At 33.6% G+C, this 144,179-nt stretch overlaps 7 protein-coding genes and 5 non-coding genes across 15 annotated transcripts; 10 read left to right on the plus strand and 2 right to left on the minus strand.

Annotated features, from left to right (window-relative positions):
* The first annotated feature begins 1,579 nt into the window (after nt 1–1,579).
* On the plus strand, nt 1,580–1,795 carry LOC142641839 (small nucleolar RNA U3). Its single transcript, XR_012845515.1, has one exon. It is a non-coding gene; the product is annotated as a small nucleolar RNA U3 (small nucleolar RNA).
* Nucleotides 1,796–19,725: 17,930 nt separating this feature from the next.
* Nucleotides 19,726–19,941, plus strand: LOC142641835 (small nucleolar RNA U3). Its single transcript, XR_012845512.1, has one exon. It is a non-coding gene; the product is annotated as a small nucleolar RNA U3 (small nucleolar RNA).
* Nucleotides 19,942–26,575: 6,634 nt separating this feature from the next.
* On the plus strand, nt 26,576–27,937 carry LOC142640283 (uncharacterized). Its single transcript, XM_075814351.1, has one exon. The coding sequence runs from the start codon at nt 26,576–26,578 to the stop codon at nt 27,935–27,937; it is 1,362 nt and encodes a 453-aa protein (XP_075670466.1).
* Nucleotides 27,938–31,349: 3,412 nt separating this feature from the next.
* Nucleotides 31,350–31,565, plus strand: LOC142641840 (small nucleolar RNA U3). Its single transcript, XR_012845516.1, has one exon. It is a non-coding gene; the product is annotated as a small nucleolar RNA U3 (small nucleolar RNA).
* A 5,980-nt stretch (nt 31,566–37,545) lies between these two features.
* Nucleotides 37,546–37,761, plus strand: LOC142641837 (small nucleolar RNA U3). Its single transcript, XR_012845513.1, has one exon. It is a non-coding gene; the product is annotated as a small nucleolar RNA U3 (small nucleolar RNA).
* Nucleotides 37,762–44,302: 6,541 nt separating this feature from the next.
* Nucleotides 44,303–44,518, plus strand: LOC142641842 (small nucleolar RNA U3). Its single transcript, XR_012845518.1, has one exon. It is a non-coding gene; the product is annotated as a small nucleolar RNA U3 (small nucleolar RNA).
* A 4,201-nt stretch (nt 44,519–48,719) lies between these two features.
* Nucleotides 48,720–49,988, plus strand: LOC142638844 (LOB domain-containing protein 1-like). Its single transcript, XM_075812903.1, has 2 exons — nt 48,720–48,988; nt 49,377–49,988. Exons 1-2 carry the CDS (start codon nt 48,809–48,811, stop codon nt 49,728–49,730), a joined length of 534 nt encoding a protein of 177 aa, XP_075669018.1. The 5' UTR covers nt 48,720–48,808; the 3' UTR covers nt 49,731–49,988.
* An 8,744-nt stretch (nt 49,989–58,732) lies between these two features.
* LOC142640737 (uncharacterized) lies at nt 58,733–103,065 on the plus strand. Of its 2 annotated transcripts, none has more exons than XM_075814964.1 (4): nt 58,733–58,742; nt 99,690–99,789; nt 101,877–101,959; nt 102,754–103,065. In XM_075814964.1, the coding sequence occupies exons 2-4, from the start codon at nt 99,708–99,710 to the stop codon at nt 102,781–102,783; spliced, it is 195 nt and encodes a 64-aa protein (XP_075671079.1). In that variant the 5' UTR covers nt 58,733–58,742; nt 99,690–99,707; the 3' UTR covers nt 102,784–103,065. The 2 variants fall into 2 exon arrangements, with proteins under 2 accessions (XP_075671079.1, XP_075671080.1); XM_075814965.1 differs by having other exon boundaries at nt 58,735–58,746.
* LOC142639222 (uncharacterized) lies at nt 71,192–90,051 on the plus strand. 2 transcript variants are annotated; one of them, XM_075813355.1, is made up of 16 exons: nt 71,192–71,705; nt 72,934–75,669; nt 77,100–77,550; nt 78,467–78,695; nt 79,693–79,857; nt 80,058–80,330; nt 80,453–80,698; nt 82,385–82,774; nt 82,870–84,222; nt 84,416–84,472; nt 85,977–86,405; nt 87,038–87,261; nt 87,728–87,861; nt 88,550–88,798; nt 88,877–89,055; nt 89,195–90,051. In XM_075813355.1, the coding sequence occupies exons 1-16, from the start codon at nt 71,327–71,329 to the stop codon at nt 89,279–89,281; spliced, it is 7,581 nt and encodes a 2,526-aa protein (XP_075669470.1). In that variant the 5' UTR covers nt 71,192–71,326; the 3' UTR covers nt 89,282–90,051. The 2 variants fall into 2 exon arrangements, with proteins under 2 accessions (XP_075669470.1, XP_075669471.1); XM_075813356.1 differs by having other exon boundaries at nt 72,954–75,669.
* On the plus strand, nt 92,089–96,177 carry LOC142640735 (uncharacterized). 2 transcript variants are annotated; one of them, XM_075814963.1, is made up of 3 exons: nt 92,089–92,494; nt 94,292–95,270; nt 95,435–96,177. In XM_075814963.1, exons 2-3 carry the CDS (start codon nt 94,318–94,320, stop codon nt 95,916–95,918), a joined length of 1,437 nt encoding a protein of 478 aa, XP_075671078.1. In that variant the 5' UTR covers nt 92,089–92,494; nt 94,292–94,317; the 3' UTR covers nt 95,919–96,177. The 2 variants fall into 2 exon arrangements, with proteins under 2 accessions (XP_075671078.1, XP_075671077.1); XM_075814962.1 differs by having other exon boundaries at nt 92,225–92,494; nt 95,432–96,177.
* A 519-nt stretch (nt 103,066–103,584) lies between the features above and the next one.
* On the minus strand, nt 103,585–105,493 carry LOC142641514 (uncharacterized protein At4g00950). The gene is made up of 2 exons (XM_075815948.1): nt 104,688–105,493; nt 103,585–104,047 (listed from the first exon to the last, which is right to left on the minus strand). The coding sequence occupies exons 1-2, from the start codon at nt 105,294–105,296 to the stop codon at nt 103,973–103,975; spliced, it is 684 nt and encodes a 227-aa protein (XP_075672063.1). The 5' UTR covers nt 105,297–105,493; the 3' UTR covers nt 103,585–103,972.
* A 16,092-nt stretch (nt 105,494–121,585) lies between these two features.
* On the minus strand, nt 121,586–126,614 carry LOC142640456 (auxin response factor 18). The gene is made up of 15 exons (XM_075814563.1): nt 126,228–126,614; nt 125,962–126,124; nt 125,428–125,543; nt 125,194–125,289; nt 125,031–125,087; nt 124,466–124,618; nt 124,281–124,365; nt 123,990–124,080; nt 123,723–123,887; nt 123,514–123,627; nt 123,355–123,427; nt 123,115–123,262; nt 122,422–123,029; nt 122,141–122,328; nt 121,586–122,051 (listed from the first exon to the last, which is right to left on the minus strand). The coding sequence occupies exons 2-15, from the start codon at nt 126,014–126,016 to the stop codon at nt 121,904–121,906; spliced, it is 2,097 nt and encodes a 698-aa protein (XP_075670678.1). The 5' UTR covers nt 126,017–126,124; nt 126,228–126,614; the 3' UTR covers nt 121,586–121,903.
* Nucleotides 126,615–144,179: the final 17,565 nt, after the last annotated feature.

Raw genomic sequence — 144,179 nt, forward strand, 5'->3', positions numbered from 1 at the left:
TTTTTTAATGAGTCAGTGACTTGTTAATCGTAACATAACGGGTTGAAAAAGATAGATCTAAACATGTTTGATGCCAAACTTTATCAAATATTTAATAGATATAAAAGCACATTTTATAATAAAAAATATAATTACAAAAAATAAAATTGTCTCTTAGACCAATTATTTTCTTAAAGAGCATCATTGAACTAATTCAAATTTTTAAGAGGACCAACTCTTATTTTTGTAGACTAAATTCTGAAAACATTAAAATTGCTATATATATATATATGTATACACACACATATATTTAGGAAAATTTCAAAATTTTGGAGACCATTCCCCCCCCCCCCCCCACTGATTAACATCCACATATTTTATAATAAAAAAAAAGAGTTAATAAAATAGAAGTCAAGGGCACCAACCAAAATGGAATATCAGCTATGTTTGGATAGCTTATTTTACTATTCAACTCATTTTTGCTACTATTCATAAGCTCCATTGTACTTTTAAGTACTATTCATGAGTTCCACTATACTATTTCAGCTAACTTTTAATTTATCTACAGTACTTTTAGCAAAAAAATTTCAGTTTCAACAAAATAAGCAGTTTCCAAACAGACCTGTCATATCGTTGGACACTCAAGGCCGACCCTAGGTCTAGGCCATTTAGGCCATGGCCTAAGGCACCCTAACATAAAAAGGCCCCAAAACTAAAATGGAAGCAGGAAGTTTTTTTTTTTTTCCTTATAATTAAAAAAAGAGTGAGTAACTTGCACATTTTTTTATCACATAGGTCTTATAAATTAATGTGTTTGATCACAATAAATAATTCAATATTAATTTATTCTTTTCTTGAAATGTTACTTCAGTTTGTAAGTTTTTTATAATAATTTTTATAGTAACTTTAGCATCTTTTTTGCACATAAAAAAAAAAAAAGAATTAACAGAAATACGACATAATCACCAATTCACCATTAAATGAATGAAAAATGCTAAAACTAATACAAATTTTATGACAAAACTTACAAACTGATGTGACATGAATATGATTGGTGAGATTCAAACAATATAATAAATTAATGTTTTGAATAACTTCTTCTTATTGATGACACGATAGCTTGTAAAACCTACATAATAAATATTACTAGCTCACTTTCAATAAATTAGTTTTATTAATTAGTAAGAATTAATAATAGATTTGAAATAAAAAAAATTATAATACAAAAAATAAAATAAATATTATTTTAAGTGATATTTTGATGTAAAATGACCCTGTTAAAATTTTTGCATTTAAGCCTCAAACTATCTTGGGCTAGCCCCACGGATGCTAGTACTCTCACGGGCTCATAGTCGCTTGGCCATAGCGGTAGGTTGAATATCTGTATTCTATACTTTGTTACATATTTTGTTCACAATTGATGTCCATTCCATTAAGAGGAAGAGTGTTGCGAATACATTTTTCCTAATTGGTCCGGGAGAAATGGGGGTATTTTTGTCCACGAACAAGTAGTTTGATTCAAACCAAACAACATTGTCCCATATCGATAAGATAGTAACCAAAACTTTGGTTTATTAGAACTAAACTAAGTTAAGAGTATACGACCTTACTTGAACAGGATCTGTTCTATAGGATCGTACCTCTGTATCCTTGCTCACTAAGGAGACAGGACCCCAAACCTGGTGGATGAACCATGGCCGTGCGATCAGAGCGTGATTAACGGCCTTGATGTCTCTGTTAGAGGCACCAAACTGTAGAGGATCGTTCTCAATTGGCTTTGGCTGGTTGGGATGGTCGCACGGCTGTCTGACAGGCTTCAAAAATCTTTTTGCTGCTCTCTGCAAAAATCACAATCATCCCTAAACTCTGTGAGTTATTATTCTTTTTTTCTTTTTACCAAATTGATGCAAAAATGCATGTACACAACGTGTTTGAAAAAAGCTCTCATTTATGAGGCAAAGGGAGATTATGAGTCTGCACTTAAGCACCCTGTCCTTGCTAGCATGGCAATGATTGCCAATGAGCAAAGATAATGAGGTTGCAGCTATTGATGTCAGCATTGGTGATTGTGTCTCTGCCAATTTGATTAGGCTATATTTTCGTTCCTTGAGGATATACGCAAAAACTCGTGCTTGGTGCCTCGTTTGAGGATATTTCCAGTAGGTCGACTGAAATCTCAGCCATCTATGAAACCATAAATGAGCTGGAGGAGGCACTGAAGCTCTTGGAGAAGGCCGTGAAGTTATTGGAGGATATGACCGGCAGCATTGCATGATTGAAGATAGGGAAACTTTAGACCACTTGTTTCTTAAATGCCCATTCTCTAGAGCTGTTTGGTTAGGCAGTGAAATAACTATTCGCATTGACACTCTTCCCTGCCACACCGTAACTGATTGGATAAGTAACCGGATCCAAGGAAGCCTAAAGGAACATCGAATCAAGAACTGCATTCCAACTTTATTTGTCACCCTTTGGTGTATATGGAATCACAGAAATGGCATCGTCTTCGAAGGGAAATTACCCAATATAAATGAGGTTGTGCTAACCTCAACTGCTTTAACTCACAAGTACAATGCTGCTTTTATTGAAAATTTTACAGGTCAAGAACAAACAACAAAGGGTCTAAGACTCACCAAGAAGATTGGCAATTATTGTGTCAAGTTGAAATTTTCAGAAAGTTGATTAGAGGAAGAAGAGGTGCTGCCTTAATAGGTAAATTAAAGGAAGGAAGCCAGCTCGTCAGAAAAGCCTTTCTCACAGCATCCCAAGATCCTAAGAAAACAAAGTTTGCTGCGATCTGTGAGGCGCTTCTCTTCACAGCTCATTTGGGTCTTCAAAGAGTGGCGATCGTAACTGATAGTAGGGAAATCCAACTCTTTTGGAGGTCTAAGACTCACTGGCCTTGGTGGATTGAAACTTTATTAGAAGATATATATAATATTATTAAGCAATACTCTAAGCCAGTTGTTTTTTTTTTGGAGAACTTCAGACTTTATTTTAGTTGAAAGTAGGAAACTTGCTAATATGATAGCAAGACATACTCTAAATTTTGTAATGTAATGTTATCTCTTTGCCTGGTAAAAAAAAAAAAAAAAAACTAGCATGTAAATGAGGATCACATGGCACTAAAATTTAAAAAAAAAAAAAAAAATTTAGACACATGTCAGAAAATTATACTACAATTGGAAACTATTTTTGATTCAATTTGAATTTTAAAATTGTACTTCAACTTTATATATATACACACTTTTAACAAATTAACAAAATCCTAATTCAAACACGCTAAAAATGCACTTTCTAGAGAAGTGCAAGAGTTTGGAGAAACAAATCTATTGTTTGAAACAATTATATCTATCACACTCTAGAGTTTGAAAATATCTAAACAAAATAATCAGAAACATCCTATGAAAGCTAAAAGGAGTGGCTCTGCAATTATAATTTAGCAAACCGATATGGGGCATATTAGAATTGAATTATGCTAACCTTGCCATCAGGATTGAATTATGGCCCTGCAAGCAGATAGTTAGAATAAGACAAAATGATTTGATTGGAACAAAGTGGGGACTATTTACTTCTCTTATCTCCTAAATGCTTTAGATAGAAAGATACAAACATTATGTTCATTGAAATATACTAGTGGCACATGCAACCGTTTGTTGTGTCCCCAAGAGCATGCACATGGAAGCCATGGAGTCCAGGTATAAAGACCATAAATATTTCCAGTTGTTGTAGCTAGGCCTGAAAGTTTTTGAAATGAAGATTATCACTTTAAATAAGAAAATAGCAATTTATATTTCCTTAATAAAATAACGGCAATTTCAAGTTACCATCTCCTTCTTGGGTGAAGTAGATAATGCCAGACACCTTCAATGCTGCAACTAATCCTAAATTCATTCAAAGACACAACATCGAGTGAATCAAATTTTGCTATAGAGTAATTAAATAAGAAAATGGAAGAAAAAAAAATCCAACTCAGATTCTACATTTAAATTTTGATTTTTTTTTTCATCAAATTGAAGTCTAAACATTGATTGCGTGCATTGACAATCATGGCTAATTTGGTGGAAGGCTTTGTACTTTGTGGTTCCACCATGAGAGGACGATTTAGAATCCAAGAATGACATTGTTGCAGCAACATATATGGCTTCAAACACATAAAAACACACAGGATCAACAAATAGAATCCCAAACAATGGACCCAAACTTTGCCCCCATAATATAAATATAAAATTTTGAGGGACATTAGACTTTTCTTCTTTTTTTTTTTTTCTTTTTTTTTCTTTTTTTGTCGAGAATTGGAAATTTCTTTTATTGAAAAATGAAACTGAAAACCAATTACATCAAATCCTTTTGAACAACATCTACAATAGACAAGGGGGTTGCCTCCAACCAAACATTTTAAGAACTGTATATTAAGGCCTTTCACTCCAATATATGAACTACTTGGTTTGCTTCATGCTTGACAGTGCAGCCAACTTAGCATCTTCATTGACATGGCCCAGTAAGGATGAATTCTCTGTAGGATTTTGAAGAGCTGTAACTACCTGCAGAGAATCACTCTCAATAATAGCTTTTGTGAAACTTGTTTCTACAGTAAAGAGAATACTCCTTCTCAGTGAGAAGTTCTCACCACCAAAGTTTCAATTGTTTCTGCATTTTAACCAGAGCTTTGTCAAAAGGCCAGCCTGACGGTGGTGCAATTCAGACTCTCTCTCTCTCTCTCATGGACCTTCTCTTTCCCTTTATCTCTCGATCTTTTTTTTTTTTAACTGAATAATAAATTCGGTGCATTTCATCCCTATAAAAATAGTCACGTGTTGACATCCAAATGGTTGGATGCATTGTACCCAAGCCAAGTTCTTATTGTAGTCTCTTAGTTTTCACATTTAGCAGCAAAATTAAGAAAACTTAAGTGATACAATAACTCACTTAGCACAAAAATTAAAAAAATTTATGTGAGACATGTGGCACAAAATTGAGAATTCAATTAAGAATCTAATTGGACTTTCTTTGAGTTTTGCCTATATATATATATATATAGGTAAGACTTAGAGAAAGTTCAATTAGAATTTGAAATTAGAGTCCAATTTTGCACCATGTGTCTAAATTTATGTAATGATTGTAAGTGCACAATTGCACCTGGACCCAAAGACAACTACGGGCTTAGGCCCAATGAGCCTTAAACAATGAAATTTGTAGAGTGTGAGCTTGAAACTTAGGTTAAAAGTACTGAGAACTTGATAACAGGCTAAAAGTTACAAACACTTGTAAATAATAAACGATAATTGCAAATAGGTCTCCTCGGACATAAGCTGAGGACTACTTCTGTATTATTTCTCTTTCTTTCTTAAAAGTTACAATTCTTAATTTCTTTTTTTAGTTCCAGACCGCCCCTTAAATACTTCTTTTCATGATGCTTTATCCACGTGTTACTCCAACCCCCTCCCTCCTAGATATTTCTTTTCTTAGTGCCTTTGAATAGTGACCAGAAGTTTCAGTTCTACTGTTCAGGGGTCACTTTCCCATTAATGCGGCCAGAGAGGTAGGTGCAGAGTCTTTAATGTGGAGGTGGCAGCCTTTGCTTTTGGTATTTTTCTAACATCGGTGTACCTCGAAGGTTCAGGGTTTCCCCCCTTTAACCAACAGTCTTTCCAGAATATTGCCTTGACCTTCATAGTGAAGTTTCGAGTTCTCTTGGGTCTATCCGAGGAGAAACTTACCCTCGGATGTGTCCTCGGACCCTCGGTGTATGGACCGATTCGCATGTACTAATAGATTCTTAGCTTAAGAGCAGGTCGGCCCTTCTTGCTACAGCCCAAAGGCCCATATGCCCATTTGGGTCCTTTTACTCCCCACAGTGATCATACCATAATTATCCACTTAAGTTTTTTAATTTTTGTACCAAGTGAGTTAATGAGTGCAAAGATCACCACCTGTTCTATCTTATTAAAAGTTAAAAAAAAATGATCATAATTAGTATTAAATTTAGGTAAGAATTTTAATATGTGACTAATTATATTTACGATTTTTTAAAAATAATTTGACTAATTATTTATATTTTTATGATAAAAATTGTGTTTAATTTTAAATGTATCTATACGTATGAATGTGTTACATACTATTTTTTTTTAATAATTTGACTAATTATTTATACTTAGATAATAAAAATTATGTTTAATTTTAAATACATCCATGCGTTTTGCATGGGTTACATGCTAGTTAATATATATATATATATATATATATATATATATATATATATATATATATATATATATATATATATATATTAGTACAGATGTTTCCTACTTTGTACTTAGCTTTCTCTTGTCTTTATTGGCTTGGTTTTGGATTTTCATATCTATGCACATTTTCAGGCTTTCTCTGTGGTTGACACTAGATATGTCTCCATAGGTCAGGTCATCATAATTTATGACACCTGAGCTATTACTGAGGGTTTCTCTAATCTTATGAGCAAAAAGGCTAGGTAAGCCATTGATAAGTTTCTCCTTCCAAAATGGAGGGTTACAATCACTTCTGTGCATGACTCTGGTGGTAAAGACATCTTCGTACCACCTGTAGTCACTAAGGGTAGGACACCTAAGGTTACTTAACTAGTCATGTATCCAAGTTGTGACGTTGCTAGGGGTCCCTATGAAGTGCCTTGTAATGGTATAGATTAAGGTGTTTACTCCATCTGGGACACCTCGACCTATGGTTTCATCAAAGATTGGACGTCTGTCCTCATCCTTCTAGACTGCACTTTTGATATCTTCCTTTGATTCTTTTATTAGGTAATGGTTCCACCATGACAGAAGCTTTCCTGTGAAACCTAAGACTAGAAGTTCAACTACTTTGGTGTGGGAGCGGTTTTCATTGAGGTAGTTATTGGCTACCATGGTCATATGCTAAATTTTATTTATGATTTCTTGTTCTGATAATCCATCTATATTCCATTCATGGAGTTTATCAGAAGATACTAAGAACTGGTTACTAACATTTTTTTCCTCAAACTGGAGGTTAGGGGGTGTTGGTTTGGGATACCAATTTTTGGTAAGACTGGTTAGGGTTACCCTACGATGGTGAAGTTTGTTCACCTGTAAATCTTGAAACCTGTTTTCTAATTTTTCTATCTTCAGGTTTTGCTGGAATTGTCTCTAGGGTGTTTAATCTGGGATATCTGCTAGTCGAAGAAGTAATTGGTTCTTTCTTGACTAGTTCTTCTTACTTCTGATTGACTATTTCTAATGCTATTTTGTCCTTAAACCTGAGTCTGGTATGTCGGGTTATTAGCAGCTTGACTAAAGGTTTTTCTAAAGACAGGATAGGCCTAACAAGGTTTCCTGATTGGGGAATGCCTTTAGCTTCTATCTTTTCCTATATTCTGTCTAGTTGTTTCCTTATGACATCCAAACACTGATTGGCGTAATTGTTTTGCTCTAGGACCTTTTTTTACTGGTTTATCTTCACTAGAAGGTTTCTTAAAAGGAGTAGCAACTACTTCAAAACCTTGGTGTTTGATGGTTATATTTTCTAGGGGAGGGTGACTAGATTGGACTACTTCTTTATTTTCTTTGGTCCAATTAGTCTTGGTAATAACACAAGCTTTTCATGCCACTCAAAATGGTTCTCAAAATATTCAAAGAAATGGACATTTGTTGATATCTCTTTCATGAACTCTTGCCATTTGGTGTACACTTCTATCTTCTATTCCTTGGTATGATTTGCCTTATAGGCATCTCTTTTGGTTCTGTTTGTTTCGGAGTCAAAATCATCACCTAAAGACTTATGATCTAGGGTGAAGTCTTTTTTCATGACATTGAGCTAGTGACCTACTTAGGGTTCAGTCTGCTCAAAATCTGACTGAGTTGGAGAGGATTGACTGTGATTTTCATCCTCCTCAGCAACTGACTCTTGTTTGGTTGAGTAGCATGGTGTACTAACTTGGGATCTAGTCTTGACTTCTTGGAGTTCTAGTTCCAAGTCTTTCCTAAGGGGTGGGGGTCTGGATGAGCTACATTGGGATGCAGGTCTATCTCTAAGGAGAATAAGGGTTCTGTAAACTGAAAATAACCTAATACTGAAATTAATTTAATATAATTATTATGACTATATAGACGCATTTGAAAAGATTCTATTTTATCAAAATAAGAACTTTGATCATTCATGGTTCCTAATTTTCAACAAAAATTTCAATAGCCAACTACCGACATGGTTCTTTAAGTGGAGGGAAATGTTTGGATCAATCCCTCAGATATTTCCAGAACCTCTCCAAGATGCTCTCAGGTATTTCAACTCAAGGCTCCAAGTTAACCATCACAATTCCCAGTTTCCATGAATCTTGTATATGACCATCATGTATAAAATCCATTGGATCAGCATGTGGTCCTATACAATTAGCAACAATCTGCTAAACAGGGAATTCTCATTAAAATAGTGGGATAGCCTCAAAATTGATCCAGTAATCAATTAGATAAATAAGAATTTTCCTCCTCCAGTCCACAGAGTCATTACCTAGAAGACAAGGTCTCAGTCTAGCCTAAAAACCATCTCAGTCGCCGGAAAATCTAGCAGTGAATTAAAAGATCTTGCCAATTAGTTGCTCCTCCAGGCTTCACAGTTAGAAGAAGAAGAAAAGGCTTCTCCTGCCTCTTCTGAAGCATCTACTAGTCTCCAACCATTTGACCCCTTCTAGGATTCTCAAGACCCCTACAAGGGCCATAATTTGGACAGTTCCTAGACTATCCTAGTAGCACTAGTCACTACTCAGAATAGCTCCAAATAACTCCAGATTCAGTTACTATTCAGAACAAGTACCAGCAGACAAGTTACTATTCATAAATAGTACCAACCGACGCAAGAAGACAAAAACAATACCAACCAACACAAAAAGACAAAACATGAATAGTAGCGCTATATATATATGACACCAACCTCCCTTGGCATCTTATTTTCATTTTCCAAGTAATAAAAAAATATGTATACAATACTTAAACATAAAAATAATAACAATTACAAAAATTGATGGATTGTAATTCGCCAAAATACAATTGTGGCAAGGTAAGGGCTGATAATTTTTTTATTTTTAAATAAAATAACATTATGATGGATTATAATTTGCAACCATTAAGTATTCAGCAATTTCAATGTTCCCCCTAACTATAACAACGTGTGGAAGGTACTGAAGTTACTTTAGTGTTGGTTTGAACTTTGATCACAAATCCACTAATGTGATTTAAAATACTAATAGAGTGGGCAAAATACTTATTACGAAAAGTTAGAGTTAAATGGAGGATATTCTCACTTTTTAATTTGAAGGGGGATATAATAACTACCCTATACTTAAGGAGGGGAAAGTGCAGTTCACCTTACAAAATTTAGTTATAGGTCCTAAGACAACAACTATTGAATGCATAAACTAATATAATTAAATTACTAATTATACATAACACCACTAAGGCATGGGAGAATGCATAAGTGGTTAAATTTGGACTCTACACGTGGAGCAGCTGTGAGGAAAGGGAGAGTAGGTGTTGGCTAAGAGATTTTGTCTTGGTCAATGCTAAAGGCGTTACTGCCTTGGGAAGGAAGCGAGATTTACACCTGACACGGTATTCAAGCATTCACCAAAAAGGGACATAATGACTTTTCAAGGTTGGAGGCTATGAGGACACCCCTTATTGGTTGATTGCACAATGAGTCACCTTGGAGATACGTGTACCAATAACAGTATTCTTGATATCCCTCTTGATGACCAAGACTTATCTCCTAAGCAGTGGCAAAGCTACCTACCTACGAGTCCCAATGCCACGTTGGCATAGTTTTTATCCCTTAGTCAGCAGATAATATCATAGCTGTGAAAAGATCCAAAAGAGGATATGATGACTTGACACTTGTCCTTTATACTTAGCCATATTCCTCAGAGTGTAAGAGGAACATGCAGCTGTGTTATTAAGGCAAGAACCCAAGTAGATATTTTGAGATGAAAGTGGAGAGTCAGTAGGAAAGAAAGACAGTCTCATTGTAAACTAATCTCTTTTTCATACATAATACAAGCTGAGCCTAGCAAGAATGTTATGTTCTTGCTCAAATCGTGGTTTTTTATCCATTCTCTAGGGTTTTCCATTTACATCCTATGTTGTTTTGATAATCGGTTTCTTCTTCTTATTTAAATGTGCGTCTTTTTCATGTCCTACTATCACTTTTTTTATTTCTTGTTTGAGTGTCATGTCAAAACTTACATCTTTTCGTGCTTTCTCATGTAGATGTATTGTTAGATAATTTATTTCACTCCCATAAATAAGCTCAAATCTATCTTGCACGTACACTAATCATAGATTTTTGTCAAATTAATAATAACTTATTATATTTATATGTAATATCAATTATATAAAAATATATGATAAAGAAGGAGAAGACTAGTAACAAACTTAGGAGTATGGCTAGGAGCAAATGTGAAACCAAAAAAAAAAAATAGTAACTGATATAAGTTTTTGCTTTTGAAGTGGATGACTTCTTAACCATATACATAGACATAATCACTCTCTTGGAATTGGGGATAAAAAGAAAAACTAAGAAAAAAATAGAAGGGAGAAAGCGAGATAGAAAGAATGAGGAAAAAAATTACAGATATAAATACAGATTTGAGGGTTGTAACAATGATGTAATTTTTTTGTTAATGAAGAAGAAAAGTGTAAGTAAAAAACAACTTCATTTTGTTGTCAATTGCAACATAAGCCAGAATCTTATAAAGAATATTCATCTTTTTTTTAATGAATGAGCAAAATTTTTGGAACTGACACAATACTTTCAAAAAAATTCCACAACAAAATCTAGGTAACCAATTGTTAAAGGTAGACAAAAAAAATATTATTAGTTGTGGGTCCAGATAAAAAGTTGTTATAACTTCCCTCATATTATTGTAAAAATATTGTGAAATTAAAATTAAGATGATCATATTCAAACTTCATGCTTATTTCAATTGGATTCAAACAAAATTTAGGATTAGGGTGTTCAAATTTTTATTTTAGGGGGTCAAAATGACTTTTTTTTTTAAAAAAATTTTATATATAAAATTTTTGTTTAGGCCAAGTCAGGGGGTTCATTTGAACCCCTTGGCCTTAATGTAGCGCCACCCATGTCATCTAGTGTTATCCTCAAGTTCTACAATTAAATTCAATCATATGGTTGTATCGACTAATGTAGTACAAAAAAAATGTTATCTTTCTTAAGGACAACCACAGAGTTGAATTTAATTGAGAAACCTATAATGCAACACCTAAGAAACCTAAATTTTGCCCCAATCTAATACTATTTGTCAATGACTAATGAAGGGTATGAAACTATAATCATCAATGAATCCTAAAGGGTTCGTTTAATAGTAGACCTGGTATAATTGGATCCCGATCTACTAGCCCGACCCAAGGCCGAATTTTTTTTACTCAAACTAAAAACGGGTTGACCCGTACCAAACCCTTTTTTTACCTTTCCAATCAAGTTAGGCCAACTTGTCTAACCTGCGACCCAACCCCTTTTTTAAAACATTTTTTTTTTTTTAAATCAAACTAAATAACGTTAGCAAATCATTCCAAATGCTAAATCATGTAAATGTAACATGAAGTTAATCATTCCATATGTAATGACTACATTGAATCAAATAGTAGCCACCATAAAGTTTTCTTTCTACTTTGACCACAGGGCAACAAGATTTAGGGTGAGTTTGGTTGGGCTGTTTGAAAAAGTGCATAATGAAAAAGTGGAGTTTTCAAAAAGTGCATAATGAAAAAGTGTTTTTTCAAAAAGCTGAGTGTTTGGTAAAGGCAGTTAAAAAATGCTTTTTGAAAAAACTGAGTGTTTAGCTAGCACTTATAAAAGTTGCAGTTTGAGGGATAAATTACCAAAAAGGACAATGTATATATAAGGGAGTTTATTTCATATTTAAATCAACTACTTCATATACTTAAATCAATTTTTCTCTTTCTGAAAAAATTATTTTTTTCTCATCAATATTAGCTAATAATAACCTACCACTTAAGATTTATTGTGAAATTATTGTGATAATTGATACTGATTTTAATTTGAACGTACTATTACAAAAAAAATTTCTCTTTTTGAAATTTTTTTTTCTCATCAATATTAGCTAATAATAACATACTACTTAAGATTTATTCTGAAAGTATTGTGATAATTGATACTGATTTTAATTTGAACGTACTATTACAATTATTTTTTCTCTTTCTAAAAAAATTATTTTTTTTCTCACCAATATTAGCTAATAATAGCCTACTACTTAAGATTTATTGTGAAAATATTGTGATAAAAATTGACACTGATTTTAATTTGAATGTACTATTAAAATTATTTTTTTCTCTTTCTAAAAAAATTATTTTTTTCTTACCAATATTAGCTAATAATAAGCTACCACTTAAAACTTATTATGAAAGTATTGTGAAAATATTGTGATAAAAATTGATATTGATTTTAATTTGAACGTACTATTAAAATTATTTTTTTCTCTTTCTAAAAAAATTATTTTTTTCTCACTAACATTAGTTAATAATAACCTACCTCTAAAAATTTATTGTGAAAGTATTGTGAAAATATTGTGATAAAAATTGATATTAATTTTAATTTGAACGTACTATTAAAATTTTTTTTTCTCTTTCTAAAAAAATAATTTTTTTCTTACCAAAATTAGCTAATAATAACTTACCCGTTAAAATTTATTGTGAAAATATTGTAATAACATTTCCTTCTTCTTTTTTTCCCCTCTTTTTTGATCCTCCGCACACGGTATTTCTTTCTTTTTCTTTTTTTCCTTTTTTTTTCCCCTCTTTTTTTCTCCTCCACACACGTACCCTTACCCTTTCTTTATTTTCCTTCTTTCCTCCTTTTTTTTTCCTCCCTGCCATTCATCCCAACTCCAGAACGTCCAGAGCTCTCCTTCTTCCTTTTTTTTTTTTTTTCCTTCTTTCCTACTTTTTTTCCCCTTGCCATTCCTCCAAACTCCAGAACGTTCCAGAGCTCTCCTTCTTCCTCTTCCTTTTTTTTTTTTTTTTTTTTTTTTTTCCCCCTTTTCTCTTAGCACTTTGTCTGTAACACCCATGCACTTCTCCATTTGAAAGATTTTGCTATATTCTTTTTTTTTTTTTTTTTTTTTGCATTTTGAGGAATCCTAATTTGCAAGGGATTGATTTTTTATTTTCCTTAGCTGATTTGGGAATTTGTTATAGATTTTTTTGTGTTTGGATTTGAAAATTTGTTATTGAGAGGGCAGAGCAGAGAGATGAGAGGAATGAGGAATGGTGTGAAAGGGTAATTTTGTAATTACCTGTGAGTCCAACGGATAGATTCAAACGCGCACTAGCTTTTTCCAAAATGGAGCTCTGAGCTCCTTTCAGGATATGCGTGTTTCTTCACAAATATAAAACGCAACTTTTTCCAAAAAGTTGTGTTTTGTGCTGAACCAAACGCACATAAAGGGCTAGCTTTTTGAAAAAGTGGCTTTTTGGGCTCAAAACGTTGAAACAAACAGGCACTTAAAGAAATTGAGCTTACAATATAAACTCAATATTGTAAACTTAGACTGAATAACATTTTTACATCCTTTGATGTGATAAAATACTCAAAGAATTGGTTTGAAACTCAAATTTTTGCAATAAAACTCATAAAAAAATTTGCATTGTCAGTCTCATCTGTTGCAAGTGAACCAACATCTTTTTTATTGTTTCCAATTTGAACAAATTATATATCTTAGAGGATGAGAATCAAAGGAATGAGTATGTCGCTCGAGAATGCCACCAAAGTTATGGGCACCTAATTTTCTATTTTTAATTTTGTGGTTTTTTTAATGTAAGAAATCTTAAAAAAAAAAATCAAACTATTCTATTTTTGCCTTTTTGGGTACTAAACGAAAAATTACCTAACTTTTATGATGATAATATTATTAGTGAACATTGAATTGTGTAAGCTTAAGAATTTATGTACTATTTAACTTTTTATTTTTGACATTTAGCGTTTTTCTTGTTCATTTATTATTATTTATTTTTGCATGTGAAAAAAATATGAGTCAACCCATAACCCAATCAACTCAACTTGCTTACAACTCGTTTAGGATGACCCATTTTGATCTAAACTTGGTTAACCCGACCCAATTGTGAGGTCTATCTAATAATTTTCAAGCATTAAGTGACCCATAAGATCATGAATTTAAGTCTTTTATGCAATAATCTAGGATTAACTTAAGTGATTTTTCCTTTAAGTTATTATATACCTGATGTGTATAAGACAAAAAAACTATACAAAAAAAGTATTTCAACTGGTAAAATCTCTGATGGTTGAATAAGATTTGGAGTTCAATTCCTGCCTACACCAAAAACTGATTGATATCTTGATTTGATAATAAAAAGCACAATCACCAAAAGAGGATGCCATGGGTTGAAATTTATCCCCAAAAAAAAAAAAAACTACATTTAACTAGATTCGATTAGATGCTCTATGAACACCCAGGGCAAAGCCATGATTTTTCGCTTAGGGGAGGGCTAAGTTGCGGCACTAATCTTTTTATCAAGACAACCCCCACACACATATATATATACGCACAAACATGTATATATACACACACACACAAACAACAAAAAAATGAGCTTAGTGTTTTCAAGCAAAATTATGTTTGATGACAATCTTTTATAAAATAAATTCATTTTTACCATTTTGATAGTGAAATTCTTAAGAAGTTTCATTTTCAATACAAATTATCAAATTTTATATTAAGGTAAGTAAAAAATCTTTCAATGGAACTAATGAAAATTTCAAAAACATGAATGATCTAAAACTTAGAGGAATAAGTTATGCTCCAAATATATTTGAAGCTATCTTGCTCTATGTCATTATGTGGCAACTAAAGAAACATTTCACATGTAGTTTTAGTGACAAGATTTTTTTAATGAGTTCATGACTTGTTAATCGCAACATAACGGGTTGAAAAAGATATATCTAAACATGTTTAGTGTCAAACTTTATCAAATATTTGACAAATATAAACGCACATTTTATAATAAAAATAAAATTACAAAAATAAAATTATGTCTCTTAGGCTAATTATTTTTTTTAAGAGTATCATTGAACTAATTCAAATATTTGAGGGGACTAACTTTTATTTTTTGTGGACTAAATTTTGAAAACATTAAAATAACTATATATATTTATATATATAAAAAGAAATTTTCAAAATTTTGGGGGCCATTTTTCCCCACCCTCCGCCCACACACACACACACACACACACACACACACACACACACACACACATATATATATATATATATATATATATATATATATATATATATATATATATATTTTTTTTTTTTTTTTTTAAGTTAATAAAATAGAAGTTAAGGGCATCAACCAAAATGGTATGTCATATCCAAATATCCAATTACTCACGACCTCATAGTCGCTCAGCCATAGCGGTAGGTTGTATGTCTGTGTTCTATGTTACATATTTTGTTCACAATTGATGTCCATTCCATGAAGAGGAAGAGTGTTGCAAGGTTGACGATCAACATATAATTTAGTCATTCTATTTAAAAAATAGTACACGTAACGGGCTCTCGGTAGTCTCTTGAAGACCCATATTTGATCCCAAATTTTATTTATTTATTGTTATTGTTGCAGTAATGGGATCAGACGATTTTTTTTAAATATTTTTTTGGGGGATGGAAAGGAAAGATTTTATTAACTAACAAGGAAATACGATCAGACGCTTCAGACCACGGGCCTCAGATACATCTGTCCTAATTGGTCCGGAGAAATGGGGGTATTTTTGTCCACGAACAAGTAGTTTGATTCAAACCAAACAACATTGTCCCGTATCGACAAGATAGTAACCAGAACTTTGGTTTATTAGGAGTAAGCTAAGTTGAGAGGGCACGACCTTACTTGAACAGTACCTGTTCAATAGGATCGTACCGAATAAAAAAAAAAAAAAAAAAGGAAAAAAAAAAAAAGCATAAAAAAAAAAGCAGCTGCGTGAATACGCAGTCGCAATCCAAACAAAGTTGGTTTCCTTGCTCATAAAGCTAGTTCATATTATAGTAGTCCTGGTAAAATTGGACTACAAGATTTAGAGAAAGTATTAAGTAGCTTAGACTACAAGATTTAGAGAAAGTATTAAGTAGCTTAGACCGAAACAACATTCTTACGTCCTTTGACGTGATAAAAGGCTCAAAAGCATTGGTTTGAACCTCAAATTTTTGCAACAAAACTCATAAGATTCTTGCATTGTCAGTCTTATTTGTTGCAAGTAAATCAAGATCTTTTTCACTGTTTCGAAATTGAACAAAGTCTATATCTTGAAGGATGAGAGTCAAAGGAATCTGCGTGTAGCCCGAGAATGCCACCAAGTTATGGGCACTAATTGTTCTATTTTTTTTTATAAAAAAATTATATCTTTTTAATTTTATGGATTTATTTTTAATGTAAGAAATCTTTTAAAAACCAAAACTATGTTGTTTTTTCCTTTTTGGGCACTTAATGATAAATCACCTAACTTTTATGATAATAATATCATTAGAGAATATTGAATTGTATGTTTAAGATCTATGTATTATTTTACTTATATTTTTAACGATTTTTTTATTTACTTTTGACATTTTGCATTTTTCTTGTTCATTATTATTATTATTATTATTATTATTATTATTATTATTATTATTATTGATTTTTGCATGTGAAAAAATAAAAGGCAATCCATAACCCAATCAACTCAATTTGCTCGCAACTCATTTAGGATGACCTGTTTTGGCCTCAACTAGATTAACCCAACCCAATTGCAAGGTGTATCTAATAATTTTCAAGCATTAAGGGTCTATTTGGTTGGGAGGATGGAAAAGCTAGAGGATAAAAAATTGAGAGAGGGTGGAAAAGCAAGGAGATAGAAGAGATTTTAATTTCCCTTATTTGTGTTTGGTTGGAGAGTAGAAAAGTGTAGGGATAGAAAATAGAGTTTGTATAAATTTACTCTTATACTCCTATTACATAACTTTTTTTTATATAAATATTTTATAAAGGTAAAATAAAAAGAAAAAATGGTTCAACTCTAAATGATTCAAAGTAAGGACCATAACTGCATACAGAGCAAAAAATGAAAAAGAAAAAAGAGGAGTTTAAAGCTCCGTTTGGATTACGTTTTGGCGTTCGCGTTTCTACGTTTTGCCTTTTTTTTTTTTTGACCAATGCCTCTTGCATTGTTCATGGGACATGAACAGTGCATTAAGGCAAAACTACAGTGTTAAACAGTGTTTTCAGCAGTGAACAGTAATCCATAAATTATTTTTTATTGTTTTCAGCAATAAGTTTTTAGCAAAATAAACGGTATTCAAACACACACTAAATGTGAGTAGCAAAAAATCCATAAAATGAATAAAAAAAAGAAAAAAAAATTCAAGGTGAGACCAAAGAACCCAAGAAAAAAAAAAAAAGGTTCAAAATTGTCAACCAAAGAACCCATAAATGAAAAAGGGAAAAAATAGTTTTTACGTAGCAAAGAAAAAGAAAGTGGTAGATAAGTCATTTTCATCCAACCACTTCTCCTCCCATTTTCTCTCCAATTTGGGGGCTAAAAAATGGTAGGTTTGGGAAAAAAACAGCTGAGCCCCATCATTTTATTTCCTCAAAAAATAACTTCAACCAAACATCTTTTCTACCCAAACTCTCTCCTATTTTCTCTTCTCTATATATTGTTGTCCCTATTTTCACTCTAACCAAATGTATCCTAAGTGATTCATAAGATCGTGAGTCTAGTCATTTATGCTAGGCATATAGGACAAAAAACTATACATAGTTGGAGAATAATTAGATTCTCTATAAACACTTACATATTAAAAAAAAAAAAAAGTTAATAAAAATGAAGTTAAGGTCACCAACCAAAATGGTATGTCATAGGAATATCAAGAAAATGGTATGTCATAATTGCTTAGCCATAGCGGGAGGTAGTTTGGGCATCTTCGACAATTTCTCCATTTTTTTGTACTGTTTGGACAGTGAACAGTGACATTTAACTTTTACTTACCTACTTGTTCAAATACAACTTCCAATAGATTCTCTATCATTTCTCTATCTCAATTAAATATTATTTTTTCTTTCATTATTTATTCATTTTTTAACAACTATATTTTTCAATGAGAAGTATTATGTCCACAACATTTTTCGCAATATTTTCACAACAAAATTTATGTGAAAAGTTGTTACTAGTTCTAATTTGAACCCACTACTGAAATTATTTTTTACTCATCAATATTAACTAATAACAATCTGTTCCTTAAAATTTATTATGAAAATATTGTGGTAGCATTTCTCAATTAGAATTTTTTTATTCTTTATATTATTTTTCCTTTCTTTTATTTCATTTTCATCCATACGCTTCATTTCTTTTTTTTTTCTTTTTTCCTTTACTTGTTTTTCTCCTCCACACACGTGTCCAGTGTCCTATCTCTATCCCCCCTTCTTTTATTTTCTTTTTCTCCCTCATTCGAGAACATTCCAGCGAATCTAGCTCTCATTCTCTCTTTCTTTCTCCAACTCTCTCTTTTTCTTTATTCTTTTTTACTTAATTCTGGAACATTCACTAGCTCTCTTTGCGGTAAGAAAAGAAAGAAAAGAGGTATAGAGAAAAAGAACAAGAGAGATGGCTTACTGTGCCGTCGCTCATCTTCATCCCAAACGCAGTCCAAATGGGTCAAATGGCTTCTGTCTTCTGTCTTCTATCTTTCTTTTTTTTTTTTTGCTTTTATTGTTATGATTTGATTAATTTTAAAATTGTGTTTTTGAGTTTGTGTTCTGATAATCTGATTATGCTTGAGTTTAGAGATGTTTGAGAGAAAGATTGTTATGTTTGTAGCTGTGAGAGGAGAGAGAAATAATTGTTTTTTTTATTGAGATGTATGAATTTTTTAAGTAGAAAAATTCATTTGGAGTTGCTACAGTGCTCTCTAGATCAAGAGAACGGCTATAGCAACTTCAAAAAATATTTGGAAAAGTTTTGCATATATAGAGTCGGTTGGAGCTAGTTTTTTGGGCTTACTCTCCAAAATATAGATTTAACTAATCAATTGGAGATGTTCTTATAACTCTAGATAGTCTCTTGAGGACCCATATTTGATCCCCTTTTTTCTTATTATTGTTATTGTTGTAGTAATAGGACCAGAAGATTTTTGTTTTTATTTTTAAGATTTTACTAATGTGTGCCTAAGGGTATACAATAGTATACCATTTTTGAAAAAAATTTTATCAGAAATTAAAAAAGTTTTGACAATTTTTTCATTTTTAATTCCTAATAAAATTTTTCTAAAAATAAATGGTTTAATGTATGCCTTAAGGGCCCTTATTTTTATTGGGATGAAAAGGAAAGATTTTATTAACTAACAAGGAAATACGATCAGACGCTTCAGACCACGGGCCTCAGATACCAATTTTTATATCTTGTACCCGGCATATATGCCGGGTGTGAGACACAGGGGCGGGCCCCACAGTGTGTGGGGCCCGCCCCTGTGTGAGACACCCGGCATATATGCCGGGTGCAGGATATACCACCTCCTCAGATACATCTGTCCTAATTGGTCCGGAGAAATGGGGGTATTTTTGCCCACGAACAAGTAGTTTGATTCAAACCAAACAGCATTGTCCCGTATCGACAAGATAGTAACCAGAACTTTGGTTTATTAGGAGTAAACTAAGTTGAGAGGGCACGACCTTACTTGAACAGGATCTGTTCTATAGGATCGTACCTCTGTATCCTTGCTCACTAAGGAGACAGGACCCCAAACCTGGTGGATGAACCATGGCCGTGCGATCAGAGCGTGATTAACGGCTTTGATGCCTCAGTTTGAGGCACCAGACTGTAGAGGATCGTTCTCAACTTGCTTCGGCTGGTTGGGATGGTCGCACGGCTGTCTGACAGGCTTCAAAAATCTTTTTGCTCTCTTCAAAAATCACAATCATCCCTGAACAGTGTGAGTTTTTATTCCTTTTTTTGATTGAATCGGTTGGTCTAACTTTTAAGTTGCAATGTGTTTGAAAAAAATGCCTAAGTGATGACTGATCATATTCTATATGTTTGTGCCTGCCAATTGACTTTGGTAATGGTAGGTACTTGGCTGAGGAGGCAGTGAAGCTCTTGGAGAACGCCGTGAAGTTATTGGAGGATATGACCGCCAGCATTGCATGATTGAAGGTATAGAAGCGTAGATGGGTGTGATGTTCTACATGATTGGGATGCACAGCAAGACTCGAACTCTTTTGAGAGTGATATAGCTGAGCTTCATTCCAATGGGGAGAAGAATCGGCTTCTTTGGAATGGTTTTGAACCAGTTGGGATTGGCTTGCATGCAGTTAAATTTGTGCATGTATTGTGGCATTGCAGAACAGCCCCCTGACCTATAGAGGTTTTGTGGATTAGATAATAAGAGAACTCCGAAGCTATGGCATCCCAACTCCCCCCCCCAAAAAAAAAAAGATACTTGGGAGAATTGTGGATAACAAATATCTTAATCTTTAACCTTGTTACAGAATTTTGGTTTTTAATGGGTGGCAGATGTTATCGAGAGACTGTAGTGCATTCTCAAGGTGCGAGAAGAAAAGTTTGTAACAGCAAAAATGCATTGCTTTATTAATAAGCTTGATCAGATTATTTGCTTTATTAATTTGATGCCAAACTGCATGTACACAACGTGTTTACTGTTTTGATGTTATTCTAGGAGGAAAAGAAATATTGATTATCATGCTCTGTTGTGACTTTTAATGGGGTGAGATGTGGTTGTTTGCCTTCTTTTAAAATGTCAGTTTTTGGGTTCTTGTCATTTGAATGTGTGTAACCATAGTTAAAAGTTTTCTTTATGGGGCTGTGATTCATTGGGGTTTGAGTTCACATCTTCCTTTGTGTAGTAGTGGCGTTTTGTGTTCACACCTCCCTTCGTTTAGTAGCATAACTGCATTGCCTGTAAATGTCAGGTACCTAGCTGAGGCCCATATTCAAGCAATGCAATTTGATGAGGTAGAGAGCTTCTGTAAGTAGAATCTTGAAATCCATAGGGAACATAGTGCACTAGCATCCCTTGAAGAGGCAACTGATTGATAATTGACGTCTTATGGCTCTCATTCTTGAGGCAAAGGGAGATTATGAATCTAGCATAGCAATTGATGTCAGCATTGCTGATAGCCCTCTCTGCCAATTTGTGTCCCAACAAAATTTACTAAACAAGCACAAAAATTGTAAAATTCATTTTCAAACCTAGAAATCTATAAAAATGTATTTTGAGTTGAGTTACCAAACTTAGGGTTAGTTTGGATAGAACTTATTGCTGAAAACTGAAAATACTAGCAAAATAATTTTAAAATGTGTGAATAGTACCGCAGAACTCATTTTTAATGAAAAAGTTGCTGAAAAGTGAAATTTGTGGGTCCGTAAACAGTGCACGGATGCATTGTTCACGGAAGACTTGGTCAACAACTGCGACTGGGAAAAAAAAAGGCTGAAAATGCAACGCAAAACGTAAATGCCGAATCCAAACCCATCCTTAATCTTAGACTACAATGAACCGTATGAAAACATTTAATTATGAAATATATATGATTTTAATTAGTAGCTCATAACCTTATTAAATATGTTAGCATTCTTTCAATGTGGATGGAGAATGTTTCAAGTTCCAACACACATCAATAATGTACTCATTGTCAATTATGACTAATTTTTGTTTAATGAAATATGTTAGTATTTCTGCACAAAAAAATAAATAGTATTCAACGATTTCAATCCCCCCCCCCCCCCTAAAACCATAGCGACTTGTGGAAGGTAAAGTTACTTTAGTGTGAGTTTGAATACAAATCAGCTAATGCGATTGAAAATACTAACCATAATAACGAGTGGAAGGTACTAAAGTTACATTTGTGTGGATTTGAACACAAATCCACTAATTTGATTGAAAATACAAACGGGGTGGGCAGAGTACTTATTACAAAAAGTTAAAGTTAAAGTTAAATGGAGGATATTCTCACTTTTTAAATTGAAAGGGAAAATAACAATTACCCTATACTTAAGGAGGGAAAAAAGCAATTTGCCTCACAAAATTTAGTTATTGGTCCTCAAGTGTTATTTCTTAAGTTTTCTAATTAAATTTGATCATATGGTTGTATTGATTAATGTGGCACAAAAAAATGTTATCTTTTTTCAAGGACAGCCACATAGTTGAATTTAATTGAGAAACCTATAAAACAACACCTAAGAAACCTAAATTTTACCCTTATCTAATACTATTTGTCAATTACAAGGGAAGGAGAAATTATAAGGTCCTCATGGTAAACAAGTGATGTGGTCCACCATTCCAGTAAAAGACTCACACTTGTTTAAAATTGCTGAGTTAGTATTTAGTTTTTATTTAAAACTCTACAATTTTAAACAAGTGTGAGTCATTTACTAGAATAGTGGACCACATCACTTGTCCACCATGAGGACCTTATAATTTCTCCAAGGGAAGGTTATGAAACTAAAATCATCAATCAACCCTATAGGGTTCATATGATAGTGGTCCTGGTAAAATTGGACCCAAATCTATTAACACAACCTAATTCTAATAATTTTTTACCCGGAGTAAAAACGGGTTAACTTGTACCAAACCTTTTTTTCCTTTTAGGTTGAGTTGGGCCAACCCGTCTAATTTGCAATCCAACACCTTTTTTTAAAAAACAATTTTAAAGAAAAAAAATCAGACTAAACAAATTTAGCAAATCATTCCAATTGCTAAACCATGTAAATGTAACATGACGTCAATCATTCCATTGGTAAGGACCATGTTGAATCAAATAGTAGCCACCATAAAGTTTTCTTTTTAGTTTGACCACAGGGCAACAAGATTTAGAGAAACTGAGCTTACAATATAAATTTTGAGAGCATTAAGTAGCTTAGACCAAAACAACATTTTTATGTTCTTTGATGTGATAAAAGGCTCAAAGAATTGGTTTGAACCTCAAATTTTTGCAATAAAACTCATAAGATTCTTGCATTGACAATCTTATCTGTTGCAAGTAAATCAACATCTTTTTCACTGTTTCAAAATTGAACAAAGTCTATATCTTGAAGGATGAGAGTCAAAGGAATCTGTGTGTAGCCCGAGAATGCCACCAAAGTAATGGGCACTAATTGTTCTATTTTAAAAAAAAAATTATATCATTTTAATTTGATGGATTTATTTTTAATGTAAGAAATCTTTTAAAAACCAAAACTATGTTGTTTTTGCCTTTTTGGGCACTTAATGATAAATCACCTAACTTTTATGATAATAATATCAATAGAGAATATTGAATTGTATGTTTAAGATCTATGTATTATTTAACTTTTATTTTTAACTATTTTTTTTTTCTTTTGACATTTAGCATTTTTCTTGTTCATTTATTATTATTGATTTTTGCATGTGAAAAAATACAAGGCAACCCATAACCCAATCAACTCAATTTGCTCGCAATTCATTTAGGATGACCTGTTTTGACCTCAACTAGATTAACCCAACCCAACTGCATGGTGTATTTGATAATTTTCAAGCATTAAGGGTCTGTTTGGTTTGGAGGATGGAAAAGTGAGAGAAAAGAAAATTGAAAAAGGATGGAAAAGCAAGGAGATAGAAGAGATTTTAATTTCCCTTATTTGTGTTTGGTTGGAGGGTAGAAAAGTGGAGGAAAAGAAAATAGAGTTTGTATAAATTTACTCTTATACTCCCATTACAAAACTTTATATATATATATATATATATATATATATATATATATATATATATATATATATATATAAATATATATATATGTGGGGAGTAAAAAGATCTTGATGAGAATATGGGCCGTTGGGTCTTGCTAAGGAGGGCCGACCTGCTCTTGGGTTTAGGGTTTGTTGGTGCTACGGGTCGGCCCATACGCCGAGGATCTGAAGATCCAGCCGAGGATGTTTTTCCCCTCAGACTGACACAGGAGGACCCGAGACTTCATGGTAAAGGTTAGGGAAGGACACGGTCAAAACCAATGGTTAAAGGGGGTGAACCCTTGAATGTCCTAGAAGCACCGATGTTGGAAGAATGTCAAAGATAAAGGCTGCTACCTCCACATTAAAGACCCTGCACCTACCACCCTGGCCGCATTAATGGGGAAGTGACACTTGAACAGTGGAAGGGAAACTTATGATTACTATTCAAAGGCACTAAAAAAAATGGAAATATCTAGGCTAAGGGAGGAGTTGGGGCAACACGTGTACAAAGTATTAAAAAGAGGAGTATTTAAGGAGGAACCTGGGACTGAAAGAAGGACAGACTTTTTGTAACCTAAGAAAGAAACAGACAAAGAGAAAGATATATTATAAGAACAGCTCTCGGCTTATATCCGAGGAGGCCGTTTTACAATATTCCTTGTTGTTTACAAGTATTTGCAATCTTTGGTTTGTCATTTACTCCCCCCACACTTCTAACCTGGGTTTCAAGCCCACACTCTACAAATTCATATTGTTTAAGGCTCATTGGGTCTGGGCCCATAACTGTTCTTGGGGCCAGGTGCACTTGTGCACTTACAATATATATATATTATAAAGGTAAACTAAAAAGAAAAAATGGTTCAACTCTAAGGGGGTGTTTGGATTTCTAGTTTCCATAACTCATAACTCAAAAATGGTGGGACCCATGACTCAAAAGCTTGTTTGGATTTTCATAACTCTGTTTTCAGTTTTTGTTTCTATCACTCAATTTTCTAATTTTTGAATTATGAGTTATGAAAACTGAAAAGACATTTTAAGTGTTTTTAGTTTCCAAAACTCTGTTTTCAATGGCATTTTTGTAATTAAACACACATATATGGGACCCACTATCAGTGACTTGTCAAATCTAGCAAACCCATCTCGCCACTGGCCAGCAACTACCACTACAACCACAATAGCCACCACCACGCCACCTGCCAGCAACCACCATTGCCAAACCCACCACCAACAACAACCACAAGAAACAACCACCACAAGAACCACCAAAAGGAAAAAAAAAAAAAAAACACATAAAAATCACCACCAACCACCAAGAAAAAAAAAACCACCAAAAATCACCACCAACAACCACAATCACAGAAACAGCCACTACAAGAACCACCAAGAGAAAAAAAAAAACAAAACAAAACAAAGAAACCCACCACGCCGACTTGCCAACAACCACGCCACCACACCCAACGAAAAACCCAAGCCGCCGATTAGCAAATCCAAGCCACCGATTACGCTGCCAGACCCACGCCCATGCCTCCACCTGACCCATGCTGGCCCATACCCACACCTCTACCCGACCCAGTCCAGCCCATGCTCACGCCAGAGAAAAAAAAAAAAAAAAAAAAACCCACCATGAGAAATGTTTGGAATTTGAGAATGAGAAAACAAAAAATGGAAGTGAAAGAGATGAAGTATGAGAAAAGGACCATGGAAGGCGCGATCTGCTTGTGAGTTTGTGAGCTTTGACGGAGGAGATCGCGCCACTAGGCTTTAACGGAGGAGATCAAGCCGCCGGGCTTTGACGGAGGAGATCGCGCCTCTGGACCCACATCGGAGAGATGGGTGAAGCGGCCTTGGGAACGGTGGAGACCGGCGTCCTTGCTTCTTGTAGTTTTATGGGTTTGGTTTATGTTTTGGGAGAGGCAGTGTGTTGAAGGGGTTCTAGAGAAGTGAAGGAAATGGTGTGGGGGGCGGGGGGGGGGGGCGGGGGGGGGGGGGGGGGGGGGCGGGGGTGCCCCCACGAAATTTCAATTTTTTTTTACTAGTAAATACCATATTTGCCCCCCCCTACCAAAAAAAAAAAAAAAAAAAAAAAAAAAGCTAGAAAGGAAAAGTAACGTGACTTAATTGAGTTCCTCTTTTTTTTTTTTTTTTTTTTGGCCAGTGATAAAACCTTTCCTACTTTCCTATTAGTTGTATACTTCTACCCCTAGAAGTAGTACAATTCTAATGATCTCTATAACAACTTTGCTACACCTACCCGGATTAGAAGTCAGTAGAACTCTGAAAAAAAAAAAAGTATATATGATGCAAACAAGGCACGCCTCCCATCACAACGACAAAATTTCTTTTCAATCCAATTTCTTTCTTTGGATCTCGGGAGTTCTTTGCGGTTTTAAAAGCATTCAAGTTGGGTTTTTAAGTTACATTCAAATATTTATAGGTATGCATACTCTTAATACTTTTGCTTTGATTTATTTATTTTTTTTTTAAAGAATCAAATTATATGTTTAAGCATTTTATATTTAGATGGATCTCTTAATTTGACTATTCTTAACCATAAATTTATAATTCAAATTATATGTTTAAACTATTTGTATTTATAATGATCTCCTCATTTGATTATTCTTAATCATAGATTGTAATTTTTTTTCTTTATTTTAATGATATGACATATATATTTGTAGTTAATTGATATTATGGAGAATCTTGATCATAATAATGAGTCGGATCAAATCCTAAACGAACTCGTATCGAAGTGGATGTTGCAAATCTTCCCACGGATCTGGTTTAAGAATAAAAATTTGTAACTATCATCCTAATGAAAGAGATCAAATTAGAAGGCATTATCTACAAAATAAACCTTGTCAACTTGATTGATCATGATTTTCCACAAAGTCAATTTGGCAAAACAAAGCGTCGATTTAATCCGGTGTGGTTCAAAGACTATCCTAGTTGGTTGGAATATAGCATTACGAAAGATGCTGCATATTGTCTATTTTGTTATCTATTTCGACACGATGTGGTGATCAAGGAGGGGAGACTCATTTGTTGCGAAGGATTCGAAATTGGAAAAAGAAGGAGAAATTACGAGAATCACGTTGGGGACCACAACGGTGCACGTAATATAGCTCAAAGAAAATGTGAAGCTTTGTTAAACCGGAGACAAAGTATTCAAACGGTTATAAACGAGCAATCGGATGTCGAGAAAAGGGAATATCGAACTCGTTTGAATGCATCGGTGGATTGTATTTGTTTTCTACTACGGCAAGGATTAGCATTTCGTGGCCATGATGAATCTAAAGACTCCAATAATCAAGGAAATTTTCTTGAATTATTACGGTTTCTTGCAAATCACAATGAAGAAATTGATAAGGCGGTCCTCGAAAATGCTCACGAAAATCATCAAATGACCTACTACGATATCCAAAAAGAAATAGCAAATGTTGCAGCCGTTGAGACAATAAATGCTATTATTAAAGATATTGGAGACTCATTATTTGCTATTATAGTTGATGAATCACGTGATATGTCTACTAAAGAACAAATGGCGATTGCTTTGCGCTATGTGGACAAACTGGGACATGTGAATGAGCGCTTTTTAGGCATTACACATGTTAATAATACATCAACAGTGACACTAAAGAGTGCAATTGAGGAGGTATTTAATAAACATAGCTTAAGCATTAGTAGATTGCGGGGACAAGGCTACGACGGGGCAAGCAACATGCGAGGTGAGTTAAATGGACTAAAAAATCTTATTTTGAAAGATAATCCTTCTTCCTATTATGTCCATTGCTTTGCACATCAGCTTCAACTAACATTAGTTGCAGTAGCAAAAAATCACATCCAGATTGCAACTTTTTTTAACTTGGTTGCAAAGGTATTCAATATTGTTGGAGCATCATGCAAACGTCATGATATTATTCGTGAAAAACGTAATGCTGAAGTTATAGAAGCACTAAAAAATAATGAAATTTCAACTGGTCGTGGCTTGAATCAAGAAATGAGTCTCAAAAGACCTGCAGATACACGTTGGAGTTCTCATTATGGTGCACTTGTTAATATTATTCACATGTTTTCTTCTGTAATTGATGTGATTGAAACTATTATAGAAGATGGTTTAGATTCGATCGGAGAAGCGAGAAGCAAATATCTTAATTGGTTTACTCCAAACATTTGAATTCGTGTTTGATTTACATTTGATGAAAGGTGTGCTTGGCATAAGTAATGAGTTGTCACAGGCATTACAACAAAAAGATCAAGATATTGTGAATGCTATGAAGTTGGTTGACATTTCAAAGCAACGTTTACAGGTCATGAGAGATGATGGGTGGAACTCTTTGCTAGAGGAGGTTTTACGCATTTTGTGCAAAAAATAATATTGATGTTCACGATATGGATGATTTTTATCAACCTCGGCCACGACAAAAAGCTCAAAACATGAAAAATTCACATCATTATCAAGTGGAGCTTTTTTATCTTTGTTATAGATATGCAACTTCGGGGAACTCGATAGTCGTTTTGAAAATTCGAATTATTACTTTGTGTTGCATGTTTGAACCCGGATAACTTATTTTCGCATTCAACAAGGAGAAATTAATTCGGCTTGCTCGGTTTTATCCAAGTGATTTTTCAACGGTTCAAGTTTCTTTCTTGGATAACCAACTTGAGACATACATCCATGACATGCGGTCCTACGAAGAGTTTTCGACTTAAAGGAATTGGACGGCTTTCTTTGAAAAGATGGTAGAAATGAAAAAGAATGTTTCATATCCATTGGTTTACTCATTAGTGACTTTGGCATTGATCTTACCGGTTGCAACGACTTCTTGTTGAAAGAGCTTTTCGACAATGAACATAATTAAAAATCGATTACGCAATCGAATAGGAGATCAGTGGATGAATGATTGCTTAGTCACATATATTGAGAAAGATATATTCAAGACTATTGAGTGTGAAGAAATTATGCAGCGGTTTCAAAATATGAAAAATTGTCGAGGGCAATTGAGTGAAATAAGCTAGGTGTGAAAAAATAAATTAAAGTTTACATTTTATGTTAGATTCTATATGACAATTACATTATTATATAGTTGTTTACTTATTTTGTTATTAATATTGATTAATTTTTTTAGATTAATTTTTTACTTCCAATCTTGTCTTTTAATCTTGCCCCCCCTGACCTAAATTCCCGGCTCCGCCACTGTGTGGGGGGAATGGGTTCCGCGGGAAACCAAACTAAAGGCTCTGACACTCAGCTCAAGTGTGGGACCTGCAAAAAGGTAGAAATTTTTGAGTGATGTAAAGTGAAAACAAAAAACGAAACAGGTGTTATTGTGAAATTGGGGTATTTTAAGTGATAAGTGACGAAAATGGAGTGAGTAGTGATGAGTGATGAAAAAAAAAACCTAGACAACCCCTAAATGATTCAAAGTAAGGACCATAACTGCATACGAAGCAAAAAAAAAAAAGAAAAAGAAAAAGAAAAAAGAGGAGTTTAAATGTGAGTAGCAAAAAATCCAGAAAATGATTAAAAAAAAAAAGAAAAAAAAATTCAAGGTGAGACCAAAGAACCCAGGAAAAAGAAAAAAATGAATAAAAAGAAGGTTCAACATTGTCAACCAAAGAACCCATAAATGAATAAAAAGAAGGTTCAACATTGTCAACCAAAGAACCCATAAATGAAAAAGGGAAAAAATAGTTTTTACGTAGCAAAGAAAAAGAAAGGGGTAGATAAGTCATTTTCATCCAACCACTTCTCCTTCACATTTTCTCTCCAATTTGGGAGCTAAAAAAATGGTGGATTTGGGAAGAAAACAGCTGAACCCCACCATTTTATCTCCTCCAAAAATCACTCCGACCAAACATATTTTCTACCCAAACTGTCTCCCATTTTCTCTTCTCTATATTTCATTCTTCCTATTTTCACTCCAATCAAACATGGCCTAAGTGATTCATAAGATAGTGAGTCTAGTCATTTATGCCAGGCATATAGGACAAAAAACTATACATAGTTGGAGAATAATTAGATGCTCTATAAACACTCACATATTAAAAAAAAAAAAAAGTTAATAAAAATGAAGTTAGGGGCACCAACCAAAATGGTATGTCATAGGAATATCAAGAAAATGGTATGTCATAATTGCTTAGCCATAGCGGATAGTTAGGGCATCTCCAACAGCTTTTCCATAATTTTGTATTGTTTGAATAGTGAATAGTGATATTTAACTTTTACTTACTTACTTTTTTAAATACATATTCCAACAGATTTTCTATCCTTCCTCTATCTCATTTAAATATTATTTCTTCTTTCATTATTTATTTATTATATATTCATTTTTTAACAACTATATTTTTCAACGAGAAGTGTTACGTTTACAACATTTTTTGCAATACTTTTACAACAAAATTTATGTAGAAAGTTGTTAGTACTAGTTCTAATTTGAACCCACTACTGAAATTATTTTTTTACTCACCAATATTAACAAATAACAATCTGTTACTTAAAATTTATTGTGAAAATATTGTGATAGCATTTATCAATTAGGATTGTTTGTTCTTTATAATATTTTTCCTTTCTTTCATTTCATTTTCATCCATACATTTCATTTCTTTTTTTTTTTTTTTCTCCTCCACACACATATGTGTCCAGTGTCCTAGCTCTATCCCCCACCCCTTCTTTTATTTTCTTTTTCTCCCTCATTCGAGAACATTCCAGTGAATCTAGCTCTCATTCTCTCTTTCTTTCTCCAGCTCTCTCTTTTTCTTTTTTCTCTTTTCGTTTTTACTTGATCCTGGAACATTCATTGCTCTCTCTGTTGTAAGAAAAGAAAGAAAAGAGGTATAGAGAGAAAGAACAAGAGAGATGGCTCACTATGCCGTCGCTCATCTTTGTCCCTAATGCAATCTAGATGGGTCAGATGGCTTCTGTTTTTTTTTTTTTTTATGATTTGATTAATTTTAAAATTGTGTTTTTGAGTTGTATTCTAATAGTCTGAGTATGCTTGAGTTTAGAGATGTTTGAGAGAAAGATTGTTGTGTTTGTAGATGTGAGAGGAGAGCAAAAAAAATTGTTTTTTTATTGAGATGTATAAATTTTTTATGTAGTAAAAATTCATTTGGAATTGCTACAGTTTTCTCTAAATCAAGAGAACAACTATAGCAACTTCAAAAAAAATTTGAAAAAGTTTTGCACATAAAGAATCAGTTGGAGCTAGTTTTTTGGGCTTACCCTACAAAATATAAATTTACTAATCTATTAGAGATGCTTTTATGACTCTAAAATAGTCTCTTCAGGACCCATATTTGATCCCCTTTTTTCTTATTATTGTTACTGTTGCAGTAATACGATCAGAAGATTTTTGTTTTTATTCTTATTGGGATGGAAAGGAAATATTTTATTAACTAACAAGGAAATAGGATCAGACACTTCAGACCACGGATCTCAGACACATCTGTCCTAATTGTTCCGGGAGAAATGGGGGTATTTTTGTCCACGAACAAGTAGTTTAATTCAAACCAAACAACATCGTCCCATATCGACAAGATAGTAACCAAAACTTTGGTTTATCAGGAGTAAACTAAGTTAAGAGGGCACGACCTTACTTGAACAGGATCTGTTCTATAGGATCGTACCTCTGTATCCTTGCTCACTAAGGAGACAGGACCCCAAACTTGGTTGATGAACCATGGCCGTGCGATCAGAGCGTGATTGACGGCCTTGCTGTCTCTGTTAGAGGCACCAAACTGTAGAGGATCGTTCTCAACTGGCTTCGGCTGGTTGGGATGGACGCACGGCTGTCTGACAGGCTTCAAAAATCTTTTTGCTCTCTTCAAAAATCACAATCATCCCTGAACTCTGTGAGTTTTTATTCTTTTTTTGATTGAATCGCTTGGTCTAACTTTTAAGTCGCGATGTGTTTGAAAAAAAATGCCTAAGTGATGACTGATCATATTCTATAAGTTTATGCCTGCCAATTGACTTTGGAAATGGTAGGTAGGTACTTAGCTGAGGAGGCAGTGAAGCTCTTGGAGAAGGCCGTGAAGTTATTGGAGGATATGACCGGCAGCATTGCATGATTGCAGGTATAGATGCGTAGATGGGTGTGATGTTCTACATGATTGGGATGCATGGCAAGGCTCGAACTCTTTTGAGGGTGATATAGCTAAGCTTCATTCCAATGGGGACAAGAAATCAGCCTTCTTTGGAATGGTGTTGAACCAGTTGGGATTGGCTTGCACGCAGTTAAATTTGGGCATGTATTGTAGCATTGCAGAATAGCCCCCTGACCCACACAGGTTTTGTGGGTTAGTAGCAGCAGCAACAAATCCATTAGTCAAAATAAGTTCTAAAATTTTGATTTCAAACAACCATGTAACCCACCATGCAAAAAGCCCAAATCTATAACATAAATTCAATAGAAAGGAAACAAAGAATGGTTACCTGGCAAGCGATATCAAGAGCAACAACGACAAACAAAGGGATAAGCTTTTATTCGGTAATTAAGGATATCATTGGCGTTATTTTGATTTTTTGAAGAAAAAATTAGCGGCAACTTAAATTGCATTTCTGAAAAAGTAGAGAAAAGCAGTTCTTTCTAAAACTTGAAAAAATAAAATCTAGGTTTAAAAAATGCAAACGTGTTGATTTTGTGTAGCCAAACAATTTACAAATTCACGTTTTGGTTAAAACTTGTGTTAAGGGTTTGTTAATAGTCTATCCAAACAGGCTCAGTGTAGTACATTCTCAAGGCGGGAGAAGAAAAGTTTGGAACAACAAATCCAGACGCTGAGGATGAGAAAAAAAAAAGAGTCTGCTAGACCTTTTGAAAGAAGCCAAAAGGATCCGGAACAGAAGGGGAAAATCACTTGAGAATATTCTTGATCCCAACCCAAATAGGGTAAAAGAGGGAACTGAAAGGTGGTCTGGATTTGGTTTCAAGAATTGACTAAGAATAAGAGAACCTTTGCTCACATTTTACTCTTACTGACTCCAGTTTTTGTCACATAGAAGATCATGTAAAGATCAAGTTCTGACACTTGCTGGAGCTTTCTTGCTCCTTGAATGTTTTTTGTGCGCACCCAAATACAGTTTGTGGGCCTAAGAGTTATTTGGGCTCACAATCTATTTGTATGATGGGCTTTTTGATTTCCTTCTATGGGTGATGCTGTGCTCGGCTTGCCCACTCCTATAGCTGACCTTTTACTCTGATACTTTCCTTTCTTTTCCTAGGCAATGACTCTTTAGTTCTGCCACTTTTTTCCCATAAGTGCCAACCTTTTCAACTGAGTTCCGCTTGCCTATTTATAGCGAAAATTAGTGGGGTGATCATCATCATTCCACTGTTGGGTGGAATGAGAGGTCCAATACCTTCTCCCCTAGGTGGAGGTTTAATGGTGAGAGGGGAAGGTGGCAGTGGCATTGGAACTTGCACCACCGTGGGATTTGATGCTCGGCAGGGGCGTTTCCTAGGCAATGAAAGGGAGGTCCAATACCGTTTTGCCTAAGTGGATGTTTGGTGACGGGAGGGAGAAAACGATAGTGGCGTTGGGACTAGCCCCGGCCGTAAGTTATGTGCTCGACAGGGGCACGCCACAGGCTACTCCGAGCACTCCGAGTTCAAAACCGCTCGGACGGCATGGGTGTTACCATGTGTGATCAGTGCAAGGCTCTTATACGTGTTAGTTTTCATGGGCCTCAGGGTGATTGAGCTTGACAGGGGGTGAGGCCCGTACATTTTCTTATAAATTATTGAATATGTTCAATTTGTTTACCAGATGAAAAGCTCATTTGTTACTGAATATAGACATATAGTTTTGTGATTGCAATTTGTCAGGCTATTCTGGTTTAGATTGCTGGTGTAATATTAAATCAATGTAATACAAACAGCACTCTTTTTTCTTTCTTTCTTTTTTATAAGGATACAAACAGCAATCTATTTGTTAGTGTTGCTCTTATTATTAACAACGAATTCACAACTCGAACTCCATGCTTGGAATCTGAACTTACTTAGACTTTTTATTTTTGTTTTTTTTTTTTAATAAATTAAACAATTTCGGTAGCTTCTCTTATCCTTATCCTCCTTCAATGATTTATTTTCATTTACCTTGGTCGTGAGGCCACTGTATAACCTCAGCATTTTAGACTAAGATGATTTGTTTGAAAAATTGTATGCATGGTTGTCTATTTGAAGCAAAATTTTTCTTAATAATATAATTTTTTGAGATCTATGAGTAAGAAAATTCAAAATAAGTGTAATGTTTTTTTTTAAAGGCCGACATGTTTTTTAGAAGACTTTTAGAGACCGAAATGATGACCAATCACTATTTTTTTTTTTTTTTTAAAAATTTCCAGCCTGACAAGACCAAACTTATTGTTGAAAGAAAAGAATTTGAAAGTAGGATAGATTAGTCAATCTTACGTCTATAAATGATATATGTACGTCATTATATGTGTGTATATACGATAGAAATATACAATATTAGACAATATATTTCTTTTTCTTTTGATTTTGAGAGAGATAAAAATTTTATGCAAATAATCAAAAGAATACGTAACTCAAATTAGCAAACTTAATAGAAAAATGCTATGTTAATAATATTTTTACAATAAATTGGTAAATCAATTTAATTGTTTAAACACAAATTGAAAAATAACAAGTTGTTGCATAAAGAATACGTTTTTATCATTTTTCAAACATAATAATAACGTTCTTTTATTTTGTAGAGAAAAAAAAAAATACTATATTATTTTCCCTTCTTTCTTTTGCTTTTATTTTACAGTTTCGAACCCTAAATACATTGATGAATATGATATATTTTCCCTGCATTTTCGTAATAAATTAAGTTACAAATAAAATATATTAATCAATTAATATTATGCTATAAAATATATATCCAAAATCCACCAAGGACCAACCAGATTTAACCAAAGTCGTATATATAGGTAAAACAATTCAATTAGATAACTAACTCCTTCTAAACGTTTAAGACTTGTTTAGTTGTTGATGAATTATGACTAATCCAACAATTTCAAATCTTTTAGGAACTTTCGTGGAGACTTGCATTCCACTCACGGTCCAAAATCTAGTTACGGCTGGTCATGAAATGATAAAAAACACGTGGCCTTATTATTATTGATTTTTGCATGTGAAAAAATACAAGGCAATCCATAACCTAATCAACTCAATTTGCTTGCAACTCATTTAGGATGACCTGTTTTGACCTCAACTAGATTAACCCAACCCAATTGCAAGGTGTATCTAATAATTTTCAAGCATTAAGGGTTTGTTTGATTGGGAGGATGGAAAAGTGAGAGGATAGAAAATTGAGAGATGATGAAAAAGCAAGGAGATAGAAGAGATTTTAATTTCCCTTATTTGTGTTTGGTTGGAGGGTAGAAAAGTGGAGGGATAGAAAATAGAGTTTGTATAAATTTACTCTTATACTCCTATTACATAACTTTTATATATATATATATATATATATATATATATATATATATATATATATATATATATATAAATATTTTATAAAGGTAAAATAAAAGGAAAAAATGGTTCAACTCTAAATGATTCAAAGTAAGGACCATGACTGCATACGAAGCAAAAAAAGAAAAAGAAAAAAAGAGGAGTTTAAAGTTCTGTTTGGATCACATTTTGGCATTCGCAGATTAGTGTTTTGCCTTTTTTTCTTTTTTTTTTTTACTAGCGCCTCTTGCACTATTCATGGGGCATGAACAGTGCATTAAGGCAAAGCTACATTGTTGAACAATGTTTTCAGCAGTAACTAGTAATCTAGAAGCTATTTTTTTTATTATTTTCAGCAATAAGTTTTTAGTAAAATAAACGATATCCAAACACACACTAAATGTGAATAGCAAAAAATCCATAAAATGATTATTAAAAATAAAAATAAAAATTCAAGGTGAGACCAAAGAACCTAGGAAAAAAATAAAGAAAGAAAAAAGAAGGTTCAACATTGTCAACCAAAGAACCCATAAATGAAAAAGGGAAAAAATAGTTTTTATCAGCAAAGAAAAAGAAAGGGGGTAGATAAGTCATTTTTATCCAACCACTTCTCCCTCCCATTTTCTCTCCAATTTGGGGGCTAAAAAATTGTGGGTTTGGAAAAAAACAGCTGAGCCCCATCATTTTATTTCCTTCAAAAATCACTCAAACCAAACATCTTTTCTACCCAAACTCTCTCCTATTTTCTCATCTCTATATTTCGTTCTCCCTATTTTCACTCCAACTAAACGTAGCCTAAGTGATTCATAAGATCGTGAGTCTAGTCATTTATGCCAAGCATATAGGACAGAAAACTATACATAGTTGGAGGATAATTAGATGCTCTATAAACACACACATATTTTTTTTTTTAAATTAATAAAAATGAAGTTAGGGGCACCAACCAAAATGGTATGTCATAGGAATATCAAAAAATGGTATGTCATAATCGCTTAGCCATAGCAAGAGGTAGTTAGGGTATCTTCAATAAACTTTCTCCATATTTTTTGTCCTGCTTTCGAATAAATGAACAGTGACATTTAACTTTTACTTATCTACTTTTTCAAATACGTTTTCCAACAGATTTTTTATCATTTCTCTATCTCATTTAAATATTATTTCTTCTTTCATTATTTATTTATTTTTTAACAACTATATTTTCAATGAGAAATTTTACGTCCACAACATTTTTCGCAATACTTTCACAACAAAATTTATGTGAAAAGTTGTTACTAGTTCTAATTTGAACCCACCACTAAAATTATTTTTGTACTCATCAATAATAACTAATAACAATTTGTTACTTAAAATTTATTATGAAAATATTGTGGTAGCATTTCTCAATTAGGATTTTTTATTCTTAATATTATTTTTCATTTCTTTCATTTCATTTTCATCCATATGTTTCATTTCTTTTTTTCTTTTTCTTGTTTTTCTCCTCCACACACATGTCTAGTGTCCTTTCTCTATCCCCCCCCCCTTCTTTTATTTTCTTTTTCTCCCTCATTCGAGAACATTCCAGTGAATCTAGCTCTCATTCTCTCTTTTCTTTCTCCAGCTCTCTCTTTTTCTTTTTTCTTTTTTACTTGATTCCGGAACATTCACTAGCTCTCTCTGTGGTAAGAAAAGAAAGAACAAGAGAGATGGCTCATTGTGCCGTCGCTCATCTTCGTCCCCAACGCAATCTAGATGGGTCAAATGGCTCCTATCTTCTGTCTTTTTTTCTTTTTTTTTTCTTTCTTTTATTGTTATGGTTTGATTAATTTTAAAATTGTGTTTTTGAATTTGTATTTTGATAATCTGATTATGCTTGAATTTAGAGATGTTTGAGAAAAAGACTGTTGTGTTTATAGCCGTTGTGTTTAAAATTTGGAAAAGTTTTGCATATAGAGAATAGGTTGGAGCTATTTTTGGGCTTACTGTCCAAAATATAGATTTAGCTAATCAATTGGAGATGTTCTTATAACTCTAGATAGTCTCTTGAGGACCCATATTTGATCCCCTTTTTTCATATTATTGTTACTGTTGCAGTAATAGGATCAGAAGATTTTTGTTTTTATTCTTATTGGGATGGAAAGGAAATATTTTATTAACTAACAAGGAAATAAGATCAGACACTTCAGACCACGGATCTCAGACACATCTGTCCTAATTGTTCCGGGAGAAATGGGGGTATTTTTGTCCACGAACAAGTAGTTTAATTCAAACCAAACAACATCGTCCCATATCGACAAGATAGTAACCAAAACTTTGGTTTATCAGGAGTAAACTAAGTTAAGAGGGCACGACCTTACTTGAACAGGATCTGTTCTATAGGATCGTACCTCTGTATCCTTGCTCACTAAGGAGACAGGACCCCAAACCTGGTGGATGAACCATGGCCGTGCGATCAGAGCGTGATTAACGGCCTTGCTGTCTCTGTTAGAGGCACCAAACTGTAGAGGATCGTTCTCAACTGGCTTCTGCTGGTTGGGATGGTCGCACGGCTGTCTGACAGGCTTCAAAAATCTTTTTGCTCTCTTCAAAAATCACAATCATCCCTGAACTCTGTGAGTTTTTATTCTCTTTTTGATTGAATCGGTTGGTCTAACTTTTAAGTCGCAATGTGTTTGAAAAAAATGCCTAAGTGATGACTTTGGAAATGGTAGGTAGGTACTTAGCGGAGGAGGCAGTGAAGCTCTTGGAGAAGGCCGTGAAGTTATTGGAGGATATGACCGGCAGCATTGCATGATTGCAGGTATAGATGCGTAGATGGGTGTGATGTTCTACATGATTGGGATGCATGGCAAGGCTCGAACTCTTTTGAGAGTGATATAGCTAAGCTTCATTCCAATGGGGAGAAGAAATCAGCCTTCTTTGGAATGGTGTTGAACCAGTTGGGATTGGCTTGCACGCAGTTAAATTTGGGCATGTATTGTAGCATTGCAGAATAGCCCCCTGACCTACACAGGTTTTGTGGGTTAGTTAATAAGAGATCTCTGAAGCTATGGCATCCCAACTCCACACCCCCACCCCAAAAAAAAAAAAAAAAGATACTTGGAGAAATTATCTTAACCTTGTTCTTACTTTCCCCCTTCAATATTTTAGCGACCTCTGTTTTTTAGCTGCTATGTTACAGAATTTTGGTATTTATTAATGGGTAGTTGATGTTATTGAGATACTGAGTCCATTTGGATAATCTGTTTTAGAAAATGTGTTTTGAAAAATAGCATTTTGTAAACATAATTTTAAAAACTACAAATTAGTGTTTTAGAAAGTGTATTTTTTAATTTTAAAGACTGAGCGTTTGGATGAGCTATTTTAAAATTTGTTGTTTTTGGTGTGAATTCTAAACACAATCCTGATTCTTGAATGAGAAACAGAATAAAGAAAACTTCTTTATCCATTTATTCCTAACCCCACCAAAAAAAAAAAAATATATATATATATATATATATATATATATATATATATATAGTTTTGATTCCAACAATATCTTATGTCTACAAATATAAAGTAATAATTCTAACCAAAACCCAAAATGGGCATGTCTCAAACGCTGCCAAAAACCCAAATAAATCCACAACAAGAAACAAAAATAGCAGCAGCAACAAATCCCTTAGTCAAAATAAGTTCTAAAATTTTGATTTCAAACAACCATGTAACCCACCATGCAAAAAGCCCAAATCTATAACATAAATTCAATAGAAAGGAAACAAAGAATGGTTACCTGGCAAGCGATATCAAGAGCAGCAACGACAAACAAAGGGATAAGCTTTTATTCGGTAATTAAGGATATCGTTGGCGTTATTTTGATTTTTTGAAGAAAAAATTAGCGGCAACTTAAATTGCATTTCTGAAAAAGTAGAGAAAAGCAGTTCTTTCTAAAACTTGAAAAAAAAAATCTAGGTTTAAAAAATGCAAACGTATTGATTTTGTGTAGCCAAACAATTTACAAATTCACGTTTTGGCTAAAACTCGTGTTAAGGGTTTGTTAATAGTCTATCCAAACAGGCTCAGTGTAGTACATTCTCAAGGCGGGAGAAGAAAAGTTTGGAACAACAAATCCAGACGCTGAGGATGAGAAAAAAAAAAGAGTCTGCTAGAGCTTTTGAAAGAAGCCAAAAGGATCCGGAACAGAAGGGGAAAATCACTTGAGAATATTCTTGATCCCAACCCAAATAGGGTAAAAGAGGGAACTGAAAGGTGGTCTGGATTTGGTTTCAAGAATTGACTAAGAATAAGAGAACCTTTGCTCACATTTTACTCTCACTGACTCCAGTTTTTGTCACATAGAAGATCATGTAAAGATCAAGTTCTGACACTTGCTGGAGCTTTCTTGCTCCTTGAATGTTTTTTGTGCGCACCCAAATACAGTTTGTGGGCCTAAGAGTTATTTGGGCTCACAATCTATTTGTATGATGGGCTTTTGGATTTCCTTCTATGGGTGATGTTGTGCTCGGCTTGCCCACTCCTATAGCTAACCTTTTACTCTGATACTTTCTTTTCTTTTCCTAGGCAATGACTCTTTAGTTCTGCCACTTTTTTCCCATAAGTGCCAACCTTTTCAACTGAGTTCCGCTTGCCTATTTATAGCAAAAATTAGTGGGGTGATCATCATCATTCCACTGTTGGGTGGAATGAGAGGTCCAATACCTTCTCCCCTAGGTGGAGGTTTAATGGTGAGAGGAGAAGGTGGCAGTGGCATTGGAACTGGCACCACCGCTGGATTTGATGCTCGGCAGGGGCGTTCCCTAGGCAATGGAAGGGAGGTCCAATACCGTTTCGCCTAAGTGGATGTTTGGTGAGGGGAGGGAGAAAACGATAATGGCGTTGGGACCAGCCCCGGCCGTAAGTTATGTGCTCGACAGGGGCACGCCACAGGCTACTCTGAGCACTCCGAGCTCAAAACCGCTCGGACGGCATGTGCGTTACCATGTGTGATCAGTGCAAGGCTCTTATACGTGTTAGTTTTCATGGGCCTCAGGGTGATTGGGCTTGACAGAGGGTGAGGCCCGTACATTTTCTTATAAATTATTGAATATGTTCAATTTGTTTACCAGATGAAAAGCTCATTTGTTACTGAATATAGACATATAGTTTTGTGATTGCAATTTGTCAGGCTATTCTGGTTTAGATTGCTGGTGTAATATTAAATCAATGTAATACAAACAGCACTCTTTTTTCTTTCTTTCTTTTTTATAAGGATACAAACAGCAATCTATTTGTTAGTGTTGCTCTTATTATTAACAACGAATTCACAACTCGAACTCCATGCTTGGAATCTGAACTTACTTAGACTTTTTATTTTTGTTTTTTTTTTTTAATAAATTAAACAATTTCGGTAGCTTCTCTTATCCTTATCCTCCTTCAATGATTTATTTTCATTTACCTTGGTCGTGAGGCCACTGTATAACCTCAGCAGTTTAGACTAAGATGATTTGTTTGAAAAATTGTATGCATGGTTGTCTATTTGAAGCAAAATTTTTCTTAGTAATATAATTTTTTGAGATCTATGAGTAAGAATATTCAAAATAAGTGTAATTTTTTTTTTTGAAGGCCGACATGTTTTTTAGAAGACTTTTAGAGACCGACATGATGACCAATCACTATTTTTTTTTAAATTTCCAGCCTGACAAGACCAAACTTATTGTTGAAAGAAAAGAATTTGAAAGCAGGATAGATTAGTCAATCTTACGTCTATAAATGATATATGTACGTCATTATATGTGTGCATATACGATAGAAATATACAATATTAAACAATATATTTCTTTTTCTTTTGATTTTGAGAGAGATAAAAATTTTATGCAAATAATCAAAAGAATACGTAACTCAAATTAGCAAACTTAATAGAAAAATGCTATGTTAATAATATTTTTACAATAAATTGGTAAATCAATTTAATTGTTTAAACACAAGTTGAAAAATAACAAGTTGTTGCATAAAGAATACGTTTTTATCATTTTTCAAACATAATAATAACGTTCTTTTATTTTGTAGAGAAAAAAAAAAATACTATATTATTTTCCCTTCTTTCTTTTGCTTTTATTTTACAGTTTCGAACCCTAAATACATTGATGAATATGATATATTTTCCCTGCATTTTCGTAATAAATTAAGTTACAAATAAAATATATTAATCAATTAATATTATGCTATAAAATATATATCCAAAATCCACCAAGGACCAACCAGATTTAACCAAAGTCGTATATATAGGTAAAACAATTCAATTAGATAATTAACTCCTTCTAAACGTTTAAGACTTGTTTAGTTGTTGATGAATTATGACTAATCCAACAATTTCAAATCTTTTAGGAACTTTCGTGGAGACTTGCATTCCACTCGCGGTCCAAAATCTAGTTACGGCTGGTCATGAAATGATCAAAAACACGTGGCCTTATTATTATTGATTTTTGCATGTGAAAAAATACAAGGCAATCCATAACCTAATCAACTCAATTTGCTTGCAACTCATTTAGGATGACCTGTTTTGACCTCAACTAGATTAACCCAACCCAATTGCAAGGTGTATCTAATAATTTTCAAGCATTAAGGGTTTATTTGGTTGGGAGGATGGAAAAATAAGAGGATAGAAAATTGAGTGATGATGAAAAAGCAAGGAGATAGAAGAGATTTTAATTTCCCTTATTTGTGTTTGGTTGGAGGGTAGAAAAGTGGAGGGATAGAAAATAGAGTTTGTATAAATTTACTCTTATACTCCTATTACATAACTTTTATATATATATATATATATATATATATATATATATATATATAAATATTTTATAAAGGTAAAATAAAAAGAAAAAACGGTTCAACTCTAAATGATTCAAAGTAAGGACCATAACTGCATACGAAGCAAAAAATGAAAAAGAAAAAAAGAGGAGTTTAAAGTTCCGTTTGGATCACATTTTGGCATTCGCGGATCTGTGTTTTACCTTTTTTTCTTTTCTTTTTTTACTAGCGCCTCTTGCACTATTCATAGGGCATGAACAGTGCATTAAGGCAAAGATACATTGTTGAACAATGTTTTCAGCAGTAACTAGTAATCTAGAAGCTATTTTTTTATTATTTTCAGCAATAAGTTTTTAGTAAAATAAACGATATCCAAACACACACTAAATGTGAATAGCAAAAAATCCATAAAATGATTATTAAAAAAAAAAAAAAATTCAAGGTGAGACCAAAGAACCTAGGAAAAAAATAAAGAAAGAAAAAAGAAGGTTCAACATTGTCAACCAAAGAACCCATAAATGAAAAAGGGAAAAAATAGTTTTTATCAGCAAAGAAAAAGAAAGGGGGTAGATAAGTCATTTTTATCCAACCACTTCTCCCTCCCATTTTCTCTCCAATTTGGGGGCTAAAAAATTGTGGGTTTGGAAAAAAACAGCTGAGCCCCATCATTTTATTTCCTTCAAAAATCACTCAAACCAAACATCTTTTCTACCCAAACTCTCTCCTATTTTCTCTTCTCTATATTTCGTTCTCCCTATTTTCACTCCAACTAAACGTAGCCTAAGTGATTCATAAGATCGTGAGTCTAGTCATTTATGCCAAGCATATAGGACAGAAAACTATACATAGTTGGAGGATAATTAGATGCTCTATAAACACTCACTTATTAAAAAAAAAAAAGTTAATAAAAATGAAGTTAGGGGCACCAACCAAAATGGTATGTCATAGGAATATCAAAAAAATGGTATGTCATAATCGCTTAGCCATAGCAAGAGGTAGTTAGGGTATCTTCAATAGCTTCTCCATATTTTTGTACTGTTTGAACAGTGAACAGTGACATTTAACTTTTACTTACCTACTTTTTCAAATACGTTTTCCAACAGATTTTTTATCATTTCTCTATCTCATTTAAATATTATTTCTTCTTTCATTATTTATTTATTTTTTAACAACTATATTTTCAATGAGAAATTTTACGTCCACAACATTTTTCGCAATACTTTCACAACAAAATTTATGTGAAAAGTTGTTACTAGTTCTAATTTGAACCCACCACTAAAATTATTTTTGTACTCATCAATAATAACTAATAACAATTTGTTACTTAAAATTTATTATGAAAATATTGTGGTAGCATTTCTCAATTAGTATTTTTTATTCTTAATATTATTTTTCATTTCTTTCATTTCATTTTCATCCATACGTTTCATTTCTTTTTTTCTTTTTCTTGTTTTTCTCCTCCACACACATGTCCAGTGTCCTAGCTCTATCCCCCACCCCTTCTTTTATTTTCTTTTTCTCCCTCATTCGAGAACATTCCAGTGAATCTAGCTCTCATTCTCTCTTTTCTTTCTCCAGCTCTCTCTTTTTCTTTTATCTTTTTCACTTGATTCCGGAACATTCACTAGCTCTCTCTGTGGTAAGAAAAGAAAGAAAAGAGGTACAGAGAGAAAGAACAAGAGAGATGGCTCATTGTGCCGTCGCTCATCTTCGTCCCCAACGCAATCTAGATGGGTCAAATGGCTTCTGTCTTCTGTCTTTTTTTTTTCTTTCTTTCTTTTATTGTTATGGTTTGATTAATTTTAAAATTGTGTTTTTGAATTTGTATTCTGATAATCTAATTTTGCTTGAATTTAGAGATGTTTGAGAAAAAGACTGTTGTGTTTATAGCCGTTGTGTTTAAAATTTGGAAAAGTTTTGCATATAGAGAATAGGTTGGAGCTATTTTTGGGCTTACTGTCCAAAATATAGATTTAGCTAATCAATTGGAGATGTTCTTATAACTCTAGATAGTCTCTTGAGGACCCATATTTGATCCCCTTTTTTCATATTATTGTTACTGTTGCAGTAATAGGATCAGAAGATTTTTGTTTTTATTCTTATTGGGATGGAAAGGAAATGTTTTATTAACTAACAAGGAAATATGATCAGACACTTCAGACCACGGGTCTCAGACACATCTGTCCTAATTGTTCCGGGAGAAATGGGGGTATTTTTGTCCACGAACAAGTAGTTTGATTCAAACCAAACAACATCGTCCCATATCGACAAGATAGTAACCAAAACTTTGGTTTATCAGGAGTAAACTAAGTTATGAGGGCACGACCTTACTTGAACAGGATCTGTTCTATAGGATCGTACCTCTGTATCCTTGCTCACTAAGGAGACAGGACCCCAAACCTGGTGGATGAACCATGGCAGTGCGATCAGAGCGTGATTAACCGCCTTGCTGTCTCTGTTAGAGGCACCAAACTGTAGAGGATCGTTCTCAACTGGCTTCGGCTGGTTGGGATGGTCGCACGGCTGTCTGACAGGCTTCAAAAATCTTTTTGCTCTCTTCAAAAATCACAATCATCCCTGAACTCTGTGAGTTTTTATTCTTTTTTTGATTGAATCGCTTGGTCTAACTTTTAAGTCGCGATGTGTTTGAAAAAAAATGCCTAAGTGATGACTGATCATATTCTATAAGTTTATGCCTGCCAATTGACTTTGGAAATGGTAGGTAGGTACTTAGCTGAGGAGGCAGTGAAGCTCTTGGAGAAGGCCGTGAAGTTATTGGAGGATATGACCGGCAGCATTGCATGATTGCAGGTATAGATGCGTAGATGGGTGTGATGTTCTACATGATTGGGATGCATGGCAAGGCTCGAACTCTTTTGAGAGTGATATAGCTAAGCTTCATTCCAATGGGGAGAAGAAATCAGCCTTCTTTGGAATGGTGTTGAACCAGTTGGGATTGGCTTGCACGCAGTTAAATTTGGGCATGTATTGTAGCATTGCAGAATAGCCCCCTGACCTACACAGGTTTTGTGGGTTAGTTAATAAGAGATCTCTGAAGCTATGGCATCCCAACTCCACACCCCCACCCCCCAAAAAAAAAAGATACTTGGAGAAATTATCTTAACCTTGTTCTTACTTTCCCCCTTCAATATTTTAGCGACCTCTGTTTTTTAGCTGCTATGTTACAGAATTTTGGTATTTATTAATGGGTAGTTGATGTTATTGAGATACTGAGTCCGTTTGGATAATCTGTTTTAGAAAATGTGTTTTGAAAAATAGCATTTTGTAAACATAATTTTAAAAACTACAAATTAGTGTTTTAGAAAGTGTATTTTTTAATTTTAAAGACACAGCGTTTGGATGAGCTATTTTAAAATTTGTTGTTTTTGGTGTGAATTCTAAACACAATCCTGATTCTTGAATGAGAAACAGAATAAAGAAAACTTCTTTATCCATTTATTCCTAACCCCACCAAAAAATAAAAAAAAAACATAGAGTTTTGATTCCAACAATATCTTATGTCTACAAATATAAAGGAATAATTCTAACCAAAACCCAAAATGGGCATGTCTCAAACCCTGCCAAAAACCCAAATAAATCCACAACAAGAAACAAAAATAGCAGCAGCAACAAATCCCTTAGTCAAAATAAGTTCTAAAATTTTGATTTCAAACAATCATGTAACCCACCATGCAAAAAGCCCAAATCTATAACATAAATTCAATAGAAAGGAAACAAAGAATGGTTACCTGGCAAGCGAGATCAAGAGCAGCAACGACAAACAAAGGGATAAGCTTTTATTTGGTAATTAAGGATATCGCTGGCATTATTTTGATTTTTTGAAGACAAAATTAGCGGCAACTTAAATTGCATTTTTGAAGAAGTAGAGGAAAGCAGTTCTTTCTAAAACTTGAAAAAAAAAAAAAAATCTAGGTTTAAAAAATGCAAGCATGCTGATTTTGTGTAGCCAAACAATTTACAAAATCACGTTTTAGCTAAAACTCGTGTTAAGGGTTTGTTAACAGTCTATCCAAACAGGCTCAGTGTGGTACATTCTCAAGGTGGGAGAAGAAAAGTTTGGAACAACAAATCCAGACGCTGAGGATGAGAAAAAAAAAAAGTCTGCTAGAGCTTTTGAAAGAAGCCAGAAGGATCCGGAACAGAAGGGGAAAATCACTTGAGAATATTCTTGATCCCAACCCAAATAGGGTAAAGGAGGGAACTGAAAGGTGGTCTGGATTTGGTTTCAAGAATTGACTAAGAATAAGAGAACCTTTGCTCACATTTTACTCTCACTGACTCCAGTTTTTGTCACATAGAAGATCATGTAAAGATCAAGCTCTGACACTTGCTGGAGCTTTCTTGCTCCTTGAATGTATTTCCTTGAATGTTTTCTTATAAATTATTGAATATGTTCACTTTGCTTACCAGATGAAAAGCTCATTTGTTACTGTATATAGTTTTGTGATTGCAATTTGTCAGGCTGTTCTGGTTTCTCTCATTAATGATAGAAACCAAATAGAATGTTGGTGTAATATTACACCATCATTCTATTTGGATACAAACAACATTCTTTTTTTTTTCTTTTTTTTTATATAAGGATACAAACAGCAATCTAGTTGTTAGTGTTACTCTTATAATTAACAACGAATTCACAACTCGAACTCCATGCTTGGAATCTGAACTTAGTTAGACTTTTTGTTTTGTTTTTTTTAATATTTTTTTTAATAAATTAAACAATTTCGGTAGCTTCTCTTATCATCATCCTCCTTCAATGATTTATTTTCATTTACCTTGGTCGTGAGGCCACTGTATAACCTCAGCATTTTAGACTAAGATGATTTGTTTGAAAAATTGTATGCATGGTTGTCTATTTGAAGCAAAATTTTTCTTAATAATATAATTTTTTGAGATCTATGAGTAAGAAAATTCAAAATAAGCGTAATGTTTTTTTTTTAAAGGCCGACATGTTTTTTAGAAGACTTCTAGAGACCGACATGATGACCAATCACGATTTTTTTTAAAAAAAAAATTTCCAGCCTGACAAGACCAAACTTATTGTTGAAAGAAAAGAATTTGAAAGTAGGATATATTAGTCAATCTTACGTCTATAAATGATATATGTACGTCATTATACGTGTGTATGTACGATAGAAATATACAATATTAGACAATATATTTCTTTTTCTTTTGTTTTTGAGAGAGATAAAAATTTTATGCAAATAATCAAAAGAATACGTAACTCAATAGCAAAATTAGCACACTTAATAGAAAAATGCTATGTCAACAATATTTTTACAATAAATTTTAAGTGAGAAGTTATGTTTGTTATTAATTGTTATTAGTGGGCAAAAAAGTAATTTCACTGATAGATTTAAATTAGAACCGTAACAACTTATTATCTATGATTTTTTGTGAAAATATTGTAAAAATATTATAAACATAACACCTTTCAACTCTCTCTCTCTCTCTCTCTCTCTCTCTCTCTCTCTCTCTCTCTCTCTCTCTCTCTCTCTCTCTCTTATATATATATAAAGAAATTGAACAATTATTAATTTATATAAATACATAGAATCCAAAAAACTAAACTAAATTGATAATTAAACATGTAAATTGGTAAATCAATTTAATTGTTTAAACACAAATTGAAAAATAACAAGTTTTTGCATAAATAATACGTTTTTATCATTTTTCAAACATAATAATAACGTTCTTTTATTTTGTAGAGAAAAAAAAAATACTATATTATTTTCCCTTCTTTCTTTTGCTTTTATTTTACAGTTTCGAACCCTAAATACATTGATGAATATGATATATTTTCCCTGCATTTTCGTAATAAATTAAGTTACAAATAAAATATATTAATCAATTAATATTATGCTATAAAATATATATCCAAAATCCACCAAGGACCAACCAGATTTAACCAAAGTCGTATATATAGGTAAAACAATTCAATTAGATAACTAACTCCTTCTTAACGTTTAAGACTTGTTTAGTTGTTGATGAATTATGACTAATCCAACAATTTCAAATCTTTTAGGAACTTTCGTGGAGACTTGCATTCCACTCACAGTCCAAAATCTAGTTACGGCTGGTCATGAAATGATCAAAAACACGTGGGCATTGAAACTAATGACAAAGTCATGGAAATTAATCACGATTTAAAGATTTCTACATAAGTAACAAAAATCTACAGTGCGAGAAAAATCAATACTTGCAGGAGATAACTTTGACAAAAGTGCATGAATTGGAGCTCATCTCAAGGATTGCGATAAGCTTAATGATGTGTCTCAATAGAATCATTGCGAATTCTGAATTTTCCCATTAGGGAAAAATAGTCTTCTTCCTTCTAAAAACAAAATTATCTACCTTCTAAAGCAAACAAAGAAAAACACTACCAAAGTCCAAACTGGCAAATTGAGCAATTTTTTTTTTCAAATTCTGTAGGTGTGACAGCCAGTTAAGACAAAGTTGGATGTCACCAAACAGGAAATTTCTTCATTGGATAGAGACTAAGTTATGTCTCCAATACCAATAGTGTGCCTGAAAAATCCTAGCTTTGTGCCAGAACTGCTTGTTAGGTTCACTATTGTCCAGAGACTGAGATATTGCTACATTTTTTTCAACATAGTGATCAAAGATCACGTGTCCTAAGTGGCCGCCTCCCCAACTTCCTTGCACTTAACTTTGAAATTTTAGCACCCCAAAGAAACTAGTTACTCCCCCATCAACATCTTATTGGTATCTTCTCTTCCTTCTGTGTTATATATACTTATATTACAACTTTCCACTCCTCAACCCTTTGCATTCCAAAGGAAAAAAATATGGGTTTCCAAATGGTAGCACAAGGCAGGGCTCACCAACCGTGCGCTGCTTGTAGGATGCTACGCCGGAAATGTGAGAGTGATTGCTTGCTTGAGCCATACTTTCCAGCTGAAGAGGCTGAGAAGTTTGCTGGCGTGCATAAAGTATTTGGTGCCAGCAATGTCATCAAAATGATTCAGGTGTGATACCTATGGTGTGGCACATGCATGTAGTCCTTACTGGTGTTAGAGTTCATAATTTTTGGATTATATCATTTATACACTAGTTCGAATAAAAATCTTTTATCCCACTTTTTTGGATTATCATTAATACAGATTCCACAGTTTGTGATGTATTACAATTGATGGAATACAAAAAGTTAGATAGAGAATTTCTATTAACACTTCCTATTAAAAGGTCCGGTCCAATTACATACATGATATGTACTGTTCCATTGATTGAAGTGTGATCAAGTGACATGGAGAAAGCCTCACTTGAGTTTAACTTTCAATTTTCTTTTGTCACAAAATATTTTCTTAATTAAGAATTTCATATTCTAAGATATTGGATTTGTCATTTTGGTCATAGATGGTGGATGAGACAAGGAGGGAGGATGCTGTTAAAGCCATAGTCTATGAAGCAACAGCAAGGCTCAGAGACCCTGTGTATGGCAGTGCTGGAGCTATTTTCCATTTGCAAAAGATGGTTCAGGAACTCAAGGTGCAATTGGAATCTATAAGTGCTCGAGTTCTGGAGTCACAAGCACAAAGAGACGAGCTTTTAGGACTTCTTAGGAATGTCAATCACCTCGATCGTCTTGTCCATCCCACTAATGCCCCAGTGGTTGATGAAGGCAGTTTTATGTTAGACGATGCTGTGTTAATGGCCTATGATCCTGTTAAATTTCCAGCAGAGTGTGACTGGTTTCTATTAGAAGAATAAAAACCCACATAAAAAAATATTTTACATAGAAGGCTAGTGAACACAAAAGTATATATCCTTAGGTAAAAGGTGAACCATATATATTAGGAAGCAGGTGAATTGATTTATTGTAATAACAAATAATCTTTAGGACAAGTGAGTTAAACTTTGTGAAGAGCTACACATTTTCCGTTTGGAAATAGCCTAATAAGTTGTCAATTTGTATCATGATGTAATGGTAGGATCAAATTCTTGTCATTGATTACTTTATTGGAGATATTTTATTGGTAGTGTTATGCTTATTTTTGCGTGTTTTGCGCTCTTGCTTTTTACAGAAAAATGATTCTGCCTTGTATCAATTAGAATATCAGCAAGATCACCACATTTTCAAACAGTTTATGTTTATCTTTAATTAAAATGATGTAACTCACGATAAACCATACATCGAATGATTCAATAATTTACATATTTCGCTGTATTTGATGTTGTAATTTATCAGAAAACCAGCACCAGAAGACAAAAAGAGAAGTACTAGAACAAAGGTTTTAACTCCCATATGTCAGAAACTAGCTGAAGAGACTGAAAGCCGCCTATATGCCTAACTATATTCGGTGGCTTTATCCCAGGTTTCTAAATTGGAATGTTACATGCATGTAGTTTGAGAGAGAGAGTCTGCACGTGTCAAACTTGGAAGGAACTAGATTATACCATGGTTATCAACTTTCCATTCAAAATAACGAGAGAGAAGTAAAATGCAGAAGAAGACAACCAATCAAAGACGTGCCACTATCCTTAGCAAGAAGCTTTGTTTTTTTGAGAAGAAGCTAATCCAATAGTTTCCCACTTTTCTGTCTACAAGTAAAAACTTCACAAGTGAGGGTCCCGACGAATGAGTAATTAATTTCATTTTCACAAGTGCATACTGCATACTATACTTTTTCTTTCTTTTATTTATTTATTTATTTATTTTTATATTAAAGAATAACGATTATCAAACACTAATTATTTGAAAAACTTTTAGGTTGAGGTGAGGAGTTGAAGATGGGAAGGGTGAGATTTTGGGTATTGGGGTGATGATATTCCTAAAAAAACGCCGCCATGATTTCCTAAAATGTGAAATGAACAGTGATTTTGAGGTTTTTTTTTTTGGGTTCATGGTGACTGGGGTTTAGTCTCAGACTCTCAATGATGAGATATTTTGATGGATTTGGATCCTTTAAATTTTAAGTAAAATGGAGAGTGTCCATTTAAGGGCATAAATAAAGTTGAGCAAATCTACAGACAAAATTGTGCCAACTCATTTTAAAACTTATAACTCTAGTTTTGTTTAATCATAGCCAAATTTAACCATAGTTAAATTTTAAATGAGTTGGCACAATTTTCGGGATGGTTTAGATATATCCAAAGCTCCTTAGTATTGTGTACGCATTGCTACAAATCTCTTAAAAAGTTTGGATACTAGGGGTCTATTTGGCACACCAAAGCTCCACAACACTCATCCACACGTATTTTCACAATACTTAAATAACATTAGAGCATTATCATTAACTCTTCTGTAAAAAATGTCATTTTAACACACCAAAAGTCTATTTTATTATTTTACCATATCATTTTATAATATCTCATTCATCACATATTTTATTCTTCAATTCTATACATTAAAATAATATATAAAAATATTAAAAAAACCATCAATATAAAAAATACAAAATAAAAACCTGCTCCATACACAAACAACCAGTAACAAACCCACCACCATATAGAGCACAGCCCGCCACCACCACCCACAGGTACAACCCGCCACCACCAACAAAAATCCACTAGCCGCCACCACCACCCAATACTACTTTAAAAAAAATCCCCAAAATCAACACAAAACTATCCCCAAAAAAGAAGAAGAAATGAATCAACTCCTTTTATACAACCTAATATACAGAGAGAAATTAGAGAAAAGAGCTTGAAAAAGAACCAACTCACCCATAATCACAATCACATGGAATCCAAAACTGAAGGAAAAAAACAAAGGGAGATTAGAATAAGAGATTTCCACAGTGACGGCCTCATCGGTGAGGCTGAACTCCATGGCAAGGCCGAACTGCACAGCGACGGCCAATCTCAATGGCAACAGCCTAAGCGGAGAAAAAAAAAAAGGACAGAGAGGGAGAGTGCCAGGAGGAAAAAAAGAGATAGAGAAGGCGCAGAGAAAGTGACCAAAAAAAAAAAAGGGGGAAAAAAAGAAAGAAAGAAAAAGAGAGAGGTGGAGGTTCTGGAGAAGAAAGAAGAAGAAAAAAAGGAAGAGAAGTGAGAAGATGAAGTGAGAGGCAGAGAAAGAAAGAAGAAAAAGAAAGAGAGAGAAGAAAGAAAGTCATAAATGAAGAGAGAGAAAAGGAATAAAAAAACTTTTGGCGAAAATGAACTTTTGGTCCCTACATTTTGGGTCAATTCTCATTTTGGTCCCAAAATTGATTTCTTTACTGATGTCATCCCTAAAAAAAGAAAATCATTTTTAAAATGGTCCTTTCCATCAGGCTAGAAACGGAGAAATCCTACGTGTCTAACGGAATGCCTTGTTTGCTGACATGGCGCTGACGTGACTATTAAAATATTATTAAAAAAGATTATTTGGCATTTTTAAATGCCATGTCAGCATTTTATTTTTTTTAAACAAAGCCACATCAAAAAATTTATATAAAAAAGAAATTAAATTTTAAAAAAAAACCTTAAATCTAATTTAATTAAAAAAACAACTTGTTTCCCAAAAAAAAAATTTAAAAAGCAACTTGGTGTTCTTCGTGTTCTTCCCCATCAAACCCAAGAAGAACTCAAACCCAGATTCCCAGAACACAAGCAACCAAACAATAAACACAGATCCAAATCGGCAGAACCACAACAGCACATCACAACAGAAACAAAAAACCCAAACCAACAGCACACCACACTGCCAAACCCACAAATCCAACCACCACTTCCATCGTCGCCCACCAGCCACAACCCCAAACCACAGCAGCAGGAAAAAAAAAATCAACTACAACAAGAAATCACCACTTCCTCCTCCACCACTTCTCAAGAAATCACCACCATCCACAGCAAGAAAAAAAGAAAAAAAAAACCACAAACCAAATCAACCAAATCGGACCACAACTCGTACGATCCACACTCCAACCCATGAACAATCAGACCCACGCTTCGATCCACGCTCACGACTCCTTCGATCCATGTAGACCCACGAAGAGAGAACAAAGAACAAAGAAAAGAGGGAGAGAAGAACAAGCCTCGGCGACGTTAGGTGCTTGGTTGGTGGGTTTGGGTCTCGGCGAGAACAGAGAGCAGAGGGAGAGAAGAGAGAACAAAGAAAAGAAGTGAGATAGGAGAGAGAAGAGTAAGCCTGAAATGAAATAGCTCCTTTGCTGTGGGATCATAGGTATTGGTCTGTGTTTGTTGTTTGGTTGCTGGGTTTGTGTTCTGGGAATCTGGATTTGAGTTCTTTCTGGGTTTGATGGGGAAGAACACGAAGAACACCAGGTTGTTTTTTTTGTTTTTTTTGAGAAACAAGTTGTTTTTTTTAATTAAATTAGATTTAAGGTTTTTTTAAAAATTTAATTTCTTTTTTATATAAATTTTCTGACGTGGCTTTGTTTAAAAAAATGAAAATGCTAACATGACATTTAAAAATGCCGAATAATCTTTTTTAATAATATTTTAATAGTCATGTCAGTGCCACGTCAGCAAACAGGGCATTCCGTTAAACACGTAAGATTTCTCCGTTTCTAGCCTAACGGAAAGGACCATTTTAAAAACGATTTTCTTTTTTTAGGGATGACATTAGCAAATAAATCAATTTTTGGACCAAAATGGGAATGACCCAAAATGTAGAGACCAAAAGTGTATTTTCGCCAAAACTTTTTTTTAGCATATTTGTCCGTACCGTTCCAAAGATGGAACAGTACTATTCATATGTGCTAAATATTATGGCATATAGAACATCTCATAAGAGATGTTTTTTTGGTGTTTGGTGTGTCAAATGCCAAATATTTCGCATTTGGCACACCTGATTGTAATGCCCTTACTAGAATAACATTATCAAATGGGCCTTAGATATCCAAAACTCCTTAGGATTGTGTATCACCTAACCAAATCATGGATATTTGATATACAAAATAGTGGAAATCTCCTGGAATATCTGGATATCAGGTATCCAAACCTCCTAAAAATTGTGTATAACCAAATCAGATTGTTGATGTCTAATATAGAAAATACTGGAAATCACCTATAGAATGTTTGGATATTAGGTATCCAAACCGCCTTAGTATTGTAGATCACCTAACCAAAATATGGGTATACACAATAAGGTTTCTAAACCTCCTTAGATGTTTGATGTACATTTGATGTTTGATGTACACAGTATTGAAAAAAAAATCCACAACAATAACTAATAAATAAATAATTAAAATTATTGTATTAATTTTTTTAAAACACTCTGAATACATAAAGGTTTGTGTAGTACCTTGCTCCTAGTTATATTTATGTTGTGGTTTTCGTTATGCATGTGGTTTTTTGTTTGATTTAATTTCCTAAAATGTGAAATGAACAATGATTTTTGAGGTTTTTTTTTTTTTTTTGATTTATGGTGACTGGGGTTTAGTCTCAGACTCTCAATTATGAGATATTTTGATGGATTTGAATCCTCTAAATTTTAAGTAAAATGGAAAGTGTCCACTTAAGGGCATTAATTTAAAGTTGAGCAAATCTACTGACAAGATTGTGCCAACTTATTTTAAAACTTATAACTCTAGTTTTGTTTAATCATAGCCAAATTTAACCATATTTAAATTTTAAATGAGTTGGCACAATTTTCTGGATGGTTTAGATATATCCAAAACTCCTTAGTATTGTGTACGCATTGCTGCAAATCTCTTAACAAGTTTGGATACTAGGGGTCTATTTGGTTGTGTTGTTTGAACAACAGTTTTTGTTGTTTAAACAACACAATATGTATTTTTACAACACTTTTTCATCCACACGTATTTTCACAACACTTAAACAACGTTAGAGCATTACCATCAGCTCTTCAATAAAAAATGCAATTTTGACACACCAAAAGCCTACTTTATTATTTTACCACATCTTTTTACAATATCTCATTCATCACATGTTTTATTCTTCAATTCTATACATTAAAATAATATATTAAAATAATATTAAAAAAACATGTTGAGGTCTAAAATGTATACAAAAAGAATGGTAAAAGGCCCAAGGAGGTGGTACATTGGGTCAATCCGTGGGAAATAAAAAAAATTGGAAAAGAAGAGAAAGATTGGGGTTACAAAGGAAAGAGGGATGATGGACTTGAGGCCCAAAAGGGAGCAAGGAGCCCATAGGAAAATGGAAAAGGGAAAGAAAAGAATTCAGCCCGCCAAGACCAGAGAAAGAAAAGGAGCTGAGGAAGGACACTGGGGGGGATTGCCTGGGACCCTTGGATGTACAACATGGCTAAAGGAGAATTAAGACAGTTCAGAAGGTCCCAGGATCAAGAAACAGATGGGCCTTCTTCTCGAAGCGACCAGTAATACAACGCAAGGCCCGAAGATCTGGAAAGCAACGACTCAGGGGTAGGAAGTCGGTGTCTCGAGAACCCAAAATAAGAAACCCACGAAAGGAAATGGCTCGGGAAACCTTCGGTTTTCCCAGAAGAAAACTTGACTTACTGGAAAAAATAACAAAAGGAAGGGGCAGCTAAAAGGGGTTAAGCCTAAAAAGAGAAGACAGACAAAAAGGGGACTTGGAAGGCAAAAGTGTCTCAGAATAGAAAGTCAGCAAGACACTTTCAAAGAAAAAAAACATCAAAAGAAGGAAGCTATGGAAAATAAGGAATGGAGTAGTCGTTAGAAGAGCTGAGATGAACAGGGGGCTCTAGTACCCAGGGGGCCTAGGGGGAAGAATCAATGGTACCCCGAAACCCTAATATGACACTATAAAAGGGGGAGAGCAACCAACGTTAAGGGGCATTTAGCAGTAAAGAAATCATATAGAATCATTGAGAGAAAACTCCGTAAAACTCAAGGAAAACAAGAGAATATCTCTCGATATCCTAGAAACAGTCACTACAGTACATACTTGGATTCAAAAGGATTCAAACTTTGCAAGTCTTAGAGGCTTAAATAGTCATCTAAGTCTGTAATTTTTGAGCTTGTTTGGACCTTGTATTATGTCTTAGTGGTCGCATTTGTAATCCATAACTAAGAAAAATTAATGAATTAGTTCTTATTGATTTAAGGATTCCGAACAATTACTCTGCATTTTATTGTAATAATTTTGTCTTCCTTTGCTATTTTCTTGTTGCTCAACACATATTCTTGCTTCTTAGTGTGTACGTTTGCAGGAGTTTTGCCCTGTGCACCACTTGGTTTTGTAAACAGCCTATTTAGCTGCGGTGAACCAAGTCTAGTCCCTTCAAACTACAACAAGAGGGCTTGATGTCCTTGCTTAAACTTTGGCTTGGACACCATCAAAAAAATAGACTTTCACAAAACATTAAAAAAACCATCAATATAAAAAATACAAAATTAAAACCCACTCCAGACACAAACAATCAGTAACAATCCCACCACAGTACATAGCACAGCCCGCCACCACCATACCCAAGCACAGCCCACCACCACCACCCACAAGTACAACCCGCCACCACCAACAAAAATCCACAGCCGCCACCACCACCCAATACTACTTAAAAAAATCCCCAAAATCAACACAAAACTATCCCAAAAAAAAAGTGAAGAGATGAATCAACTCCATTTATACAACCCAATATAAAGAAAGAAATGAGAGAAAATAGCTTGAAAAAGAACCAACTCACCCATAATCACAATCACATGGAATCCACAACCGAAAGGAAAAAAAAATAGAGGGAGATCAGAATAAGAGATCTCCACGGCGACGGCCGTTCTCAATGGCAACGTCCTTAGCGGAGAAAAAAAAAGACAGAGGGAGAGCGACAAGGGAAAAAAAAAAGATAGAGAAGTTTTAGAGAAAGTGACAAAAAAAAGAAAAAAGGGGAAAAAAAGAAAGAAAAAGGGAAAAGTGGAGGTTCTAGAAAAGAAAGAAGAAAAAAAAAAGGAAGAGAAGTGAGAAGATGAAGTGAGAGGCTGAGAAAGAAAGAAGAAAAAAAAAGAGAGAGAGAGAGAGAAAAGAAAGAAAGTCATAAATGAAGATAGAGAAAAGGAACAAAAAACTTTTTTTTTAAGCATATTTGTCCGTACCATTCCAAAGATAGAATGGTAGTTACGGTATTGTTCATATATGCTAAATATTATGGCATATTGAACATCTCATGCAAGATGCTTTTGGTGTGCCAAATGCCAAATATTTGGCACACCTGATGATAATGCTCTTACTAGAATAACATTATCAAACAGGCCCTAGATATCCAAAACTCCTTAGGATTGTGTATCACCTAACCAAATCATGGATATTTAATATACAAAATAGTGGAAATCTCCTGGAATGTCTGGATATCAAGTATCCAAACCTCCTAAAAATTGATGTTTAGAAACTTTATTGTGTATACCCATATTTTGGTTAGGTGATCTACAATACTAAAGGAGGTTTGGATACCTAATATCCAAACGTTCTATGGGTGATTTCCAGTATTGTCTATATCAGACATCAACAATGTGATGTTTGATGTACATTTGATGTTTGATGTACACAATACTGGAAAAAAAAAATCCACAACAATAACTAATAAATAATTAATTAAAATTATTGTATTAATTTTTTTAAAACACCCTGAATACGTAAAGGTTTGTGTAGTACCTTGCTGTTGGTTATATTTATGTTGTAATTTTCGTTATGCATATGGTTTTTGTTTGATTTAATTTGTATATTTATTTATTTATTAGTTAGGTTGGATTAAAATTGATTGGTAGCTGATTTTGATTGTAATATATAATTTTGAATATCTTTCACACCCTTAGATTTAATTTTCACAAAGTTGTAGATTTCTTTTGTAATCTAGACATCTATGAACTCATACTAGAAATAGGACGGAGGCTTAGTTAAAGTAAAAAAAAAAATTAAATAGTATTAATTTATTAAAACACCAAGAATAATGTTTGAGAAGTCCACCTATTCTCTAAGTTTAATATCAAGCAATGATTTTATTTTTTTGGTGCATCTATAATTTTTTTTGAACCCAAGCCTAATGAACGTAAATTGTTCCTTTTGGATTGCGAACTTTCTAATGATAGATTAAGATATATTGCTCATAGAACACCTTGTGGGATTCACTAAAAAAAATGTAGGGAACTAACATAAATGTAGGAAAGAGTCTCACAATTATCATTTTTTTATGAGAGTTATTAAGTTTTTTTTTTTAATCTTAAAGTGGAGCCACTTAGTCCTAAAAGGTAGCCAGTTAGTACACATCTATAACAAAAATTCCATATGCTAAAGGCTCTCAGGTTGTCAACTTTTTTTTTTAATGGGAATTATGAAGTTATATTTAATGGTAGCCACTTAGAGCATTCTCATGAACTCTCTTATAAAAAATGTCATTTTGACACACCAAAAGCCTATTTTATCATTTTAACACACCATTTTACAATACCCCATTTACCAGATATTCTATTTTTTTCGTTCAACACATTAAAATAATATATCCAATACATTAAAATAATCTAAAAAAACTTTTAGAAATATATATATACACACACACACAAAATCCCCCACCACCCACACCCACACCCACACCCACAAATCAACCGCCACAACCCATAACCACCAACCACCCCCACAAAATCAACCACCGACCACCAATATCAGCCACTGCTAAAAAAAAGAAAAACAACTCAAACAAACATTACAACCAATATCAGCCCTTACACCAAAAAAAAAACACCATAGCATCAACCACCACAACTCGATCTGAGACCATCCCAAACCTCACACCCATAGTCCAATCAACCCACCACCTTCAACCAAAATCAGCCAACCACCATTAGAAACACTGCCACAACCACTAAAAGAGAGAGAGAGAGAGAGAGAGAGAGAGAGAGAGAGATCGGCGAGGTGTGGAGAGAGGAGAGATCGGCAACTCCAAGTAAGATTGACGAGCGGCAGCTCCAGGCGAGCATGTACTCATTTGCCGAATCGGTACCAGTTTCTTTTCCACAACTTTGACATTCTCCGATCCATGAACATTTCTCACACTCCGAGTCCGCCGCGTACTCATTTGCCTTACCAGTTTCTCTTTCTCTGATTCTTCCGCTTCTTCTTCTTCACTCCTCAAAACGCTAACATTCCGTCCGCAATTCTTTGCAACTGGTTCCTTCTCAGCGACACGACAGCGGCTTTTAGCGGAGTAGAGTGAGGACGAGAGAGGAAGAGAGTGAGAGAAAAAAAATGAAAGTGAGAAAGAAATAGGGAGCAACGGGAGAGATGGAGACCAGAGAGGAGAGAGAGAAAGTTGTGTTGCAAACGGAGAGAGAGATGTATTGGGAGAAGAGAGAAAAACAAATAAAATAAGCAAAAGATTTTTTGGCATTGCTGTCCGTACCGTCTCATAATTGAGACGGTACTGTAGCGGTGTGCCAAAATTTTTGGGATTTGAAATACTTGATGAGGACTGATTTTTGGTGTTTGGTGTGCCAAATGCCAAATATTTGGCATTTGGCACACTTGATGGTAGTGCTCTTAGTACACAATTAAAACTAAACTTTAAAATGCTAAAACTCATGTTGTCAACTTTTCTATTTTTTTATTTTTAAATGGTAGTTATGTAGTTATATTTAATCCTAGAAGATAGGCACTTAGTACACATCCATAACTAAACTTTAGGCTACTTAAAAAAGCCCCCCCAAAAAAAATACTAAGAAATACTCTCAACGTTAGTCCTATTAAGGGTTCATTTGGGAACATTTTATTTAGTTGAAACTGAAAATATTTTGCTGAAAGTGTAGAAAAAAAAAGATTAAAAAGCTAGTTGAAGAGTACAATGAGATCCATGAATAATATCAAAAAATGCAATGAGAACTATGAATAATACAAAAAAAAAAGCTAAAAACTAAAATAAGCTAAAACTTTCATCAGCTCCCAAAAAAGTCTAAATCACTAACAAATCCTTTAATTACAAAATATATATTTTATTTAAAAAAATTTGCAGTGAAAGGCACAACAAAGGACAATATTATAGTGCAACACTTTCAATTAATTGAAAACGTAGTGCTACACAAATTGATAAATATAGGCATATATAGGTGGGATATTTACAAAAAATGGTTTTAACCACTTAATAGATTGACTACCACTTCGCGCACCAGAATTCTTCAATGTGGCTGCTATGCAATCTAACAAAATTGTTGATATGTCACCCTAAAAAAATGACAACTTAAACAGTAAAGCTTAAATATAAGGAAAAAAAAAAGAAATCAAGAAGAAAAAGAATAGGAGGAAGAGAGAGCACTACTTAGAACACATTCAAAAACTATAAAATAGTTAGTCAAACCCAATAACCACAAAGAAAGAGACAAAAAAAATATATCATTGCTACTCTTTGAAAAAGAATTTGCACCAAAGTGAAACAATTAGAGAGAATATTAAACACTCATCAAATCGACGAAATAAATAAATAAATAAATAAATATATATATATATATATATATATATATATATATATATATATATAAAAGATAATGGTATAGAATGGATAAACCAAATACAGGATTGAAGGGCAACTCAAAAATAAAAGCAAACCTAATTTGCTGTAGGTATTAGTCAAACTCGTTAATCACAAAAAAAGAGACAAAAATATATATATATATATATATATATATATATATATATGATTCCCACTATTTGAAAAGAATTCGCACCAAAGTGAAACAATTAGAGAGAATATTAAACACTCATCAAACCATTAAATAAATAAAAAAGATTAAAAAAAAAAAAAAAAAAAGATAAGATAAGATTATGATATGGAAATAATAAACTAAATATAGGAAAGCAAATACATTTAGGTCAACTCAAAAATAAAAAACAAACGTAATTTGCTATATGTTCCCTTCTTGTAGTAAAGAAAAGCAAAAGCAATACATACACATTTAGAAATAGTGAAGAAAAGGCAGAGTAATGTACCAAATTCAACAGAAAAAAAATAATAATAATTTGAGAAAATCTCATCAATAGACAAGCTGTCATGGCTATGATTAAAAAGTATTAGAAGATTGTTGATTTTTTTTTAAATAAAAAAAAAACCAAAATAGAAAAAGTGCAAATACACATACCGTTGAGCAGGAGCAAATAGAAAAAATGATTATAATGGTGGAAAGAAGATTACCATAGAATTGAGAGGACTCGGAAAGAAACAAACTAAGTTTGAAAAACAATGTCAATGTGGTGAGTGTGGTCCTATTTTGTAGATAGCGTTTTACATAGGAGTTACAAAATCATTTTTACAAAGTTTTATCCATGCTTAACCGTAAGGTGTAAGGTCACAATTTGCACCCAAACCCAATAGTATGAAGGGGACAGGCCCAAAAAACCCAATACAATGAAATTTGTAGATAATGAGCTTAAAATCTAGGTTCCATGGATATTGGATAACGAAGATGCTGGGCTAGATCCCAATTCACATGCAATGAATTGTTTATGTAACAAAAATTCTCCTCGAACTTAAGCCGATGACGATTTATATTGCTTTTTCCTCTTCTAAAGATAGATTACAATTAAGGGTGGTGGTGTGTACAATGTTTTTTCTCTTTCCTCTCCGATCTCCCATCTTGAATGCCTTTCCTTTCCTTTTATCTCATCCTCCTTCTTCCTTCCATCCTCCACGTATATATCAGATCACCGATCAAGATATTTGTCCCATCCACCGCTCTCTTGAAGTCTTCAAATAATAGCTGTAAGGCTGATCCCCACTGTTCAAATGTCATTTCCTCATTAATGTGGTTAGAAAGGTAGGTGCAGAGTCTTTAATGCGGTGATAGCAGCTTTCTCTAAGATATTTTTCATTCGTTCTTCCTCTCTATGCTCTTGTGGGACACATTATCATCCACTAGACCTTCTAGAATCTTCTTCTAAACATCTCAGCATATCATATGATCTTCACTTCATTTAGCCAAGGAGGTGAACCTCCTTGAACTATTTCCATCAGCCTCTTTTGCAACAATTTGCTTGTGGGCTTTTAAGTTCGCTATCGTTACTACCACTAAACCCTTCTCGGACAATTTAATACCCTCGAATCAGGCCCAAGGCCTAAGAACAAGCCCTAGACCTTTTGTTCTCACATAGGGTATAGCGGTATTTTGGACACAATGAAATGTCAATTCCAAACAAGGTAAACTCTTTAAATAATAGTATAGAAAAATGAAACAATTAGAGAATAAAACACTAATCAAACTGATTAAAAAAAAAAGATAAGGTAAAATAATGATATGGAAAGGATAAACCAAATACTAGAAAGAAAATACTAAAGGATAACTCAAAAATGAAAGCAAACGTAACTTGCTGTAGGTTCCATTCTTGCAGCAAAGAAAAGCAAACACAATACGTAAGCTTTTAGAAATAATAAAGAAAAGGCAAAGTAACATTCCAAATTCAACACAAATCAATTGCGAAAATCTCATCAATAGCTAGGTTGCCATGGCTGTGATTAAAAAGTATTAGAAGATTGTTGATTTGTTTTTTGTTTAAAATCAAAATAGAATAGAGCAAAAACACATATCATTGAGTAGGAGCAAATAAAAAAAAATGAAAATGGTGGAAAGCAAATTAACGCCAAATTGAGAGAACTAAGGAAGAAACAAAATGAGTTTGAAAACCAACGTCAGTGTGGTAAGTGTAGTCCCATTTTGTAGATAATATTTTATGTGAGAGTTACAAAAATATTTTTACCAAGTTTTGCCTAATTAAACGTAAGGTGTAGGGATATTTTGGACCTAATGAAATGTTCATTCCTGTTGGATATTTTTATAAAAAATATCATATTTATTTTACTCATTTATGGGAATTGAGGAAATCAATTATCCCTTAATGTCAGAGATGTTAATTGCTAAATTTTGAAAAATTCAAATATAGTTCAAAATTTGAATAGCTATTGTCAATGGTCTTAATTAGGAAATCTCTAAAAATTAATGTGAATTTTAATACCATATATTGTCAACTTTTAGTATACTTTCCTTTATAAACTTTTGCTTTAAAACGTTTCTTTTAATATATTTAATAGTAACGTTATAGATAGAAAGTATTAGAAAATGTACAACTATATATTTATGTAAATTACCGTTGATGGGTTATAGCATTATATAGTACTTTCCATTCTTGGTTGTAATTATTGTGTATAGTCAAAATTTCGAAGGAAATTATTACTTGGTATTTAAAAGACAGCCATGTAGTGGCTGTTATTTTGTTTTTATGGCATCTTGACACTAAAAGACAAACTTGTTTTGTCTATTAACTTATCTCAACATACAAACTTTGGAGAAAAAAAAGTTTTGACCGGTTTATATATAATATTATATATAAAAAGAAAGCTATTGAATCAGACATTGATTTCAATATTTTTATGACCATTTAAAGTTTTAAAAATGGCAAACGTTTTTTTTTTTTTGGCTAAGGATAAGCAACATGTCTGGCTATATATATATAGAAAGAAATAAAAGTTTCATACACATTTTTATTTTTGAATTACAAAGCTGCAAACTTTTCAAAAAACAATTTTTTTTCTAAACACTTACCATCTATTGCTTCTTACTACTCACAAAAATATTCTATCTTTTACAAAATTTTCTGGGAAAAGAAAGTACTATAGAGAGCTTATATCCTATGAGCAGTGTAGGCTCACAAGGATAATCAGCAAAGGTGACTAGGCTGTTGTATCCTGGGGACAATGTGCAGAAACTATTTGTCTAACTACATCGGATATACCGTAGACGGCACGATTTGTCTCAAGACAGTGACTTGGTCCACGCCTCATCTCCGCCACCTCTTTTGGTAAATCAAATTGTGTAGTTTCCAAGGAAAATTCAGGTATTTTCTCTCCTTTATTTCCAACAATTCCAAATAGAGAAAGTCTTTTAAATAGTAGTATATATATATATATATATATATATATATATATATATATATATATATAGAAAAATGAAACAATTAGAGAGAATATTAAACACTCATCAAACCGATTAAAAAAAAACAAAGAGAAGATAAAAAATAAAAATAAAAAAGAAATGAAAAAAAGAAGATAATGATATGGAAATGATAAACCAAATACAGGAAAGTAAATACTGAAGGGCAACTCAAAAATAAAAGCAAATGTAATTTGTTGTAGGTTCCCTCCTTGCAGTAAAGAAAAGCAAATGCAATATGTAAGTTTTTAGAAATAATGAAGAAAATGCAAAGTAACGTACTAAATTCAACAGAAACCAATTGCAAAAATCTCATCAATAGACAGGCTACTATGGCTGTAATTAAAAAGTATTAGAAGACTGTTGATTATATATGTGGGGAGTAAAAGGACCCAAGTGGGCATATGGGTCTTTGGGCTGTAGCATGGAGGGCCGACCTGCTCCAGAGTTAAAAATTTGTTAACTCTGCAAATTGGCCCATACGCCGAGGGTCCGAGAATACAGCCGAGGGCGAGTTTCTTCTCGGACCGTTCCAAGAGAACTCGGAGATTCACTACAAAGGTCAAGGCAGAATTCTGGAAAGACTGTTGGTTAAAAGGGGGAGGCCCTGAACCTTCTAGATGCACCAGTGTTAAAGAAATATCAAGAGCAAAGGCTGCCACCTCCGCATCAAAGACTCTGCACCTACCTTCCTGGCCGCATTAATGGGGAAGTGACCCCTGAACAGTAGGGCTGAAACTTCTAGTCACTATCCAAAAAGTATCAGGGAATGAAGTATTTAAGGGGGGTGAATGCCAAAGAAATGGGGGGGTCGGTAACTAAGAAAGAAATTAAGAATTGTAACCTTTAAAGAAAGAAAGAGAAATAATACAGAAGTAGTCCTAGGCTCACGTCTGAGGAGGTCTATTTGCGATTATCGTTTATTATTTACAAGTGTTTGTAACTTTTAGCCTGTTATCAAATTCTCAGTACTTCAAACCTAGGTTTCAAGCTCACACTCTACAAATTTCATTGTTTAAGGCTCATTGGGCCTGAGCCCGTAATTGTCTTTGGGTCCAGGTGCAATTATGCACTTATAATATATATATATAACCCAAAGTAGAAATGAACAAATATACATATCGTTGAGTAAGAGCAACTAAAAAAATGATGATAATAGTGGAAAAAAGATTAACACAGAATTGAGAGTATTGAGAGAATTAGGAAGAAACAGAGTTTGAAAACCAACGTTAGTGTGGTGAGTGTGGTCCTATTTTGTAGATAGTGTTTTTCATGAGAATTACATAAGCATTTTTACCAAGTTTTGCCCTAACTTAAACGTAGATTGTAGATGTACTTTGGACCTCTATTTCAAATCGAAGAAACCACTTAAATAGTAGTATAAAAAACCATATCCTTGTTTCTCAACAAAAAGAAAAAGAAGAAAAAAAGAAAAAGAAAAAGAAAACCTTATCCTAAGTGAAATATGTGACAATGTATATAATAAAAATTAAGGATCTGGTGTGGGTTGCAATTAGCTCAATTGGTGAAATCTTTGATGGTTGAATAAGAGATTTGGGGTTCAGTCCTTGTCTATACCAAAAACTGATTAGTGTCTTGGTCTGATAATAACTGTTTATCATCAGAATTACGCTCTGTTTGTTTCAACAATGATGTTTTCTAGAAAATGAGTTATTTTCTAAAAAGAATTTTCTATAAAACTATCTCATTTTCTAATGTTTGGTAGCAACTTTAAATGAGTTGAAAAACAACCTCCTAACTTCCCTTATTTAGCTTGCTGTGAGATAGAGTTGTTTTCCAAAAAAATTTAATGGAAAACAATCTCTAAAAATAAGCCATATTTTTTATGTTGACCAAAGATAGTTTTCTTTTGACTCATCTTTTTTTATGCTACCAAACACTGAAAAATAAGGAAAACTATCTTTACACAAGGTTTTCCATTGAAACAAACGGAGTGTTAGAATATTTTAAAAGAAATATCATCAGAAGCTGACGTAATAGGTTGTGAAACTCTAAAAAAAAACAATTAAGGATATGTCAATAAGTGTCCTAAGAACATTTGTTAACCTAACATTTTAGAAAAAATTTAATAGCATTTTAAGAAAAAAAAATTGTTAAAAAAATAATTTATTTTCTTATTTTCTTATAAATAGTTTTTAAAAGTATTTCTCAAACCAACGCTATTATAGAATCAGTAACTTCTCAACAATTTTTAGTCCAAAGGAAAGATGGTTTTTAAACACGAGAAGGCAAAAAACGACAACGTAGCCCGTACTTATAAACCATTCCTCTTCTTCTTCTTCATCTTATAATAGTCTCTCTCACTTTGTTGTGTCTTTTTTATCTCCACTGATCTGATAATGCCTGACCCTGACCCAACGACAGACCCAATTCCGGGCATGGATCCCATCGACCACCTCCCACTTGCTCTCCTTCCATCAAACCCAATACCACCCGCCCCGACCCGACCCTCCCCACCAGGATCCACCATAGACGTCCTCCCAAACATGTCAGGCTACTCCTGGGTTGCCTACGCGGCCTCTTCTATCCTCGTGATCTCCAATTCGCTTCCCCCAATGAAACCCTAATCTTCGTAATCAAGACTTGCAAATACTTATACAATGTGGCTCCAGTTTCTATGAAAAAAAATTAAAAGAAGAAAACTCAAATAGAATCAAATTAATAAACGTAGTTTCAATTTAAGCTTCAAGACAATCCTAATTAATAGTAATATGACTTATACTATATCATAATTTGATCCCAAAAAATAAAATATGGAATCAGGGTCTCATTTAATTTGATTAGAATCTAAAGATGCCATTTCTTGTGGAGTACAGTAAACAAGACTTTTAATTTCATGTAAAACTCCAATTAAGACAGAATAAATAATGTATGTCATTGATGAATTTTTAAGTTTGAAAACTAACTTCAAGGACTTTTAAACTAGTGTAAAACTGTCGGAAAAAATAAATAATGAACGTCATTGATTATTTTTCAAGTTTGAAAACTAAATTCAAATTAACTCTCTATTAAAAGAGAAAACAACTTCTAATTAATTCACAACATCAACAAAGTATTATGGACTTATCCACTATTCCCCATCCATTTCCTTAATACCCAAACAAACACACATCAGCAACAACTTAAAACAAAACTAATTCCAACACTAATCAAAACCATATAACTTGCAAAACTTTCTTACGAACCAAACAGAATAATAGGGAGAGAGGAAAAAGTAGTGAGACCAGAGTGCTTGTAGGAGTTGAGGTTGTAGAGATTGTTAGCCTCCTTGCTGAACTGAACGCTGGCTGTTCAAACACTACTTTCACTGACATCAAAATTCAATACCAATTCAAACACCCAAAATAAAAACACAATAAATAAACCAAATAGATCTCAGAAAATTAACCAAAAATACAATAATTTAAACACAATAAATTAATACCAATTTAAATACCCAATGAATTAACTAAATTCATAAAATCACAGAACCAAAAAAAAACCCAAACCTTGAGTGGGATGCAACCGAGAGAGAGGAAGAGTACCTTTGGATTGGGAGATGGAGATGAAGATGGAACATTCCTTGCACAATGAGTACAGATTAATCACCAAAAATAAAATAAAATAAAAATCTTACAAATCGGAATGATGTTCTTGGCTCAGAGCTGGTTGATGCGGGTGGCGATAATGGTTTTGCGGACGGGGTAGAGATTTTGGCGTAAGGGCGGAGGGTGGTTTTGTCTTTGAGGATGATGTGGTCGAGCTCGGGGACATAGAGGGTGGTTGGTGGCAGAGCGGGACAAGACGTTAAAGCAAAAGCTATTGTCGGCGAGGATGGAAAGTTTAAGGATTTCGGATTCGATTTCAGATTCAGAGTTTGGAGAGAGTGAGAGTTTTGGATTGAGAGAGAGTGAGAGTGAGAATGATAAGTGGGAAAAGTGAAAACCTAATAAGTGGGAAGCCAAAAAAAAACAGAAGGAAATTTTGGGGGAAATTTATAGGTCTATTGCGGTGGTCCAACCCGCTGCTATAACTAAGAAAAAGCGCTGCAAAAAGGAGTGCCTATTGCAGCGGTCATCCCAACGCCGCTATAGTATCTGCGCAAAATGATATATTTATTGTGGTGGGATTTTGGAGCGCTGCTATATCTAAGTTACAAAATCATTTTACAAAGTTTTATCCATGCTTAAATGTAGGGTATAGGGGTTTTTTGGACACAATGAAATGTCAATTTCAAATAAGGAAAACTCTTTAAATAGTAGTATAGAAAAATGAAACAATTAGAAAGAATATTAAACACTAATCAAACTGATTAAAAAAAAGATAAGACAAACCAAATACTAGAAAGAAAATACTAAATAGGGGTGTCAATTCGAGTTAGTGTGTCGGGTTCGTGTCGTGTCGTGTCAAAGTAGGGGTATTTGACTAAATGACTCAACCCTAATCCGACCCATTTAAGAATCGTGTCATGATCTTTCAACCCTAACCCGACCTATTAATAAAGCGAGTTGACCTGACCCAACCCATTTGATCCGCTTAATAAACGAGTCGTGTTGGGTTGACATGAATGTAACACAACCCATTTCAACCTGCATAATATTAAATATAACTTTTATCTAAAAATAATTTATTTTTACATCCCAAAAGCAGTGCATACACTTCAAGTCTTTAACTGACATTTAAAATATATAGTTCAACAAAAATATAACATTTATCTAGAAATAAATTTTTTACACTCCAAAAGAAATGCATACACTTCAACCTAAATTCAAAATAACATAGTTTAACAAAAATAAAATAACATAGTTCAACAAAAATACACTATCCTTGGAACTCACCAAATGCTAAGTATCAATATTAAAAGAATTGGAGCAAACAGTAGACTAATCCTAACTATGACTACGATTATCATCCATAGATTCTAGTTTATAAACTATCTCAATAAACTCACTTGCGAGATATGCAGACGGTGTCTAACACTAATACAAACACCAAAAAGAAAAAACACACGGCACAAGACAAAAGCTACAACCGTGGCCTTAATCAACAATTAATATATCTTATATATTAATAACGGCACATGGGTTGAAATTTTATAAAACAAAACCATTATGCAAAAAAAATTATTACAGAATTTTGAATCACCAAGAAAATGGTTTTCTTTAATTCTAAAACTCACTAAACACATTAGAGAGAAGAAAGCAATAATTGATTTGAGACTTTGAGTTTGAGAATTGGGCGTGAGACTATAAGATAGTATAGTGAGTAGTACAACTAAAAAAAAAAAAAAGATATTTATAAGAAGGTTTAGAGATTTAGGGTTTATAGGGTTTAGAGATCTACAGTTTGTAAAGTTTCAATTTCCAATTATATCCCTTATAAGTTTTTGTAATTATTCACTTTTCTTTTTAAATTTAAAATATATGTTGGATATAAAAGGTATTTGACAAATCTAAAATAAAATGAATATTTATTGGTTAGATAAGTTAAATAGGTTGTGTTAAGTGGGTTATTTCAAATTGACATAAATAAATTGACGTGTCAAACGTGTCTATTGCGAATTACGTGGGTTGACCTGCTTATGACACATTTCTTATCGTGTCAATTTCGAGTCGACCCGTTTATGACCCAAACCCATTAAGGCCCAACCTTAACCCGCAAAATCCCGTAATGAGTTCATGTCGTGTTCGTGGATCGGGTCAAACATTGACACCCCTAATACTAAAGGACAACTCAAAAATGAAAATAAAAGTAACTTGCTGTAGGTTCCCTCCTTGCAGCAAAGAAAAGCAAACACAAATGTAAGCTTTTAGAAATAATGAAGAAAAGGCAGAGTAACGTACCAAATTCAACAAAAATCAATTGCGAAAATCTTGTCAATAGATAGGTTGCCATGGCTATGATTAAAAAGTATTAGAAGATTGTTGATTTGTTTTTGTTTAAAATCGAAATAGAATAGAGCAATAACACACATCATTGAGTAGGAGCAAATAAAAAAAAAAATGATAATGGTGGAAAGAAAATAAACACAGAAATTGAGAGAACTAAGGAAGAAACAAACTGAGTTTGAAAACCAAAGTTAGTGTGGTAAGTGTGGTCCCATTTTGTAGATAATGTTTTATGTGAGAGTTACAAAAACATTTTTCCAAGTTTTGCCAACTTAAATGTAGGGTGTAGGGATATTTTGGACCCAATGAAATGTCCATTCCAAATAGAGGAAGTCTTTTAAATAGTAGTATATATATATATAGAAAAGTGAAACAATTAGAGAGAATATTAAACACTCATCAAACCGATTAAAAAAACAAAGAGAAGATTAAAAAAATAATGATATGGAAATGATAAACTAAATACCGGAAAGTAAATACTGAAGGACAACTCAACAACAAAAGCAAACATAATTTGCTATAGGTTCCCTCCTTGCAGTAAAGAAAAGCAAACGCAATACATAAGCTTTTAGAAATAATGAAAAAAATGCAAAGTAACATACCAAATTCAACAGAAACCAATTGCAAAAATCTCATCAATAGACAAGCTGGTATGGCTGTAATTAAAAAGTATTAGAAGACTGTTGATTTTATATATATATATATATATATAACCCAAAATAGAAAAGAGCAAATACACATATCATTGAGTAAGAGCAACTAAAAAAATGATGATAATAGTGGAAAAAAGATTAACACAGAATTGAGAAAATTAGGAAGAAACAGAGTTTGAAAACCAACATTAGTGTGGTAAGTGTGGTCCTATTTTGTAGATATTGTTTTACATGGGAGTTACATAAGCATTTTTACCAAGTTTTGCCATAACTTAAACATAAATTGTAGAGGTACTTTGGACCTCTATTCCAAATCGAAGAAGTCACTTAAATCGTAGTATAGATAATAGTATCTTTGTTTCTCCACAAAAAAAAAAAAGATAACCTTATCCTAAGTGAAATATATGACAATGTCTGTAATAAAAACTAAGGATCTGATGTTGCTCAACTAGTAAAATTTTTAGGGTTCAGTTCCTGTTTACACCAAAAACCGATTGATGTCTTAGTCTGATAATAGTTCTTTATTATCAGACTTAGAACATTTTAAGAGAGATATTATCAGGCGTGAACGTCATAAGTTGTGAAACTCTAAAAAAAAAAAACAATTAAGGATATGTCAATAAGTGTCTTTAGAACATTTGTTAACCGAACATTTTAGAAAAAATTTAATAGCATTTTAAGAGAAATAAAAAAAAAAAAAATGTTAAAAAATCAATTAATTTTCTTATAAATAGTTTTTAAAAGTATTTCTCAAACCAACGCTATTACAGAATCAGTAATTTCTCAACAATAAAAAGTCCAAAGGTAAGGTTTTTAAACACGAGAAGGCAAAAAACGACGACGTAGCCCGTACTTACGAACCATTCTTCTTCTTCTTCTTCTTCTTCTTCTTCGTCTTATAACAGTCTCTCTCTCTCTCACTCTGTTGTGTCTCTTTTATCTCCACTGATCTGATAATGCCCGACCCCGACCCAACGGCAGACCCAATCCCGGGCATGGATCCCACCTCCCACCTCCCACTCGCTCTCCTTCCATCGGACCCCATACCACCCGCCCCGACCCGATCCTCCCGACCCGGATCCACCATAGACGTCCTCCCAAACATGTCAGGCTACTCCTGGGTTGCCTACGCGGCCTCCTCTGTACTCGTGATCTCCCATTTCCCTTCCCCCGACGAAACCCTAATCGGCCCCATCTTCCGCCAGCTCCTCCAGCTCTCTTCCTCCGCTATCGCCGCCGTCTCCTGGTCCCCTGTCTCTCCCTCCGATGGCGACCTCGCCGCCGCCGTCGACAACTGTATCCGCCTCTTCCAACATGACTCCGCCACCTCCAAAGGTACCTTTTAAAATTTTGAAAAACAACTGAACTACATTATTGATGAATTGCATTTCTAGAGGATTTCATTTTCCCTGAAATATTGAATTACTGTGTCCAGGTTAGTGTGAAGCACAGATTTGTGTGAATCTATGGTTTACTGTGTCTAATATGTCTGAATTTGCTGAGACATAAGGATCTCTTTCAGCAGTGTGACTTTGATGTTTAAGTTACAAGAAATGTTATGTTTGCAACAAATCCTAATGTGGCAGATTGTTAATGGCTAATACTGGCTAATACTGGTGCGTAAAAAAGTAAGTTCAGCGGTGGGTTCAAATTAGAACTAATAACAACTTACCGTCTAGAATTTGTTGTGAAAGTTATGGGAAGTAGCACTTCTCGTTAGTTATTATGGGTTCTTAGTTATTCTATTGGTACTTAACATTTTTTTTTTTTGACAAGTAACATAAGAAATTTTATTAAAAAAAAAAGCCCCAAGCAAGTACACTGGAAGTGTATTACAGTGGCACAAATCAAAAACTCAGATTACAATGACTATAAGATCGGGGAGAGAAAGATAAGAATAGGAAGGCAAAACTATACTCCATTCAAGGAGAGTATGGAAAAAGAAAAACTTAATGTCAAGAATAGATAGTTCACAATTCTCAAAGCATCTAGCGTTCTGCTCCCGCCATAAGTTCCAAAACAAACAATGCGGCACAAACCTCCATAAACCTATATTTCGATGTCTACCAAACTTCCCCTGCCTAGAAGCTAATACATCACTAACTTTATACGGCATAATCCAATGTATACCAAACAAACAAAAAACCATAGATCGCAACTCATATGCTATAGGACAGTGAAGAAGAAGATGATCAACTGATTCCCCACACCTTTTACGCATAAAGCACTACTCTAACACTGCAATATGTCTCTTCCAAAGATTATTCATAGTTAAGATCTTACCTAAGGCAGCAGTCCAAGAAAAGAATGCTACTCTATTGGTACTTAACATTTGACAACAACAATGATTAATGTTGCACCTTGGATTTAATTTAACGGATATGCAGTAGCTATATATAAAAATATTTTAAAATAAAGAAAGAAAAGCTTATTTTTTAATTTACTCTCATAAATGTTGAGTTTTATGGCACCTTGGTTTTTATGAGAGTTAAATCTACTTTTTTTCTTTTTTCCTTTTGATTTGGATATCTTAAAATGCGAAATTTGTCACTTATATATTCAGGTTCTTTTTGTTGGAGCCAGAATGCAGTACTTGTGCAATCTACAAAGGTGGAGGCAATCCAATGGACGGGCTCTGGAGATGGGATAGTTGCTGGTGGAATTGAGGTGGTTTTGTGGAGAAACAGTGGCAAGTCATGGGAAATTGCTTGGAAGCTTAAAGCGGAGTGTCCTCAAACTCTAGTTTCTGCAACCTGGTCGATTGAGGGACCTTTGGCAACTGCAGCTTATCCTAGTGAACTGCAGACTGAAGAAACGAGGTTTGATATGGCCAGCAAATGTGTGTTAGTATGTCACATGAAAGGAAAAAATGATTGTGCAAAAACTGAGTTATATCATCCTTTGCCTGTTTCATTGATTCAATGGAGGCCATCAACAGGAAGACTTTTGAACAGGGATGTAAAGCATCCATCAAGACACATACTGCTAACATGCTGCTTAGATGGAACAGTGAGGTTATGGTGTGAGACTGATAATGGAAGGGTCAGAAAAATTGGCAAGGAGACCAATGATCACAGAACCATGAAGCGGTCTTTTTGTGTAGTTGCTGTAATAGAGATAGACCAGGCCTTAAAAGGAACTCTCGGCGTGGATGTATCTGTGTTCTGGGCCACAGAAATTGGTGGTCTTTTAAAATCTGGTGATGGTGTTAATCAATTTTTCTCTGCAGAAGGATCTGAGCATGATGAGGCAGGCAGATGCGAGTGGTTAGTTGGGTTTGGTCCAGGAATGTTGGTATATTTTTGGGCTATTCACTGTCTTGATGACGTCTCCCCGATGAGATTCCCTCGAGTTACATTATGGAAGAGACAAGAACTACAGGGATTTGAAGTGGGAGAACTTCGTAGAAGTAGTTTTTCAAATGTTAAAGACAGATTACTTCTTAATAAAGTTTTCATGTCAAGGAATCGTTTGTCTGGTCCACCAATGATCTGCTCTTTGATTTATTTATTACCTTGTGATTCTTTAGTTTGGTTACTGTTAAATACTCAAACATTAAATAAAATGGAGAATACATCTCTAAATAAATCCCATACAGAGAAATATTTATCATGTTCTGCTACTGGAATTCTAAATTTAGGAGGTCATGCTGGAAAAATCATACAAGTTGCTGTATATCCTTATAGCGGTGAAGTTGAATTGGCTGTTTCTTTGGATTCTAATGGATTGCTTCTTTTTTGGTCACTTTCCACCATTTCCAACTGCATATTGGGTCGTCCAACATTGATTCCAACATGGAAACTTTATGGAGAACTTGTAACTAAAGATTCATATTCCAAATATACATGCTTGACATGGGCACCTTCAGTATTGGACAACGAACTGGTTCTTCTTATGGGACATATTGCTGGAATTGATTGCTTCATAGTTAGAATTTGCCACAATGAAGAAGAAAATATAGAATGTCACTACTTATTCACCGTTCCTTTCACTGGTCATGGTCCATATGAGGATGGTCCCACAAATATCCATTCGAATTCTTTGTCTTCAACTTGCAATAAAACCTTCAAGTATAATAAATTTATGATTTTGGGGATATGGATGAAAGGTTTTTGGGCTCTGTCATGGGAAATTACTCTGCATTCTTTTGATTTATCTGCAAGCTGCTGTGAATGTAATTTTGGCACTAGCGATGCTGCAGAAGGCAGCATGTGGAAATTTGAAAGTGTTTTTGCTGGTAAAAGATATTGTCTTGCTGTGAATCGTAGCTCATCATATTTACCAGATCCTCACTCCCATGATCAGGTTACAAGTTTTGCTGTGGTCTGTCCAGGTAGTCTTACTTTTGAACAACAAAAGGTGACTTCAACTAATGATCCTTCTTGTAGTTATCCTGCATATATTATGGCCACAGGCTGCTCTAATGGTTGTTTAAAACTGTGGAGAAGTAACCTTGCTAGAGCTTCAATCCTTGATGTACCATGGCAGCTTGTGGGTATGTTTGTTGCACATCAAGGCCCCATTAGTGCTATATGCTTGACTGGTTGTGGTCAGAAGATTGCAACTGTCTCTACGGAATGTCATCCAAATTCTGTTAGCACCCTTCATATATGGCACACTGTTCACCTTACAGGAGCAGGAACTTTTATGTTAGAAGATACATTATTCCTTGACAAAGATATAGTTGCTTTAAATTGGTTAACATTAGGAAATGGTCAGTTATTACTTGGAGTTTGCATGCAGAATGAGTTGAAAGTATATGCTCAGAGGCGTTGTGGTGGTCAGACTTTGTTGAACTCTGGAAAAGCTTTGAAAATGGACATATGGGTTTGCATTGCATTTTCTCATACTATCCCTCCCATTCACGACTTCCTTTGGGGCCCCAGGGCTGCAGCTGTGATTATTCACGATACTTACTTCTGTGTATTTAGTCAGTGGTTGTTCCTTGAGCATAAAAAACATCAGGTTGAGTTCCATCTTAATTATAACAAGGAAAATTGCCTCAGTTGTGATGATAGAACAGATGAGGGCATTCTTTCTGCAGTTTTCACTGATTATGACATTGGTAAGTTCAAGGAATTGTCAATTGAAAATGGTAGTGGAGAATGCAAATCTGGGCTGCCTGTAAAGATTAGTAAGAATGATTACATGTCCAGCAATTTGTTTGTAGAAAAGGTTCCATTGATACTTGGTTCAGGTTCCAAGCTTGGTTTATGGAGCATGCTAGAAGTAGTGGAGAGGTTTGGTGGATCTGTGCCTAGCTATCACCCTGAAGCACTCTTCATGAATATATATTCAGGTATTATGAAGTGGAATTACTTGGTTGAAACTCTGATTTAAGTGCCATTACTTTTTTAAGCTTCAGAATTTAGAAGTTTAACTGAGATATAAAATAATTGTTTTAATTTTTCATCTTAGGTGTAAAGATTAATATGTCAGAAACTATACTTCTTGCATATTCCTTGTTTTGCTGTTATTCATCATTGGTCATATTTTACTTGTGCATAGAACATTTCTTATTCTAAGTTCTGGTAATTTTTGTTGGTGATAATTGCAAAGGAAAGAATGATTTATAAATTAATTGACCTGTTGGCTGCACTTGGGAACTTTGCCTGTCATTTTGTTAACATATTTTAACTATTTCTTTGCCTTTTTTCCAATTATCCTGAGTACTTTCTGTAGTTCTTATCTGATCCTTAGTGACTGATATATTGTTTATCAAGTTATCTTTTAAAAGTAATGCTAGAAACACAAAAAATTTACTACTTGCTGAATTAGCAAGTAGTGATTGGTGCATCATCACTTTCACATGACCCACCACTCACAACCTGCCATCTCAACAGTTGTGAAAATAGTTGTGCAATTTTTGTGGCATTAGACATTGTATCTTTCAATGTCACCCTGCCTTCTTACGTCTGTATACTCTGTTTCAAGCAAAAATTAGTTTCTGCCAGTCTTTGGACAGCCTTTCTTGGATGTTAGCATAAATATCATGATCCCATTAAAAAAAAAAAATTCATTCAATTGGTTTAAATTAATGTGTTCATTTTAGTAAACTAATTCTATTTCTTGTGTAGTATGTAGAGTAATATATGTTTTGATGGAGACCAAAACCTAAGCATACTAAATTTTTATTTTTCTTGCAACAAGAACGAAGGATTACACGTGGGTTTGTGAATATTAATGCTCTGTCCTGAAAGAACTTATTCTGATCGTCTCTCATCATTCCCAATATTTTATTCCCATAAAATTTCTCTGTGGTCACATATTTGCTGATGCAAATGGACAGCCCTTAATTATGTTTGACATGGCAATTAATTTTTTAATAGGTAATAATATTATTCAAAGAAATCAACAAGTACACAGGAAGTATTCTTGCTGAAGGTTACACAAGAGTTCTGAAATTACAATGAATGATAAAGTTATGTTAGATATGGCAATTAATCAATCCTCTCTTGCTCAATACATGGCAGTCTGCTAAAGTTGTAAAAGTTGGAAAATTTTGCCTTGAAATTATAAATAAGGAGTTTGTGAATGTGTGCATCATGCATTTGTGTTTATGTGTTCTTCATATTCTGTTCTTCATTCTCTTGTGCTAATTACTGGTTCCCATGTAAAAGTAGTTTGGCATTTGTACACCAAATTTTGCTTATTTAGATTAGGATTCTTCAATTAGAATGCATTCCTTTCAATGTATCAATTGAAGCATGTTATCTCTAATGTGTTTAGGTAATTGGAAACGTGCGTACATGGCTGTGAGGCATCTTTTTGAATCTCTTACCTCTAATTATGGTTCTAAGATGGAAACTATCTCTGCAAAGTCTAGTGTCACTATCCCACAGATCCTTTTATCAAATTATTTTGAAGGAATTTTTTTGAGAAATTCAACTGATAAAGGATTTCAATGGAGTGGAGATTTGATCACAACATCATCACAGTTTCAGAGCAGCACAAACCAATTTGCATTCAATTCTGAGTCTATTGCTTCCAATAATATATTCACTTCCTCTTCCACAAAATCTGAACTCAGCGGCTTTGTTAAGCCTCTTGAGAACTTGTATGAGTTAGCAGCTATAACCAACAAGGAGAAGATGCAAATTCTTGCAATTGTAGATCTTCTTGGTGAAGTTAGTAACCCACACGCTTCTACCTATGAAAGTCTTGATGAACCAGGGCGAAGGTACTTCTGAATCTGATGAATTACATAGTTTCCCATGGTGTTCACATGATTTTTTTTTATTTTATGTACTTTTGCAAGATCTACTTGCCAAAAAAAATTATGTTTCAAATGGATCTTTTCTATATAGGTCTATAATGATGTAATGACAATTTTTTAGATAATGTAAACACCATTTATCAAATGGTCATGGATTATTTACTTATATGAAGAAAAAAATAGGTCATGAAAGGCTAAAAGGAAATTCACCCCCCCCCCCCCAACCCCCACACAAAAAAAAAAAAAAAAAAAAGAAAAGTAAAAGAAGTCTTAGAATCCAAGTGAGTTTTTCTAATTTGTTGTTGCTTTAACATGAGGTATACCCTCTTAAATCATGACATTGCCACTCTAATTTGGATGTTGGTGCAGTGGCATTTGCTAACTTTTGTGGATTTTACAGGGCACAAATCAAAATGGTTAATTTTGCATGTAGAATGCGTGGTTAATTTTGTAGTGGAGTGTGGAATTATATTTCTTCATTTATTTTTTTGCATGTAAAACACGTGGTTAATTTTGTAGTGGAGTCATTCATTATAGAGCGACTAAACTTTATGTTGGCTATTAACCTTTTGTAATCCTCCTCCCTTTTCCAGGCTTGGGACTGGCTGTGAATAAAATATATGACACTCAGCAGAGACCACATTTGGAGTTAAAATAATACATGTGGTCAACCTTGACTAATTTGTTAAGGATCCTTATCTGCCTCCAAAAATTTGGGACTATAATTTGGTTGTATAATTTGGTTGTTGTTGTTGTAGAATGTGTGGTTAATTGCTGACATTATTTTCCATATTTGTCTGCACACACCCCCCCCCCCCTTTTTTTTAGTGAGCATCATGTTCGGATTTTATTTATGGACTTGTACTTTTTTTCCCTTCAGGTTTTGGGTGGCAGTGAGGTTTCAGCAATTACATTTTTTCCAAAAATTAGGTAGAACAGCATCAGTGGGAGAGTTGGTTGTTGACTCTGGGATGATTGTATGGGCTTACCACTCTGATTGTCAGGAAAATTTACTTGGTGCTGTTCTAGCTAATGAACCATCTTGGCAAGAAATGCGGGCAATGGGAGTTGGATTTTGGTTTACTAATACAACACAATTGCGTTCACGGGTAATGTTTCCATCTTTTATTATTATTTTTCTTGTTTCATGCACTATTTTAGGAAAATGGCTTAATCTTTAAACAGTAACAGAAAAGGACTATCCTTTTTACCTGAGTAACATAACCCACCTTTTTTTGTTGTTCCTCCGACATTGAAGCAGAACCTTTCTATGGTTTATAATTGGAGAGTATTGAGAATGACTCTCTGCTTGTTGAATTAGAGTAAGTTGGATATTACGATTGATGTATGTCTTGTCAGATGATTCTAACATCCATCTGGTAGACTATAGTTTGGCTTCTTAGCAGTATGTGAATTAGTGTTGTATTAACCAATGCCGGGATTTCCTGTAGCATTTGCAGGATAACTGAATGGACAAGAATATGCTGTTTATCCTGGCTGACGATTTCCGGTTCTGTCTGTTCTGTTTTCTTAGTGTTTATGTGCTGGTGACCAAGCCAGTGACGCAAGGGAAAGACATTGATTCACATAAGCTATAAGTGTAGGTGTCTACAAGGCAGTTTTTAACTCTTACTATTATGGATGTAATCTGTGGCATCTTTATATTTATTGTCTCTGACTGTCCAACATGCAGTGCTTAGCCTCCCCCTCCGTGGCCCTTTTTTGGCCACCAATCTTTATTTACATTAGTAGCAACACCTATTTCTGTAGACAATGTAGTGAGCAGAGTTCTAGTCTGTTTTTGGATCCACTGAATCTGAGATCCTAATTCTGTAGGAGTACTTCAATATACACATTGTGTAATTGAACTAATTCTCTTTCAACAACAACAACAAGCCTTAATCCCAAATTTTTTGGGGTTGACTATGGATCCTCAACAAATTAGTTATGGTTGGCCGCATGTATTCATTTTCTCCATCCTCAACTGACTAACTAATTCCTCTTTCAAATAAAATTATTTATTTTTTGATTTTTTTAAAACAAGCAGAGTTCTCATCTGTATCTTTACGCTTTGACATAAATTTAATACAGGTTTTTTCACTGTAGATAGAGAAACTAGCAAGAGTACAATATCTGAAGAAGAAAGATCCTAAGGATTGTGCATTATTATATATAGCATTGAATAGACTCCAAGTGCTGGCTGGCCTTTTTAAAATCAGCAAGGACGAGAAGGATAAGCCCTTGGTGGGTTTTCTTGCACGTAATTTTCAGGTACAGTGTCAACCAATTGATGTCTTTGTTGAAATCTAGAGAAAACAATTACAAACAAGGCATTTTTTGATTAGCTTCTGTGGAAGATGTTAATTACCGATCTCTTTCTTTTTCCTCTGTCAGTGTCATTGTGTGACAATTTAGATAAAAAATGAGCTTGTAATTTCACTAATTTTTTTTTGCATTAATTACTGCTACAGGAGGAGAAAAATAAGGCTGCTGCTTTGAAGAATGCTTATGTTTTAATGGGGAGACATCAGCTAGAGCTGGCCATTGCTTTCTTTTTGCTTGGAGGTGATACTTATTCTGCTCTTAGTGTTTGTGTAAAGAACCTCGGGGATGAGCAACTTGCACTAGTAATTTGTCGGCTTGTTGAGGGGCATGGTGGACCATTACAGCATCATCTAATAACAAAGTTTTTGCTTCCATCAGCAATCGAGAAAGGCGACTACTGGCTAGCAAGCCTGCTGGAGGTTCGAGGGATTTGTATATATAATTTTTTTTTTCAAAGGCCATTCTAGTAATCAGCTGCATGTAAAGATCTTCCTGGTTTTGATGATGTCATAACTTACTAGAACCTGTTCTTGATCTGCAGTGGGAGCTGGGGAATTACTTGCAGTCATTTTGTATCATGCTTGGTTTCCAGATCAATCCTGTGACTGAAAAGTCTGCACTTTCGTCTAAACATGTTGCCTTTTTGGACCCAAATATCGGTCTTTATTGCCTAGCACTAGCCACCAGAAATAGCATAAGAAATGCTGTAGGGGAGAAAAATACTGCAGTTCTGGTTAGGTGGGCAACTTTGATGACTGTCACTGCCTTAAAAAGATGTGGGCTTCCTGTAAGTTCAATTTACAGTTCATGCTATTGCAATATGGGCTTATATGTGTGGAATGGTACATAGTGTTTCAGTTATGTTTTATTGAATATTTTGTTTATGTTCAGATTTATTACCTTTATTTATTTATTTATTTATTTATTTAAACCTATTCATGAAATCTTCCACTTTTGCTGCATGACTTTCAACCTACATTTGTGAGACTGTGACATAGGATAAATTGGGGGATTTGTCTACGTGTGCTCATGGTGGGTAAGGTCTAGGAGGATTTGTGGATCTACAGTTTTAGAAGAAAGGGTCAAGATTCAAAATTGGTTAAATTTTAATGAGTTTTTTTATGGCTATTTGTAAGAGAGAGAATGTAAGGTATTAGGGTTTTGATAGGTGAGAGGAAGGGCTTGACTTTGGAATTGTAAGGAAGAAGGAAATGAGAGGAATTTAGGGTGTTCAGGGGCTGTATGAACAGTACCACAAGAGAGTGAAGAAGAAAAGAGAAGAGAGGGAGGAAAAAGAACAATAAGGCTAGGCCTTAATACTCAACATTGAGCACAAATGCATGAGGATTCCTAGTTTGACTAGTAAACTAAAAACCTAATAAGGGATTAACTTGGACTCAAAGAAAATAAAACCTAAGATACTTAGGACCTCTTTGAAAATTCTAGACTCAATTAAACTACAAAATACTCTTGATTTGTGGGGATTGCAGGAATTACAATTTTGCTCCTGATTTCATTTGACCATAACTAATAAAATAAAAACCCAAATTTAGGTAAAGAACGTTCGATGGATCAGATTAAGTCACAGTTGGTTGGCACTTTATTCACTTGGAACCAGGCCTTCTTTCATTTCCATGAGTGTGGTCCAGATTTGATATCCTTTCTAATAGCTATTAATTTTTTCTTCTCTTCTTTTCCCGTTTGAGTACTCTGTAGCATACTACCTGTGTACTTGGACCGTGTTTTTTTCTCATCAATAAAATTTTTTCTTCACTGATAAAAAATAAAATACATACCCAAATTAAAAATTGTTTTAAACTTAAAGACTCTTTCCTGGCCCTTTAAAACTACACAAATTTTATTTCAATTGGACTTCACACTTGGGCTCTTGAATAGATGAATTTGCAAAGTAAAAACAAATCAATCTTCCATACTGCATCAATCTGTCAATGGAAGGTCAAGATACTAAGAGTTCTTTTGTAGTTACCCACTCATGCTATTCCTATTTGTCCTTTCTATGGACATCTAGCAATTACCATGTTTGACATAATCATGCATGTGTCATATGGTACTCAAGATGTGATGCTTGGATGAAGCAATCCATAGTGGTTGAAAGTCATACTTCTTTTATAGAATAGAATTTGTGAGAATGGCATCCTATCCTCACAAATGGATCCTTCAAACAACCATAGTCTATCTAGAAGGGCTTTTGGAGTTAAGATGTTGGTTAAGAACCTCAAAAGCCTGCTGGAAGCTGACCAAAGTTTGACATATCTAACTTGCTCTATGCCCCAACACTATACTCCAAAGATTGAAATTGAAATTCTTAGAAAATTTCTTATAGTTTGTAAGGTATTTTTATCTGTTGAGTTTTCTTTTGTTGGTGACTAATCCAACCTTAGACCCTGTCTATGTGTATATTATCATGTTTCTGATACAGAAATGTAACCAATATTTCTCATATTTGTTGTAGCTTGAGGCTTTGGAGTGCCTTTCTTCTTCCCAGAGTGTACTTGGGAATACAGATGAAGAGAGTAATGATGCTGGAAATTTTGAAATTCCATACAGGATTCTAAAGCCTTCTCCACGTGATTCATCTAACTGGCTTTCATGTGATGTAGCTTTCCAGCTGGAGTCCCTTGATAAATTAGATTTGGCACTTCCATACTTCTCAAAATTGATGAAAGAGCATCCAAGTTGGCCAGACACCATTATAGGATCTGCTGGAGCTAGTACATGCTCCAAGGAGTATAACATTCATCAACATGATAAATTACTTCAGAACTTCCAGCATAAGTTATATATAGGGCTTGCACAGTTAGAGCAGAGGTGTTCCTTGGTTCCTGCCCATATAATTAGCATGGTATGTTGTCTATGGATTATGATTTTTTTATTTATGAACATATCTGGCATATACTTTCCATTGACTGATTTATTTTTTCTTAATTCCTTTAACAGATGTTAGTCTCACTGTGCAATCACGGGTTCTTGTTCATTGGATACGATATATTGCATGGTTATAATTCTCAATATCAGTCACAAGATGAGAGCCATACAGTTGACAGTTTCCTCCTACATCCTCTTCTGCACAAGCCACTTTTGAAGGCTACCCAAGAAATTTCCCTCTTATTTTCACGATTTATAACTGCCTGCAGTATAAGTTGCTCTCAACCAAAGTTGGGTTATGTTGAGAATGATGTGTCTGCTGAAAGTAGGTCTAAGTGTTCAGATGCTTGGGGGTACTTCTTTCAAGGGCTTATATTGTCGTTGTGGAGTTTAAGAGCTAGTTTGAGAATGATTTCCAACTGTGTTGCCCAAGATCTCACCAAGAAACCCCTTATTTTTCTTGATTTATTTGAGTATATGGTACATGTTGCATCTGCTTGGCTTCAGAAAAACTCAAGAGTGCTCATTCTGATGGTGCAACCCCTCTTGATCATGTATACTAATGGGCACATGCCAAATGAAGTTGATATAATGAATTTGAAGAAACTACTTCCCCAGATTGCAGAGTTGGGGGCTCAGAATCTATTAATAAATGAGAAAGCAAAGGGCCTTCAGGCTTTAAATAGTGTGCCAGATAAACAAGCTGTAGATGCAATTCATTCAATTCCAGAAGATGAAAGATGGAAAATTATAGGTGCTTGTTTGTGGCAACACATGGTGAGATTCATGAAACAGAAGCTGGATTTGGTGTTTGATAAAGTTGAAAATAAATTGATTGGCAGTACAACAGAAGATATCAGGCTGGTCTCATTGAGCTTGGCAGAGTTACTGAAGACCACACTCACAAATCTTTCTTCTTATCATGTAAAACAGGTTGCATCATTTCTATGGCATAAAGTAGAGAATGGATTCCCGGTAATGACTCTTACTTGGTTAAAAGGATCTAGCCAGCCTCACCCCAGAGTCCCCTATGAGGGTACTGTAAGTGTTGATATCATGAAAAACAAAGACGAGTCTTCAATTTCTGAAATACTATGGGATATCTGTGTTGATTCTGAGATATTATTTGAAGGCTTTGCACAAGATAATATAAATTTGTCACATTGTTTTGATCATAAACCCTCTAAAGCATGGAGTGATAGATGTATGGGTTTGGGAGTACACGAAACAGAGGAATCTAACACTTATGATGGTATGATTAGCAGTAGTTCTACCAGCAGTGAAGCTGGATCACCAGCTAGAGGGCTATTTCGTAACGGCCCTACTTTTCTAAGTTCCTGGCAGAAAGATACAACGCTTAAAAAGGAGGTTACAACTTTTCAAAACCCTAGAGAAATCTATAAGAGAAATGGGGAGCTTTTGGAGGTAATATTACTTTCCTTTTTTTTTAATTATTTGTTATTAAATTTGTCTCACAGTATATATTGATTGTGATAATAAAAGATTTTGGTATTGAACGTATTGAAATATCCAGAGATGGCATGTAGGTTCCGAAAATCAACAATTTCATAGCTCTCCTAGTGCATTCTATAGTGACTAAACCTTATTTCTTGAGCAGGCATTGTGTATCAACTCTATTGATGAAGGGCAAGCTGCACTTGCTAGCAATCGTAAGGTTAGTCTCTGTACACAAACTCTAGCTTGCATTCTGAAGCATTCAATTTGGTAGGCATCTGGTGTACTTGTCCAAAAAAAATTGGTGGGCATCTGGTGAAAAATGTTATTTTTCTTTCTGAATTGCTCCACTTTGTGTCTGTATGATCTTTGGCTTCCAGCCAGAGGTTCTATATTTAATTTGTTAAACTGTCTCAAACAGTGTAGTTGTGTCTATTATACGTATTGCATTCCACATGAAGATCCAAATGCTATGTTACTCCTGTTGACATGGACCGCTATATATGGATGTGGGCTGCTAGGAAGCACGGACACTTTATTTAGGGTGTCGTACCCGTGTCGTATCCATGTCGTACCCGTGTCATAACGGTGTCATACTGGCCATTTCATGTTATAATTGTTCAAAAATTGCGTGTGTCACCGTGTCGTACCCGTGCTTCTTAAGTGGGCTGGCATGTCTGACAAAAGGTAGAGGAGAACTTTACAGATTCATCTGTTTTTGGATCCTAAAGTTTCCAATTGACCAATGTATGTTTACAAAAAAAAAAAGAAGTTAAAACCCTGCATCTTTGGGAAAATTGTCATATTTGATTGCAGGAGTTGTGTGAACTTTTTTGAGATAGAAAGTAAATTTATTCACATGTACTGCTTGGATGAGTGATCAAACTGGTTTTTCCAATTTTACATGATAAAATGTTACTGCTTGGATGAGTGATCAAACTGGTTTTTCCAATTTTACATGATAAAATGTTACTGCTTGGATGAGTGATCAAGCTGGTTTTTTTTTTTATAGGTAATAAGACCTTTATTGAAAAAACTGAACATCATGTTCACGATGGTGAACACTCTGATCAAGCTGTTTTTTTCAATGTTACATGATAAAATGTTAGCCTTTTTCATAACCTGTGTGCCTCTCATAAATTGTTAATCTTTTTCCTTTATTCCCCCCCCCCCCCCCCCCAATTTATTCACTAGCTGCATCCTGGTAGCCTCTTTTGAAAAAGAATTCTGGCCACTCTAAGGACGATATTTAGAAGTTCTTTCTCCCTTAAAATGGCAATGATGCACTAATGCAAAGCATCCTGCTGGCACCTTAGAATCTTGGTTCTGTCATTTTAGTTTACTACTCACCTGCTCTATTATTCAGCTTAATGTTGTGCATGAGTGCATCATTGAAGTTTCAACTTTCAAGGGACAAAGAACTTCTAAATATTGTTCTTAAGAGTGAATTGTAGTGATCAGAACTCTGAATTCTTTTTCTATTTTAGGAAATTGTATTTTTTATTCAATGTAGTTATAAAAATTTCCAAGTCCATCACAAGCAGGAGTCTAGGGCAGTGTTTATTTATTTTGCTTTTAGCTGCAATAAATCTCTACAGAAAATAAGTTTTTTGTTGCTACCTTTGTGTTCCTTGATTATATTTTAGCCTTTACGTGTACCTTGTATACTTAGCACAGAATGATATGCTAAGAAAGTACTAATTGTCAAATTCTACCTGAATCAGGGCATACTATTTTTTAATTGGGAAGATGGGATGTCTTTCAGTGGTCAGTCAGACTATATCTGGTCAGAAGCTGATTGGCCAAAGAATGGGTGGGCTGGCTGTGAATCAACCCCAGTTCCAACATGTGTATCTCCTGGCGTTGGTTTGGGAAGCAAGAAAGGGGTACACCTTGGGTTGGGTGGAGCAACTGTTGGTACAGGCTCTTTGGCAAAACCCGGCAGGGACTTGACAGGTGGTGGAGCATTTGGGATTCCAGGTTATGCTGGTATTGGTGCCTCTGGCTTAGGTTGGGAGATTCAACAGGACTTTGAGGAGTTTGTTGATCGACCAGCTACCGTGGAGAATGCATGCACAAGGGCTCTCTCAAGTCATCCCTCTAGGCCTTTCTTCTTGGTTGGTTCTAGTAATACACACATTTACTTATGGGAGGTAAGAAACTTTGATACACATTGTAACATTTGCACTGTTTTTTCTGGGAATTTTGTGTTAGTTTGCTTTAATTTATGTTCCTGGAATATTCTTGTATATTTTGTGGAGCAAAGGGGAATCCATTTAATATTTTCTACTTATCAGAAAAAAGTGAATCCTGTCAAGGTTTTCATTCTAAAAAATAATCCAATATATTGTCTTTTTAAGATAGAATTATCTCTTCCTTGATTGAGCTTGAATAGATAGTTCTATTGGTCATAGCAAGGGGATTTTCAAATGGATCGTAGCATAGTTGTCTCAGTCTGCATATTTAGTCTTTGAGCTTCTTGCATTAATCATTTGTCTGTTCAGCAGACAGACATAAGGCACTAGGTTCCATGGGAAATAATTTTTGTCATGTTGAATCTTACTTGTTATATCAAGCAAACCACTAGGCCATTCTGAGTGGTTTCTATATTCCTACAAAACACCACCAACAAGCTGCAGGCAAAGCTGTAGAAGTGTGGAGTACAAATACAATGAATGGACAAATGTTTGAATCATGCTCTTGAATGAATTCTTTGAATTGTCCATGTCTCATTTTCGCTTTTTAGGCATAATGATAAGGCTAATGTATATTGTAATAAGTGCAGTTTGGTAAAGATAAAGCTACTGCAACTTATGGGGTGCTGCCTGCTGCAAATGTCCCTCCACCATATGCTCTTGCTTCAATATCAGCTTTACAGTTTGACGACTGTGGACACAGATTTGCTACTGCTGCCTTAGATGGAACCATATGCATATGGCAGCTGGAGGTAGGAGGGAGGAGTAACATTCGGCCTACAGAATCATCTCTTTGCTTCAATACCCATGCGTCGTATGTATTCTATCTCTGTTAGTTTCATGAGGCAATTCAAGTCACTCTTATTTGCAAGAATTCATGTTTTGTAAGAAATGTGTGTTTCTTTTGGGGGTGTTAGGCAAACCACAGAACTGGTATTATTTTAATACAACTTGTACCAATTGAACTAGTTTTCCTTTATATCCAAGTTTGTCTAGAATTAGGCTAGAGCCAATTTTGGTGGGAATATATACATAAAAATGCCAAGTTTAAAATTAGTTTTTGATAGAAATCTGCATGTGAAAACACTAAAATCTAAAAACTCATTTTTGGAGGGGATGATCTTTTGAAAGAAATTTAAAACTTTTTTTTTTCCAAATCGGAATGTAAACTAAAAACAATCCAAACTAGTTATATTGTTTCTAGCTGGCCAGGTTCAATGACATGCCAAGCGCCTTCTTGTGTTTTCAAATAGTACTAAATCTATTATTAACATTTGCAGGGATGTCACTTTTATCTCTTCAAGCGGATCAATCATTGCTGCAGCTGGAAAAAGCTCAAATGGTGTTAATGTGGTTATATGGGATACACTGGCTCCACCTTCCACCTCTCGAGCTTCCATTATTTGTCATGAAGGTTTTCATTTACGTTTGAATCTGCATTTGGTTGCATTACTATTTTTGTCTACCCAACTCTATGGATTTTAGTGAAATGGATAGAAACATTCAAAGTAGGAAAAAAAAATTGTACAAATTCATCATGTGATTATACTCACACAAGGAGAAGCAGGCATTTATGTTAAGATTGCTTAGTTGTCTTATCCTGACAATAAGGTGATTTCTTGGTGCTGACATAATCATTAAAAAAAAATGTTGACCCAATAAAATTGTCTAATTATGTCAGTACAGACAATTAATGCTGGCAATTATGAACAATGTAAGGTGAAATTTGATGTTACCGAATCAGGAAATTAGACAGGAATCTGTTAATTTACTTGCTCTGTCTCTCATATTCTTCTTCTTTCTTTTTTCTTTGTTTATTTTTTTCTTTTTCAGTTTACTACAATAAAAATTCTTCTATCCTATATATATAAAAGATGATCCAGTTTTTGACAGAATCGTTAGTGAAAGTTTAAAGTTAAAATCATATACCATAACATGTATCAGAACCGGTACATTAAAATCACCCCCCCCCCCCCCCAATCTTTTTTTAGGTGGTCTTGCCATATTTATTGTCTTTCAGATGTGATTATTTTACGTATACATTAAATTGGTAAATTTTCTCTTGCCTGCTGTAGTACTAACAATTTCCTTTTCTTGTGAAGGTGGTGCGCGCTCCCTTTCCGTGTTTGATAATGACATAGGAAGTGGTTCTGTTTCTCCTCTTATTTTGACTGGTGGTAAAGATGGTGATGTTGGACTCCATGACTTCCGGTACATTGCTACTGGTAGGACTAAAAGACACAGGCACCCTGATAATGGTGAACAAAGCATTACATCTTCAAGTATTGACATGCGAACAGGGGACCAGAATCGAAATGGGATGCTTTGGTATATACCAAAGGCTCACTTAGGTACATTCATTTCTTTTTTATGTGATAACAAGTTCATGATGCTTTAAATCTAATTTTTTTTAATCAAATGGTCTGAAGGGAGTATCACCAAAATATCTACCATCCCAAATACTAGTTTGTTCTTAACTGGAAGCAAAGATGGAGATGTCAAACTTTGGGATGCCAAAAGAGCTAAGTTAGTATATCACTGGTCGAAATTGCACGAAAGACACACCTTTCTGCAACCAAGCTCTCGAGGCTATGGCGGAGTTGTTCGGGTACCCTTTTTCTCTTGCAATTATTTTAAACTTGAGAATTAATATCTAAGTTTGTTAACATAAGTTGGTTTGGTTGTGGGAAGAAATTTCTTTTAGATGTATCCCTGTGCTAAAGCAAAAACATATTCTTATGTAACAGGCTGCTGTTACGGATATACAAGTTTTTTCACATGGTTTTCTTACATGCGGTGGAGATGGCACTGTAAAGCTGGTAGATCTCAAATAGTAGCAACATGGGACACAAGGAATTCTAAGCCCAAGATGTCTCTGCTCATGGGAATTATATTTGCCCAATGATACTGTAAATTTTTGAATTCCATATAAAATGGTTAGTAGGGGAAGGCGAAGGTCAGTGCAATTTCTATGCTGCTCATTCTGGTGCTTAATTCACATATCTTTACATGGTCAGCAATGCGTACATCTTTCCATACCCTTCATTTTTGAAAAAAACTCAGTGTGAGAGCCTCAGATGCACCCAGCCTTTTGTGTAGTTCCTTCAGACTCCATTAGGAAGTGGAAAACTCATCTCCTTTTTGGTAAAACCCTTCCATGACTCTCATCCAACGGTTTTTGCCTGGGTAAAACAGTGTAAATGAAGGCCACTGTAGTAATTTATGTAGCCCCTTCCAGAGCCAACAAAAAACCCTCTTTCCTGTTATATGCCCTAATTGAAGGGAATAAATATTGACAAAAATTTTCTGAAGGAAAGATACCATTCAGGATACCTGGGTTAAGCGAAGATTTTTGTGCTGAGTATATACTGTTCACTGCTCTTCTTATTCTGCAGTTTAAGCTATGAAGGACAATAGAAAGTTCCAATTTTTGTATAAATATATCTTCCAGCTATGTAATTTTGCATGTATACGTTTGAAGAAACATTCAAAATTGACCTTATAGGGTCCAAATCTATTGGATTCTGTAATTTGTTGAGTAAATAAACATTTGTAATTCTCTCAAACACAGCTTCTGGTGATTTTTTCTTTATTCTCTGGTTTATTACCACTTGCTATTTTTTGGTCATTGTACTTGGCAAAATAAAATTTAGATTTCCCTTATCTTTTCTTGTGTTCTAAGATACATATACACTCAATCCCCTCCACCCCCCCCCCCCCCCCCCCCCCTCTCCTATTCCTTTTACCTTCAGAACACTAGTCACAATACAACCAAAAGCTTTTGAGGCTATTCCTCTGGATCGGCAAAATCTTTTGAGGATGGCTTACAGTTTGCAAAGGATGTGGGGTTACAAAAGTTTATTTTGGAAGGTGATTTTCTTAATGTCTATCTAATTTTTCTCCTCCTGTAGCTTCTGTTGGACCTATTATTTATGGGATTCAGGCTTCCTGTCATGATGTTCGAAATGTTATGTTCTTCCTGTCATGATGTTCGGAATGTTACGCTTTCACGTGTGTAGGCTGGGAACAAACCAAGCCATCTTTTAGCTAAACATGCTGTTAGTATTGTTAATTTTTCTGTTTGGATGGAAGAGAATCTTTATTTCTTGAAACAAGCTCTTCATCATGATGTAATGTCTTTTTCTATTTAATGAATTTTCAAGCTTTCCTATAAGTAAAAAAAAAAAAAGTATTTTAGTTGATAACATTATTGCCCCCAATCTCCATGGGTGTTTTAATTCCCTCTTTTTTTCAGGTCGTGGGAGAGTCCTCATCCAATCCTCCCCATGGTTCAGGTCTTTTTTCTTCTGCATTTAAAATTAAAAAATAAAAAATATTGGGCTGAGCTGAGTACGCCCCCGAAAAGCCAGAACTAAATATCAGGACCAAACTCATCCCCGCAGTGAAGGCATGAAACTCCATGCCAACTCATATTATTATTATTATTATTTTTTTTTTTTTTATAAAATTTTAGGCTAGGTAAAGATTGGTGGGCTTAGAACCCCGGGCCGACTTATTAATTGAAAGCTTGACTTTGACACAATGGAGAGAGAGAGATTCTGTGGGCATAAAAATAAAAAATAAATAAATAAAAAGTTGCACTTGAAATGAAGGGAATTGGTGAAGACGTAGCTCATGATAAAAACATGGAAGAGGATTTCAACCTCAAGGATTAAAGTGCAATCTTTTCAATGGGTTGGAGATGCGCAGTGCCATTGCCTTTGTTTGTTTGAGTGCGGCTGGCAAATCAAATCTACACGTAAACTCGGAAAAGACCACATGTAATGTAAGCAAATGTCAACAAAGTCAGTCTCTTCAGATCTCATCCTAGCTAATATTACCATTTGCTACTACTATATACGTGGCTTTCTTTCTGATTCACCCAACAGGAATCTGAAATTTCTTAGTCTTACTTTTATACCCTCGAATTAGAATCCACTACGTGGGGTTCGGTTGCTTTATCAGTTACTATGATGGTTAGCCCACAAACCTCAAAATCTGGATCTGATGTTGTGAGCCATTATACCATGGGCACACACTGAATATTGGATATCTATGGTTTTGGATAATAATGTGGTGCCACATAAAAAATTTAGATTAATTGAACACAAAATCTTCTCATGATCATGATAAATTTGTTAAGAGAAAATCTGAACCCAATTTTTTAATTTACCTTTCTTTTTTTCTTTTTTTAAGCGAGTTTTAATTTATAGCGTCAATTCTTGATAATAGTTTTTTATCATTAGATTAAGACACCAATTAGTTTTTAATGTAGGTGAGAATTGAATATCAAATTTCTTATTCAACCATCAAAGACTTTACCAGTTGAGTTAACTAGAATTCACAGTCTTATAAGACTTAAGATACTACTATTTTACAAAATTGAATATTGTATAAAAGAAAATGTTAACAAATACTCTTAAAACATTAATTAACAATCCATTTAAAGAAAAGTTTTATGAAAAAATAATAATAATAATAATATTTTGACAATTTTTTTTCATTTTTTATAAAAATAGCGTCAAAATCTTTTTTTTAAATGCCTCGTTAACCGTTACTCTAGAAACTCTCGTGAACATGACTTGTACGGAAACATTCTTTTGCAAAACCATGACTAGAATTGCACAGATTTTCACATTCCCATTTACTTGCCACAAGTCCAAACCAAGCAACTCTCTTACGCACAGCCTTAATGGCCAAATGCAGCCCAAGAATTAACGCTAACAGCAGAAACGACGCCGTATATTTCTAACATATATAAAAGAGGAAAGTCTAGTTGGCTATGAAAACCGACAGGAGAGAATGAAACGATAACTGAAAAGCAAAATTAAGAAGAAGAAAAAAAAAAAAAAAAAAAAACCAAACAAACATGGGACCTTCTCTGTCACTCTGACATGTGTCATCTTCTACCTTGGTCCTAGATTCTCTCTTCTTTTCTGGATCTTCCCCAAACAACAAGCCTGTACCTTAATATTCAATCCAGATCCCAACCCAACCCAACCCACTTCATCTATCTCCATCAAACTTTATCAGTCTCTCTTCACTTGGTTTGTTCTCTCTCTCTCTCTCTCTCTCTCTCTCTCCACTATGTTATTCTTATTCTCTTCTTTTTTACATATTTGTTTATGCTATACATGTTTTGTTTACCTTTTATGGGGTTGTTTAATTTACCTTTTGTGGGGTTGTTTAATTTTATTTAATCAGGTTCTTTTCTTGTGTTATTTTTACTTCACTGTTTGATTGTCTGAAGGTAGCAGTAATATTTGTTACAGGAATTGGGTTCTTTCTTAGACACAAGGATTTTGATGAACTTGGTCAAGTTTGTTTGTGTGTGTGTGTGTGTGTGTTTTGCTTTTTATTTCAATTTTTAGTCTTTTTGATTTTGAGTTTATCTGGTGGTTATGCTTGGAAAGTTGAAGTGGTGATGTGGGGTGTGCTTGGTGGCAGCTTTAATGGATTGTGGATATGGGTTCTGATTAAACTTTTGTTTTGGATGAATTTTTATATTTTGTAGTCTTTTATAACCTTGTTCATCATTTAACAATGTATGTGAACTCTGTGCGTCATTTTACTTGGGGTTTTTTGGTTCCTTAAGAAGAAAGTTTCATGCTTTTCCTTTCAGAATACACAAGAAGAGCTCCTTACCTATAGAAATTTTATTTTAGCTTTAACCAATATAATTGATCATTAAAAAGTCATTTGCTTTCATTGCAAGATACACGAAAAATGAGTATTGTTTGGTTATCCTGTTATTTAATTATTGCATTGGGGTTTCCTTTTGACAAGACGGTTATGTGAACAGGATGCCTTTTTCCAAGGAAAATAAAATCTTTTTATTTATATCTGATGGGTGATAAAACTCTGGTGTCTTATTTTTCTCTCAATTAAATGGTATCCCTTTTGTAAGGGTTGACTAATTCCTTGATGAAGGATGCCATCTGATTAATCTGAAGAAGTTACTAGGTATAAACCATGATTATTACAGTTATATTCAATATCATATATATTAGGATCATAGTTTAGTTCATTAACTCCAAAGGGTTGGTCTAGTGGTTCCCAAGGCCCCATGAAATCCATGAGGTCCTAGATTCAAAACTCCTAGCCAGCACCCCCAAGGGATTCCTTCCTGTTCTTGCCTAGTGTGTGAGATGGAGGGAGTACACACACCTGCAGGAATAGTCAGGTGCTCGAAGAGCTCTTGACACCCACAATACCTAAAAAGAATAGTGGGGATCATTACTATTATATAGTAAATACGCTATTCAGATAACTAAATTCTGAAAAATTAGATATTACTAGGCTTTACATTATCCCTATGATAATTTTAGTCTTGCTTATGCAGTCAACATAAAGGAAGATTAGAATTAGAGGTATTGGAAGTAGCATGAATGATTTTTTTTTTTTTCCCCGAAATAGTTCTTGAGTACTAGATCAGTAGGGAATAGAAACATAGCAAAATGGAGAAACTCATGTCTTTGAAGGTGATTAAAAATTTTATGGGTTCTCCTATTTTTACAATTTCGCCCTGTTACCATAATGACTTATGTACTCTGAGAGGGCCAGAAGTTGTAGAATGGGGTGGAAAATTGACACATTGCATTCTCTACTCATCAAGTATTTTGAAATGATAATGGTTCGAAGGCATTTAAAGAACAATTTATTCTGGTGTTGTCTGACAGTAGTCATAACGTACAAGCTAAAGGATTTTCCCATGTGCTAAAATCTCTCCTTTTCATTTAAGTTTAGAATCTCATTGTGTACTTTCTTTTTGATTTTTTCCCCCTTTCTTATATAACCTATTTGAATTGTTGCTTATCATATCTTAACAATTTCTATTTTTACAGTAAATGTGTCAAAGAGTAGGAGAGTGATGGCAGCAGCAGAAGCAAGAGCAGTATGGCAGCGAGCAGCTAACCGGTGCTTTGTCCAAGAAGACGCCAAAAGAGCTCCCAAGTTAGCTTGCTGCCAATCATCATCTTCTACATCCAAACAGGTTGATGGTGGACCTACTAATACAGGAGATTGGCCAGATCATCCTGTCTTAGGTTTTGTGCCTCTTAACAGGAATCCTTCATTTTCCAATCTACCCCCTGACACAAGATGGTGGCTCCAATTACAGCCCAGCTATGGATATCAAAAGGGATTAACACATGAACAGTTAAATGCGTTGGAGGCTGAAGTGGAAACCTTAATAGCTGGCACTGTGAATTCAACAACAGAGTTTACTGAGGTGCACCCGCAAAAAGGAGACATTATTCCTGATGATGATCACAAGACCCATGAGTCTCCTCTCGATACACAATATGGTATCTCTGCTGTTTATACAAATAAAGCTCCTGAAGTCAGACAGCAAGAGGTAAAGGCTTTGTATAGTAAGAATGCTGATGAACATCTTGAAATAATGGACGTGGGGGGAAAATATGAATTTATGGATATGAATCCTGTTGGTTGTCCAGTTTCCAAACAAGCCAATGGATTTTGTCTAGATCCAGAATCTCCATGGATTGGGGGTAATAAGAATGTGCCGTGGTGGCGAGCAACAGATAAAGACGAATTGGCTTCCTTGGTTGTTAAGAAGTCACTTAACCATATTGAGAATTGTGATCTTCCCCCACCTCAGAAAATGTATGCTAGGAGACACCCATATGCTCATATTGGGTGCTTTGACCGTGATGAAGCATTGGCGTCATTAGATTGGAAGGCCCAAACTGATAGTATATCCAATGGGACTCAGGCACAGGGCTGTCCTGATTTAACACATGGAAAGCAGGAGGCTTCTGCTGAGGAAGCTCATTTAAAATATGGTTCTGACAGCTCATTCAGGTAATAGTTTAGATTACCATCATTTTTCCTTGGGATGACATCTGGTTGTTTCATCTGACTATAGGGATATCAGTATCTGTGTTATCTTATTTTTGTTAGCTAGACTTATATATATTAAATACATTAGCTTAGATTGTTTTTGGGGCTTGTAATTTAAAAAGCAGTTATAGTACAAGTCACAAGGATATCAAAGAGATGCCACAAGTTTCTGAAGGTGACCTCGGCAAAGCTCAGCTGATGGAAGCACTCCGCCATTCCCAAACACGTGCAAGGGAAGCTGAGATGGCAGCAAAGCAGGCTTGTGCTGAGAAGGAGCATATTATTAAGCTCTTCTTTAGACAAGCATCACAACTTTTTGCTTATAAGCAGTGGTTCCAAATGCTGCAGCTAGAAACCCTTTATATCCAGATTAAGAAAGATGACCAGTCAATTCCCACTTTCTTCCCTGTGGTCCTTCCGCGGATGTTTAACAGAGGTCAGAAACAGCGGAGGAGATGGCAAAAGGGTGCCAAGGGGAAAAGAGTCAAGCGAGGGCGACCAAGACATGATATCTCTAAATATGCTGTTGCTTTTGCATTGGGGTTGAGTCTTGTTGGTGCTGGTTTGCTCCTGGGATGGACTGTAGGGTGGATGTTACCTCCTTTCTAGTGTTCAGAGTTCCGATAAAAAATTCAAAACCCGGTTCTTAATTCCGAAGATTGATTTACTAGGGCAAGTAGCTGCTTTATGTCTTCCTAGATTCTTAGATTGTCTAATGTAAATACTCTGTTGTTCCTTAACCTTGTACCTTGTGTGTAAAAGTGTGATGAGATACGTATATATGTTGAAGGGGAATCTTATCAAAAAAATATATGTTGAAGGGAAGATGTTCTGAGACAGACGTCTCATCAAAGATTTTCTTAGATAATCTGTGTATTCTGTTTAGTTTATTAGCAACTTTAGTTAACAGTTTCTCTTGCACATTTGGTATTGCTGATGTTACTGTTGATTTTTTTTTTTTTTTTTGGACTAACAAAAAGAATGTCAGACAAGGCTTTGCGTTCAGAATCTCATGTTGTTTCAAATTTGATGGTGTGTGGTGTCTGATGTGGTAAGTAGGGCCAGAATTAGAAATTTTTAGTGTAAAATGCAAAATTGATCCTTTAAATTTTTTCAGATTTTATTTCAGTCCTTTAATTTTGCTCTTGTTCATTTCAGTACTCTAACTTTCAAATTTATTCAATTAAGATTTTTTCATCAACTTTTGTTATACGTTGTGGTTAATTTTTCAATTTTATAAATTTTTCTTCAAATTTTTTAAATTAAAAAAATTCAATTAATGATTGAAAAATATTTTCTGGATTTTTTTTTTTTCAAAAAAATTTTAACAAAAGTTAACGAAAAGGCTTTAATTGAATAAATCTAAAACTTAGAGGACTAAAATGAACGAAAACAAAGTTAAAGGACTGAAATGAAATCTAAAGAAAGTTAAAGAGTCAGTTTTGCAATTTAGTCAAATTTTTAAGACCAATTCTTATTTTTATAGGCTACGGTTTAAAAATATTTAATAATTATAGGTAAAATAAAGGATTTTTTTAAAAAAATTAAGAGGGCCATGGCCCCCCACCCTTGGCTATAGTTCCGCCCCTGATGGTAAGGTAGGTGGTTTAAGAGAATACCTAGTTGCAAAGAACTGTGAGCTAGAGGTTTCATTGTTGTTTGGAATCTCAAGTGAAACTTTGGGCTTCTTTTGTGTCTTCATGCCATTCGAATGGGATAAACTTTGTTATCAAGGGAAGCTGGCAGTTGCTCCAAACCGGTTTAGAATTATTTTTTTTTTCCACCCCACTATACAGCCATTGAAGAGATCAGTCTTATGTAATCTTAGTCATATGACATTTTTTGATGTGTTATGTGACTTGTTTAAATAATAAACATGAATAGTTTTATAAATTTTTACATAATTGGTTGGAAAAGATAATTTTAAACTTGTTTGGAGCTAAGCTTTGTTCATAGGAAATTAGAGAAGATTGCCTTAGGAGTAACGGTAAATGTATGTAGCTTAATGAGATCATGGGGAGATTTTATGTTGCTTCATTTATCCTAAATATCCTTTGTTGGTAAGATGAAGATGAGAGAGTACAGAGAATATCAACGTTAAGAATTCATTTTATGGTTAAGATTTTATATAAATTGTCAGTATAGGAGGTAAAAAAAATTAATTAAGCCTGTACGGGCCTCACCCCCCGTCAAGCTCAATCGCCCTAAGGCCCATAAAGACTAATTCTTATAAGAGCCCCGCACTGATCACACATGGTAACGCACGTGTCGTCCGAGGGGTTTGAATTCGGAGTGCTCAAAGCAGCCTATGACGTACCCATGCCGAGCATAGAACTTGCATGCGGGGCTGGTCCTAACGCCACTATCATTTTCTCCTTCCTGTCACCAAACATCCACTTAGGTGAAACGGTATTGGACCTCCCTTCCATTACCTAGGGAACGCCCCTGCCGAGCATCAAATCTAGCGGTAGAGCCAGTTCCAATGCCATTCCCATTTTCCTCTCACTCCCAACTAAACCCCCACTTATGGGTAATAGTATTGGACCCTTCCTTCCACCCACTAGGGGAATAATCATGACCGTTCCACTAAGTTTGGCTATAAATAGGCAGGGAAGATTCAGTTGAAGGGGTTGGCAATTCCAGAGTAGAGAGACTAGAGAAAGTAATACTAATCATCCCTAAGGAAGAAAATGGAGTGTTAGTAGGAAAAGATGGGAGATTCAGGAAACGGGCCTGCCGAGTATAGCGCCACCCGTGGTAAGAAATCCAAAAGTCCACTATACAAATAGATTGTGAGCCCAAACTCCTCTGAGGCCCAGCAGCCTTATTTTGGAACGCACAAAGCCAATTACAATATGTCATGTCAAAATTTAGTGACAAATTCTAAATTTATGTGTTATTAAATTACTACTCATCTTCAAGAAGATTAATTCAATATAGGAATTATGCAGGGAAAATTTTTCCTCGAAGAAATTCATTTGAATCCTTCTACGACTTGAAATTCTATTGGAATCAAGCTCAAAAATCAACCCTAAATCATTGACGTTTGAATCTTTCCTCCAAGTCATTAAAGTTTGAATTCTTCTTCCAAGACTTGAAGTTCTATTGGAATCAAGCTAAAAAGTCTTCGTAACTTTAAAAAGCCCTAAATCTTTCCATAAACTTCAAAAAACCCTAAACCATTGAAGTTCAACGAATCAAACCTCTAAAAGCCATGAAGAACTTCAACCCAAGAGCCTTCAAATTCAAAGAATTTTCAAAGAACTTGAAGAACAACAAATTTCTAACAAGCTCAAAGTTATTGGTTTTACTTTTAAAGACATTCTTTGACATTTCATGTTCCAGTCAACTAGTCAAGATTACAGGAAAATAGAATAAGGAGATTACTCTTTGGTAAAAGACTAAAAGGACCAAAAACAAAGAATTGTACTTATAATTCAACCAAAACAAATTACATTTGTGAAGCACTTTCAATATTTTGATTTTCAAACTTGAAAAAATTTGTGTTTATAGTAACTATTAAATTTTAAAAAAAAATTCAAATGACATGGCATTAGATAAGCATCTATATTTCTAATATTTAATTTCAACCATAAAACGTGTCCATTTTAACTAGAAATTATTTTTCTCTAGTAAAATTATTAATACTCTGAAACACATTACATTTAGCCACCGTTTGTAAAGAGCTAGAAATAAAAATGGCCTTTAATGGTGCTGTGGAATTTATTTTATTTTATTTTTTCAAATAAAGAATTTTTCATTTTTTAGCAAGCTTTTACCTAATATGACAAAACAATTTGAAAAGTTAGGGAACAAGAGAAACCCAATACCTTTTCATAAAACAAAGAAAACACTATAAATATAGTAACATAGCCTAAATTTTTTTAAATATATTAATAAAGGAATAAAAAATTTTAAATTTAAATTATATATATATATATATCTATACTATTATTTAAGAAATTTCTCCTATTTAAATTCCTTATTTTTTAGTTCAAAAATGTTTTTATACTCCTATATTTAAGTAGAGATAAAACTAAAGGACAATCTGATAAAAATGCAACTCTAACTCCCACTAAAACATTGCCTACAAAATAGGACCACTTTCCTGTTAATTTTCAAATTAATTTATCCACTTATAAATTAGATTTTCAAAATAAAAATTATATATATAAAATAAATAAAAAACACTTTTTTTTTTCTACAAAATAAAAAAAAAAAGCCTCAGCACGCCAATCAGAGGTTTGGGTGCGAGTTGGGCCGTGAAGCCTGCTATTGGGTTTCGTGAATAAAGCCCGACCCGAATCATAAAAACCGTGTCATTTTTTCTTGCAGAATTGAAAAGAAGCAGAGATCCATTTCGACGCAGACAAGTGAGAAAGAGAGAGAGAGAGAGAGATGGCGATAATGGAATCGTTGAGGAGGTTCGTAGCGCATGAGCCAGTGATTGCAGTTTGTTGCGTACTAGTTGGTGTTAATGGTAATTTTTTTTTAACTCTCCAATATTCCAATTGATGCTCCTATGTCCAAAACTTTATCAAAATTGTATTTAATTTTTTAGGGTTTGGTGATTTATTTTTACGTGCCTAGTTGTTATCCACAAATTTAGGGTTTTTTGATTCAGCTGTGTAGTGAGTGGATCAATGATTATTAGTTTTTTTTTTTTTTTAAGTTACTAATATGATTGGAAATGAGATTTATTGTGCAATGGGTAATGGTTTTGGGATTTTGATTTTGTGGGGGTATTAGGAGCAATATGCTCAAACAAAACAAAGTATGAGTTAAATGGGAAATTTTTATTGCTAATATAGGAATTATTATGTTTTTGGCTGAAATCAGAACACCCAAAACATCAAGGTTAGGATTTGTGTTTAGATAAAAGAGGGTTTGAGTAAAAATTTATAATCCCAAGTCTATGAGCTTGGCTGAACTGCTAAATCATGTTCAATTGTAGGATTTGAAAATTTTGGATTATTGTATAAGGAAGGATTTGTAGAAAATTATTTGTCTGATATAACTGCAAATTAGGAAACGGCTTAGCCCGTCAGGGGTGAATGACCCTGGATTATCTGGCAACTGGTTCTAGTGGGTGGGATTAGTTTCCTGTAGGTTTTACTGGTTAAAGGTGAGTCCAAAAGGTTCTTCTTAAGAAAGCTTTCACTGGGTCTGTGTGACACTTTGTGGAATTCCTAGAAGAGATGGTAGGCAGTATCGAGTTCTTAATGACAAGAAGATAAGTTAGATTTGGTTTTACATCATAAAAGTGGTGGACCATGATACGCAGTTTGTACAATAAGAAAGAAATATGAAGAAGAAAATCATATACACTTGGATGGATCCATGGAAGAGTTGACAGTTCTTTTGGTGGACTTGAATGGTAACAATGGGTTACACCTACCTGAGGCTGAAAATTCCATATCTTAAGCTTTTTTTTTTGAGTGTGTTTGGAAAAGGAATCTAAAATGGGGGTTCCCTATATGTGTTAAACAATCGGAGCTCAGGAAAGCAAGAGAACTTTTAGGGTTACTTTAGCAACTGCTTGTTTATGTGACATGTGGGCCTTGGCCATCATTTTGATAACAATGTATAAAGTTATTTGGCCTTGAGTAGCTATACCAAAATACATATCTAAATGCCCCAAACTTCAGTATCTCATCTTTGCTTTTCTTGAAAAAAATACCAATTGATGTGGAGGGTTTCTTCAAACACAATAACGAATCATTGGTTTAACTGAATAACTAAATAAAATAGGTTGACCTTTCTCTTAGTCTCTTAGGTTGATGGATCTTCTCAATTGAAAGATCGCCTATTGGTACAATCACATGGTGTGGGTAGTAGATGCAGGCCCCCAATCACATGGTTGGACAATGGAGGCCTGCTACTCATTGGACCCAACTTATACTGATTAATTCCATTGGATCTGACTGATAAATTAGATCTTATTTTATTTTTAGAATTTAATTTAGTTTGTTTTTATTTTCATTGGTAACGAGTTATTACCATTCCTTACCTGGTTATGAGGATATAGCCTTTTCTTACTTAGTTATGAAGTTGTTTCCTTTCCTTTATTGATGTAACTTAAGAACCCTATTTAAATGCCCCAAACTCAAGTATTGGTATGCTTTGCTTAATTAATAGAAATTTTTATTGGAATTTTCTTCCAATGGCTTGGATTAGCCTCTAGGGGCAACCTTAGGTGTTCAGTCTTAGGTTTTATCCATCTTTCCACAGCTTTGTGTTGACTTCAAGGAATTCTAGGTATAATTTCTATTGACACTGATATCCTCAAATTGAACTTAATTCTCAAAGTGAATTTTTGTTGTAAAATAAAAATTTACAAAGACTGAAAGGGCCACTGACCTATACAGTTATCCTTACTGTAAGCAGAAGATGCTCTCATGCAAAGACAATGTTGCTTTTTCATATGCTAGAGAAATCAATTTTTTTAATGATTTATGGATCATGCATTGAATGGGTTTTTTTACAACCAATAATTGTTGGGTTTTAGGTTTTTTCTGTTGGGGAAAAGGTTATCTTTAACTTTCTGGTATCTTGTTAAAATTTTAGGAATCTTCCTTCCAGCTGTTGTAAGGCCCATTCTTGACTCCTATGAAGCGGCCAAACAAGTTCCTCAGCCTGCTTTAAATGATGTGAGTATTTGACTTTGCAATATGTTTCCTTTATGCTTGTACCTGTATCTTTTATCTTTTTTTAGCTTGTTTTTGGTAATCATTTTCATACTTAAGCTCTTTTTTAGTTGAGTCATTTGATGATAGGGTATTTAAAAATTTAAAGTCTAGTAGTTAGGAAGATTTGATGTTAAAAGAATGTCCTTAGCATTATTCACCGGCAACATGCCCCACTTAGAAACAGCTCATAGTTTGGCTGCTTCAGGGAAACTTCTTTTGAAAGGATAAGCACAACTTGCTTATGCCCCTTTATAGATTACCCTTGCACGCTAAACATTGTTTTGTCAACTACCTTCTTTCCATCAACATAACCCTCTACTTAATTTTGGGTGTTTGCTCCTAAACTGTCTTGAATATCCAAAGAAAGATAGAGAGAAGGTGAAAAAGATGAGATAGAGAATGAGAGAGAGGCACGTTTTACCAGTTACACTCCATGATGGGTCAGAGTTGATAGATCAACTGTTCATTGATGCAAAATCCAGCCTCATTGTGATTGTCATTTGAGTTGCATGTTATTCTTTTTTATTTATCAAAAAACATAAGAAGAAAAAGGGGTGAAGAAGTCGATTCAATGGATTTGCTAAGATCTTCATTCCTAGATGGTTTAGATCAACTTAAAAGACAGTGGGGTCCGTTTGTGACTGCTGCTGTAGGTGTGAGATGCACAAATGACATTGCAACTGGAACTTTAACATCAACCAATATTCTTGTCACTCCCTTCCTCTTATCTGTACTAATGTTTTGCATCATTACAGGTGGTTGCAGGTATGACTGGTAAGAAATAAGGGTGATGGGGTTTATTGGTGACGGAATTTCAATTATCCTGCCTCCCTTGAACTCATTTTTATTTTCACCAACAATGTAATAAGCCGCACTTCCATGAGTTTTGTGGAGATTTAAATGATTATGTATTTCAAATATCTTCATATTTTGTGTAGGCATATGAAGGTTTGTCATGTTTATTTTAAAGAGTTCGAGGTTTATTTGAACCCTCATTGATGGATGCATCGTTATGTCCAACTTGGAAATTCAGTAGTTTACTTGGGTATAAATTTTGTTTCCATAAATGAATTGATGCCATGTGTCTAACATTGCTTTAAAGTATAATTGATTCAAGGAGATGCTCATATGGTTCCTGTAATCCTTTTTCACCCAATATCTTTAGAAGAGAAAAATGTTAAGACTACTTTGTTTGCCAAAAGTTCTAGTAGCAGCCCCTAACTTTGAATTGGGAGACTGTAGACCCTGTTGAGTTGAATCAAGCTTTGGCTTATTTTCCCCCTGTTAGAACAAGTGGCTTATCTTCATATGGGAAAAATTGGCCAGTGCTATGTAATCACAAAGCTCTTGGCAAGTTTTGGCTTGTTGATTGCAAATTATCTCTAGTTTGTAATGTACGACTTGCAATTACTCAGAAACTGGTATTTGCAGTGGTTCCTGGCAAGCTTTGGCTTGTTGATTGGAAATTAGTTCTAGTTTGTATGTATGAGTTGCAACTTGCAATTACTCTAAAACTGGAATCGGCTTTTGCAATAAAATCATCCAGCAGCACATGGTAAAAGCCTCACTTTTTTCAGCGAACACCATTTTAATACAACCTCATTTTTATAATAGAACTAGGTGAAAGTGAAACAACGAAACTCACCAAAGTAAGAACTCACAGTCATACGATAAAGACTACAGTACTTTCAGAGCTCTCCTCTTTCTTCTACTTTTCAGTCTTTTCTTCATTTTTTTTTATACAAAAATAAGAGTCTAGACCTACATAATTTGCACCTACGGCAGTAGCATTATTGGCATGGTGATGATAGCTTGACGACACATAATTGATCTGCCACATAATTTAGTTTGCTAGGAGCCCAATCCACAAATATCTTTCTGTAGATTATAAATGCTAAATAAATAAAAAACTTGCAGAGCGAAGAGAAGCATAATTTCATTGGATTTGGACATCTTAGCCTTAGGCTGTCTAGTTTAAACCACGTGGATGTCCTTCACTTTTCTACTGCTCCACGGAACCACCTGCTTCAGGCCATCATATATTTTTGCCTACATTAGCAAACACACACGTTTATGATTTGTGTACCATCTACAATAATGTATTCATTATCAGACTCAAAAAAACAAAATTAAGTAATTCTTCAATATCAACTTTATTTCATCACCCATTTAAAAATAATAATAATTTAATAAAAAAGCTTAATTTGACCACTGCTATGGCCTGCACTCCAAGATTGCTTAAAAGTCGAGCCGACAACATTCATCGTTTTCTCCATAAACGACACCCTGCAAAGCTCGCTTTTACAGTTGTATTCAACGAGCTACCTACCTCATTAGTAGGATTTGGGACAATCTAGCGGTAGTGGCTTAGGCTTTTAGTCCAACTAGCCACCCCCAGAGGCACTTTAGTCAACAACTACTATAAGTCTTGGAAGCCAATAATTTTCTATCCCATTAACAAGCTACAATCAGACCGACTGCTAAATATCATTAGAACTTAAATGTTTACTATATCCATCAAAATCCCATAAATGAATGTAATACATAACAGAATTGATAAGCTGGATCAAGCAGAGTTAAGAATGAAGAAATCACATAGCATTACTCAAAGATTTCATAGACTCCAATATAAAATTGTATTAAGGAAAAAAACAAAAACAAAACAAAAAGATTTAAGAGAAAAACTAACCCAGAAGTGATGAGACTTGGCGTTGGTGGAGAGACTAGATAAGCTTCGAACCTTTCGAATCCTTGTGATCTTGCCATTTTTACAGTTGCTTTCTCCCACATTACAACTATCACCCTCTTTATCCACAGAAGATGGAAAGACATGACTACTCCCTCCAAGTACAACCTCTCTTTTACCTTTGAAAATCCTCCTACCCCATGAACAAATCCAAGTTTTCTCCTTCATCCCTCTCTTGCTAAGAACCATTTCCCCAAGCTGACCTCTTTCATGGCTAAAAGACCCATAGCACTCTCCACCAATCATTCTAAATGAAGAAGACTGAAACTTGGACCTGCCCAGATAAGGACCCTCCAAGACAGTGTTAGTATCCAACAACAGCCTTGGGGGTAGTTCCAAGCACTTTGGAGCTAAGTCAAGGCTAGTGAATTTGGTGAGAGTGGTGCAAGGCCTAGGCTTACCTGGTTCATCTTCCCAGCGAAAAGGGACTGAGGCTAAAGTGTGGAGTGGTGGGGTTAGCATACCTGAAGGATCTGGTGACTGCATGGTTTGGATTGAGAATAATGGTAGCTTTGGTGTGGAACATGGCTCTGGCTCTAGCTCACTTCCCATGACTCTTGTCTCTCTCTGTCTCTCTCTCTCTCTCTTTCTTTTCTCTATGCTTTTTGGTGTGGTGTGTTTTTTTCTCTAGTATCTTATGGAGGACAATAAGACAATAATAATGAAGAAGAGGGAGGAAAGTCCTCAAAGAAAAGGCTGGCCCGACCTGTTTTAGTCATCAGTGTATAGTGATTAGTGATCAATCAATGCCTTTCTTGATAAGCAACTGTTAAAAGAGTCATGATCTCTCATATATGGCCGTCAAAACAGGAATTTCAGCTTAATCTTTTTCATAAAAAAACATGTGCTTATTCTTCGACCTTTCGTAGGGCCTTGGCGTGGGGTAAAATAGAGTTAACTCTTCCTAACTAAAAAAAAAAATGACTAAGGGCTTTGGTTGTTAGCACAAAAAGGTTAGTAAAATTAAGAGGGTGTTTGGTAGTTTGAAATGAGATTTTTATAATTTTTTAAAATTTGTGTGGATGAAAAAGTGTGTGGAAATGTATGTAAAGTTATTTAAAATGTAAAATTATGAGTTTGAGATTGTAAACCAAACAGACTCTAAACTTTTGGTATAAGTTATTATTAAAATATTCATTGATCGATAAAAAACAGTTACAAATAATCAGATTCCGTGTGGAGTGCATTCAAAACGAAAAAAAAAAAATTGCGTTTGATGTTTTTGTGTGGGTCCTATGCACTGTACATGGAACCCGCAAGTACGAATTTCAGTAAAAAAAATTTTATAACTAGGTCCCACAATACTATTCACACATTTAAAAATTATTTTGCTACATTATTTTCAGTTTTCAGTAATAAGCGGTATTTAAACAGACACTCAATTTTATATCATTAGTATCAATCTACTTTAAAAGGAAGATATATCACTAAATTTATTGAAAAAATTATTATAATCCTTTGAATTAATAATGACGACAACTAAACATTCATATTGCCTAGTTTTTTCTACAGCCTTCCATAAACCCACCAAAATTCTTACTTAAATTAAATGAATAGCTTAAATGCAATTGTTTTAAGGAAACTTGTAGTCTTATGTTTTGATGGGAGGATATTGAAGAAAAGAAGACAAGAGAAGGGGAGATGGAAGTGACATGTTAAATGAATAATTATAAACATTATTTTATGGGATTTAAGTATTAAAATATTATTTTAATTATATAATAACAATGTTTTTAATGATTCTTCATAAGTCATAATGGTTTATAAAATTAGAATAATTGAAATTAACAAATAACAAGACTAGTGAAAGCACTAAAGCAGCAATATCTAATCTCCTAATGTAAGGAATAAATAAACAATTTAGAATTTACAAATAGAAATATGTTAGAATATTATCAATTTTACTACATCAATAATATAATTATTTTATAATAAATATATCTTTTAATTTAAAAACTAATTTGTGTAGTAAAATTTGTATTACCTGCATGTTCAATTCATTGTTCCTGATTTTCCTGCCATATAAAGGAGAACAAGTGCAGAAGGTAAATAATTGCACCAATGTGAAGACTTGAAAAATGGTTGGACCAGAATGGTAATATTTCTATATGTTTTTTGTTGTGTTTATCTTTTGTTTGCATAGGATGCCAACGTGAAATGGGGAGTGACTAGCTAGTGAGTTCCTTTTCAGAGTTAGACTTTTTGGACTTTACTTCATCGCCATCGATTGCCCTTCCAAGCAAGTCAGAATCTTTTGCCACCCAAACCTTTACGTTGAAGTTTTAAACACTTCCTTGTAAAACTACACGAAAAGTCATCTGAAATCTTTTAGTGGAGGAAAGTGTATTAAGCAATGCTATAAACAGAAGATTTTTCATAATAAATTTTATAAATATAATTATCAGGTATTCATTTATTTTTATTTAGATTTATCATTAACATCAATTTATCGTCTACCATTTACAACTCGCCACCTCCGTAATTGTATTTGTAAGCAAAATTTATGGCTCTAGACTAATTAAACAATGTTTGTTAGAACTAGGAAGTATCAATTAGAGATATAAAAAATTATCCTTCAAAACATGTACCTAATCATAAGAACCTGCTAATTAACAGGCTTATTGTTTGATTAAGATAAATTCGTGTACATCTATCTTTGGCTAAGTTGTAATAATGGATGGACAACCTTACCTGAAATAGACGAGCTGTGACTTATGAAGATCAACTAAATCCCTAAAACTATATGTCAACTCTTTACTATATGGGGAGTGTCATGCCTGTGATGTCTTTTGGAATTTATATATAAACCAATTTATTTAAGAGGACAGACCAAATACATAAACGATTTAACACTAAAAACTGAAAAATTGCAATATATTGACGATTTCCATAAAAACATTTTTCATCTGAGCAGACTATAGTGTGTGTGTATATATATATTGTGTGGAAAATAACAGACTATAGTATTTGAGTATAGATAATATTCTTATCTTTGTCTTGTCACTCGTTTAGAATCTGGCTCGTGTCCAATAGCCTATCGCATTAAAATACGGATATGTGCACAGTCTTGAACACGTGTTCGCATCGCAACGTATCCAATGGCATAGGCCACTGGACACAAGCTCCACCCACTCGGTTAATCCATGCCAATCCAAGTTGGTCCAACTTTTGATGTGAACTGAACAGGGCAAATTGTGCAAACAATGATCAACACAGGGAAGGATACTTGTAAAACATGTGGTGTCCCCGATCCAGCAAAGATGTCTTCACCCAAATGACAAAAGTCAAAACCTTAAAATTGAAAGCATGGGTCATTTCAATAATAATTATTATTATTATTATACGCAAATGTTAACATACGCAAATGTTAACAAGGACCCTCAGACTAACGTGAGTTTCATTTAATATTAAAAAAAGTATGGTTAATGTATGCCTTAGGGATGTATTAACCATTCATTTTGAAAAAAAATTTATAGAAAATTGAAAAAACTGGAAGAAATTACATTTTACCACCTTAAATTATACATAAAATTACACTTTACACTCTAAACTATTCGAATACACGTTTTGCACCCTAAACTATTCGAATACACGCTTTGCACCCTAAACTATTATACTTTACACTCCGACATTAGTTTCACTGTTAAATTAGATGAAAAATAATAGCACATAACTTGCACATTATTTTTTCTTAAATGTAACAAAATTAAAAAGAAAAAAACACCGATCTTCACAATCAATTAAAAAGTGTAAACTATTACACTTTACACTCGGACATTAGTTTCACTGTTAAATTAGATGAAAAATAATAGCACATAACTTGCACATTATTTTTTCTTAAATGTAACAAAATTAAAAAGAAAAAAACTCCCATCTTCACAATCAATTAAAACAAAAACTTTTCCTTCTTTTTTTTCCAGCTCTCTCTCCCTCACGCATCATTGACTCTCCTTCACGCATCATTGACGGAAAGCAAATATATTTTAACATAATAACTTCAAAATGGTGACTGCATCATATACAAAATGGTGGAGACTACATCATATACCAGGTGCAGACTCAAATCGGTTTGATAAAATCATACAGATACTCATACAGTCATACCCAGATTACAAAAAGTCACTCTATAATTGCAGCTTTTTACCGCTATTTCTTTTTGAGTAAAACTGCAACTTTCATGAAAAAGCAAGTCAAAATACAAAGCTTCCATTGTAGGGTGTGGGGAATCTTTAACCCAAATAAAAATAAAAATGAAATAAGCTTTTGTTTTTAATTGTCTGTGAAGGGTTTTTTTGTCTTTAATCAGTGCGTCACCTAAGTAAAAATTATGTGTAAATCATGTCCTATTAATCTCTGTCTAACTTAATAGTAAAACTAACATTGGAGTGCAAAGTGTAATAAGTGTAATAATTTATGGTGCAAAATGTGTATTCAAATAGTTTAGGGTGCAAGGTATAATCTGGTGTATCGTTTAAGGTGAAAAAATGTAATTTTCCCAAAAAACTGTCAAAATAATTAATTACATTGGTAAAACCCTAAAAAAATTAAATAAATAAAAGAAAAAAAAAACGTAAAACTGGTCTACAGCCTATTTTAATATTTTTATCTTTTTATAAAGTTACTTCCATAACCTATAAAGCCACAAATAAATGACATAAAGCTTGCAAAAAAAAATTGACAAAAGGTTGCTCTTAAGGACAAATAGCGGTTGTTTAACACAACCCTAATAATAATGCTAGTATCATACAATTTTACACAATCTTTCTCACAACAACAATTGTCTTACGTGGTAGATATTGTGATTGATTGTCTGTCATTGGTATATAGACCCATTGTTATATAGATATTGTGAGTACTCAATGTTTGCTACAGAGTACAGTTATGCAAATTGTTTATGAAAATGTTCAATATTAGCATTATTGTTTCAATAAACCAGTTTATCTTTTCGCTTTTTTTTTTAAAGAGAAGATATGTGAACAAAAATTTTGTTACAATTTTAATGTTACAGATGGTACCTGATGAAACAAAAATTGTAGATTTATAAATTAAAATTGATCATAGACAATCATTCATAGTGTATATTAGATTTTTTTTTTTTTTTTTTTGAGAAACTAGTGTATATTAGAATTGTAACACAATCATTATGGTAAAACAAAAAAAAACAAAAGAATCTATAAAAGTTTATGTTAATGCTTTTATAAATATATTATTTTATAGGATCTTATACAGGCAATAAGGTTTTTTTTGTTACAAGAATTTCAAGTTGGAATGAAAAATTTAAGGTGATCGAAGACTGAAAACTTTCTCATTCTATCTTTTGAGGGTGGACAGGGTTGGTTAGCATTTTTATTTTCTTTTCTTTTCTTTTTTCGGTATTGTGCATTTTTCTCTTTATGTGCATACTCATTTGTTTGTGATATTAAACGAAGACCTTTTTCTAAATTATATATATACCTGTAAATAACAAAGTATAGTAAATATCGTACTACAAGCGGTTAAAAGTATGTTTGAAGTGCTTTCTTTCTCCAACACAACAATCATATAAAGATCCTTAACATATTAAGTAGAAAAGATAGGTGGTCACTATAATTAGCAGATATGAAAGTAAATTAAATTCGAAGAGTACAAAAATGGAATTAGCAGATATGAAAGTAATTGATGCAGGTGGCCTATGGTATCAAATCGTATAACAGTAGCATATTTCAGCTTTAAGGATGCATCAATAATTCACTATATATATTAAGCTCGTTGTTAAAATCGTTCAGTGATTAAGAGATTGTATATGAGAAAAAACAGAAAGTACAAAGCGAAAGTAATAAATTAACATGCATGGTTTACTCTGACAACTTTCATTTATAGCAAAAAGTCCTTGACAACTATATCTTTTTGTTAAACTTTATGTTTACAATGAATATAATGTAAGGTTTATTTTCTCTATAAAAAAGTAATAATAATATATGGTTTATATATATATAGACACACACACACAAACTTAGGGTTAATTAGTTTGTTTTATACGTATATGGACCTACAATTGATTTGGGCTTGTCAATGGGCCTGCATGGGTCTGTTGATATTGCACCTGTTCTAGTGTAATACTATTGAGATGATGAGTGACATGATACACTAATGTCTTGTTAAGAAGAAAATCTTATTTGAGCCGGGTCCACATGTCGATCTCACATATATCTTATATATATGTCCAGCACGTAAGATACTTTCTCCTTGATGAGGGCAAGATCTTCTATCACTGACATGTTATTGATGATCATAGGACTACAAGTAGGATCTTATGTCAATAGGTGGTATAACGTGTTCATTAACGTGTATTGGTTTCATGACTAGTCTTGACATGGTTGGATCTTTTAATCCAAGTGGCTTAAAATAACCCAAAAAAAAAAAAGTAATTAGTTCACCCTCTATATCCACCTACTCCTATTCTTAAGCCGCTTGAAGCATATGATGATATTGAAGCATATGATAATATTGTCTAGTAAACAATGGCTTATATAGTGAAACATGGCAGAGCGTGGCTTGCACCCTAAAGGTTTTTAATTGAGTTATCACAAGAAGAGTGTTGTCATAAGTTTTACAAACTGATCAAATCACAAAAAAAAAAAAAAATTAATTAAAACATTAATTTATTATGTTGTTGAAATGACACCAATTATATTCTTGCCACATATTAGTTTGTAACGTTTTTATAATATAATTTGTAGTAACTTCATAATTTTCCATTACAAGATCCGACATGAAAAATAGCGAGAGCTTATGTTAGACTTAAGTTTTGCGGCTTTGGTTGCTTTTATTGGAGGAGATTGAAGAGCAACATAATTTGCTGCCGCTTGTTGAGTGGAGAGAAGCGTTGCTGGTCCTAGTTGGGGGCAACAATACCTCGCAACAGCGTGGTGTTAGGTTGGTTTGCTGACCTATGTCCACAAAAAAGTATCTTTGATGGCTACATCTTTGTTTTATTAATTCATATATTTACAATAAGCTTAATGTAGAATTCATACATTAGAGAATCCTTAGCTAACCCTAAACTAACTCATTACTAGTTTACTTGTTCTACAAGTACATGACAAGAATAGCAACAAGGTGGAGCGGGGTCAAATCATGAATGCTCCATCTCCATCCCTACCCCTCTTTAGGGTAGGGAAAACCTGCTTAGGGAAGACTACGTTTGAAGCGGATTAGAGGGCGAGCACAAGGCAAACAAAACTAGTCCCCATCCAATCACCTCTTCAAGGCGAAGTGAGTCGGAATGGAAAGACATGACATGACATGACATTTTATCCATCCCTAATACATGAGCCTATAAATGATTTGAACCTCTTAAGCGATTATGTTTCTAACAAAAAAATATATAAATACACACATACATCCTTTAGAACAATTGATTTTAAGCAAGTTAGAATAACTGCAAACAATGACATTGGAAATTCTTTTCAGGGTGAAGGTAAATATATATTAAAAAAAAATCTAAGGAATTTTATATAAATATTATTAAAAATTGACAAAAGTACTATTATAAAGTTTTTCTACCAACTTATTAGCTTATTATTTATCTACCAGTTTTCTAAAGGTTCACTTTTTTCATGTACAAATGCATTTTTTATTTTTACCAATTTTCAATGAATAAATTAATAAGCTATTTATTTATATCTAAGAAATAATAATAATCCATATGAATGCATGTCAAACTTTGAAAATTCCATGACTTCAAATAACCATCGTCTTTGTAAGAGTGTGTTGGGGAAATAAACACCGTAGGGAGCTTTCTTGAATAATTAATATAATATATAGAGACACATTTAACCCAAAAGGTCTAAGTCCAATTAGTATATGCTTAATTATGTTATATTAACTACTCATTCTTCTTATCCTTATTCAATGTGAGACTTCACTCACACGTGTAACCCAACAATCTCCTCCTCACGTATGAGTCTCTGCCTCTTTATGGGTTTCAAGACCTCTGTGTGGGATATAAACAAGTCATACTCACTCCTCCTTGCTTAATGGGTCCTTCCCTTCACTTCACTAGTGCATCATCCATAGGCTTCTATGTGTCAACCCCACATGTTTTTCATCCTCCATGGGAACCTCACACCTCATCGTTGTCTAGCACCATTGACAATAATACTCCTTTGTTAGATAATATATTGTCCCCACTCCAACTGCAAAAGGGACCCGTCTCGCTCTATTTGCAAAAGGGCTTCAAGTACAAACACCTCATTCCTGCTCCAACTACGAAAGGAACTTTGCTAACCTTGCCTTCTTTGCCCCACACTACCATGGGCTTTCATATCACTTGTTAGAAAGATAAACACCTTGGGGAGCTTCCTTGAGTAATTAATATAATATATAGAGACACACTTTAACCTCAAAGGCCTATAAACCCAATGGGTATGTACACAATTATGTTATATTAACTACTCATTCTTCTTATCTTTATTCAATATGGGACTTCACTCACACGTGTAAATTACGGTGTTTATCTCCCCAACAAGTAGTATCAGAGCCCATGACAATGGGGGTGCAAAGGAGGCAACGTTAATGAGGTTCCTTTCGCAGTTGGAGCGGGAATGGGGTGTGTGTAATTGAAGCCATTTCACAAATAGAGCAGGGTGGGTCTCTTTTGCTGTTTGAATGGGGATGATATATTGCACCAAGCAAGCCCATAAAGTTCAAACAAATGATCTTGGAAAAAGCCCAACAAATAAGTATTATTGCCAATGTTGCTAGACAACAATGAAGTGTGAGGTTCTCATAGAGGATAAAAAAACGTGCGGAATTGACACTTGGAGGCCCATAGCTGATGCACTAGTGAAGGAAAAAGCCCATTAGGTAAGAGGGAGCGAGTATGACTTATTCATGGCCCATGAAGAGATCTTGAAACCCACAGAGAGGCAAAGACTCATACGTGAGGAAGAGATTGTTGGGTGTATACATGTGAGTGAAGTCTCACATTGAATAATGATGAGAAGAATGAGTGGTTAATATAATATAATTGAGTACATACCCATTAGGCTTAGGCTTTTTGAATTAAAGTATGTCTCTATATGTTATATTAATTACTCAAGGAAGCTCCTTAAGGTATTTATCTCCCCCAACAAAGTGAACAAGTTTCTTTTTTATCAGCCCATCAAAACCGATGCGTTCCATGACGAGAAAAATACAAAGTTCTCTTAAAATTTCTAAATTTATTTGAAGAACAATTTTGATGGCAGGACTCGTATAATATAGCAACAAAGCCTTGCTTTTCTATGCAAGAATTTCAATAGCATTACATCTTTTATCATTTGACACCTTCCACATGAAAAGTGATGTTATTATTTAGTATAATATATAATGCGGTACTCTTTCATTTTACAAGAATAATACCGTAGGAATATTAGATAATTACCCATTATTTAAATAAATAAATAAAATTAAACTCCCTGTACGATTACAAACAGGGATGGCAATGGGGCGAGGCAAGGCGGGTCTAAAATATGGGGTCTTCACGCAGCTTCACATGGTTTTGTCTTACCCTATCTCCGTCCTGCCCCACAGGACAAGGAAAATTTTACTGCCCCATCCTTGCTCCTTGGGGCTCGTGAAGCCCTGTCTCACCCCGTAAAACTCTACTTCTTATTAATTTACCCACAACTATTACAATTGTTTTTAATAAAAACATGTTTCATTAATAAAAATATACTTGAAATTACAAATAAATTTGTCCCATCAAATTAAACTAATTTTTAGCAAAAATTGAATAATATTATCAAAGTGTTTAATAAGATAACATCACAACAAAAATTAAAATAAATATATCATAATACAAAATCAATGATTTAATAGTGTATAAATTTGTTTATAATAAAGACAAAAGAAAATGTTAAAATTGGTACCTTATTCCCAACTTTACTAGAGAAAAAAAAGAGGCAGAAAACCTTATTGAGTAGAATAAAATAAGTTGATAATATGTTTGTTTAAATAATAAGTTTTATAGAGTATAAAAAATTTACAATTTAATCCTTATTAATGCGAGGTAAGGCGGGTTAGATCTAAAAAGTCTAAACCCATTCCCGCTCCGTCCAGTGATGTGGCGCTAAAATCTCTCCCTATCCCCACCTCACTACCTCTGCAGGCCAGAGAAAACTCATGTGAGTCGAAGCGAGAAAGTGCAGTTCAAGCAGGGCAGGGCGGAGCGGGGCAAAATTGCTGTCCCTCATTACAAATAATAATAAAGTCGAACTACATTTTTTTTTCTTTTTTTTTCCCTTTTCCCTCATTTGGCTTACGTTATCTTTCGTTTAATTTTAAATGGCCTACCTTATGAATGGCCTTGTTGTGCACCTACTTGATTTGATGAATTCATAATGTGCTCCAGTTGTTTCTGTGTGAGGTGTCTCTCTTATAACTTCTAGACTTTGTCTTTCTTGTTTTAATCTTTATATTCTGTCGGTAGAAGTGGTGAATTTTCTTAATAGGTTGGCCCTGCAAAGAGAAAGCACAAAGGAAAGAGAAAGGAAAAAAAAATTAGAATAAAAAAAGAAGGCCTTGCACCTCTTGTTTGACACAGGAACAAGTGGAATATAATGTGATGAGGAACATTTTGTAGTTGTTGGATAATAGAGGAACCAGTAGTCTCATGGCGGCATGGCCCATACATTATCCAGTTATATCCTAATCCAATAATCAGCAAAACCAAGGTACATTTCATTTGCTTGTCTTATATTAGCAAAATTCCACCACAATTTTTTGTTTTGAGAGGCTTTCAATCTATAGCGTCCGCTCTTGATGATAACTCTTTATCATCAGACCAAAACACCAATCATTTTTTTATGTTTATGTAGGTGGAGATTGAACTTCAGATCTCTTATATAAACATCAGAAATTTTACCAATTGAGCTAACTGAAACCCACAAATTCCAACACAATTAAAACTTTTACTTTATCGTTGCAGTTCCAAATTAGTGGAGAGCACAATAATTAAAGCAATGAAATAAGCCAAAGCCATCAATGGAATCGAAAAGAAAGTGATATTACCAGTATTTATTATGGAGTGCTCAATGCCCATGAATGATGAAACCGGAAGCGTTTGATTTTATCTTCCCAAAAAATTCAAGTGGACCTATCTGGGCCCAAGGTGAGCTGAGCTAGTGAAGCGTAAGCTGAATTTTTGCAGTTGGTCCAAGTTCCACACAGTCCGTTTTCACGTTGTCTTATCTTAGCCCAAGTTCAGCCTACTACCCTCAAGATTGGTCTGGGCTGGCAAGAAAAGGGTTCCTTCGTGACAAAATATCTCGTGTTTTAGGTGTATGTAACGAGCCTCTCATAACTTGTACGCTCCACACACAGATAAAACTCACATCAACATACACTCAATACACAAAAATACCTTCTCTTCCTTTACACCCGATGTTTTCAAATGTGTGCCCATGGTCCTTTGTTTCTCAAGAAAGGTTGTGGATACTCTAATCTCCCTATTTTATTTTATTTTTTAAAAATTATTTTTAAAAATATTAATAAAAATTGAAAATCACAATTTTCTTCAAAATGGTGTCTGGGATGAGGGAATCAAATTTAAAAGGATTGTCTCTGATATTTGCTTGCTTCAATTTGGTGCCCATTTGACAGCATCCTAAGAAAAGTCCGGAGTTTCACAGCAAAACATTAACTTTAAACCAAGTTTGACTTTTTCTTTACCATGTATATCCAAGATTCCAACCACCCGATTCAAGCAAAATGTAGTATGTATGATTATGTAAATCTAAAACTTCAATTTGATTTTGACTAAAGTGGGTCGGTAATCCAATGAGATATCACAAGATCAAGAAAATCTCCAATCCAATGATGTCAGATTGGAGCAATGAAGGTGTTGCTGGAAAAGTACATCAAATAAGCTTTGATAATACCTCACTTGGGCAAAAATTGACCTCAGAAATATCAAGAACCAAGGAGACCAACGGACACTTTGATTAAAAAGTAGAAGGGAAAATATCAGTCGAAGTCCTTAAACTTATTGTGTTACTAATTTTGAGCACAAATGTACATCGTCACTTTTTTATTCTCTGGGCTAGATATAATAGAATTTCAACAAACCCAAGTCTCTTATTCAACGGAAATTTTTTTATCGATTGAGCTAATTAGAATTCATAATATACTCCAGTGCTAACCTTGATAAAAGCACGACTTACTGCTCTTAAAACTCAAAGTTCAAAGTCTTATGTCTAACTCTAGGCACTTTGCTTGGTTGAAGTGAAGTTCATTTGATGAAGCGCTCCTCAACCTTCTTTTTTTTTTAAGCACAAAGGAAAAGCTTTGCTGTGCTTTTTATACTTATTTTTGTTAAAAGAAATATATGAATCATTAAAATTGATCGGTGGAACCTAGATCTTGAATGAAAAAAACATGGACCATTGATTATAAAACCACTATTCTTTAAGTAATAATTACACCCGCACAAAAAAGTTCACATATTAAAAGGACACACAATCCCATGACTTGGATCGTGATTTTGATAACATCAGCATCCACAGTGAGCAGTGTGAAGTGTGAACTACATGCAAATGAATAAAGGTGGAGAAATACTTTTGGTGATAGTTCAAACTCAAGGGCAAGGTGTTTTTGGAGGAAAATTTGGTATTTGGGAATGCCAAACAAGTTTAAAATGTTTGTTGGCATGCTTGCCATGGCATACTAAGACCAAACTGTTTGGCAAACAGAACATACCAAGTTATATGTGTGAAGTATGCAACAAAGAGGTTGAAACTAACATGAACATCCATGCAATAATATAGAGTTGCCCTTTTGATATAGTGGTGTGCTTAGCCAATAGTGTAGCTCACAGTAAAATTCCACCATAGCCACTGGGATTTTAAGAACTCGATCATGAACTGGATACTATATATAGACAAACAAAAAGATCAAGAGGTAGAGCTTTAATTTATAAGGGCATGGATGATCTGGTGTCACATGAATGAAGTTTGTCTTGGAGAAGCTAAGAAAGAAGCTCCAATTCTAGCATCTCAAGCAACAGAATAGGCTTTTGAATTTCTGCAGAATCAAGAAAGCCACAGAAAAGAAGTCAATCAAGTCATCACTAGAGAGCACTACCACCCACTGATAAGTTCATTGTAAATTTTGACATTGTTTAAAGGAAACAATATTTCTGTTGGAATTGGAGTGCTTCTGAAGGACATGGAAAGAAATGTTGTGGCAGCTTTGAGCGAGAGAACTAGCAAGGGTGTGAATAGTGAAGAAGCAAAAGCACTTGTAGCATGGGAAGGTCATATATAATCTTTGCCAAAGACATTGGAGTACAGGAAATTATTGTTAAAGTTGACTATTAAGTATTACAGATCTCAGTATACATGTGCCCAGATTCATGAGGCACCAGAGATTGGATTGAAAAAACCCCACATTTGATTGTAAAGCAATAAGCTTACTAAACTATACTTTTGTGATAAGGTGTAATCTACATTTTTAAAGTATGAAATAAAAACTGCTTTTTTCTATCCCAAAAAAGAAAGAAAGTAAAAAGAATATGTGATTAACTCTTACTGTGTACTTATACACTCATTAAAGTTTGTACTTAACCCCTAAATTAAAAATGCTCTTTTGCGTTTGTTTTAAATATTTTCAAATTACAACCCTAGTGGAGAGGCAACTAATGCCTCCCCCGCACTTCACAGGACATCATTGACAATGGACATAATGAATGAACGGGTACAACACAGAATATACCAAAGCACAAATCTAAAGAGAAACTTCTAGGTATTTCATATATACTCCATTAAGAGATACCGGGGCTCAATAGGTTTGAAGTACATACCATAAATTCAAAGGTCTCAATTATTATCAAGTTCTATTTACCACATTATTGGTTTATTAGGGCTTCGTATCTCATGTGTAAGGAGTAAAATAATATGACTAATTAAAGATTAAAACATCACTTTTATATATAATATGTATCATATTTTCTTTTTTATTTGCTGTCATAACTCATAACTCAAATCAAAACCGATAAAAAAGACTTACTTCAATATATTTTGCTCCTTCTCTGAAAATTTATATAATGAAAATCTTAAGAATTTTGAGATTAAGCACATAAAAATGCTTTAAAATACTGGGAGATACTCGTGGAAAGCACATTTTTTATGCCTGGTATCATCCGTTTGCTTGTGTGCATAATTCATTCTCACGACAAAAGCTCTTTTACCAGTTTGTTATAGTAGCAGAAGTTTAACGCCTATTTGTTGACTGCGTAACAAAATAGCAAAGAGTTTATGCAAAATAGAAATTAAATAATAAAAAAAAAGAAAAGATAATCACATATGAAACGAAAAGACAACCATGACGTTAAGAAGAAAGTTTCGATATAAAAAAAAAAAAAAAAAAAATATATATATATATATATATATATATATATATAAAAGTAGTACTTTTACAGGGACGGAATTAGGATTCGTATCTGGATGGCAAAGCTTAAAATCAAAAAAAATTTATGAAAACAAAAATTAACATCTATATCATATTCAACAAAATACTACCTACAAAATAAGTATTTTTTAAACATTTCATATTATAAAACACATCAACAAAGTATAACACACACAATAAATATTTTTTATTTTGTGCGTGATTTTTGTTTGGTCCATATTTATTTTTTTGCATGAATTTAATTTATTTATTTCTTTTCTTGTACGTCAATATTTAAATATTTTAGAGGAGAAGAAGAAAAAAAAAAAATATATATATATATATATATATACACACATATTTAAGGGCAAATCTTAATTTTTTTATACCAGTTTTTTTTTATAGCTTATATGCATATATTAGTTTTTTTTTGGGGGGGGGGGGGGCATGGCCTCACTCTGCCATAGTGTAGGTCCGTCACTGTACTTTTACATAAACCTATTATTATTTAGTTATACGCACAATAAATAAGTGTTAGCATCTGTTGCCAAGGACCTTATGACTGAATTTAACCTATCACATAAAGTGTTTGGAATCCAAGAAGAAAATGACTTAAGTTACTGAATATAGGTGTTAACATATTATAACATATTATAATTATTAATTCAAAAAAAAAAAGTGTTAGTTTCCGTTATTCTCAACAGATTCACATTAGAGTTTCCGATACAACAGTGAAAATTTTACTTTATTTTTATTCTTTCTCAGTTTTTTCCTCATTCTCTTTATGCCTTGCACATGCTTTTTCAAGACATTAATATTATTTCCACACTATTTCCCATCTCTTTCGTTTCGGAACCGCCCACTAAAATCCACTACTTTGCTGTCTATTTTGACCGGTAAAAGCAATACATTTTTTTCTTTCTTTAACTCAATGAATGAGTTGGAAGATGCAACTTTCAGGTGACAGACAGTAGTGACCCCATATCTTCTATGTCGTTGTCATTTGGATTTTACAACTTTTCAAAGTCTTTCCTTTTTTTTTTCTTTCTTTTTTTCTCTCCAATTTTGACAACTAGTTGCCTGAGAATTAGTAGTAACCTTAAGAAAAACAATCCTTGCCTCCACATTTTGGACAAACTGTTGAAAGCCGAAAGAGAAATCAATCTCTCTGTCTCTCTACTGTAGCAATTGCCTCAATTTTTTATTGAGTATTTGATTTTAGTGTACATCTGAGTCATGAATGTGCACTTTGAGAAGGAAATAATTTAAGAGGCATACGTTTTGAATTGAAAACACTATTTTAAAAAACGTAGCTAAGCATTTAGTAAAATATATATATGTGATAAATTATTATAGGAAAACATGATTTTGATTATTAAAGCATTTGTGAAAAAAGAATCTGATGATTTGCAAATTGATAATACGTTTTTTATTCAATCAATAGTTGTATGGTTAGAATTAGAGCCTTTTATTCGAACAATATTGTAAAGGGTTTAATCATTTTTTTTCCCTACAAGTGATGCTTCTATATTAAAAAGATGAGATTTTTAAAAGAACATAAAGTAGATTTCTTCATATAGAATATGCCGACATGTATGAGTTAGAAGCTTGTTTATTGTTTTAAAATATGAAAATAGCTTTCGATGCATTTAGATTTCGGATTGTTTAATATTAAAAGATTTAATTTAGATGTAATGTGATTTGAAGTTATGTTTGTGAGGGATTGTGAACATATTTGTACGTTATGAATGATAGTAATTTACATCATTGATGATGAATTTTGATTAGTATTGCCCATGGATGCGAGTTTCTAGTGGTTCAAATTATGATAAACTTTGTATCTTTCCTGTTTATATGATCACCCCTTCTGCTTGGCCTAAATTACTAGTAAAATGTGAATACAGCAACAGTATTATTCTTCATTTCCAGGAAAGGGAGAATAAACCTTTTTACCTAATTCTTCAAAGTACAAGAATTGCTCAAGTTGCCAGAATAATTGGCCTAGGGCCCTCTCACCAACCAAATCGTCAACATAGGCTTGGGAAGGGAACCAAGTGTTGTTTTAACTCCATTATAAATAAATAAATTAATTAAAGTACAAAATGCATGCACTAAAACTTGTATCTACAGAACTTCACCTGTAATGTAGGGGTCCAACTATGCACATCAATAGCACAACCCTTGACTCCATGGCTCACCCATCCAATAGAACATCCCTTGACAATCTGCCAACTTTTTAAGGAGCCAAAACAACTTAAGAGTTTTTGTTTTGAGAGCCTTCAGCAAGCAAGATTAACAGCATGGACATTTTATGTCCTTGAAAATGTGTACAACATACATAGATTCCTTTGTGAGGAGGAAAATGATAAACCAAGGAAGTCGGCAAAAACATAAAATAGAATAGATTAAACAAGGAGCACAAGAAAAGAATATTCACACACAAGAAACCAGAGTAAAACTGAAATCGAAATGCAAATACATAGGTTTTCTTACAGGCAGAATAATGTTTATACCAACCACCCATAAATAAGGTATACACAGATTCCATTTCCCTTGCTTTAAGTTCCTCTAGTTCAACATAAGAATCTACCACCCCTTACATCAAATCCCAATCCACTGAGCATATTTTTTGGCTGTCCTTGTGAAAGCTCCAAAAATCTGAGCAAACCAAACCACCAGCAACCCACCCCAACACAAGCAAATAAAGTAAAACAAAATAAAACCATAAAGTAAAACGGAGACTGAACTATTTAAGTTTCAGCCCCATGCTCTGAGGCCGAACTCACAACAGTTCCTTCACCTTCAAATGACAAAGCATTAAGCTTGCATCTCGTACTCATCTTTTTCACTTCCTCACTTGAATAAATGTAGATTTTCCTAACCATCTTAACAAACTCCCTGCAATCAGAAAGAAAACAGTATTTACAAAACAGTGTCTATTGAATTGGAAATAGAATACTGTAGTAGACCAATTTTGAGTTACTTACGGCCATGGATCATCACCCACAAGCATCTTGTCATTTTCATCATCAGTAAAAACAACTGCCCATTTGTTCCGTGTACGAAGTTCCCCTTTAATCTCAAACATTTTCTCCAGCTCATCTATAAGATCATTGTACCCCTTCAACACAGTCAAGTCAACAGCACGGCCAACAGCAACCCCTTGCATTTGCACCTTCTCAACAACAACAATATTCATTGTCATCAGCATCAATACTAGAAGTAGCAGCACAATCCAAATTGAACCAGCAATAACAATAAATTATACCTTGGTACGAGTTCTCAAGGAAAGAGTGGAGCCCTGCTTGCTCTGTGTCTCCTTCAGTGACACGTCTGGTATAAGTTGCTTCTGTTCGTTTGAGGCCTTTGAAGCATCCAGATTATGCACCCTATCAGCTTCTGGTATAGCGGTTGAACTAGATCCTTTGGCACTACTGGACATCATTATTGCTGATTCCCTCTCTGGAGGAGCAGTGGTTTGGGAGTTTTTTGTCAAATCAATTCCAAATAGCCGGCAACCAAGAAAAGTCTTAGATTTTGTCCGCTTTTCCACATGGTCATTTATGGGACCATTATTTAGCATAGATGAACCTGGAGAGAGATAATCAGGGATAGTTGACTGTGCTGTTACAGTTTTGTTGTCCTCTGCTGAATCTGAGAAAAGATCTAGTGAGACATTCACATGTGGAGAAGAGGGCCATATGCCTTCTGTTCGGATGCATGAGCCATTAGTGTTGATTTCTTTCTGGCTAGAATGCCAGACACCACAGGTTTCACGGCTTTGGACTTCAGCAGCGCTACCTAATTGGGTTAACTCATGGGAGTGAGTTGATCCTTGAAACCAAAATGCTGATGCTGCAGAATTGGAGGTGATTTCTACATTCCAATAGTTGCACATAAATATCAAATACTCAGAGTCACCTATTTCAATGAACAAACTCAACAAAGTAGTTTCTCATACCAGAAGATGGAATATCAACAGGTCGGGGCCTCTTGCTCTTTACCACTGGTTGAGTAAGGTTTAAGGATGCAGAAGAAGCAAAAGGCTCTACCTCCCAAGGGGAAACCCTCTCTGGCCTTGGTATTGTTGCAGGTTCATCCCAGTGAATCTAAAATGGGAAGTAATTGTGACAAACAAGTATAAAAAAGAAGATAATAAATATGTCAAAATATAAATGCATAAATAAGAACTATTTTTAACCTTCAATGACCGCCATTTAGAATCTGACCACTCTTTAGATATATCTCCAACCCCAACTATAGTGCCTGTGAACCTGACCAAACAAATTACATAGGAATTAACTATTAAGATTAAACAGAGGTAGGACCCAACGCCCCAGAAACTTATTTTATTTGTTACCTTCTTTCCGGAGAGTCTTCTCCCTCAAATCTCATCTTAAAGCGCATGCCAACTGAAAACGCATTGTTAACAGCCTCTAGATATTTGTTTACACCAATAATGAACTGGCTAGTCCTGAAAAAAATCATGTAGCAAAAGAAATCGAAGCTAAATAAACAGATTAATCAACTGATACACACAACCAAGTTTACAAATATACGAGCACAAACCTTGGCTTGTAAAAAACTACAAAAAGGGTTTGGGTCATAACAGCATGAGAAGCAGTAGCAAGCACTCCAAGATGCATGCTCTGGCTGGATATCACAGATGAAGGCATGGGACTCTGCTGGCGAGCCAGACGCCGTACACCTACTCGCAAATCCCCATTATCACCCCTATACAACAGGTTATTGAGAACCAAAAAGATTAAGCTACCACAAGATGCATGCACCTGACTCTAAACAAAAAGGCACGTATAATACATGTAGTTTATGTACCTCAAAAACACAAAGGCATCTCCCGCAACCAATCTCTTGGATGTGACAAAGTTACTCCATCCCGTTGTAAGCAAATGCCTCCTTGGTTGGCCTACTCATTCAGTTGAAATGAGAAACATCATTTTAACAATAGAACAAGGCTACAGAGTCATTCCCTAGGAACATATCTAATTCTACTTGTGCTTTGGACTAGTTTGCTCCAAATGAAATAAACTAAGGCTTCTACCAGAAATTGAACAGCTAAGAAAGCATTGATTCACAAAGTAAATTTAAATTGCTCAAATATGTTACCTCTAAATATATGCTTAAACTTCCACTCAGACCCATGAAGATCCTTGGCAACTAATTCCTGAGTTGGTGTTACTTGGGTCATGTCCTACCAAAATATAAACAGCAAGCAGTGCGTGTGAAAAGCTTTCTATCAGCCACTAGAACATGTATATTCAACAACAGATTATCAAAATAAGAGTTATTACCAATGAAGGCAGGCATTCAGTGGCGTGTTTTCGAAGAACGGAGAACCCTCCATGAGTGCTTGTATCTGAAGCAGTTAAAATTTTACAAAACGAGTGCACTGTCTGCCTTGGAGGCTCAGGTGGGCATATATCAGGACTTGAAGGCTCATTTTGCTGCAATTCACCGTAACCAAATATAAATTCATTCTACTTAAAGACCTTATTTCTAGAGTTAGCTTATTCTTTTTTAGGCAACTATTGATTGCAGAGAAATCATGGAGAATAAGATTAAATGAATTAGAAAATTGTCTTTGTCTTTCTCTGATTAAGGGTGTTTAACAACTAGACAAATTAGATTTTTTTTCTTACAATAATTTTTTCCTCCAAAACAAGTTATCTGATATCAATCTTTCATAAATTAGGGGAACCAAAAAAAATAATTTCTATATTCTCAAGCCCACCTACCTAATATAGATTCTCAAGCCCAACTACCTTTCTTTTTTCCACATTTTCTCAGCAGCCAAGCAGAGCCAAAAAAAAAAAAAAAAAGATAAATAATTAAGACAAGAAAGAAATAAAATCTCACTTCTGCTTCCGGTTGCAAAGTGATCTGTGCATAAACCTCATCTGATTCTTGTTCAGCCTACATATAAATGGACCAACAATTTTAATAAATCCAAGTTATAGAAAAAACAAAAAAACAAAAACAAAAACAGATATCTAGAAAATCAAGAACAAAAACAGAATACCAGTAATCGAATGTGAACAACACGACAAAGGATCTTGGGAGGAAGATTAAACAAAGGGATTTGCTGATTCAGCCCCTGATTTGTTGATGCTTCCAACTACAAAACCCAATAAAGCAACCAAAAAACAAACATTGAAAACATGCGAAAACAAAAGAGGAAAAGCAGATTTTGATCTGTTTTTTGGAAACAAGGAAAACAAAAACAGTGAAAGCAAAGAGAGTGGTTGTACTGTACTTGTTCCATATGACCCTGAGGGAAGTAAAACACTCTCTCCCCGGGCTTTGGTACATCCACCAGAGGCCCTGCACATAGCTTCCACAGCTCCGTGTACAGATCATCATTTACACAACCTGCAAAATTCCAATAAAATTCTCAAAAATAAATTCAGAAAAAAATATAAATATAGTGGATCTTAAACTTTAGCTTTATTTAGTAGCTGAGAAAGTTTCTGCTTCGCTTGGTTGCAAGAAAACACAGGCGAATGAAGTGAGCTACAACTTCTAACATCAATTTATTTTTGTGAGCTGAGAATTCAAAACCTTCACTTTACAAAGCTTAAACACTAATATTTAGCTCAGCTGGTAGAAGTTATTCACTTTTTTTTTTCTTCAAAACCCAGAACGGAAAAGAGGGTTTTACTATAAAAAAAAGAACAAAACTTTCACTTTCAAATTATTTTCCTGCGTTTTCTCGGCAACCAAACATAGAATGCTTTCATTTCTACTCTCTCTTTCGAAATTTCTCGGCTAACCCAGAAAGCTTCCTTACCCGTTTCCGCTTGAGAAATCGATGAACTCCTAGAACTCCCTTCCAGATGTGCCATTGAAGACCCCACAAACAAACAACGTCGTACAAAGGAAAACAGTGATGAAGAAGAAGAAAATAAAACCCAGTAAACGAAAGCAAAGCTCAAAGGTCAATCCTTTAGTATCTGTAGCAGTAGAAGAAGAAGAAGAAGATGATGATGATGATGATGAAATATAAGACTACCCCATTTACAAGCAAGAAAACCAAGAAAGAGAGTAAAGGCAGGCCTAGGCAGACAGGACGGTTATGCAACGAGTAATCATAATGATTAGTTGCTGTTGAGGCTGTTATTGTTATTGTTGTTGTTGTTGTTGTTGTTGTTTTGTAACGACTGCCACACTCTCTCTTCTGCTTCGGTTACAAAACCGGCTCTTCTGCTTTTGTCTTTGTTTGGTCCCCAAAAACCACTTTGCTTCTTTTTTTTTCTCTTCCTTTGTGAATCTTTCTCTTGTGTCTCTGTCTCTGTCTCTCTCACTCCTCAAGCCTTGTGTGGTGGTGTTGCTTACTGCTGTCGTTTTTGTTTCTTCTTCTTCTTGTTGGGTTTGGTTTGGTTTGGTTTGGTTTTGTTCTTCTAACAAGGGAGACCCTGAATGAATGAAATGAATCAACGTTACCAAATCCCCAAATTTGCTTGCTTTTTTTTTCTGTCTGTGTGACTGAGAGAGAGAGAGAGAGAGAGTCAATATATTAATACACTCCCTCTCTCTTTCTTTCTCTCCCTCTCTCTCTCTCTCTCTCTCTGCTGGTTTCTTTGTCTCTCAAGTCTCAAGTCTCTTTCTACTTGTTTGTTTTTCTCTCTCTCTAGTCTCTTCTTCTACACTTCTATATTAGACTATACTGTTGTACTCTATTTCAGTGTCCACTCTCTCCCTCTTTAAAAGAAAAAGTCTGTCTAGTCCTCTGGCCTATGATGCTATACATACCCGTCCTATTACTTTTTTTTTTCTCCAGTGATGCGGGATAAACACTCCTACTTGGCCCACCAAATTTTCATCCATCAAATATGTTTTCTTTTCTTTCAACAGGTTTTACTGGTACAGTACAGACAACTGTACAGAGTTACATACATTATACATACATACATTCTGTAGAGTTTATAAGTAGTGATGACATCTATTTTATTTGGGGTTACTACTTTAGTACTACTTTACTGCTAGTAATGTTCTTTCTTTAATCCAAAGTGTAGTACATACTTTGTTATTATTTTAGAAGAATGATGTCATTATGAAAAGTTATTACTTATTAGTCATTATACAACTACAAATCATAGTAACACTTGTTATATAGAGCAAACAATAATAATAATCAATATATATATATATATATAACCAAAGACGGCATGTTGGAAAGTATAAGATTTTGCTAAGTGGTGCGTTTTATGTAAAGAAAATTGAAATATTATCAAGTGCCACATATAATAATAAATTAAATAATAACTTTTTGTTTCGTTTAGTTTGATGTTTCAAGACTTTTCTAATTAAAAAATAAATATTATTTGTATCTTTTGGTTCAATATTTTGAGACATTTCATCCCTCACACATACACACAAAATTTTTTACATTTTAATTCACCATTTTCACCTCTTGCACTTCTACCCCTTTATATAAACCTACCCATAGCCCTTCATACTATCCTATGTCAAATACATCCAGACAAAAAACGATGTTATTTACCTTCAATCTTTTAACGACGCCTACCTAGCTTTGATATTGTTGTTTCATTTAATCATATCTCATATAAATTGGCTACAACCAAGGAAGGAGGATTTGCATTTTATATTGAGTGATAACGGCAACTACGATTTTAATGTTAAGGTCGAACGTTGTGAATTTGTAGATTTTGTAAACGATGTGATTGACTGTGGGTGAATGGGATGCGTATTTTGTTTTAGAATTAAGGAGAGAGAAAAAGAGACATTTTATATAAATTTTTATTCTATAATATTACTTCAACGTTTTTTTTTCTCATTATATCAATTGAATAATTATAATGAATGTGTGTGCAAATTAGCAAATTATAATTGTTGTTTTTTATAATGAACTCATTACTAGTAAAGGTATATAACAACTATGCCATAATACATATACAATATTCTCCCAAAGTATCTTATATAAAACATTACAACATTATTTGTATATCACACGGGTAACTTAATAGTAATAATAATAATAACAACACTTCTAAATCAAATAAAATATCAAACGTAAAGAGCTTTATTATTCATCTAGTTGATATTTTTGATATTTATAACCGAGACATCTAATATTCAAATCATTTCCTGTTATAATTAAAAAATATATTATCAAACAACAAATACCTCTAGTTATAAGAGGAAAAAAAGTATCAAACAACAAATGATAATTTTACATAATTTTACTAGTAACATGATTGTTTTACATGATAGAACAAAAACCAGCTTTTTGTGGCATAAATGGAGTCTTTTCTTCTTTTGATCGATGGGATTGCACTATGAATGGTGGAAACAATTATAATGACAGCATATGAGTTTCAATCATGATCAATGAAAAATCGAAACATGTACATTCGATAAGAAGAAACTATGTAAAAAGATAATAATCGATTCTCAAAAAAAAAAAAAAAAAAGATAATAGAAAAAATATCTGTTATCATACCTATGTCATAAATTAAGACATTTTTTTTCTAAAACATTCATTTTCAATAGTGATTTTTCAATTAATAGAAAAATCAGTATTGTCCTTTTTTTAATAGTAGTAACCTGACTTCACTATTTGCCAATTTTAAGGTAAAAGAAAGTGTTATATAAAGTCAAGTTATTGATTATAAAAATTTTATTAAAAAAAAGCATATTTTACCTCATAATATAGAAAAAAAAAAAACTTCGAAATAGTTTTGTTATAGTTTAGAATGTCAACTTACTTTATAAAAAATACGTACAAATCTATGCAAAGGAAATGCCAAAATTAACAAAATAACTAAGAGATTAAAAGAGATATTTTTTAGATTAAAAAAGAAGAAGAAGAGATATTTTAAGTGACCTTTCACCTCCCCTTTATACCAAGTCTCTCAAAACCCTAAAAATTAGTTGAAATATCTCCTCACTCTAGAAACTTTTCAAAATAATAATCACCCATTAATTTCTTAATTCTCCCTTAAGCAAGTGTCTTAATTACTTTGTTAATTTTAACATTTCTTTTATGCTTGTCAAATAAAAACAAGAAATAACTGCATAATCTGTATTGTTAAAAAAAATTATTTCTCTCCAGAAAGTGATATAGTCACAATATTTTTACAATAAATTTTAGGCTAAAATGTAAAACTAACCCTCTAACTTTCTTCAGATTTCATTTTAGTTCCCCAATTTTACTTTCGTTCATTTCAGTCATTTAAGTTTCAGATTTATTCAATTACAGTCTTTCTGTTAATTAGTGTTAAAAATTTTTGAAAAAAAAATCTGGAAATTATTTTTCAATCATTAATTGAATCTTTTTAGTTTAAAAATTTTGAAGAAAAATTATAAAATTGAAAAATTAACCACAACATATAACAAAATTTGATGAAAAAGTCATAATTGAATAAACTTGAAAGTTAAAGTACTGAAATGAACAAAGGTAAAGTTAGGTGACTAAAATGAAATTTGAAAAAATTTTGAGACTCAATTTTACATTTTACCCTAAATTTTATATGGATTTTACTAACGTGTACCCTTAGGGTATACAATAGTATACCATTTTTGAAAAAAAACTTATCAAAAATTGAAAAAATTTTGACAATTTTTTTAATTTTCGATAAAAATTTTTCAAAAATAAATTTGTTAATGTATGTTCTAAGATCATACATTAATCGGACCTATTTTATATATTAAATTATTATTAATTTTAATCAAAATTTTCTATAAAAATATGAAAATTCTAGTTGCCACAAACTAGTACATAACTTTACTCACAACTCGCTCATGTGATGAATTGTGCACTCGTTTGGGACACCAGAATTTTTCTAAAAAATCTTCTTCTTCTTTTTTATTTTATTTTCTTTTTTTGGATTCTTTAAGTTGCTTTGAATATAATCCGTACATGCGGTTGAAGGTAATAGGATAAAGCGATAAGCGTTTTCCAAATGGTGTGGAAAGCAAACGGCAGCCGTGTGATAAGTGACAACGACGCTCGGCATTCATTACCCCTCTAATTATCACATCATCCCACAACACATCACATCAATGTTGCACGCCGTATACTTGACGGCGCATTGGGAACTGTAACGGCCGATCTACAGCCAGAATTATTTAACGGACGTTGTTTCCGTTCCGTTACCATTTTACTTCTCACACCCCCATCTACTCCCTTCTTTGTCTGCATCGTGGCAGGCAGCTTTGTATTGGCTCGTGTAAACCCGGCAACCTATTTCTTGTTTTTTTTTTTCTCTTTTCTTAAAATTTGTGTGTGTTTTTATTATATGGTACTTTTTGACCTTGCTAATATTGGGTAATTACGTACATTGCCCTTATTTCTCTCTTTGGGACCCATTTGTATTCAAGAATGTAGTACTTCCATTCATTTCTGGCCCGCGCTTTGGAGGGTATGTGCACCCCACTCGCTTCAAATATCCAATTGGTGGGGTCATTTCAATTTATTGTTTTTGTTTTTACTAATGTTTATGCAATTTGGCAATAGTTCATTTTCTCAGGCAGGATAGAATAAGATTTTGAGATGAGGATACTCTAAGAATGATTTTTTTTTTTTTATAGGATAATGTGAATGTTTATATATAAATTATATATACACATTGATAGTTAGGGATGGAAAGTTTTGAACAATAAATATCTTTATTAGAAACACCAAAAAGTACTAATTAGTTAAGCTGCAATACTTTTGGTATAAAGATATGAGTGTTAAGTATGAATAATAATGTCTGTCGTTTAGCTTAAAAAAAGTATGAATAATAATAATAATAATAATAATAAGTCTTAAACAATTCTCTTTATGTTTAGAAAATTAAGAATTGAGAGTCTCTTGTCATCAACCCTACGAGATACTTGAGCAATGAGCATATTGGTCTGGGATTTGAAATAAACTCAGAAGTTTTAAGTTCAATTCACCACAATAATAGTCCATGTGGCTTTTGGGGTGTCTCATTGACGAAAGTGGAATAATGTGGTCAAAGATTGGGATATCATCATACCACTACCTTATTATTATTATTATTATTATTTTTTTAAATGGCACCATAGCATTAAAGGCTAAAGCATCCAATTGGTTTTCAACGCATACTTCATCGATACTAATTTTAAGTTAATATTATGTTATCATTCAAAAGAAAAATGAAAAGAATTCACCACATTATATGTCTTATTTAGAAAATTAATTCCATTAGAATTTTATTAGTTGAGTGAAATTTGTTTATTTCAATGAATTCAATAAACGTTTTGAATAATATTAGCTTCTAAAATATCGTTGACAGCCTTGAACCTTGTGGCTCAAAGCCTACTCTCATTTTATTAGAAGGATCATAGTTTGAATCCCTCCTACCTCATTTTTGTAATTATCAAATTATAAAAATAATAATAATAAAATGTTCAATTTCAAAATGTTTTAGAAGACAAATATTCAAGTTAAATGCTTAAAATAAGTGATAAGCAAGCTGGGCATTAAAAATGAAACTTCTTAAATTAATCAAAGAACTTTGTCAAAAAACTACAGAACTAAACTAATTTGATCCTTTAATTTTAAAACCAATAACATATGTAACATATTATAAAAGTCTAAGTGAGCATTTGAAAACCTTGTAGTTTTCAATAACTTATTTGCATAATGCTTATTAAAAGGTATAATTTTTTATAATTTTTATGTAAAATGTATAACAAAAGGCTAAAAACTAGCTTATTTTAAATATAAAAAAATATATAAAAAAAAAGCAAAAAATTAATTTTGTTAATTTAAAAAAAATAACTGAGACAGAAAAAACAAAAATTAAAAGTTTTAGGCAAATATACATTTATTAACTGAATTATCACCTATTTGATTCAGGGATGGACATACAGGGGGCCAAGGGGGCCCGAGCCCCCCCTAGCCCAAAGAAAAAAATGGGAAAAAAAAAATATGGGCCCCCCTAGACCAAAGAAAAAATAATAATTTTTTTTAATGATTATATATATATTATTTATAGAGTTGTGCCCCACTTTTCCAAAAACTTAGACTCCTTTTCGTTTAATTAGCCTAGCCCAACTAGCAACTACCAAACTCAAAAACTTAACAAAAATAAAATTATAAAATAAAAAATAAAAAATTACAGTTAGCTCAGTATTAGAGTACTAACATTAGGTGTTCTAAATGATAAATATTTAGTATTTAGAACATCAAATACCAAAAAAACTACTATACAAGACATTTCAAATGCTATATTAAAGTAAAAAAAGTAAGTTTTAGTTTGTGAAAATAAATTTTTTTTTTGCAACTGTTGATGTCTTAGGAAACAATATTATTTATTTATTTTTTTTTTTTGGTTGGTAAATGATTACCTCTTAATGTATTAAGAAATAATGATTTTGTGTATTGATCTTGGTTGATAGTTTGTTAGTACTATATTAATACCTATTTGAATTTTTTTTTTTACTTCTTATACTTTGGCTCACCCTAGCTTGAAATTCAAGGTTCACCCTTGATTTGATTCCTATATTATTTTAAGATACTTGCAATTTATGAGGTTTAGTTGCTTATGAACCTAATTTATCTTTTGCAAGGCCAATAAAAGAACAAGGATCATTGTAAGAGAGTGCCTATCAATGTCACAAAGAATTCTCCTTGTTAGAATAAATGTTTTGTTAATTTATATAAATTCAACCATTCATTTTGAATTATAATAATATACTTTCGATATTCTTATACTTAGATCAGACAATGTTCAACTTAAACTTTCAAAATGAACAAACCAAAAAATAGAAAACTTATCGGTAGAATAAAATCTCTTAAACTAATCATGAATCATTTTTTAAAATATAAAACTTATTGAGTGAATTTTTCTTTATATTTTCAAACTACTCCATATTATACATGTTATACTTTACCTTTATGTATTTCTTTATACATATTGTCAAGATTTTATTAGCACATTGTGTGTACTTTGGAGAGTGCTATATACCTTCTTTGGAAGGGCGTGGGGTACCTAATATTTCTGACCATTCCGATCTGTTATGTGGTCCAGCTTTCGAGAAAGAAAAAAAATTAAACTATTAAAAAGAAATCTGGTAGGTGGTCCTACTGTACACGTCATAATATACATCATTGAGACTCACTCACCACCTCGTGGTTTCGTCCTTGTCATACCTACGTGTCCTCAGCTTACTAGTTTTACTCATGGTTGAGTTGGCACATCTTTATGGGTTCTCATTTGCACGTACCATGATATCAATTTATTATCAACTATTAAAATACTTGTTGTTCAGGCAGTTATGGAATATTTCCCTGTGTTTGATTGGACGTAAATTGATTTTTGAAAAATATTTTTTTGTCTTTATTGGTGTTTAGGTTAATGGAAAATACTATTGGTCGATCGGAAATTGTTTTTCGGTTGTTTACTACTCAACCACAATCTACCACTAACATGCCTGCCATCGCTGGTCCCTAGTTATGATTTTTTTTTTAGTTAAATATGCTTGGGAACCGAGAAAAATGTGAGAAATTAATAAAAAATATATTTTTTATAATTAAATATTTAAAAATATTTTCTAAAGTATTTTTATGAACACAACTAAAACATTTGCAAAATAAGTTGTTTTGTAGAAAATATTTTCACTTGAAAATATTTTATGATCAGAAAATATTTTTCGTTAAACCAAACACAACATTTGCACAAATTTTTGTGAATCTAAACTTGTTGTACTAGTTTTCTTAATGAGTAGTGCCACATGCACCAACTTTTTTCACAATTCACTCCCCTCTCACAAGCTTTCTTATTATTATTATTATTTTATATCAATAATGTGAAAAACCATGTAAACTCTAGCTAAAGATCCATTTGGGTACGTCTTTGAATTACAAAGCCTAATCTTCACCAAGTTGTTGGACAAAATTGACAAAAACGTGTTAGGTTGGGTGCATTGGGTAGGCCTTTGAATTGCAAGTGATATTTTGACATTTAAACTCTAGTTAAATGTCCTTTTTTTTATCAGTAATGTGAGGAACCGTATAAACTCTAGTTAAAGATCCATTTGGGTAGGCCTTTGAATTGCAAGTTATATTTTGACATTTAAAATGGAAAATTCCATTGTTAGATAGGTATTTTTGTTGACAACATGGTTTGAATGGTGCACATCAACACATTATTTCAAACATCCAAATTCTGCAAAAATTAATTTCGATGGGTTGGTCAAGTGGTTCCTAAGGTTCAATGAGGTCTTGGATTCAAAACTACTGGCTACCAACTTTGATTCAAATGTTCATTTCCAAAGCTATCACAGTTCATACCCACTTGCTTGTTTCAATGGGGAAAAAATTCAAAACTAACCCCCTAACTTTCAGTATTTTTCATTTCAATCTTCTTTATTCCTCAAGTTGATAAGATAAGAGTGCATATAATTTTTTAAGAAAAAACTTGAGGAAAAAACTGAAAATTTTAGTTAGAGGCACAAATTGTTTACCAACTCATTATGAGTGTCGATTGGCACTTTAATTCTCCTAGGATTTTAGATTTCCTTCTTTTTCTTGATTTTTGATAAGTTTTGGGGCAATTACAAGTTCATATAATGCTAAGAGATAATTTTAAATTTTAATATACCATTTTATTTTTCAAGATAATCAATTGATTATTAAAAAACCTAATTATTTATTAGGATCATCCAATGCAATTATGTACATTTTTGTATTAAGCTTGGACCAATGAGATTTTAACACGTAATTATTATAATTAATTCTTTAAAGAGTACACCATTAACATGTAATCATCCATAATCGCATGTGGTTAGCTCTAGGTTTCAAAAATATGTGTTATTCGTATAATCGCATGTGGTTAACTCTAAGTTTCAAGAATGTGTGTTATTCATTTAAACTTAAGGTGGCTTGATTTTAAGATTTGGTGGTCACATTTTCACATACAATGTGTCATTTTGATAGTCAAGACTTATGAATTTTTTAAAGCTCTTGTTTATCTAATAATCAAAATGACAATTTTGCACTTATGTTGTGAAATTAAGCTTGGTTTTAGGTTAAATGACGGTTGCAAAATTAGGTGTCTATAGGATTTTACATCAATCATTTTGTATATCAACAACGAAACACAATTAAAAAGAACAAGAATCACACACTCGCTACAATTGTTTCCGTATGTTCCAACAATCACCATGACCATAACAACTTTTGTATGAGTAAATGAGAATTATGTTATTATCAAACACTTGTATTTAGCCTCGAACAAAAACCTTGGATTTTTTAGTTGGAACCGAGAGAGAGAGAGAGAGAGAGAGAGAGAGAGAGAGAGAGAGAGAGAGAGAGAGAGAGAGAGAGAGAGAGAGAGGAAAATTGTTAAGTTTCCCCTAAGACTTGGGAAATCCATGAGTGCAAGTTTATTGTGAAAAAACAAGGCTAAATACCTCCATAAACCCTAATTAGAGTTAGGGTTTTCCAACCCCACAAATGGGCTGCCAACATGGATGACCCAAAGAAAATAGAGAATTGTGCTTATATGTTATTACATTATTATATATTATAATGTAATAATATATAAGCAATTACACACAATTCTTTATTTTCACAATATATGAGTGACCTAAAGAAAGAGAGTAGAAAATGCCAAGGAGTTGATTTAGTGGTTTCCTAAAACCTTATAAAATTTATGAGATTATAGATTCAAAACCTCTAGTTAGCATCTTGATGCCACCCCAAGGATTCCTCCCCATGAAGATTTAGTGTGTGAAAGATATGAGGACTGCATATACCTGAGAAAATAGTCAGGTACTCAAAGAGACCTAAATACCTTTATTTCTTAATAAAATAAAATAAGGGGGAAAAAAAGAAAGGGGAAGAAGGGAAACCCAATGATCTCCACTCTATAAATAATTGAGTCATAAATAATTGTGTGTTTCCTTTTGGGTTTCTTTCTCCCAATTATAATCTTATATTATAAAGACATTTGGAAAATAATATAAAAATTGAGTCATAACTCATTAGCATCTTCTAGAGTTCTTATGGTAATTTCAACATGAAGTTTCTACAACCTTATTAGTCTATTGTAAGATATTTGGATTAGGTTTTGTCACATCATCAACATTTAGACAAAAATAACCATCGTCATTTTGGTTCAATTTAAATTATTATTATGTGACATAATCCGACCCGTTAATTTTAAAATGGACAAGTAAAATTTTAAGATCTTCATCATGGAATTACACTAACAAGTCTAAAATATTCTAGAACGGTTCTGGAGATTGTGTATCTAAACTCTCAGAAGGTTTATTTGCAACAAGATTTTGAGGATTAACCAATGACAAGTTGGAAGTCTAAGATTTGGGTGAAAAAAAAGGGATCTATCATATCGTGCTTAGGTGATGAAAGGGAAATTTTATAGTCATTAGAGGACCTTAATTGCTTACACTTGTGCATTTATATGCCAATGCCTAAGCACGCGTGAGATTAATATTTATTTTCTTTGACCAAAAGAAGAGAGGGAGATGAGGAATCGCCATTAAAATTTGATTTTATTTCTTTAATGCAATTTTGAAGTTTATTGAGGACCGTTCCTTTCAAAGCAACCAATGGCCAAGCACAAAATGTTATTCTATTGTATATAAGAGCACGGACGAGAATATTTTTTTTTTATAAAAAAATATTATTAAGAAAAGCTTGGTGGTGAAGTGGGATCCAAATCATATTCTTCATTATTATTAATTAAAGCACCAAATACCCCTCTATCATGCCTCTATGTTTCACTAATCATAGGCAAGGAAACAACTCACTTAACATCGACTGAATAATCAACCCTTCATTAGCACATTATTACATACTCAACCTTTTTCTCACGTGAAGTTTTAACTTTTAAACCTAACTTGATCAACAATTTTATATGGCCGTAATTGATTGACTATTACATGTTTGGCGTTATTTGACTAATAAAATATATAGGGGTCATTTTTCTTTTCCCCCAAGAGAACTTAATCTTTTAAAGTGAAAGCATCTACGAGACAAAATCAATATAATGATCGAGTAAATTATCAATCTGCATCTTTGATAAATTAAAGAACTTCATTTTGTCCCTCTCATTTGGTGGAAAAAGAGATACAGTTTTAGAACCGACTTGACCTAAGCTAAATAGCAGGATATGATTCTTTGCATCTTTTCAATTTTAAGCAACTCTTTTGACTAATAAGTAATAACACTCTCTTCTCGTAGACAGAGAGAGAGAGCACTAGAAACTTACCCCATTAAATTTTACAAGTTGCTGTGTGAGGAGAGGAGTGGGAATCAGATCCTTTTAGCTAAACGAGTAAGGTGCTAACTTTCTCGAATGGGTGGGAGACGGTAAAAATGGGTGCGGCATTAAGGATATTTTTCCTTTATTTGATTGATAATTGTAGGAACTTTTAGCTCGCGAATAGGCCGTACATCCATCCTTTTCATATATATTGTGAGGGGAGTAGAGCAGCGGATGAACTAGCAAAGGGAGAAGCTTGCACCAAAGCAGACTTTTTGAATATGCTACACGCTTAATTTTTGTATATGATAACTACGGGGTGTTTGGTTCGTTATAATGTGCTTTTAATATGATGCATATTACCTTAATGGCACATTAAGGTGTTTGGTTCATTTAATTTTTTTTTTCTAACATTATCGTAATTTAAGATTTTAAAATATATCATATTACCTTAATCATATCACTTTCTTGAATAGAGGTGATCTTACACTACTTATGGTAAACACCTTAATATGACCTTAAGGAAATATGCATCAAATTAAGGGCACATTAAGATGAACCAAACACCCCTTAAAGAATGTTATGCATCTAGGCACTCGCAAAGAGTGTCATTCTTGTTGTTGTTGTTGTTGTTGTTGTTGTTGTTGTTGTTTCTGGGTGAGAGTGGGGGATTGAGCCCGATATTAGACCATCACATGATTCACATAGGATTTGCATGTCAATTGGTGGCCATTGGCAAGGTTAGAACATGCCTAACTATGTTTTTCTTATATATTCACAAAAATTCTAAGACCACATAAAACAACACAATTATCTACATGGCATAATTGACATTGAATAGTGAAAAAAAAGTGGTAAGCTAATGTGAAAATGATATGCAGCCAATCATAACACGCTACAACTCCCGCATTTAACTTTCTCAAAAACCTAACTAAGAAACTTCACAAGAGAAATCAAGTCAATTATGGTTTCGTGCATAAGAATGGCATTTTTAGCCTGTAAGATGTATTTTATAATGTTGTTTTCATCTATAGGAAAAAAGTTTTTTTTTTTTAAATTATTTAATTAGGCTAATCTTGTTTATTTGGACCGCATAATATAGTATGTCATAATTCATAATCCCTCCAAAAAAAACTATAAAGAAAGTTGAATTAACCTTATCGTATAATCTTTATCCATTTGATCTCTGTAGGTTCCCTTTGGATTAGAGATTAGATCCGGAAAAATTGACAAAAAAATTGATATTAAATCATTTGATGAGAAAAGCTAATGAGAGGCTTCTCTTATTATCCTGGCACAAGTGTTTTATTTTGATTCTATTCCTTGCAAAAAAAGGGATAAAGAATTGGTATCTTGGCAGAATCATCTAAATTTCTCTAATTACTTTGGGCTATTGCAAAATTAATTTTCACTTTCGGTCATGTTAAAGCTGAATATATGTGTGATTAAGAAAGATAGAGACTAGAGAGAGCTGGGAATTGACATCCTCTACAATATGTGCCCTCCTTCCTTGACATAATATATTGGAGAAAATACATGATTGGTGGATTTTGAATGCATGCTCAATGTGAAAACCAATTCAATTTGTTTGTGTTCCTTGGCTGCCCTAAACCTTACACATTATGAGGCAACCCACATATACTTTCGAGGTTTGGTCTTTATAATTTTTAATTTTTCTTTATGCCCACTTAGGTCTTGGTACATTTGATGTAGGGAACCCCTACTAAAATATACTTAAAGAATAACCATTAGGATTAGTTTATTTTATCCTGGTACCGGGAGAGACATTAAAAAATCAGCATCAATCGTGGTAGGAATTCCGAATTCATGATAAAATATGTGAAAAACAAATCGTCGAAATTGAGAGTGAGTCCTTTTCCTAGCTTCATTTGATTCTGCATGTTACCAAATAAGTCTTGCCACAGTTTGTTACTGGACTAAAGAAAAAAAAAAGTAAAAGAGATAAGGAATATTGAAATTGTTTATATATATATATATATATATATATATATATATATATATATATATATATTGTTTTATATAGAAGTCGGTGTTTGTCTAACTCCGTAATTTTTTAAGTGCATTTACCATAACAGCATTGTGTGCATGATTGGGTGGTTCAGATTTAAGGTATTTTTTAAAATTCAATTAATATAACTTTCTCGGCCCGAATTCAACCCATGGTAGCTGTAAAACCAACTCCATTCTATTTGTTAAATTCTATATATATATATATATATATATATATATATATATATGGGTTTGTTGGCAAACACGCATGCATAAACTTGTTTAAATAGATTATAGCGTCTATAGGTATGATTAAACAATGTTTAAGATGCTGTCAAGTCAGTATACAAGAACATGAAGTTGCAGATTCAAGGAATCAGAATTTAACAATTTCGACTGATTGAAAGTCAATTTCTAGAAATTTCAATGCATTAAGCCCCATAAGTGATTAAGGTTTCAGTACAACTACACTTAGTATTTAAATGAAACCCTAATGCAGGTTTTCTAAGACTTGGGAGCTGCTTTTTTGAGATCTAAGAGGTTCTATATTTTCTTCTCTTTCAAGCCTCTGTTGAAGATCACACACATACTCATTGAATTGGTGGAATCAAGTTCCTAACCTTCAGTTATCAAGTATACTAGAGATCTAAATCTTCAATGAGATTTTGAAGTGTGTAGATTGGAGGATCATGTAGCAGTAGTTCATTGTAAAGGAAGATTGTGGGTTTCAACTTTCAAAGCTCAGTTTGATAACTAAAGTTAAATTTACTGCATATTGTTATTCTTAATTGTAAATCTCTAGCTGATAGTGAATTTGTTACCTTTCGAACAAGTTGTTTCATAAGGTTTCCTAAGTTATCATATCGTGTCTTATTTAATTTTCCGCACTTGCATGATATGTATATTTGTTTGTTTAACTTAAGACTCTCGTAATAAATCTTATTAGGGTTAAGGTTGGGATGGGTTGGATAGTCAAGTTAGAGTCATCTTGTTTTGCCTAATAAAAATATTGAATTTCCATTCAACTATTTGAGCACATTATTTAATAAATAATTATCAAGCTAACAAACTTAAAATAAAATAAAACCACACACACAGTATCAATAGTGTGGGTTTGGTTGGGTTACTTGGGTGAAATTGTTGATTTTATATATATTAAAAAAAATCAACATGCATTCATTTTTTTTCCATATTATACTATTATAAGGATCAAGGTGGGGTTTAGATGTTGAGTACTGTTCAGATGTTAGAGATATATGATTGGCGATGGAACTAAACAAGGGTTTTGTTATGAAGGGAGAGGATGAATGTGGCAGGTATTGTGTGAGAGGTCTTAGGAGGGGAATTAGGCCATACGAGAATATTGAAGAAACGAGAGAGAGAGAGAGAGAGAGAGAGAGAGAGAGAGAGAGAGAGAGAGAGAGAGAGAGAGAGAGAGAGAGAGAGAGAGAGAGAGAGAGAGAGAGAATGCATCACAATTCACTAATGAGAGATTAGGGGGTTTACAATTGAGTTAGGTCTTATACATGCATGTGGACTTGCTCAATTCTAGTTTTAGTTTGTTCAATTAACACATGTTAAACATTATTATGGTTATATTCTCATACTTATATAATTCACTAATGAGAGATTAGAGGGTTTACAATTGAGTTAATTCTTATACATGCATGTGAGACTTTGCTCAATTCTAGTTTTAGTTTTTTCAATTAACACATGTTAAACATTATTATGGTTATATTCTCATACTTATGTAAGTATAGGGTTAGCTACTAGCTAGCTAGTAGCTACATGCATGTATTAATTAGATTAGGTGGGAGGTCATTTAACACATGTTATACATATAACTACAAGGTCATTTAACACACGTTATACATATAGCTAGTAGTAGCTACTGCTAATTAATACATGCATGTAGCTACTAGCTACTACTAGCTATATGTATAACATGTGTTAAATGAACTCCCACCTAATCTAATTAATACATGCATGTAGCTACTAGCTAGCTAGTAGCTAACCCTAATTCAACTGGACTAATTCATCGTGTTACATGAATTGACCCCTCACCTTGGACAAGTATTTTTAGTTTTCAACGAACTACTGTAGAAAGATGGAAAGTAAGGAGAAAAGGCTATGAAAATCGGTACTTGATGTGCCAAGCAAAAAGCCGCCAGGAATTACACCTCTTTGCTATCGATTGGCGGCTAGGGTTTTGACCCAAGTGCCAAATACACATTTGGGTTTTAGGAACTTTGATTTTTGGAGTCAAGCCTTCATTTCACCGAGGTATATGTAGTTTGAGTTACATGCAGGTTGAGTTCGATCCTTTCAACTTTATAAATATATTCTAACTTGATTGAACTTTAACATTCTTATTAATTAGCACTGTAGTTGTTTATTATGCCTAGTTATATTAATTATTATCATTGACAACAAATTGTCAAAATTAATATTTTTAATTATATGTTTTACCATTAATATAAGACACCAATATCTTATTTTTACTTATATTTTTATAATTTTTCTTTGATCTATTATGATCTGTTTTTTTTTAATAATGGGACGATTATATTTTGATGTCAAATATATTTGTTGAAGTAAAAGATATTATATATATTATAGTTTAAATTAAACGAAAATAAAACTATTTTAAATATAATAAAATGAGAAACTAAATAACATTTATTTGTGCTCTTCACTTTACTGGAAAGTATGGAAAAAAAGTAGAGAAACATATTCTTATTTTTTTTCATTAATTATTTATTTCATTAATTAATATCATAGATTAAATATTTTTTATAATAAATTATGAAATTATATTAAGATAATATAAATATATTACTAAATAGAATATAATAAAAGAAATAATCTAAAATATAAAAGTGTTCTTTCAATTCTGAATTTTTCAATGAATTCTATAATATATCCATACCGTACGCATTTCTATATATCTTTTTAATATCACTTTTTATATCAAAATTCTAATAAATTTTATAAAATCGCTGAACCTAATAAAACACATGCTTTTTGCATATCATGTTCATGTGTGTATATATTTATATATAAAATAACTACAAACATACACTACAAACAATACTAAAACAACTCTAAGTTCTATTATAAATTGCTTAACAATTGATATGACAATAAATTAGATTAAAGTTAGATCAATAGCATATTAAATAAATTTATCATTTTACGTATAAAATTGACACATCAATTTATAAAATTAACCGTAATAAAATTTATAATATTTTTAGTCATTACTCTTTTTGAAAAATAATAAAATATTCTAAAAACTGTTTAAGGGCGGGCTGAGTGGGACTATTGATCACTTTTTTTCCGTACAAATGTTGACTTACTTTGGACCAGTTTGGACGCTTTCTATAACGTCTGATCCACTTGTTAAGCTGAGAATCTTTTTGATGTTTTAATTAGACCTCCATTTCTTCTCTGTCTTTCCACCTTTATATTCTTTTTATCACTATGGAGTATGGACATAACAACTCATGTCACCTTTACACTACTGCGAAGCAAAAAAATTAAAAGACTTCAAGTCATCTCCAACTATCACTAAAAATTCGTGGGGTCCTTAGCATAACCTCAGAGATTACTTAATTTGCTAATTAAGCACAAACCAAAACAATACATATATGTGGAAACAAAAAGGGTAAACATTATTATTGAGGTAATTTTTTGAAAAAGGTTGTCCTCCACAAACTAGGTAACTTCCTTTCTTGAAAATGTACCAAATCTAAATTATTCTTTATTATCCATTTAGATGTATAATTGCATCCTAGACTCATGCATACTAGCAATGAGTTTAAGTTTACTTTTATAGTATTTTATTATACAAATTTTTGCAAACTAACTTGTCAACTTTTAAACACAATCTTTTGAACAAAAAAAAAATTAACCACAAAACAAGAAAATAATTTATAATATTTATTTATTATGCTATTGATTCCGTAACTATCGCAATGAAACTCTCCATTCTAAAATATCGCATTCCTTCCCTTTTAGTTGAGAACTAAACAGCAGACATGAGTTTTATTTTTATTGTTCCGTACATATGTGTATGTTACGTGTTTTTACCAACTATGATTGATTTAACATAATTCATATTTATATTCTTTTCTTATTCACTAATTAAATGAATTAAATTAATAAATATGGTCAATTATTTTTTTAAAATTTTCCTTTACCTCCTGGATTACTTTTGAGATTTATGTTCTTTGTACCCCACCACCCACGCATACAATTTCTAGTTTTTATACAAACTTAACCCCAAGTATTTCAGCTTTTAGAATATAGCTCAAAGCAATATGAATGGCAAAGGATTAGTCAATTAGGTAAAGTTACCACTAAACAAAATTAGAAAATATAGTTTACTTCTAATTGGTCATTGAAGGACCTGTCGACAATCATATTAGTGCCTGAAACAGGTTATGAAAATCTTTTTTTGGTGGGCACCAGATTTGGGTGAGCTTGAACCATGGTGGGGTCCTAAAAGGCATTACATTATATATTAATGACATTCATGATTATCTCATTAAAGATACTGTGGATTGGAGAGAGTTTGCTGGAAATGAAGCATCGATCATACACTTCTGTTAAACATATGTATTTATTATTATTATTGACCTTATATTATTAATACTCAAACACATATTAAACAATGTTTTAGTGGATGTCAGTTAGGCAGTCGAGCAAAATTTTCACAAACATTTGGTGGGGTTGTAATATAATTTAATTCTACTAATGTTTATATATATATATATATATATCCCAACAT

Source organism: Castanea sativa, chromosome 6 (assembly GCF_040712315.1).
Source record: "Castanea sativa cultivar Marrone di Chiusa Pesio chromosome 6, ASM4071231v1".
Taxonomy (NCBI): domain Eukaryota; kingdom Viridiplantae; phylum Streptophyta; class Magnoliopsida; order Fagales; family Fagaceae; genus Castanea; species Castanea sativa.

Bases quoted from the DNA above. Each gene is read 5' to 3' on its own strand.
- LOC142640283 (XM_075814351.1), top strand. From the start codon at position 26,576: ATGAAAGAGATCAAATTAGAAGGCATTATCTACAAAATAAACCTTGTC.
- LOC142638844 (XM_075812903.1), top strand. From the start codon at position 48,809: ATGGGTTTCCAAATGGTAGCACAAGGCAGGGCTCACCAACCGTGCGCT. The intron at 48,989-49,376 runs GTGTGATACCTA...TTTTGGTCATAG, and splicing joins ATGTCATCAAAATGATTCAG to ATGGTGGATGAGACAAGGAG.
- LOC142639222 (XM_075813355.1), top strand. From the start codon at position 71,327: ATGCCCGACCCCGACCCAACGGCAGACCCAATCCCGGGCATGGATCCC. The intron at 75,670-77,099 runs GTATTATGAAGT...TAATGTGTTTAG, and splicing joins CTTCATGAATATATATTCAG to GTAATTGGAAACGTGCGTAC. The intron at 82,775-82,869 runs GTATGTTGTCTA...TTCCTTTAACAG, and splicing joins CTGCCCATATAATTAGCATG to ATGTTAGTCTCACTGTGCAA.
- LOC142640735 (XM_075814962.1), top strand. From the start codon at position 94,318: ATGGCAGCAGCAGAAGCAAGAGCAGTATGGCAGCGAGCAGCTAACCGG. The intron at 95,271-95,431 runs GTAATAGTTTAG...TAATTTAAAAAG, and splicing joins GGTTCTGACAGCTCATTCAG to CAGTTATAGTACAAGTCACA.
- LOC142640737 (XM_075814964.1), top strand. From the start codon at position 99,708: ATGGCGATAATGGAATCGTTGAGGAGGTTCGTAGCGCATGAGCCAGTG. The intron at 99,790-101,876 runs GTAATTTTTTTT...TTAAAATTTTAG, and splicing joins CGTACTAGTTGGTGTTAATG to GAATCTTCCTTCCAGCTGTT. The intron at 101,960-102,753 runs GTGAGTATTTGA...GCATCATTACAG, and splicing joins CTCAGCCTGCTTTAAATGAT to GTGGTTGCAGGTATGACTGG.
- LOC142641514 (XM_075815948.1), bottom strand. From the start codon at position 105,296: ATGGGAAGTGAGCTAGAGCCAGAGCCATGTTCCACACCAAAGCTACCA. The intron at 104,048-104,687 runs GTTAGTTTTTCT...TTGCTAATGTAG, and splicing joins CCAAGTCTCATCACTTCTGG to GCAAAAATATATGATGGCCT.
- LOC142640456 (XM_075814563.1), bottom strand. From the start codon at position 126,016: ATGGCACATCTGGAAGGGAGTTCTAGGAGTTCATCGATTTCTCAAGCG. The intron at 123,428-123,513 runs GTAACAAATAAA...TTGTTTGGTCAG, and splicing joins GAAGACTCTCCGGAAAGAAG to GTTCACAGGCACTATAGTTG. The intron at 122,052-122,140 runs GTAAGTAACTCA...TTCTGATTGCAG, and splicing joins GTGGGTGATGATCCATGGCC to GGAGTTTGTTAAGATGGTTA.